The sequence below is a fragment of the Odocoileus virginianus genome, chromosome 7 (assembly GCF_023699985.2).
Source record: "Odocoileus virginianus isolate 20LAN1187 ecotype Illinois chromosome 7, Ovbor_1.2, whole genome shotgun sequence".
NCBI classification, from domain to species: Eukaryota; Metazoa; Chordata; class Mammalia; order Artiodactyla; family Cervidae; genus Odocoileus; species Odocoileus virginianus.
In genome coordinates, this window is record NC_069680.1 from 24,602,487 (window position 1) to 24,746,665 (window position 144,179).

General features: G+C 42.2%; 4 protein-coding genes across 8 annotated transcripts; 2 read left to right on the forward strand and 2 right to left on the reverse strand.

The window, feature by feature from the left end:
- Positions 1 to 10,880: 10,880 nt before the first annotated feature.
- On the reverse strand, positions 10,881 to 35,382 carry LOC110140531 (ATPase PAAT-like). The gene is made up of 6 exons (XM_020899014.2): positions 35,007 to 35,382; positions 32,715 to 32,918; positions 31,676 to 31,748; positions 29,579 to 29,785; positions 24,321 to 24,775; positions 10,881 to 18,354 (listed from the first exon to the last, which is right to left on the reverse strand). Exons 1-6 carry the CDS (start codon positions 35,168 to 35,170, stop codon positions 18,120 to 18,122), a joined length of 1,338 nt encoding a protein of 445 aa, XP_020754673.2. The 5' UTR covers positions 35,171 to 35,382; the 3' UTR covers positions 10,881 to 18,119.
- A 7,228-nt stretch (positions 35,383 to 42,610) lies between these two features.
- PSTK (phosphoseryl-tRNA kinase) lies at positions 42,611 to 55,830 on the forward strand. The gene is made up of 6 exons (XM_020899017.2): positions 42,611 to 43,163; positions 45,503 to 45,794; positions 46,246 to 46,444; positions 49,074 to 49,149; positions 51,656 to 51,749; positions 55,559 to 55,830. Exons 1-6 carry the CDS (start codon positions 42,957 to 42,959, stop codon positions 55,756 to 55,758), a joined length of 1,068 nt encoding a protein of 355 aa, XP_020754676.2. The 5' UTR covers positions 42,611 to 42,956; the 3' UTR covers positions 55,759 to 55,830.
- Positions 55,831 to 61,170: 5,340 nt separating this feature from the next.
- On the reverse strand, positions 61,171 to 77,480 carry IKZF5 (IKAROS family zinc finger 5). Of its 5 annotated transcripts, XM_070470372.1 has the most exons (5): positions 77,352 to 77,480; positions 75,715 to 75,837; positions 66,300 to 66,498; positions 64,164 to 64,346; positions 61,171 to 63,571 (listed from the first exon to the last, which is right to left on the reverse strand). In XM_070470372.1, exons 3-5 carry the CDS (start codon positions 66,430 to 66,432, stop codon positions 62,628 to 62,630), a joined length of 1,260 nt encoding a protein of 419 aa, XP_070326473.1. In that variant the 5' UTR covers positions 66,433 to 66,498; positions 75,715 to 75,837; positions 77,352 to 77,480; the 3' UTR covers positions 61,171 to 62,627. The 5 variants fall into 5 exon arrangements, with proteins under 5 accessions (XP_070326473.1, XP_020754680.1, XP_020754682.1 ...); XM_020899021.2 differs by lacking the exon at positions 75,715 to 75,837 and having other exon boundaries at positions 77,352 to 77,479; XM_020899023.2 differs by lacking the exons at positions 75,715 to 75,837; positions 77,352 to 77,480 and adding an exon at positions 76,758 to 76,991.
- Positions 77,481 to 77,591: 111 nt separating this feature from the next.
- ACADSB (acyl-CoA dehydrogenase short/branched chain) lies at positions 77,592 to 118,770 on the forward strand. The gene is made up of 11 exons (XM_020899018.2): positions 77,592 to 77,718; positions 98,061 to 98,220; positions 98,436 to 98,536; positions 102,269 to 102,475; positions 103,190 to 103,360; positions 104,569 to 104,694; positions 106,026 to 106,118; positions 110,053 to 110,142; positions 111,464 to 111,601; positions 113,969 to 114,068; positions 114,798 to 118,770. Exons 1-11 carry the CDS (start codon positions 77,677 to 77,679, stop codon positions 114,866 to 114,868), a joined length of 1,299 nt encoding a protein of 432 aa, XP_020754677.2. The 5' UTR covers positions 77,592 to 77,676; the 3' UTR covers positions 114,869 to 118,770.
- Positions 118,771 to 144,179: the final 25,409 nt, after the last annotated feature.

The window sequence follows — 144,179 nt, forward strand, 5'->3', positions numbered from 1 at the left end:
ATCAAATCCTGAAAATTACTGTAAGGGAAATAAGACCTGAAAAGGTAAAGACATAGAATTAAGTGATTCAAAATGATCTTTCTGTCTCATGGGAGCTAAAATATACCTACAGGTGGAACAGAATTCAGAACCCATGGAAGAGCTGGTGTCCAGAGGTGATGTCACACAGGCCGTGATCCAATGGGGTTCATAGCCCTGGAGCTGGAGAGAGACTGGGCTTCTAGAGTGAGCTCTTCAACCTTGTGTCTTAATTCCTCTCACAGGGATGATTCGATCCCTCTTTCTCAAATTATAGGTTTGATAAAATATCCTGTTCCCTGCAGGGTTTTTTTGTTGTTATTTAAAAAAAAATTTTTTTTCCAGTTGGCTTTCATCCAGATCTAGAGGATTTAACTGTAGTAAGTATGTTTAGCTGTTTATGCTTCTATCCTGACTCACTGTTCCCAAATTTCATTCTGTTAGATTAAGCAAATGTCTTATTCCAGGCAAACTGGATTTCCTGGGAGAATATAAGGGGGGAAAGGGCAGAAAGGTCCTGTAAAGACAGAATGAGGAAAAAAAGGCTCCGTGAATCTCCTAAAACCATGAGATGGCATGACAGCTGTCAGTGGGAGAATTGAAAACCTTTTCCTTAAGACATAATCACTTATAAAACGGGTTTGTGTGTTTTATTACACAGCATAATGTTTTGAAAAAAAGTCTTTCCCTGAGTCATTCCCATAAAATAGTATTGAAATTTGCTGGACAGCCAGGGTTTAATCCTGACTCTTATCAGTAAACGTTATTTCTTGAGACCCAGGTGTTTGGGAATAAAACCCTTTGCTCAAGTGCAGGCTTGTTTTTGACAGACAGCTGCATGTTACTGCCTGTGAAAGGGAAAAGATTCTTCTCAAGGTTTCTGTTGATTGCGTTCCCTCTGGACTTTCAGTCCTTTTTCATCCATGAATAAACCCTTTACCCAACCTGGATCACTTTGGAATGCTGGGCTTCTGGGAAGATTCATGCTTCCATGCATAAGGAAAGCTCTGTGGTTTGGGTTCCCTGTCCCCTCTCTGAAGGAAGCATACTGTGGTTGCTAAGTGACTGGGGGGTGGGGGAGGGGGCGGGAGTTCACACTCACACTCACGGCTTGCAATTCTCTGCCCAGGTGTTGTGAGAGATGTTTGACCTCGAGATCATGATCGCCATTGGGAGCGCCTTACTGATTACAGCTTTCGTGCTCATAGGTGTCGTCATCTGGCTTTACTACAAAGTAGCCAACACGTTAAAGTGAGTGATGTGGGTAAGAGGGGCTAACACCCCCTCGCATGGGATCCTGGGGCTCTGTGCTTGAGCGGGGTCATCCCCGGCCCTGTGGCCGCACCCTGGGTGAGGTCAGGAACAGCAGGAGGGTTTGAGAGGACCGAGGCAGGGAGGGTAGGATCTGGCTTTCTGCCCCTTCTGGTCTGGGGCTGTGAGCTCACAAGGAGAATGTTCTCAGCCGCTGGGTCTGCGCTGCTTTGCCGTCCCTTGGCCTCCCCGGGTTTACCCTTAGCAGGTTGATCCCACAGGACTGCAGACTGAAGATGGCATGACTGAGTCTGCCTGTGCTCACTCAGAGGATGGGCTGAGCTGATGTTCCCCCTGCCTGAGTTGGGGCGCGCTCAGCGGGTCCTTGGCTCCAGGCACAGTGGGATGGGCCTGTAGGACCCTGGGGAAGTTGAGTTGTGTGAAGATCCTGGGCTTTGCCTCACCAGGGACTATAAATCAGAAAAGGGAGTGTTAAATTTGGGGGAAAGGAGGCCTCAGATATAGGCGAGACTGGTTGTCAGAAGCAGTGGTGTTCCCATGCATTAACGTTCCAAGGAGACAGCATGTTTGTTGAACAGAGTCCTGCATCAAGCTTTGAATGACCTGGTTTTTATTTCCAGCTCCTCCTCTACTTGTGTGTGTTTGATCAAGGCAGTGTGCTTCTCCATGTCTCAGATTCTTTATGTGATAAGTGGGGAGAATACCAAAAAAAAAAAACCCCAAACCAGCAGCAGTCGTGTTCCCATTCTAGGGAAGTTCATTCTGTGAGCAGGAAGGTAACTCCGAGCACCCGAGGGTCCAGGGGCGGCTGACTCGGCACCCTCCCGGCTTGTGCTCTGCACTTGGCAGACTTGCAGTGATCACCTGGGTGACCCGCGCTTGCAACTCACTCTCCCTCATTTGCTGGCACCTGATCTTACATTTCTGGCACTCTTAGGAGAGGAAGGGATTGGACAGGAACTTGGGATGAGGGCAGAGTTGCTTTCATCTTGGGCTGGTGTCATGGGTTTGATTGGTTCCAGCCCCAAATTCTCCAGATCCCCATGACAATTGTAACTGGTGGACTAGAAGAAAAATTCTAATCCTATACTCTGTGTATGTCTTTTCTTAAGTGCTGCAAAGACACCCATTGCTACGGCCATTACCTGTAGTGATCAAGATAAGGTCACCGAAGCTGCAACTTCCACCCCCGAGTCTTACCCCAGCTTCCGGTGCTATGAAGAATGTAACTTGCCTGCCAACTTTGATCCCCTGACATCGTGCTTCTGTGACATAAACAAGGGACTCAATACAGAATGAGTAATAGAAGGTGGTTATAAACACCAACTGCCACCATCTGACTAGTTACAGAAACAAGGACTCTGTCGTGAATATTTCCTCCTTATTTGTTATGAATATGTTGTATTTACATACGTTAAGCAAATGTTTTCTTTCTTATTTCCATATCATGTAACATAAGATGTACTGACTTTATGTCAGTATTTAGTAGTTAATTTTACATCATAGTATTTATGTTATAGGCTTACCAGGTGGTCCAGTGGTAAAGAATCCATTTGCCTAGCAGGAGACTCAGGTTCGATTCCTGGGTTGGGAAGATCCTCCAGAGAAGGAGATGGCAACACACTCCAGTATTCTTGCCTGGGAAATCCCATGGACAAAAGAGCCTGGTGGGCTGCGGTCCATGGGGTTACAGAGTGGGACACAGCTTATCAACTAAACAACAACAAATATCCTATTCCGTTTCTCTGGAGAATCCTAATAGAGTTGGATAGGACATGAAAAGCACTTGCAAACTGAAGCATTTTTAGTAACATGAAAAGTGAACAAATAAATCCCCTTCCTTCATCTCAGGGCTTCCCTAGTGGGTCAGACAATAAAGAATCTGCCTGCAATTCAGGAGACCCAGGTTTGGTCCCTGCGTCAGGAAGATTCCCTGGAGAAGGGAGTGGTTACCCGCTCCAGTATTCTTGCCTGGAGAATCCCATGGACAGAGAAGCCCTGGGATCGCAAAGAGTCTGGCATGACAGAACGACTAACAGTTTCCTTCATCTGAGTGTGTATTTATTTTCTTGAGCACCCTCTGGATTTAAAATAGTGGATTAAGCAAGACAAAGTATAGATACAGAAGCTTTGGTTCCTGAATTCAAGTATCTGTTCAGGATGCAAAATCATGCACGGGAAACTGGAAGCCTGTAGGTCCAACAAGATTCAGAATCTGTTAGAGGCACACCAAAGGGCCTGGAGGCAGCAGAGGAATAATTAATAGGGGAAAGCGGGGAGGGCAGAGGAGTGAATCTGGCTGGCTGGAAGAGTGAGCTGGGCTGAGACAGAGATGGTGTCAGAGGCCATGCTAAGGGGGCGGGGGGGTGGCGTCATCCTACCTTGGGGCTCCCCCACTGAGCTGAGGGTGGATCTGTTAGGGGAACCACTGAGTTATCTTACAAACAGGAGACCCTGGTAAGGAACAGGGAAATAACAAGCTACCACCAACTGGAAGAATTCAGGAAAGGTCAAAAGGAGAGGGGTGGGACCTCCCTGGTGGTCCGGTGGTTAAGACTCTGAGCTCCTGATACAGGGGCTGAGTTCAATCCCTGGTCTGGGAAGTATATCCCACATGCAACTAAGACTGGGACAGGCAAATTTAATTAGATTCAGGAGTGTCTAAAGCTTAAGACATCTTCAAACCTTGTAAAAGCTCATTTTTTTCTTTTCCATGTTAAGCTGAGTAAATCACTTGACTTTTATCATTTAAGATTAGGCATGGCTATAACAAAATTTCAAATAACAGTGGCTTGAACAAGTAAGAATTTGATTTCTCTCCTCTTCAAAATGCCCAGCAGCAAGAGGTCAGGCCTGGCTGTCTTTGCCATGTCAGGGGCCACATTACTCTATGTGGGTTCTCTCCCCAAAGTCACAGCATGGGCCAAGGTGACTGCCAGTTCTCTAACCTTCATGTTTAAATTCTAGAGAAGAGGAAGGAGGTTGAGAAAAGCTGTGCATTCCATTTCTCTTTAAATCCCCTGTGATAGATAGAACTGAATGATATGGTCTCAACTAGCCACAAGGGAAGCTCAGAAATGTCGTTCTTATTCCAGTTGTGAATCGGCACTTGAATTTTGCTAAATCAGTAGATATCAAGTGTTCTCACCACACACACACAAATGGTAGCCGCATGAGTGGTAGGTATGTTAATCAGCTTGATTTTGGTAATCATTTCACGATGTACACATATACTAAAACATCATGTTGTATACCTTACATATATATAATTTTTGTCAATTCTGCCTCAATAAAGGATACTTACTGGGATTTCCTTGGTGGTCCACTGGTTGAGACCTTGCCTTCCAATGCACGGAGTGCAGGTTCAATCCTTGGTCAGGGAGCTAAGATTCCACATGCCTCATAACCAAGGAACCAAAGCATAGAAGGGAAGTAATATTGTAGCACATACAATAAAGACTTAAAAACGGGTCCACATCAAAACAAAAGAAAATAAAAAACTTTAAAAAGTGTTCAGTTCAGTCGCTCAGTTGTGTCCGAGTCTTTGCGACCCCATGGATAGCAGCACGCCAGGCCTCCCTGTCTATCACCAACTCCCGGAGTTTACCCAAACTCATGTCCATTGTGTCGGTGATGCCATCTAACCATCTCATCCTCTGTCATCCCCTTCTCCTCCTGCCTTCAGTCTTTCCCAACATCAGGGTCTTTTCAAATGAGTCAGCCCTTCACATCAGATGGCCAAAGTATTGGAGTTTCAGCTTCAACATCAGTCCTTCCGATGAATATTCAGGACTGATTTCCTTTAGAATGGACTGGCTGAATCTCCTTGCAGTCCAAGGGACTCTCAAGAGTCTTCTCCAACACCACAGTTCAAAAGCATCAATTCTTCTGTGCTCAACGTTCTTTATAGTCCAACTCTCACATCCGTACATGACTACTGGAAAACCATAGCCTTGACCAGACAGACCTTTGTTGGCAAAATAATGTCTCTGCTTTTTAATATGCTGTCTAGGTTGGTCATAACTTTCTTCCAAGGAGCAAGCGTTTTTTAATTTCATGGCTGCAATCACCATCTGCAGTGATTTTGAAGCCCCCAAAAATAAAGTCAGCCACTGTTTCCCCATCTATTTGCCATGAAGTAATGGGACTGGGTGCCATGGTCTTAGTTTTCTGAATGTTGAGCTTTATGCCAACTTTTTCCACTCTCCTCTTTCACTTTCATCAAGAGGCTCTTTTAGTTCTTCACTTTCTGCCATAAGGGTGGTGTCATCTGCATATCTGAGGTTACTGATATTTCTCCTGGCAATCTTGATTCCAGCTTGTGCTTCATCCAGCCAAGCGTTTCTCATGATGTACTCTGCATACAAGTTAAATAAGCAGGGTGACAATATACAGCCTTGATGTACTCCTTTTCCTATTTGGAACCAGTCTGTTGTTCCATGGCCAGTTCTAACTTGCTTCCTGATCTTCATACAAATTTCTCAAGAGGCAGGTAAAAAAGTGTTATTTTTACTAAATACTATTTTTATATCACCCATCAGCCAGAGAAAAGAAAGAAAAATAGAGACTTCTGTGGTATTCCAGCAGTTAAGGCTTCACCATGCAATGCAGGGGGTGTGGGTTCAATCACTGGTCGAGGAACTAAGATCCCACATACCTCTAAACCAAAAAACCAAAACATAAAAAACAGAAACAAAATTGTAACAAATTCAATAGACTTTAAAAGAAAGCAAGGTAAAAGTTAACCATTAGATTCCATGATGAAATATGTGTTCATTCACATTCAGTTAGTTTCTTTTTAGTTTTTACTTTTTTTTCCCCATTTATTTTTATTAGTTGGAAGCTAATTACTTTACAATATTGTAGTGGTTTTTGCCATACACTGACATGAATCAGCCATGGATTTACATGTGTTCCCCATCCCGATCCCCCCTCCCACCTCCCTCTCCACCAGATCCCTCTGGGTCTTCCCAGTGCACCAGCCCTAAGCACTTGTCTCATGCATCCAACCTGGGCTGGTGATCTGTTTCACCCTAGATAATATACATGTTTTGATGCTGTTCTCTCTAAACATCCCACCCTTGCCTTCTCCCACAGAGTCCAAAAAAAAAAGTCTGTTCTATACATCTGTGTCTCTTTTTCTGTTTTGCATATAGGGTTATCATTACCATCTTTTTAAATTCCATATATATGCGTTAGTATACTGTATTGGTCTTTATCTTTCTGGCTTACTTCACTCTGTATGATGGGCTCCAGTTTCATCCATCTCATTAGAAAATGAATTCTTTTTAATGGCTGAGTAATATTCCATGATGTATATGTACCACAGCTTCCTTATCCATTCATCTGCTGATGGACATCTAGGTTGCTTCCATGTCTTGGCTATTATAAACAGTGCTGCAATGAACATTGGGGTGCATGTGTCTCTTTCAGATCTGATTTCCTCAGTGTGTATGCCCAGAAGTGGGATTGCTGGGTCATATGGCAGTTCTATGTCCAGTTTTTTTAAGAAATCTCCACACTGTTCTCCATAGCAGCTGTACTAGTTTGCATTCCCACCAACAGTGTAAGAGGGTTCCCTTTTCTCCACACCCTCTCCAGCATTTATTGCTTGTAGACTTTTGGATAGCAACCATCCTGACTGGCATGTAATGGTACTTCATTGTGGTTTTGATTTGCATTTCTTTGATAATGAGTGATGTTGAGCATCTTTTCATGTGTTTGTTAGCCATCTGTATGCCTTCTTTGGAGAAATGTCTGTTTAGATCTTTGGCCCATTTTTTGATTGGGTCATTTATTTTTCTGGAATTGAGCTGGAGGAGTTGCTTGTATATTTTTGATATTAATCCTTTGTCTGTTGCTTCATTTGCTATTATTTTCTCCCATTCTGAGGGCTGTCTTGTCACCTTGCTTATAGTTTCCTTTGTTGTGCAAAAGCTTTTAAGTTTAATTAGGTTCCATTTGTTTATTTTTGCTTTTATTTCCAATATTCTGGGAGGTGGGTCATAGAGGGTCCTGCTGTGATTTATGTCAGAGAGTGTTTTGCCTATGTTCTCCTCTAGGAGTTTTATAGTTTCTGGTCTTACATTTAGATCTTTAATCCAATTTGAATTTATATTTGTGTATGCTGTTAGAAAGTGTTCTAGTTTCATTCTTTTACAAGTGGTTGACCAGTTTTCCCAGCACCACTTGTTAAAGAGGTTATCTTTTTTCCATTGTATATTCTTGCTTCCTTTGTCGAAGATAAGGTGTCCATAGGTTCGTGGATTTATCTCTGGGCTTTCTTCTGTTCCATTGATCTATATTTCTGTCTTTGTGCCAGTACCATACTGTCTTGATGACTGTGGCTTTGTAGTATAGTCTGAAGTCCAGCAGGTTGATTCCTCCAGTTCCATTCTTCTTTCTCAAGATTACTTTGGCTATTCGAGGTTTTTTGTATTTCCATACAAATTGTGAAATTATTTGTTCTAGTTCTGTGAAAAATACTGTTGGTAGCTTGATAGGGATTGCACTGAATCTATAGATTGCTTTGGGTAGTATAGTCATTTTGACAATATTGATTCTTCCAGTCCATGAGCATGGTATATTTCTCCATCTGTTTGTGTCCTCTTTGATTTCTTTCATCAGTGTTTTATAGTTTTCTATGTATAGGTCTTTTGTTTCTTTAGGTAGATATACTCCTAAGTATTTTATTCTTTTTGTTGCAATGGTGAATGGTATTGTTTCCTTAATTTCTCTTTCTGTTTTCTCATCATTAGTGTATAGGAATGCAAGGGATTTCTGTGTGTTAATTTTATATCCTGCAACTTTACTATATTCATTGATTAGCTCTAGTAATTTTCTGGTAGTCTTTAGGGTTTTCTATGTAGAGGATCATGTCATCTGCAAATAGAATTTCACTTCTTCTTTTCCTATCTGAATTCCTTTTACTTCTTTTTCTGCTCTGATTGCTGTGGCCAAAACTTCCAAAACTATGTTGAATAGTAGTGATGAGAGTGGGCACCCTTGTCTTGTTCCTGCTTTTAGGGGAATTGCTTTCAATTTTTCACCACTGAGGGTAATGCTTGCTGTGAGTTTGTCATATATAGCTTTTATTATGTTGAGGTATGTTCCTTCTATTCCTGCTTTCTGGAGAGTTTTAATCATAAATGGATGTTGAATTTTGTCAAAGGCTTTTTCTGCATCTATTGAGATAATCATATGGTTTTTATCTTTCAATTTGTTAATGTGGTGTATTACATTGATTGATTTGCAGATATTAAAGAATCCTTGCATTCCTGGGATAAAGCCCACTTGGTCATGATGTATGATTTTTTTAAGTATGTTGTTGGATTCTGTTTGCTAGAATTTTGTTAAGGATTTTTGCATCTATGTTTATCAGTGATATTGGCCTGTAGTTTTCTTTTTTTGTGGCATCTTTGGTTTTGGAATTAGGGTGATGGTGGCTTCATAGAATGAGTTTGGAAGTTTACCTTCTTCTGCAATTTTCTGGAAGAGTTTGAGTAAGATAGGTGTTAGCTCTTCTCTAAATTTTTGGTAGAATTCAGCTGTGAAGCCATCTGGTCCTGGGCTTTTGTTTGCTGGAAGATTTCTGATTATAGTTTCAATTTCCTTGCTTGTGATGGGTCTGTTAAGATCTTCTATTTCTGGTTCAGTTTTGGAAAGTTATACTTTTCTAGGAATTTGTCCATTTCTTCCAAATTGTCCATTTTATTGGCATAGAGCTGCTGGTAGTAGTCTCTTATGATCCTTTGTATTTCAGTGTTGTCTGTTGTGATCTCTCCATTTTCTTTTCTAATTTTGTTAATTTGGTTCTTCTCCCTTTGTTTCTTAATGAGTCTTGCTAATGGTTTGTCAATTTTGTTTATTTTTTCAAAAAACCAGCTTTTAGCTTTGTTGATTTTTGCTATGGTCTCTTTAGTTTCTTTTGCATTTATTTCTGCCCTGATTTTTAAGATTTCTTTCCTTCTACTAACCCTGGGGTTCTTCATTTCTTCCTTCTCTAGTTGCTTTAGGTGTAGAGTTAGGTTATTTATTTGACTTTTTTCTTGTTTCTTGAGGTAAGCCTGTAATGCTATGAACCTTCCCCATAGCACTGCTTTTATAGTGTCCCATAGGTTTTGGGTTGTTGTTGTTTTCATTTTCATTCATTTCTATGCATATTTTGATTTATTTTTTTATTTATTCTATGATTTGTTGGTTATTCAGAAGCGTGTTATTTAGCCTCCATATGTTTTAATTTTTAATAATTTTTCCCCTGTAACTGAGATCTAATCTTACTGCACTGTGGTCAGAAAAGATGACTGGAATGATTTCAATTTTTTTGAACTTCCCAAGGCTAGATTTATGGCCCAGGATGTGATCTATTCTGGAGAAGGTTCTGTGTGCGCTTGAGAAAAAGGTGAAATTGATTGTTTTGGGGTGAAATGTCCTATAGATATCAATTAGGTCTAGCTGGTCCATTGTGTCATTTAAAGTTTGTGTTTCCTTGTTAATTTTCTGTTTAGTTGATCTATCCATAGTTGTGAGTGGGGTATTAAAGTCTCCCACTATTATTGTGTTACTATTAATTTCCTCATTCATACTCATTAGCATTTGCCTTACATATTGCAGTGCTCCTATGTTGGATGCATATATATTTATAATTGTTATATCTTCTTCTTGGATTGATCCTTTGATCATTATGTAGTGTCCTTCTTTGTCTCTTTTCACAGCCTTTATTTTAAAGTCTATTTTATCTGATATGAATATTGCAACTCCTGCTTTCTTTTGGTCATTTGCATTAAATATTTTTTTTCCAGCCCTTCACTTTTAGTCTGTATGTGTCCCTTGTTTTGAGGTGGGTCTCTTGTAGACAGCATATATAGGGGTCTTGTTTTTGTATCCATTTAGCCAGTCTTTGTCTTTTGGTTGGGGCATTCAACCCATTTACATTTAAGGTAATTATTGATAGATATGGTCCTGTTGCCATTTACTTTGTTGTTTTGGGTTCACATTTATACAACCTTTCTGTGTTTCCTGTCTAGAGAAGATTCTTTAGCATTTGTTGAAGAGCTGGTTTGGTGGTGCTGAATTCTCTCAGCTTTTGCTGGTCTGTAAAGCTTTTGAATTCTCCTTCATATCTGAATGAGATCCTTGCTGGGTACAGTAATCTAGGTTGTAGGTTATTCTCTTTCATTACTTGAAGTATGTCCTGCCATTCCCTTCCGGCCTGAAGGGTTTCTATTGATAGATCAGCTGTTATCCTTATGGGAATCCCTTTGTGTGTTATTTGTTGCTTCTCCCTTGCTGCTTTTAATATTTGTTCTTTGTGTTTGATCTTTGTTAATTTGATTAATATGTGTCTTGGGGTGTTTTCGCCTTGGGTTTATCCTGTTTAGGACTCTCTGGGTTTCTTGGGCCTGTGTAACTATTTCCTTCCCCATTTTAGGGAAGTTTTCAGCTATTATCTCCTTGAGTATTTTCTCATGGCCTTTCTTTTTGTCTTCTTCTGGGACTACTATGATTCGAATGTTGGGGAGTTTCACGTTGTCCCAGATGTCCCTGAGGTTGTCCTCATTTCTTTTGATTCTTTTTTCTTTTTTCCTCTCTGCTTCATTTATTTCCACCATTTTATCTTCTACTGCACTTATCCTATCTTCTGTCTCTGTTATTCCACTGTTGGTTCCTTCCAGAGTGTTTTTGATCTCATTTATTGCATTATTCATTTTTAATTGACTCTTTTTTATTTCTTCTAGGTCCTTATTAAACATTTCTTGCATCTTCTCAATCTTTGTCTCCAGGCTATTTATCTGTAACTCCATTTTGTTTTCAAGATTTTGGAAAATTTTTTTTATCATTATTCTAAATTCTTTTTCAGGTAGATTCCCTATCTCCTCCTCTTTTGTTTGACTTGGTGGGCATTTTTCATGTTCCTTTACCTGTTGGGTATTTCTCTGCCTTTTCATCTTGTTTAGATTGCTGTGTCTGGAGTGGGCTTTTTGTATTCTGGTGGTCTGTGGTTCCTTTTTATTGTGGAGGTTTCACCCAGTGGGTGGGGTTGGACGATTGGCTTTTCAAGGTTTCCTGGTTAGGGAAGCTTGTGTTGGTGTTCTGGTGCGTGGAACTGGATTTCTTCTCTCTAGAGTGCAATGGAGTGTCCAGTAGTGAGTTTTGAGATGGGTTTATGTGTTAGGTGTGACTTTGGGCAGCCTGTATGTTGACGCTCAGGGCTATGTTCCTGCGTTGCTGGAGAATTTGCGTGGTATGTCTTGCTCTGGAACTTATTGGCTCTTGGGTGGTGGTTGGTTTTGGTGTAGGTATGGAGGCTTTTGGATGGTCTCTTATTACTTAATGTTCCCTGTAGTCAGGAGTTTTCTGGTGTTCTCAGGTTTTGGGCTTAAGTCTCCTGCCTCTGGATTTCAGTCTTATTCTTCCAGTAGTCTCAAGACTTCTCCAATTATCCAGCACTGATAATAAAACTTCTAGGTTAATGGTGAAAAGATTCACCACCTTGAGGGACACCCAGAGAGGTTCACCGAGTTACATGAAGAAGAGGAGAGGGAGGAGGGAGATAGAGATGAGCAGGAGGAGAAAAAGAGGGACTCAAGAGGAGAGAGACAGGTCTATGCAGTACTCTGTTCCCTAAGTGTTCTCCGTAGCCCAGACACCCACAGAGATTCACAGAATTGGATTGGGAAGAGAAGGGGGAGGGAGGAAATAGAGGTGTTCTGAGGGAGAAAACGGATAGTCAGAAGTGGGAGAGAGTAATCAACACACTCCTGAGTAAAAATGGGTACTGAATATTGGATTCTTAAATGTCCAAAATTGATGTCAAATACTGAAAAACAAAGATTAAAAATCTAGAGTAGAGGTTAGACTCTTAAAAATACAATATTAAAAACAAAAACAAAAAAATTTTTAGAAATATATATGAAGTTCGGTTTAAAAATAGGGCCTCTTCTCTTTTTTTGCAAGGTTATAGTGAAATGAAAATGAAAATTAAGGGGTAATAGAGGAGTAATAGAGGACTTTAAAAGAAAATAAAAGAAAAAACATAAAGAAAAATTTTTTTCTAATTAAAAAAAATAGTAAACATATGAAAATGAAAATGAAAGTTAGGGAGTAATGGAGGAGTAATAGGGAATTTTAAAAGAAAATAAAAGAGAAAAAAATTTAAAAAAGAAAAGAAAAAAATTTTTTTAATTAAAAAAAAAGTAAAAATATATCTAGGAATTTCTCTGGAGCTGTTGCGGTCAGTGTGGGTTTGGTTCAGTTTCAGATAGCTCCTCATTCCAGCTTACACTTCTCAATATCTATAGGCCCCTTCCAGTGTAGTCGGTGTTATCTACAGGGATTTTAATCTGTTGCACCGGTCACTTCTGAAGTGGTTCCCTTTGTTTATTTGGCTTCTGTTTGCCGGTCTCTTCAGAGTCTAATTTCCCCCCAGACCCAGGCGGGCGGAGGTGGTCTCTTGCTCAGGTTCGCTGGTTCAGTCGCGCTGTGGGGAGGGAGGGGCGCTGCAGACAGATATCGCTGTGTGTGGGGAGCACTCGCAGTGTTCCGGCCACACTGGGTTTGCCCCCGCTCACGGGTGTGTGTTCTCCCTGTCTTCGCTGCTCAGGCTCCCGGCTGCTCTATAGGGAGCGGGCCCTGCGTGGCGTGCGATTCCAGTTTTCGGGTATTCCACAAAAGCGCGGACTCGGTTGGGCCTGCGTTTTGTACCTTCCCCGGCCGGAGCAGCTCAGGCATCTAGGAACTTGACCAGAGCACTCTCCCCCGGGTGCGGTGCGCCTTCTCCCCTCCGCGGTCCCAGCCTCAGTTTCCGGTGCGCCTTGTGTCTGTTCTCAGGAGCTGGCTTCTAGCCACGACCCTCCCGGTGGATGTCAACCATCCAGAATCTCAGGAAGTCTTTGGTTAGAAACTGGAGGCCTGTTTGCCATTTGGTAGGGGGTGCCGTCTCTGGGGCCGAGTTTGCCCCTTTCCCCTCCCCCCTGCCTCCTGCCTCCGGTGGGGATGGGCCAGTCAGCCTTCCGCTAGCTCTTCTCTGGAATTGCTCAGTCCCTTTGTTCTGCAAATGGCCGGCAGTGTTCCGCTGGTTAATTTTCTCCTTTTCTCTCGGGCAGCTTGATCCCACAATTTAAGCTGCTATCTCACGTTAGCTCCCTCCAATTGCCCTCAGGGCATTCGGGCCGGTCCTTACCCTAAGCAATGCCGCCTGCTCCTCTCCGTTCCGCCTCACTTTCTGGTGGCGGATGCGGTGTCTGGGGTACTTTTCTGCTGGGAGTTGCTTTCAGGCATGTAATCTGTGGGTTTTATTTATTTTTCCTCCCAGTTAGGTTGCCCTCCGAGATTCAAAAACTTCCCCCAGACCCGCCAGTGTGAGGGTTTCCTGGTGTTTGGAAACTTCTATTACGACTCCCTTCCCAGGATGGGTCTCCGTCCCTAGCTCTTTTGTCTCTCTTTTTATCTTTTATATTTTGCCCTACCTCCTTTCGAAGATGATGGGCTGCTTTTCTGGGCGCCTGATGTCTTCTGCTAGCGGTCAGAAGTTGTTTTGTGAAGTTTGCTCAGCATTCAAATGTTCTTTCGATGAATTTGTAGGGGAGAAAGTGGTCCCCCTGTCCTATTCCTCCGCCATCTTAGCTCCTCCCCAGTTAGTTTCTTTTTAAAACTGTCCTCCTTCAGGCTCTAAGAAATTTTTCCTCTTTGTGAACCCTGTGTCGAGACGTCATACATGTGTTCTCCCCAGAGCTTCACACTGTGGACATAAAGTCCTGGCAGCTAAGCCTGTGCTGAGGGAACCATGGTTCACTTCCAGCAACGTGGCTGAGTGGGGATCTCCCAGTGGGGAGTGGACACCCACAAAGCCCTGATCCTGAAACTCAGCCCCAGTGAGGACGGCACCTGGACAATAAGCAGAAAATAACACATCAGAATCGTCTTTCCCCACTTTCAGCAAGTGGAGACTTTGATCTCTGAGCAAGAAACGCTGAAGTCTCTGCCCATACTGAAAAACCTGTTAGACAGTCAGCTGCTTATAGATGATGATGATGGGCATGGCTGATAAGTCATTGACTGATGATTGTGCCCCCAGCTCAAGCTCACAGAGAGGTTGAGAACTTGTCTCAGATCATACTGCTTATAAATGGGATGACCAGAGTTAGTAGCCAGCTAGTCTAGTTCCAGATTCTTGTCCCCAGGACACTGAACTTCTAGTTCCGGGCTTTTCTGTGCATTATAATCAGCAGAGGAGCTTCCCAAAACCCAGATCTATGGGCTGAACACCCTAGACTCAGATCACAATCTCCAGGCGTGGGACCCAAGAACAAATTGATTATTTTTAACCTTTTATTTTGAAATAAATACACACCCACGGGTGGTTTTGGTTTTTGTTTGTTTGTTTTTTTTTTTTTTTGTAAGTGCCCAGGTGATCTCAGGGTGAGGCCAAGCTGAGAACAGGGCACTAAACTACAAGACTGTCTCAAGGTTTCATGAGAACTGCCTCAGTTAATCTTCTCAACAGCCTTCTCATCTTCGCATCTACAGGGGTAGATGTGATCTAATTCCCAGTCAATGGTTAAGAAAGTCCAATGTGCTGTGCTCCATTGCTGAGCTGTGTCTGATCCTTTGCAACCCCATGGACTGTAATCCCCAGGCTCCTCTATCCATGGAATTCTCCAGGCTCCCATACTGGAGCGGGCTGCCATTTCCTACTCTAGGGGATCTTCTTGACCCAGGCATAGAACTCACATCTCCAGGACCTCCTGCATTGGCAGGCAGGTTCTTTACCAGCTGAGCCACTGGAGAAGCCCAAGAAAGTCCAGAGAAGTCACTTAATGTGACCAAAGGCACATACTAATGGAAGGCAGAGAGGAACTGAATCCAAGCAACCTGGCTCCAGAGCCCGTACTGTTCCTTACCCTATCCCAGTGGTTCTGAAACTGGACGGGGTATCAGAAGCACGTGCAGAGTTACTTAAAAGCATAACATAAAAGCTGGGCCCCACCACACCCCCAATTTGGACTCAAACAGGGTGGGTAGGGCCTGAGAATCTGCACAGGTAACAACTTCCCAGGTCAACCTGATGCTGCCACACATTGAGAATCACAGCCCTACACCACTGACATAGAACTGACTTCTCTATCCTTCAAAGAAATAAAAGAGAAGTGGGGCTTTCAAATTGCCTGGAATGCTGGGGTTATTAAGAATTGTACGACTCCCCTGGTGGTACAGTGGATAGGAAACCATGCACAGGGTACATGGGTTCAATCCCTGGTCTGGGGAGATTCCACTTGTGGAGCAGCCAAGCCCACACGCCACGACGACTGAGCCTGGGAGCCCCAGAGCCTGTGCTCTGCAACGAGAGAAACCACTGCAGTGAGAAGCCTGCACATCACAACTAGAGAACAGCCCACACACAGCAGGGAAGATTCAGCGTAGCCAAAAATAGGGAAGAGGGAGATTAACATTTATTGTTTCCTCCTGTGTGCCAGGCCTGTACTAGTTGCTTCATGTTCAGAGTATTATAAACTCACACAAGATGGAAGCTGTAATATTCCCATTTTACAGAAGGGAAAACTGAAGTTATTAAAAATATTGAATCCCTCATGCAAAGTTAGACAGCAGTTAAGTGACCAACTAGGAAGAGCTCAGATTTATCTATCCTTGTGTTTTTTCCTCTATATCATCATGGACATATGTTCTCCAAGAACACTTAGAGAAGAAATGTCAGAATGGTAGAAAACTGAAACCCTGGGCTGCCTTTAAGAAGGAGGAAGTAGTGATGTGAGGGCAGGAAGGGACAACGAGGAAGATGCTGTATTTGCTTTCCCTTGAGAGATAAGTCATTTCACCTTTCAATAGCCGTGGATTTCAAATGTCAAAGGAGATCAATTCAAAATAAGAAGGTTCTACACCAAAATCTACATGGGCACCAGGAAACAAGGAGAAGGAAAGGAGTCCTGTATTCCAGGCCCATCTTCCCCACATTTTTTTAAGAGAGAGATTTTGGTGTCTACAAGGTGGAAAATTCAGTTGAAGAATATTTGATATCAGCTCTTTTCAGTCTTGAACTTTTATATATCTTTTTATATATCTTTGATATGACCATATTTCTGTTTCAGATGTAATCAAGGTGAGACTTGTAATATGAGTCACATATCTGGAAAGAGGCCTTTTTAAAAATAATTTTAATTGTTTTTGGCTTTGCTGGGTCTTGGCTGCTGCACGGGCTTTTCTCTAGTTGCAGCGAGTGGGCTCCTCAATGTGGTGGCTTCTCTTATTGCGGAGCACAGGCTTAGGTCACGCAGGCTCCAGTAGCTGCGGCTCCCAGGCTCTAAAGCACAGGCTTAGATGCTCCGAGGCATGTGGGATCATCCCAGATCAGGGACCGAACCTGTGTCGCCTGCTTTGGCGGGCAGATTCTTTACCACTGAGCCACCAGGGAAGGTCTGGAAGGAAACATTTTGTAAATCAACAGACTACAACTACCAGAAGCTGTAAAACTGAACTAAAGGGTTCAGCTTGGAGGGAGAGGCATTTCTCCTGAACAACAATGGGAATACTATCTTACAGCTATGTATGTTGTCCCATCAATTAGAAAAGAATAGAAAAATATGCAAATTCTCAAGTGGCTGTAGTGAGAGTATGTCTCATATACTGTGCTACCTTTGTAGTGTGATACAAATGAACAAGAGTATGTAAATTGCCCTCATTTGAAAGAACTGACCACAATGTCAATTGCAAAACACCCCCTTTCATAAAGCATTTTAAGAAAAGATAGTTGAGGGAGGTCGGCTCAAGAGGAAGGGGATATATATACATTCACGGTGTTGTATGGCAGAAACCAACGCAACAACGTAAAAGCAGTTATCCTCCAATTAGAAAAGAGAGCTGAAAATAAATGTTTACTTAGACAAGTAGTTTCCAGAGTGGACACATTTAATTTTTAAATGTGAATCATCACCCTTCAACACACATATGATAGTTATAATTTCTAAAAATTAAGTCTGCCTGAGAGAACTGCAATCTCCTTGATTCATATGCCTCAACCCCTCAATGCAGATCCTCAGAATTTCATGCTTTAAATATACAGAAAAGGGTTCTGGAAAGAGGAACCTGTACCAGTCCAGAAAGGAAAACAGTTCCTTGCATCTTTTGGATTGATTGAGATAAAATAAAATGACTTCTCTCATTTTACATCAAACACTAGATCTAAAATAACATTCCTAACAAGGAATAGACTAGCTCTCATTGGTACTTCCCTCTCTGCTATGACACTGCACTGAAACCAATAATATTAACGTCAGTGTAAACTACTTTCACACATGCCAAACACTGCATTTTCCTCATTACCTGAGATAAACAATACAAAATGTCAACTCTTGATTTTAATGAAAGTTTCCAAGTCTTAAGGATCCAATTTTTCAAAAACAATTAGAAAAAGAAAAATTATCAAATACTCTAAGCATTATTTTCAGACTCCTAAGACTGTAAAAAGTCTTTGTATCAAAAAAAGGTACTTCAACAAAACACGTACACAATACAAACTAATGAACTGCTTTAGAAATCCTTAAAATCTTAAACATTTAATCCAGAAGTATACATAAATTTCAGTAAGAGTGAAAAATATTACACACAAAAACAACTGAAGATCCCACCATGTTAACTTAGTGTACAGTACTGGATTTACAACGTGTGCAGGAAAATGAACACTGAGGTCACTTCACCTAAGTGGTAATATTTCAAAGGACATTAAATACTTGCTTTTCATAAACCTTCTGGGGTAGGGTTTGGCTTTCTAATAAATGTGTAATAAATATCTGTAGTACTTTGTACACGTTGAGCATTTATCTTTCTCCATTTGAAAGTCCTTCTCCAGAGTCATAATGTCTCAGAGGCAACCCAGAGGGTGGGGAGTTGGGACGTTGCAGCAAGTCCATTAACAAAGCAAGCTTATTATCTATGTGCTCCTGGAGTTTATATATTCGCTGACCAATGTAGTCTGTAAGTTTCTTTTCCATCAGTTCCATATTTTTAGAAAGAATCTTTTCCAAATAGGAACAATCAGGTTGCTCTTCTACTCTAAAAATAAATTTAAAAAAATATTATGACAATTTTCCCTAGTATTATAACAACCAAAATACACTACAATAAAGTAGCCAATACACATTGCTGTAATTTATCTTCACAACTACATTCTGTCTCCTTCCAACATATTTCCAGGTTCTAGACACATACAATCTTGAATGCTCAGAGCATTATTATTGCTCCAGTTCTTTAAATATTTAAGCATAAATTGAAATAAGAATATAAAAATGAAGATGACAGAATTTCTACCCTCAAAAACAAGTCTTTAGATACAAAGGGTCTTTCTTTTCGGTTTTGAGCTCCAAATCAAAAGCAATCTTGCTTTTTCTTTAAGGTCTTTGTATGTCTTCCAAGTCCTTCCCCGAGCAACACTACCATTTTAACGGTTTTCTCAGTTTTCTCTTTTCTTCATCCAAACAACCTTCTAAAACATTGGAAGGACAAGGACAGTGAATTTCAGAGTGGTCCACAAAACTCTAGGATCTCCTCATATTTTTCTGGGTGTTCCATGAGGTCAAAAGTATTTTTTATAATAACACTAAGTTATCTGAACATGAATTGTACAATAAATGTACAATGAATTATCCAGAGGCCACACCGTGTAATGTCATTACTGTGATGACTAACAGCTATATGGTTGTATATTCTGTTTCCTAGAATTCTTTAAGGTAGTAGGTTTAGGGTACAGATAAATTTTTTTCTTAGAGGTAACTTGGTTTGTTCTCAGTATTTCTACTGTGGTCTTACTAGCTCTGCAAGGCAACATATATGAAACTACAACCCAAAGTCAATACAGTTTTACATATATTTGAAACAATACCATTCTCACTAAACTTTTTAGAAAGAAAACATGGTATTTTTTAAAAAAGATATTTATGTTACTATGTAATGGGTTTATTATTTCTAAACTAATAAATACTTTTATATAGCCTACATAAATAAAAGTTCTTTGGATGCTCAATTATTTTTAAGAGGGTAAAGACCAAAACCTTTGAGAACCGCTACTCTGGAATGTAGTGGTTTCTAGTACTCATACATGGATGAGAGAGTTGGACCATAAAGAAGGCTGAGCAGCAAAGAGTTGATGCTTTTGAACTGCAGGGCTGGAGAAGACTCTTGAGAGTCCTTTGGACAGCAAGGAGATCAAACCAGTCCATCCTAAAGGAAATCAACCCTGAATATTCGTTGGAAGGGCTGATGCTGAAGCTGAAGCTCCAATACTTTGGCCACCTGATGTGAAGGGCCGACTCACTGGAAAAGATTCTGATGCTGGGAAAGAATTAAGGCAGGAGAAGGGGACGACAGAGGATGAGATGGTTGGATGGCATCACCAACTCAATGGACATGAGTCTGAGCAAGCTCCGGGAGATGGTGAAGGACAGGGAAGACTGGCGTGCTGCAGTCCATGGGGTTGCAGAGAGTCAAACAACAATGACTGAACAGCAACACTCTAAAATATACAAGAAGCTTTTTATTGTTCTCTTTATTTTCAAATAACTATAGATTCATAGGAAGTTGGAAAGATACTATATTTGCCCGGTACCCTTCACCAAATGGTCCTGGTCTTTACTTCTTATGTAACTATGGTATAATATCAAGATCAGGAATTTGATGTCAGTACAGTGTGTGTATGCCATTTTATCATACGTACACACATTCATGTAAATATCACCACAATCAAGAGACAGAACTATCCCTTAACTACAATGATCTCCCTCCTGCTACCCTTTCATTGTCACATCCACTTCCCTAATCTCCTCCATCCTGAACACCTCGTAATCACTTGCAGTGTTCATCTGTATTATGATAATGTTACAGAAATGGAACCATGTAATGTGACCTCTTGAGATTCTCTTTTGTAGATCAGCATAATGCCTTTGCCAGACAACCAAACTGTTGCATGTGTCAATAGGTCATTCCTTTTTTTTTGGTCATTTCTTTTTACTGCTGATAGCATCCCATGATATGGATACACCAGGGTTAATTTAACCATTCATCAACTTTAAGACATATTGGTTGCTTATAGTTTTGGGCTTTTACAAATAAAGCTATGAACAATTGTGTATTGATTTTTATGTGGAAAAAAATTCTTTGGGGAGTTCCCTGGTGGTACAACAGATAGGAATCCACCTTCCAACTTAGGGGACACAGGTTCAAGCCCTAGTTGGGGAAGATTCCACATGCCACAGAGCAACGAATGAGAAGCCAGTGTGAAGGAACGAAGAGCAGCCCTTGCTCGCCACAGCTCAAGAAAGCCCATAAGCAGCAATGAAGTCCCAGCACAACCAAAACTAAATTAATTAATAAAAAAAGAAGTTTTCATTTCTCTGGGATAAATGCTCAGGAGTCTGATTTCTGAGTCACATGGTGACATGTTTAGCTATGAGAAACTGCCAAACCTTTTTGAAAGTGGCTGTACCACTTTAAATCCCCATGAGCAATGTATGAGAGATCCTATTTCTCATTGGTATCTGGTTTTGTCACCATTTTTAAACTTTTTATTTTAACCATTTGAATAATTGTATAGTGGTATCTTGTGTCCTGTGGTTTTAATGTGCCCTTCCTTAATAGCCATGAGGTCAAGAACAACTCATCTTTTCATGTGGTTATTTGCTTTGTACATCTTATCTGGTAAAAATGTCTCTCTAAGGTCTTTTGCCCATGTTCTAATTGGATTTTATTTTTTTTTAAATGTTGAGTTTTCAGCACTCTCTGTATTATATTTTTTTTGTTTTTTTTTCCATTTATTTTTATTAGTTGGAGGCTAATTACTTTACATCATTGCAGTAGTTTTCGTCATACATTGAAATGAATTAGCCATGGATTTACATGTATTCCCCATCCCGGTCCCCCCTCCCACTTCCCTCTCCACCCGATCCCTCTGGGTCTTCCCAGTGCACCAGCCCCGAGCACTTGTCTCATGCATCCAACCTGGGCTGGTGATCTGTTTCACCCTAGATAATATACATGTTTCGATGCTGTTCTCTTGAAACATCCCACCCTCGCCTTCTCCCAGAGTCCACGAGTCTGTTCTATACATCTGTGTCTCTTTTTCTGTTTTGCATATAGGGTTATCGTTACCATCTTTCTAAATTCCATATATATGTGTTAGTATACTGTAATGGTCTTTATCTTTCTGGCTTACTTCGCTCTGTATAATGGGCTCCAGTTTCATCCATCTCATTAGAACTGATTCAAATGAATTCTTTTTAATGGCTGAGTAATATTCCATGGTGTATATGTACCACAGCTTCCTCATCCATTCGTCTGCTGATGGGCATCTAGGTTGCTTCCATGTCCTGGCTATTATAAACAGTCAGCACTCTCTATATTTTAGATGTAAGTCATTTGTTGGATTTGTAATCCAAAAATATTTTTTTCCCACTTTGGAATTTGTATTTTATTCCTCCTAAAAGAGTCTTTCACAGAGCAAAAGTTCTAACATTTTCATGGAGGTCAAACATTTTTGGTGTCTTGTCTAGGTTCCCAAAGACAGTCTCCTATGGATTATTAGAAAACTTCCATGGCTTCATGTTTTAAACTTACATCCCTGATCCATTTTGAGTGAAGTTTTATACAAGGTACAAGACCTGGGTCACAGTTCACTTCTTGCTCTTTGGCCACCCATCTGCTCCAGCACCCTGAGTTAGAAAGACTCCTCTTCCTTTATTGCACTGCGGTTGCGCCTCTGTCAAAACTCAGGGGAGCACACCTGTGTGGGTCCATCTCTGAACCCTCTACTGGCCTCCCCTGAGCCCTGGGCTGCCCCTCCGCCCTCACTGCCCTGTCCTGATACTCTCGCTGCAGAAGGCTCGACACTGGAAGAGGGACTCCTCCCACCTCATTCTTCTTTCTCAAGGTTGTCTTAGCTATTCCGCCTCTTGCTTTTCATGTATTTTTAAAATAATCCTATGTCTACAAAATATTGTGGTGAAATTTTAGTATGTATTGCATTAAACCTTTATATCAACGGGGAGAACTGACAACTTTACTGTGTTAGAAATTCAATTTGTAATTAAAAAAAAAAAGAAAGAAATTCAATTTGTAATTTAACAGTTACTAGGAAAGAAATCATCCAGGCCCAACTGGTTTTCATTGGAGACTTCTATCAATACCAAACATCATACAAAAAAAAAAAAAAATCACATCAATTTTACACAATCTCTTCTAAAATATAGAACTCAAAAAAAAGTAGAACTCATTTTATGAGACCAGTATCACCCTCATAATATAAAACCAGACAAAGACAGTAAAAGATAAATACAGACTAGTATCGCCAATGAATTGTATGTAAGAATACTTGACAGAATATTAGCAAATCAGTTCCAGCATTGTATAAAAAAGAATTAGACCCCACAATCAAGTGGGATCTATTCTAGGTATGCTAGGCAGGTTCAGTTTTTGAAACTAACGTAATTCACCATATGAAGAGATTACTGAAGAAAATTCATGATCAAATAAATAGTCATAGGAAAAATACTTGACAAAAATCCTGTATCCCTCTATAATGAAAGAAACTCTGATAACCAGGAACTAAGAAACACTAAGCTTCAGCAGCCCTAAGCAATCTGACTTCTCTCCACCTTTTATAGTCTTTATGTGTTTGTTGTATTATATCCAGGGATTTTTATTGTTAACAGGGAGGATCTGAGAGTACTGGAGACATTCCAGCTCAGCTGGAATCAGAAAAGTGGAAGTGGAAGTTGCTCAGTCGTGTCTGACTCTTTGCAACCCTATGGACTATACAGTCCATGGAATTCTCCAGACCAGACCAGAATACTGGAATTCTCCAGACCAGAATACTGGAGTGAGAAGCCTGTCCCTTCTCCAGCGGATCTTCCCGACCCAGGAATTGAACCAGGGTCTCCTGCGTTGCAGGCAGATTCTTCACCAACTGAGCTGTCAGGGAAGCGCAGTTTTTAAGGTTTAGGTTTTGTTTTCTCTGCGTTTTAGTATTGGTTTGTTTTGCCATGTCACAGGTTAACACTGATGAAGACTGTCAACAACTAAAACACTGTCACCTTTCCTTGTTCTCCCCAAAGAAGGACCACCATTTGTTTCAATAACTTACTAAACTCCTCAAATTTCAATGCTATTAAATACATTAAGAAAATTTCAACCAATACAATGACCTCATTTGAGATGTAAAAAAAGTCTAACTCAAAAGACTGAAATAGTAAGGCAAAATAGTTAAGTCAGAACCATGGCTAAAGTCCTGAATTTCCATCTAGTTCAATATTTGGAAACATTCTGTCTATCTAAAGGACGGTGTGTGTGTGCTCAGTCGCGCCCAACTCTTTGCGGCCTCATGGACTATAGCCCACCAGGCTCCTCTGTCCATGGAATTCTCCAGGCAAGAATACTGGAGTGGGTTGCCATTTCCTAGTCCAGGGGATCTTCCCAACTCAGGGATCGAACCTGCGTCTCTTCTGTCTCCTGCACATACTAAATACTTAACTATCCCTCGATCAAAGCAGGAGTGGAAAACATTGGAATTATGAACTCAGAGGATAAGCGCCTGTATACTATAAATAATTACGAGCTGAAAACTGTCTGCATGACTCCAAAATCGGCCCGGCTCACACAGATCTACAGGGAAAACCCGCTGCAATGGCTCACTTCATACAGTCGGGCAAAGCGCACACATCACGGCCACTGCAGCTCGGCTCCTTTCACACAGGTAACTCCCCGCCCCGACCCTTGTCTGATGCTTGTGCTCCTGCCACCAAACGCCTGAGACGTGCTCGGCACCTCCAGTTTACACACTTCTCTCAGAGCAACGCGTTCTACTCCGGAGAATCTTTCTTTCCTCTACATGTGTCAGTGGTGAAATGTCAAAGCTCCTACGGTTCTCTCCGGAAACAATTTCAGGAAGAAGTTACTGAAACAAACCCCTTTCTTCCACCTGCCTCCTCACCCTCCCCCACACCCCACCCGACCACACGGGTCTAAACACTTACGTGACACCCCCAGTGCCTCCGCCGGGCTTCGGGATGCTGTCCTGCCACTTGATGCCGGGTCCCACCCGGAGATGGCTCACCTGACCACACAAATTCTGGAGAAAAGGCAGCAACTCCGAGTTAGGTATGTGTGAGCTGTCACTTGCTTTCTTTGATAAGAAAGAAGATACTGCATTCTTCAGGTCATTCTCAAGAAGAGAACAGCTTTGTGGCACAATTTTACACTCTTGGAGGCTGCTCAGACTTCCTCCACCAGCTGGCTGCAGACTTTTCTCAGTGTTAGCTTCTGAGTCTTCAGCCACGTTTCCAGATGTCAGCCCAGTTCTGAAAGGAAAAGGTGTGGAGGATGACTTGTCGAAGGCTCCCGGAGCAGACGAGGACTGCAGTCCCGGCGCGTGCCTGTGTCCCGCGTTTCCCAGGATCGACTGGAGCTGCTCTCCGAGGGCAACACAATTCTAAGGGAGGCAGGCAAGCAAACAGCAGGAACATTAATGACAATGACAGCTAACTCTGGAGGCAAGGTGCCTTCTTCCCTCCGAGCCTCGGAACATCCACATGGAGTAGACTACAGCCACGGCCCCAGTACTGAGTTGAGGAGAAAAGACTAAAGCTAACCCGGCCAAGGTAACACAGATGTCTGTGGCAGAACTAGGACTGGAGCCCCGGACACCCAACTCCAGTCAGGACTTCTAGTCATTCCAAATTCCAGTGTAGTTCTGCTAAGGAAAATCTGCAAATAAATACAAGCATACTTAGTAAAACTGCAGAGGCATATTTTAGTGTTTCCACTACAAAGGCCTCCTTAATTTATGGTATTTTCGAATGAGTCACAATAATTGATAATTTTCCTAGAATTAAAAATCATCTGCCCACTGTCACATATGTAGGCCACCCTAAGGATATGCAATTCATTTTCACTGGAAGATAGACTAGATAGTTACTTGCTTAAAGTTTGATGTTCTACTTGTATACTTAAAGTTTGAATACTTTTGTGACATTTTCAATGATTAAAATGAGCTACTTTGGGGCCATGTTTGCCGTAATAATTTATAGGGTAATGATTATGTTTTGTGGCCTCAACTCGACCAGCTAGGCTATGTTTCTTCCTGAAAAGACTGGCTCACATTTGTTAGGTTACAGTTTCCTCTAGAGAGGCATGCTCTTGCTATGGTACTCAATTTTTCCACAAGAGAAAAGCAAAACTACCTCCAGCCTAGCTAACTGTTACATTACATGGCTCTACCCTAAATTCTAAACCCAGAACTCTACTAGACATTCTTTTATATTAACTTATCTGTTTGTTTATTTATTTTGTTGCACTCTACCACATGAGGGATCTTAATTCCACAATCAGGGTTTGAACCCGGGCCCCCTGTAGGTGGAAGCTTGGAGTCTTAACCACTGGACCACCAGGGAAGTCCTAGAGATTCTTACCAAGGGATATCATCTCATAGTTAATGCTGTTCAACACCTTGTGAGAGAGACTAAGAAAAGCATTATTCAAGATCAGGTGAAGACACTTGATCCATATATTTTCTGGATATACTAAAAAATGATCCTTGGATAAAATTAGCCCAGAACTCATTCATTGAACAAATATTTACCAGAAATCTACTCTGAGTTAGGTACTGTTTCAGGCCCTGGAAATAAGACAGTGAAAAGCAAACACAAATTTGTATATATACTCCCAGAATTCTGAAAAATTAAATATTTATCTCTGAACCTCTTAAAGGATTTGCTTTAACCTTTTAATCACCTTGAAAAAACAACAACAAAGAGGATCTTTTTATTTTTTAAGATGAACAAAGTAAATAGTGAAAAATCTTGGAATAACTGAATATATTTTCTTTGAGAAAATGGCCCAGAGTTTCCACTCAGATAACTTTAAATAACAAACATATGCCAGACAACTATGAGACAGAATTCTTACTCAGTTATTTTAAACTGCTGAAGCAAAAACAAATCAAAGTCAGCATATGTGAACTCCAAATAGAAGGAAATAAGAAACCACTTGAACAAAGCTTTTCAGGCAACAAGGAACCATAGGTGCAGGTGAAGCAAGGGGAGGCCAGGAAGCTGCTCCTAGGTCCCTCCTTTCCCTCCGGACAGGCCCTGCCCCAGAGAACACGCGAAGGCCTCGACAGTGTGTGTAGTTACCCCCCCTTCCACAGAAGGAGGGGTCCTGATTGTGAAACACCCCTACTCTACACTCAACAGATACTTACAGAGCTTATGTGACACTTCTCAGAAAGACAGTCCATGGGTTATTTGTTTGCAAACAAAAGCCACCCCAGAGAACCAGGTATATCCCATGAGAATCATTCCATAAATATAGTCTTCCCATAGAAGTAGGATATTGATTAGCATGTTTAAAAGAAGAGTTCACAGGATCATCTCCTTTCTTCCCCAGGGTGTTTCCCAAATGCCCCCACAGGTAAGGATTTAGCACATGCATATGAGGGGAAACAGGTTACAATACATGTGCTGCTGGTTGGAGGACTTGCATTTCTGGCTGAGAGACAAAGCTACAAAGACACACAGCAAGGTTGAGAGTAACATAAGAGTTGGGCAAGGACTCAAGGTTTACCTAACGCACTTCTGAACTGACATAAATTCATGATGAAGAAAGCATATTGTTCTGGGAATTAAATAAAAAAGCAAAAAAAAACCCTTAAAGACATAGCCAAAAAAACACCTGAAACTTTGGCATCATTTCTTTTCCAAAGACAAGTTTTTAAAACATAAATATCAGTCATGAACTGATTTTTTAAAAATTCATTAACCCTCTTGAATGTTTCCAAAATCTTTCACACACACAAAGTTTCTTCTGTTTTTAAATTTTTAATCTCTATGTCTACTGGATCTTTCCCCTTAAACATTTGTTCTTAAAATACACTATGCATAGGGCTCATCTGGTGTTGCTGGTTAGAAATAGTTGAGTCCTGGATCATACCCTCAGGGTTTTAGGTCACAACTGAGGGCCAGTGTTCTGTCTTTATAAGCATTCCAAGGGATTCTGATACAGGCAGGTTCCTTATCTCTAGTGTTCTTGAAACAACCCACTTTAACCTGGCTACCTCCACATTCCAATTACTCATTTACTATCCAATCCTTCAGAATCTGGTTTTCATCTCCTCACTATTCAAGCAGACCCATTAAGGATCTGCAAAAGAAGCTTAGTTGATAATCAAGGAACATATACATTAGAGTCATAAATAAGACAGATCAGATTCCTGTTTGCACAAAGCTTATATTTTAATGAGATAAACAGAGCAATATATATACATGTATACATGTGTGTGTATATATAAAACAACAAAAATAATGAAGAAAGCCATGATGAAAATATGATACAGATTGTACAGGCAAGTCTAATCTAACAGCGTGGCTGGCAAAGGTCTCACTCAAGATGGAACATTAAAGATGAGGCTGAAAGAACAAGAAAAGAGCAGACTTGCTAAGATCAGGAAGAGGGGACTCTGGCTAAAGAGAACAGTTAAGAGTGCAGAGGTCCTGAGGTGGGAGCCCAGGTGGATATTTGGGGAACACACACCTCAGAATGTCTAGAGACGAGCATCTGAGCAGATGCGACAGGAGATGGTGTTGAGGTGGGAACGACGGCCCAGATCTGAGATGACAGGGTGAGGAATCTGGATTGACTCTGGTGTGAGGGGAAGCAGTTCGGGACATTACACGGGGGAGGTCGAGTCTGACGGACCCTCTGAGATCATTCTGGCTGCTCTGTGGAGAGGGAGCACTGGACCAGGAGCACCCGTTAGGAACCGCCTGAGCTATGCGGGCGAGATCACTGGACCAGAGTACGAAGAGGACGGACTCTTTGCTTTTGGAAGCTCTCCTTTCCGAGGTTTCCAAGATCATCACCAGCTCTCCTGTTCTCCTATGTCTGCCCGTCCCTCCAATGATACTCCTGCTAAATTAATGATGGCAAATCTCACAGAAGTTATATGACTTTTTAATTTGTATTATTTGATTTAAACTTTCACATTCATCCTATGATCTCAGCAGCATTGCTAGATTGTAAACAATTACCTTTTAGATTGTAAACATGAAGAAATGTATCCTTAAATAGAGGACGCAATGCTAAATAAAACAGAACTAACACTGTTGAATTCAGGTCTCCTAACATCACATCTCTGCTGCTCTAAACAGTGGCTCCTGTACTCTGGCTCCTCGCCCCTCTCCCTGTGCTCTGAGCAAATGCAGTTGCTTGCCCAGGGTCTTCCTTCCTGGCTCCGGTCTCTCCCTTCATCACCTTCCCTGTCATCTACTAGGGATGCTCCCACCCCTCTGTGTTTCCAAAGGCTTACAACGTCACCCCAGGGAATGTGGTATTCACATAGAAAACTCAATACTCCCAAATTAAACTACTTTCCCCCCCCCAAGTCACTCCCTCCCTTGTGTTCCTTGTGTATTATTGGCATCACCATCTTCAAAAGTTTGGTTTCACGTTTGATTCTATTTTTCTCCCCAAAACCCCATACTAAGTTATTGTCAAGTCCCAATGGTTCCACTGTTGTAGCATCTCACACCCAGCACTAGGTTCCTCCTTCAGGTTTAGACTCTCCTTAACCCCCATCTGAACGAGAAATAACACAGAGATCCTTTTCTTCCTGCAGTCTCACTTTCTAATGACTCCTCATCTTACATGTAACAGTGTATCACGGTAAAATATGCCCACAAGCTTCCTAAGAGCATTCAAAATCCTCTATGATCCAGCCCTAGTCTTCCTGAAGCTTCCCCTATCGCTTCTCCACTCCAGAGAAATGAACTTCTATCCATTTCCTAACTACACTATACTCCTTCCAGCACTGAAGATTTAATCCATACTGCTCTCTCTCTCTCAAGCTGCAGCCCTCCAAATTCACATGCCGAATCCCCCCTATGTAGTCCCCTAATAAGACCACAGAGACCCTTAGGGATAGGCCATAGACTAATTCACCCTGGAACCTTCTGTAGGAACTAGGACAGAGCATCATTCATGAAGAAGGGGCTAAGCAAACACATGCTGAATGAATAAATGAGTGAATTCATAGAAAATTATGAAGTCTGTAATAGAAATATTTTATTTGTCAGGGCATAAGGCTACAGAATGTTACTTTTAGAAAAGTTAGTAAAGATAACAGTCACATCAATAACAATAGTTAAATGGAAAAGATTTATGTCACCACATGTCCTAATAAAAAGCTATTATTTAAAGAATTGTAATGGTATCTGGAAAGAAATCCATTCCTACTCACCTGCTGCTGGAATCTCACCATATTCATCAACTGCTGAGCTCCAGGTGATAACTTTGACCCCATGGACTCCATGATGGTTTGGACCCTCTCCAGGTCTATCTTTGATCCTAGAGCAGGAGAGCCTGCTGAAGAATGTGCTGAGACTGGCCTCACGTGTACCACAACTTTACTGATGAACACACAGTTCTTTTCACCAAAGGAGAGCAGCTATTATAACACAGAAGACCAGGAAAATTAATAGTAATAAAAAAAACCCATTATTTAAGGTCATTTCTTATTACTACTGAAGTAAGAAAGAAGCATTCAAGAATCTAAAAATTAAATTCAAGTGTATCTTTAAGTTGTCTCTAGAACAGTCAAAGCCAAGAAAAGATTCAAAAGAACAAGGAAAATGTAAAAAGTCCTTTTTAAGTAAAAGATTACATACAAATGTTTTATTTAATAATGTTTTCTTGTTTAAGGAACTAAAGATAAACTGTATCAATCTGAGATCTTACCGTCCTGAAACATGCTATATCATTTAATACAAAAGAAGACTGTGTCCAGGCAAAATGTTTGTGAAGTGCTAAATACAACTCAGTATTTTAGAATTAAAACCACAAGGAATATTAAGACAAACTTAGAGATCTCAACAATTTACACATGAAAAACAAGTTCATGGTGATTTTTCTAATTTGTCAAGAGAGTAAATAAAGGTCAATCTTTGAGCCTAGCTCTTCTGGATTCTGTCTCAGGAGCTTTTCAGGGCTGTGTCCTGCCTCATCTTGTATATGCTTCTAAACCAAGATGTTTCCTGTGTGCTGTAGGACTGCAAAGTAGCAAAGTGGAAAGCAAACATGATTTAGAATCAGACAGACCTGAGTTCAGTGAGGGCTGTGCCTGGGTGACCCTTGGCAGATGCCAAGCTTGAGTTAGGGGTAAAATCAGTTCACATGGTTGTTATAAGGATTGTGCGTTAAAATGTCCAGTATATGTCACTGAGTGAGTGCTCAAAGATACACATCAGTAACTACCACTTAACTTTCATAAACTATTGAAGGTAGTATTGGCCCAGAGGAGGCCTTCATACAAACCCAAAGATGTTCCTAAATGAAACTCTCTGCACTCCCTGGTACTTCCACAGCACAATTACAAACCCCATTCATCTTCAAAGCAAACCCATACATCACACAAAGACACAGGTGAATAGAGGTCCATGATCTAAAAATTCAGTGTGGCACCAAAGATGTGACTGTCATCAGCAAGCACCTCGTGAAATGTATACATCCACACTCCAACATGCATATTATGCCTTTCAATCCCCAAGCCTTTCTCTCCAGTGAATGTTGTGCCTATTTTGCACACTTAATCTACCTGTCTTGCCACTATAATATGAGAAACATTCCAGTTTATTTTATAACTGCCATTTCCTAAATGCCTAGTACAGCAGCCGCTATCTATAAGCACTCTAATATGTGCTGGATGAATGCATCACTTTATTAAAATGACTTTAGAAGCCATTAGTGTATACAGCTAAACAACATCTTGAGATAGTTCTGTGCTCCTCTGTAAGTAATAATCAGCACAGAATTTTAGAGACAAAAATAATCCAAAAATTTTCTTTAGTTCTCTATTATTACCCACAAAGTAGGTCCCAAAAGATGAAGGAACTTGCCCAAGGTTACTTTTTAGTCAGCAGTGAGTACTGACCTCACTTAGTACTCAGGGCTTACGAATTCCAGCTCAGTACTCTTCCTCTAGATCTGATGACATCAGTAAAGTTTACCTTAATAAAATTTCTCATGCTGACAACACCAGTCTAAACTCCTTTAACTTTGGGATGCTGTTGTCTGAAACTTCTCTAATTGTGTCCAGCACTGTTCTACTAACAAAAGTACATTGGCATGACCATAGGAAATAAATGATCAAATTTTAAAAGAAGAATGTTGATAATTATTTTAGAAAAGAATTTCTTTTTACATTTTTCCTAAGTATTTTTGAAATAAAACCAGGGACCACGTTGGACTAACTGCATTACCAATTTATGGAAATAAATATATCTATATATTAGGAAAGCAACTGTAGTTTTAAATTAGTGAAAATTTAGGAATGACTTACCTTTATTTTACAAGCATGTGTGGAAGACTCCAATTTTAGATATTTTTTGTATAAAGTAATCTTTTCATGTTCACTAAAAATAGAAAAGAACTGATTTACTAAAAATTTCATACATTATCACTAAGAAGAGTTATATTTAAAGATAAAGGTTACCAGGACAATATTTTAGTCCTGAGATTCAGTTTTCCTGGTGAGGCATGAACAGTAGAGCCTTCCTACTGAATAGCACTAGATATGAAGACAATATCTGCCACTTACTAATTATAGGAGAAAATTAAATTATATATCCAAAGTATACTCTGTAGCACTGGCATATTTTAAAGCTCGACAACGTATCTGTCATGCACAACATACATAGTACATAAAGCAGCTCATACTTTGATTTATATTAAAGAATGATTAGAACAGAATCTTCATAAGAAATTGGGGGGAAAAAAATTAAAAAGTCTAATAATGGGTTAAGCTTGCCAGGATGGCACAGTCTTGAGCTCATGCTCTATTTGGTAACGGCATCCTACAAGAAAATGTTCAAAGTTCCAGGCTGATTGACAAAGTGATTTTTGGAAAACAGATTCCTTGTGAGTTAGAGAAAACAAATAAGAAACTTATCAGAACTTCATTTTCATCAAGCGTTTCCCCAAACTAGCTATGATCTTTTACCGACTTCTCTACCTTCCATTAGCTCTCCATTTCCACATTCATACTCCCAACTAGGCTGATCTACACTGTCCTTAAGAAAACAAATGTGAAACACTTAGCAGAGTTTCATGCTAATAAAACTCTTCCACTAACTAGCTATGATATTTTACCAACTTCTCTCTCTTCCATTTGCTCTCCATTTCCACATTTATAAAAACAATTAGGCTGCTCTAGATTGTCTTTAAGATCCCTAAAGGCCTAAACTTCTACCTCTGCTGGTATGTTTTTATCTTCTCTCTTCTAGTGTTTAGCACCAATGTCAGAGAATCAACAGATACTGCAAAAGCTCAAAAAACTAAAACACTTCAGAAGAACACTTGCACATGCAGAAGTCACACACCTGTTATCCAGACCATTACAAACATTCTTGCCCCTACTGGTTCCACAGTACTCCTCTCCTAAGTATACTTCCATATTTCTTGCTGAGCTTAAAATGCCAATAGAAACGACTTCTTCACCTCCATGAGGGTCACATCGCAGGTGAAGGAAGCAGGGGTTTTCATCTTGGCTGTTCAGGTTCCTTTGCAAAATCACCAGGTCCTGGCTGAAAAGAAAATGCATATTATGTAGTATTATAGTGCTTTCCTGGTGGCTCAGATGGTAAAAAAATCTGCCTGCAACACAGGCAACCTAGATTCGATCCTTGGGTTGAGAAGATCCCCTGGAGAAGGGAATGGCAACCCACTCCAGTATCTTTGCCTGGAAAATCCCATGGACAGGGGAGCCTGGTGGGCTACAGTCCATGGAGTGAAAAAGAGTCAGACACAATTGACTGACTAACACACACACACACACACACACCTCTGAATATTCATTGGAAGGACTGATGCTGAAGTTGAAGCTCCAATACTTTGGGCACCTCATGTGAAGAGCTGATTCATTAGAAAAGACCCTGATGATGGAAAGACTGAAGGCAGGAGAAGGGGATGACAAAAACTGAGATGGTTGGCTGGTATCACTGACTCAATGGACATGAGTTTGAGCAAGCTCCAGCAGATGGTGATGGACAGAGAAGCCTGCCCTGCTGCTGTCCATGGAGTTGCAAAGAGTCGGACACAACTGATCGACTGAACAACATGCAATATTAGTGTTCCCTGTCATTAACAGAACACTGTCATTAACCCCCTTAATGGGCCACAGGGGTTGACATGTTATCCAATTAATTGACATTTGCCTTTGGAGTCCAAGCACCCTGCAAAGCACTGATCAAATAAATGCTCAATACAGAAATCATGAGGAAATGATGCTTTAGACTCAGGGCTCTCCACTCTATTTTCCCCTGGACTTCTATCTACACTGTAGGTGACTTCCTGAAAACTGCCTGACCAGTTAAAGAAATGTATTTACTGGTCAGCTACTGCGAACTAAAAACCGTTCACAAGTGGGGGGTTGGGGGCAGATGCAGAATAAAGGGAAAAAGTGTGCCATTTTCAAAATTAAACTGATGAAGATTTTTCAACATTTGGATTTTTTTCAAAGGCTTATTTTAGTCCACGGGCTTCCCAGCTGGCTCAGCGATAAAGCATCCTTTGCAAATGTAGGAGACAACGGGAGACTCGGGTTCAATCCCTGGGTGGGGGAAGATCCCCTGAAGGAGGAGACGGCAACCCACTCCAGTATTCTAAACTGGGCAATCCCTCGGACAGGGGAGCCTGGTGGGCTACAGTCCATAGGGTCGCGGGTCGCCAAGAGTCAAGACACGACTGAAGAAGGAATTCCATCACCTCCACTAGCTTTGTTTCTAGTGATGCTTCCTGAAGCCCAACTGACTTCACTCCAGGATATCTGGCTCTAGGTGAATGATCACATCATCGTGGTTATCTGGGTCATGAAGATCTTTTTTGTATAGGTCTTCTGTGTATTCTTGCCACCTCTTCTTAATACCTTCTGCTTCTGTTAGGTCCATACTGTTCCTGTCCTTTATTGTGCCCATCTTTGTATGAACTGTTCCCTTGGTATATCTAATTTTGTTGAAGAGATCTCTAGTTTTCCCCATTCTATTGTTTTCTTCTATTTCTTTGTATTGATCACTTAGGAAGGCTTTCTTGTCTCTCCTTGCTATTCTTTGAAACTCTGCCTTCAGATGAATATATCTTTCCTTTTCTCCTTTGCCTTTAGCTTCTCTTCTCAGCTATTTGTAAGGCCTCCTCAGACAGCCAGTGACTTTGGCCTTAGAGAAATAGCAGGTAGTGGGGATGACAGTGCCTCTTTGAACCTGGTCCAAAGAGGAAAGTCCCTCGCAAGGTAAGTGTGGGGACGACCATGCATGCATTGGTCGACAGGTTTTTGTTTCAGGATAAGAGGCCGGTTCTGATCCCGACAAGGGGCCTCAAGAGCCGAGGAGATGGGACTCAAGGCGGGTGTGTGTAAAACGCTGTCTCCCGCTCACCTGCCCCCCGTTCCCAACATTCACACCCGAGTCCCCTCAGCTTTCCCGCGGACGACCCTCTGTCCTCCCGACACTCGGGCCCGGCCGTCTCGCCTTCGCCGCCCGCACAGCCCCGTCACCCGCTCGGCTCCTGCATTTCGGGCGCAGACCCTCTCCCCTCAGGGTCCCCGCCTCCCCTCGCGGCTCCCCCAGGAGCGCGGCTGTGTCCCCGAGCACAACCCAGTCCCCGCCGGCCCAGCGCACCCTGCGGCGGGCGACGCCAGCAGCTCCTCCCAGTCGGCATCCCGGGCGCCAAGACCATCCCGGGTGACATGGAGAGCCTGGGCCAAGGCTCCGCACGCGGCATCCCAGGAAGAGGCCAGGGTCGGGCAGCGGCTCAGCAGCCCGTGTACGGTCTCGGTCTCCATTCGGCCACCTAGGGACCAAGCCGGCTCCAGAACCTCCCTTTATAACTCTTTAATTAGACCGAGGGAAGGTGAAGCAACAGGGCAACTTCCGGCTCGGCCCGCCGCAAACCTGAGAGCGGCCGCTCGTCCCGGTTGTCTGGAGACCAGCTACCGCAGACACGCATGCGCGCGCCGGCCGGATTTGGCAGCGGGGTTCAATAGCTCTGGTCCGCGGTGGGGTGGCGCGCAGGGAAGCTCCAGGTTAGAGCATGCGCGCTGACAACACGTTGGCCACACTCTAGGCTAAGCGCAGGCGCAGTGCGGTGGTCACGCATCCCCACCCCGCCCCCCTGCGTTTACTTGACTTTAGGTTCGTTCGCTCAGTCGTGGTCCATTCTTTGCGACCCCAGGGACTTCAGCACGCCAAGCTTCCCTGTCCATCACCAACTCCCGGAGCTTGTTCAAACTCCGGTGTCCATCCAATCGTGATACCGTCCAACCATCTCATCCTCTGTCGTCCCCTTCTCCCTCTCTGCCTTAAGGCTTTCCCAGCATCAGGGTCTTTACCAATGAGTCAGTTCCTCACATCAGGTGACCAAAGTATTGGAACTTCAGCTTCAGTCCTTCCAATGAATATTCAGTACTGATTTCCTTTAGGATTGATTGGTTTGATCTCCTTGCAGTCCAAGGGACTCTCAAGAGTCTTCTCCAACACCACAGCTCAACAGCATCAATTCTTAAGTGCTCAGCTTTCTTTAGAGTCCACCTCTCACATCTGTACACTAGTACTGGAAAAACCATAGCTTTGACTAGACAAACATTTGTCAACAAAGTAATGTCTCTGTTTTTAATATGCTGTCTAGGTTGGTCATAGCTTTTCTTCCAAGGAGTAAGCATCTTTTAATTTCATGACTGCAGTCCCTGTCAGCAGTAATTTTGGAGCTCAAGAAATAGCCTGTCACTGTGTCCACTGTTTCCCCATCTATTTGCCATGAAGTGATTGGGATCATGTGCCATGATCTTAGTTTTTTGAATGTGGAGTTTTAAGCCAACTTTTTCACTCTCCTCTCACTTTCCTCAAGAGGCTTTTTAGTTCCTCTTTGCTTTCTGCCATAAGGGTGGTGCATATCTAGGTTACTGATATTTCTCCTGGCAATCTTGATTCCAGCTAGTGCTTCATCCAGTCTGGCATTTCGCATGATGTACTCTCCATTTAAATTAAATAAGCAGGGTGGCTATGTACAGCCCTGAGGTACTCCTTTCCCACTTTGGAACCAGTCCATTGTTCCATGTCCAGTTCTAACTCTTGCTTCTTGACCTGAATACAGATTTCTCAGGAGGCAGGTCAGGTGGTATGGTATTCCCATCTTTTAAGAATTTTCCACAGTTTTTTGTGATCCACACATTCAAAGGCTTTAGCATAGTCAGTGAAGCTGTAGTAGCTGTTTTTCTGGAATTCTCTTGCTTTTTCTATGATCCAACAGATGTTGGCAATTTGATTTCTGGTTCCTCTGACTTTTCCAAATCCATCTTGAACATCTGAAAGTTCACACCTGGCTTGGAGAACTTTGAGCATTACTTTGCTAGCTTGTGAGATGACGACAATTGTGCAGTAGTTTGAACATTCTTTGGTTTTGCCTTTCTTTGGGATTGGAATGAAAATTGACCTTTTCCAGTTCTGTAGCCACTGCTGAGTTTTCCAAATTTGCTGTCATATTGAGTGCAGCACATCCACAGCATTGTCTTTTAGGATTTGAAGTAGCTCACCTGGAACTCCATCACCTCCACTAGCTTTGTTTCTAGTGATGCTCTCTGAAGCCCAATTGACTTCACTCCAGGATATCTGGCTCTAAGTGAATGAGCACATCATCGTGGTTATCTGGGTCATGAAGATCTTTTTTGTATAGGTCTTCTGCGTATTCTTGCCACCTCTTCTTAATACCTTCTGCTTCTGTTAGGTCTATACTGTTCCTGTCCTTTATTGTGCCCATCTTTGTATGAACTGTTCCCTTGGTATATCTAATTTTGTTGAAGAGATCTCTAGTTTTCCCCATTCTTTTGTTTTCTTCTATTTCTTTGTATTGATCACTTAGGAAGGCTTTCTTGTCTCTCTTGCTATTCTTTGAAACTCTGCCTTCAGATGAATATATCTTTCCTTTTCTCCTTTGCCTTTAGCTTCTCTTCTCTTCTCAGCTATTTGTAAGGCCTCCTCAGACAGCCAGTGACTTTGGCCTTAGAGAAATAGCAGGTAGTGGGGATGACAGTGCCTCTTTGAACCTGGTCCAAAGAGGATAGTCCCTCGAAAGGTAAGTGTGGTGTCCTCTTTCTACAGACCCGAAGCACCTCTTCCCGACCCTCACTCTCTAGAACAGACCCTGAGCCTGAGGGTGGTGGTTGCGGGGGGATGGAGACGGGGAGGGGATGGGGACGGAGAGGGCATGGAGTCGGATTTTCTCTCCTCACTCCTTTTCCCACACGCACTCTTTCCTTCGAGGGTGTCAGGTGGATGCCGGCAGTTGGACTTTAGTTGCAGAGATTTGGATGGTGCTCATGGCAGCTGTGGGACCGGGGCAGGTGGTGTCTGAGGAAGGTTAGGGGCTTTGGGATGTGGGCCTCTTGTCCACGGGGCCACCAGGTCAGATGGAGGTGGAGAAACAGCAGGGCCCGAAGCGGTTGGCCGCCCCACCCCCACCCCCCCACCCCCCTTCTGCACTCGAGGCCCCTGGAAGAGCGATCAGGAAGCATTGAGTCTGTGGTGGAGTAAAATCTGAGCTGAACCTGATGGGCCTTTAAGCTTTGCCCAGAAAAGTGGGAGTGGAAGAAACTTTCTAGATACTCTCGGGGTAGGAAGGTATATGGTCCTTCCCCACGACCACCACCCATCCTCTTCATGAAGCCCATAGAGATGAGTTTTCCATGTTCTGAAAGGAAAAAGGGAATCAGAATAAAAAAGTGGAATGTCAGAGTTTGAAAGGTCTTGCTTCTTGTTCTAATACATTAACTTTCATTGACAGTAACATGTTTGAACAGTCCAAATAAACTCTTCTTCAGAAACATCAGTCTGCACTTGAAAGAGTGGAGTCAACACTATCACTGGACTTCAGAGTTCCTGAACAAGGCTGAATGACCAGGAGTCAGGAAACTAGACTTCTATGGTCTCTCCTTTCTCTTGCACAGTCAGTGAAGTCACCAGATCTGGGTTTTCTGAAAGAAAATCTATTATATCTTTCTTCATCTCTGCTTCTTTTTTGAAGCACTAACTTTCGTCTGAACAATTCCAGGAGCTTCTTTCCTGTCCTTAGCCTTCATTCCCAGTCACTTCCATTCCACCCTCTGCCCTGCCCTCTGCTGCTGCTTCTGGTGCTTGATGCTCTTGACTGAGTACAGCCTTTTGTACTCTGACTCCTGCCTGCCTCCCTGCCCTCCCTCCTACCTCAACCTTTGCAAAAGCGGTTCCCTCTTCCTGGAAAGCCTGTTATTTTGGAGCAGAGAAAATCCTGTTCATCCATCATTCAAAACCAAGCAGATCTCCACCCTATGACAGAATTAAACTCATTCCTCCATACGACTCTTATGCTTTTTAGGTATCCCAAAGAAAATCCAAAACTGGAGGTTATGTTTATTAAAAGTCCTCCCAGGGATATTTTGTTCCATTATGTTGCAGGTTCAGTTCAGTTCAGTTCAATTGCTCAGTCCTGTCTGACTCTTTGCAATCCCATGAATCGCAGCACGCCAGGCCTCCCTGTCCATCACCAACTCCTGGAGTTTACTCAAACTCATGTCCATTGAGTCAGTGATGCCACCCAACCATCTCATCCTCTGTTGTCCCCTCCTCCTGCCCCCAATCCCTCCTAGCACCAGGGTCTTTTCCAATGAGTCAACTCTTCACATGAGGTGGCCAAAGTATTGGAGTTTCAGCTTCAGCATCAGTACTTCCAAAGAACACCCAGGACTGATCTCCTTTAGGATGGACTGGTTGGATCTCCTTGTAGTCCAAGGGACTCTCAAGAGTCTTCTTCAACACCACAGTTCAAAATCATCAATTCTTCAGTGCTCAGCTTTCTTCACAGTCCAACTCTCACATCCATACATGACCACTGGAAAAACCATAGTCTTGACTAGATGGACCTTTGTTGGCAAAGTAATGTCTCTGCTTTTTAATATTCTATCTAGGTTGGTCATGACTTTCCTTCCAAGGAGTAAGTGTCTTTTAATTTCATGGCTGCAGTCACTATCTGCAGTGATTTTGGAATCCTCCAAAAAATAAAAGTCTGACACTGTTTCCACTGTTTCCCCATCTATTTGACATGAAGTGATGGGACCAGATGCCATGATCTTAGTTTTCTGAATGTTGAGCTTTAAGCCAACTTTATCACTCTCCTCTTTCACTTTCATCAAGAGGCTTTTTAGTTCCTCTTCACTTCTGCCATAAGGGTGGTGTCATCTGCATATCTGAGGTTATTGATATTTCTCCCGGGAATCTTGATTCCAGCTTATGCTTCTTCCAGCCCAGCATTTCTCATGATGTACTCTGCATATAAGTTAAATAAGCAGGGTGACAATATACAGCCTTGACGTACTCCTTTTCCTATTTGGAACCAGTCTGTTGTTCCATGTCCAGTTCTAACTGTTGCTTCCTGACCTGTATACAGGTTTCTCAAGAGGCAGGTCAGGTGGTCTGGTATTCCCATCTCTTTCAGAATTTTCCACAGTTTGTTGTGATCCACACAGTCAAAGGCTTTCACATATTCAATAAAGCAGAAATAGATATTTTTCTGGAACTCTCTTGCTTTTTCAATGATCCAGTGGATGTTGGCAATTTGATCTCTAGTTCCTCTGCCTTTTCTAAATCCAGCTTGAACATCTGGAAGTTCATGGTTCACATATTGCTGAAGCCTGGCCTGGAGAATTTTGAGCATTACTTTACTGGTGCATGAGATGACTGCAATTGTGCGGTAGTTTGAGCATTCTTTGGCACTGCCTTTCTTTGGGATTGGAATGTAAACTGTCCTTTTCCACTCCTGTGGCTACTGCTGAGTTTTCCAAATTTGCTGGCATATTGAGTGCAGCACTTTCACAGCATCAGTTTTCAGGATTTGAAGTAGCTCAGCTGGAATTCCATCACCTCCACTAGTTTTGTTCATAGTTATGCTTCCTAAGGTCCACTTGACTTCTCATTCCAGTATGTCTGGCTCTAGGTGAGTGATCACACCATCGTGATCATCTGGGTCATGAAGATCTTTTTTGTATAGTTCTTCTGTGTATTCCTGCCACCTCTTCTTAATATCTTCTGCTTCTGTTAGGTCCATATGGTTTTTGTCCTTTATTGTGCCCATCTTTGCATAAAATGTTCCCTTGGTATACTTAATTTTCTTAAAAAGATCTCCAGTCTTTCCCATTCTTTTTTTTTTTTTTAAATCTATTTCTTTGCATTTGTTACTAAAGAAGCCTTTCTTATTCTCCTTGCTATCTTTGGAACTCTGCATTCATATGGGTAGATCTTTCCTTTTCTCTTTTGCCTTTGGCTTCTCTTCTTTTCACAGCTATTTGTAAGGCCTCCTCAGACAACCATTTTGCCTTTTTGCCTTTGTTTGTCTTAGCGATGGTCTTGATCACTGCTTTCTGTACAATGTCATGAACCTCTGTCCAGAATTCTTCAGGTACTCCATCAGATCTAATCCCTTGAATCTAGTTGTCACTTCCACTGTATAATCATAAGGGATTTGATTTAGGTCATACCTGAATGGTCTTTTGGGTTCCCTTACTTTCTTCAATTTAAGTCTGAATTTGGCAATAAGGAGTTCATGAACTGAGCCACAGTCAGCTCTATAGAGTACAGAATAAACATCTTAGTTAATCTCAGCAACTACAGGTGAGATTTTGGAGAGGTTATGAACAATGCTGTGCTGTCCAGGTTGTGTTTGAGTTAAGGTAAAGTAGTTCAAAGTCTTTTTAAGTGAAAATCTGTTTGTGAATAGAAAGGGGTTCCAGAAGGCTTAGCTCTAGGAATTAGAAAGAAAGTAAAGAAAGAAGCCAAAGAGGCTAAAGTTTTTCCACAGACAAAAAGCTGGCTGAGCACATTGTGGCCAAAGACTGTGGGGTTCTGCTTCATTTCAGGGAGAGACAAATAGGTAGAGTACAGAGGATTTTTAGGGGAGTGAAACGATTCTGTTTAACACTATAATGGTAGGTACATATCATTATACATTTGCCAAAACTCATGGAATGTATAAGATCAAGACTAAACCGGTAAACTATGGGTGATAATGTGTGCTGTGCTGTGCTTAGTTGCTCAGTCATGTCCAACTCTTTGCAACTCCATGGACTGCAGCTGGTCCAGCTCCACTGTCCATGGCAATTCCCCAGGCAAGAATACTCCAGTGGGTTGCCATGCTGTCCTTCAGGGTATCTTCCCAACCCAGGGATCAAACTCAGGCCTCCTGCATTGCAGGCTGATTCTTTACCAGCTGAGCTACCAGGGAAGCCCAAGAATACTGGAGCGGGGAGCCTGTCCCTTCTTCCCGACCCAGGAATCCAACCAGAGTCTCCTGCATTGCAGGCTGATTCTTTACCAGCTGAGCTACCAGGGAAGCCTGATAATGATGTGTAGGTTCATCAATTCATAACAAATGTACCATCCAGGATGTTGATAGTCAAAGAGACTTGGGTCGGGGTGGGCAGAGGTGTATGTGCACTCTCCACTTTCTTTTCAATTTTGCTGTGAACCTAAAACTGCTTTTTAAAAAGTAAGCAAGCAAAACTAACCATGTTTAAACAAGAAAAAAAAAAAGGTTGCTTAGGAAAGGGAGAGGAAATGAGTGTGAGCGTGGATGAAGAATAAAAAAACAATAATAAAGGAGAGGGATCTTGCACTGGGCCTATGACAATGAACTGTCATGAAATCAATGTTTAACTCAGTGGTCACCCTAAACCCAAGAGAAAGAAAATGAGATTGATGTATGTGCACCTGCTCTGTAATCACAAATATATCAGATACAACACCGGGTTATTGATTATATTTTGTCCCTAATTCTCATTCACTTGTTCACCACATTTTGAACATACCTCCTTATGACCCACAAGTAACCTCATAAAATAAGCTAAAAGCTAGAATCTCAATGCAATTATACTACCTCACACTCCCCACAGAGGGAATCCATTTATATTTCCCCACATCTTAGCACTTCTTTTTTTAACATTAAAAGAAAAAAAAAAGTGTGCTCTGCATGAATGCACAGAACTTGGAAGTGTAAGGAGGAATGTGCCTTTCTTGCCTTCATTTCCGGACACTTGCTGCCGGCTGGTGGCGTTACCGCGCAATAACTAATATTTTTTGCCTTTCCACCTGTCACCTGGAAGGAACAGCGGAGCAGTTGTCAGACTCAGCTTCAGCTCGATGGTTCTTTTTTTTTTTTAACTCCCTAGTCCCGCGGCTTCAGGGATTTCAATAGTTCCCCGACCAGGGATTGAATCTTGCCCTCCGCGGTGACAGCGTTGAGTCCTAGCTGGACTGGATCCCAGGGAATTCCTACTTTTCTGACCTTTTAGGAAACGCATCCCCGTGAACTTGCCAGCCTAAGGGACTCGACTCACAGTCAGTTCAACACTAGCGCTTCAAGGGTCAAAGGGGACTATCTCGGAGACGACTGAGACCAGGCAAGCCTTTTTGATCCGAAGACTCGCTCAGTCCTCCCTTGCGCCCCCAGGAGGTGCAACACGGCGGTGGGAGGACTGCGCATGCGCGGTTTGACGGGCATTGCGCAGTCAACGCTTCCGGTGGCCTCGGGTCTCCCACTACAACGTGAAGATGGGGGAGGACGTCAGAGGAGCGCACAGCGAAGGGCCACAGAAGCTAGTCCTCTGCGTTCTCTGCGGCCTGCCCGCGGCAGGAAAGTCAACTTTCGCGCTCACCCTCAGACACCGGCTACAGCAGGAGCTGGGCTGGGCGGTGGGCGTCGTCGCCTATGATGACGTCATACCGGAAGCGGGCCTTGAGGCAAGCGCACGCCCACTGGTCAGTACGGAGGGGGCGGGGCCTAGGTCGGAGTTCAGTTCAGTTCAGTTCCGCTCAGTTGCTCGGTCTTGTCCGACTCTTTGTGACCCCTTGGGCTATATCCCGCCAGACCTCCATCCGGAGTTTACTCAGGCTCACGTCCATTAAGTCGGTGATGCCATCCACCATCTCATCCTCTGTCGTCCCCTTCTCCTCCCGCCTTCAATAGCCAAGGGAAATATATTATTGGAGGAGACCCTGATGCTGGGAAAGATTGGGGGCAGTAGAAGAAGGGGACGACAGAGGATGAGATGGTTGGATGGCACCATAGGTGTACTGGATAATGCATGGTGTGGGAGAAGGATCCCTGATGGAGGAGAGACGGGGGTTCGGGGAAAGTGAGCTGGTTTACACAGAATAAGTTGACTATGAATATGACAGGAACAAACAGCCACCAGTATAGGGTTAGATTCCGAAGTCAGCGTGCAAGGTGGAAATCTCCCATTGTCAGATACCCTCCTGAAAATCCTTTGGGAAGGTTGTTCTGAAAAGAGGGACAGACGCTCTCAAAATTTCCAACACAGCCAATTTAACAATCAGCCAGGAAAATCCAGGTTTTATGGGGCTTTAAGTTATGCAGTTTGAGGGAAACCCTTTTAAAGAGGAAGAATACAAAATTACAAGTAACAAGGTACTTTCTAGGGTGCCTCCTGTGAAAGTCCAGTCTGTGCAAATGAAGAATTCATCTTCTGAAGCTGGATCTTCATTTGTAATCAGAGTAAACCTGCCACTGCCAGAATAGGAAAAGATGTTGGTTTCTTAGTTGACCACAAAATGAAGTAATAGGCTTGTCTTTGGGTACCAAGTGCATACTCCGCTTTAAACCCTCAGATCACCCTCAGCGCGATGGGATGCATCCCTTTGAGAAGCATGTGAAAACAGAGACTTTTTGGGCAACAGTAGATTGATGGCACTCATCTCATGCTAACTCTAGAGAAAATACTCCATGACATATTCTGAAAATTTTAAGTAGTTTTGTTGTTGAGTGTTGAATGTAGATGAGTTTGCATAAATAAAATGCAAATGTGTGATTTCAGTCTGAGTATATTTGCAAAAATACAATGCATTTGGCGTGTGAAAAATTTTGGACTTCACCAGCAAAGTTATATATTTCCCCATTCTTGGCTAATTGTGAGGTAAATATGGTATCAGTCCTGTGGTAGCACTGGATTTACTTAGGTAATAGTATTTTCACCACTCTGGAGGAATCTGGAACTTGGCAATAGAGATTGTATTTTCTGTGGATTTCCCTCAGTTATCTTACTGTATTTTTTCCACTCTCCCCCTACAAAGGCCCAGGGGCTCATTTTGTTACCATAATTAGGATATCTCACATTTTAGGAAGTGATCTGTGTTGCTCTTTTCTTTTCAGTGGATTTCACTGATATATTGGGTTGGCCAAAAAATTCATTTGGGTTTTTCCATAAGATGGTACAGAAAAATCCGAGCCAACTTTTTGGGCAATCCAATATTTGTTTTGTGTGCTGTAATCTCAGTGATGTGATGAGGCGTGGACAGACAGGAGAGGGATCCTCATCTCCCATCCTTGTGTTTTCCCTCCAGCCTTGATCTCATAACTGAGTCAGTGTTCTCCAGAGCTCTTGAGCAGCAGCGAGGTTACTTGTGTTTCCACACTATTTATTCTCTTCCCCTCAATCTGCTTGCTCTATCTTTCACTATCCCATTCCATTCCTATTGTTAGCCTGATGTCCTTTCATCTGGACCCAGAGACTTTTCAGCTGATCCTCTTTCTGTCTGCAGATTTGCTTATTTCAAGGGCACGTGGGCATTGCTATATCTTAGCCAGACTGTTTTATTTTGGCAGGATATTTATTTTAGTTCCTTCTTTCTCCTGGTAACAGCTTTTCATTCTTTCATTTATTCACTTTTTCAGTCATCTCATATACATTTCTGGAGCATTTTTAGGTGTTAAACCCTCTGCTGAAGGCTGAGTATACAGCAGACTATTATTGATCTAGCAGAGACATGGAGTTGCTTAAACAGTGTAAACCCTCTTAGAGTGGAGACTCAATGTATACAGGTGTCATGGTAGGCGAGGGAGGGTCTGCATGCCTTCTGCATGGTTGAGTCTGAAAAGAGTTCACAGAGAGCTAATATCGCTGAGTAGTTTTTCAGCAGAGGGAATAGCATATATGAAGACATGAGTATGAGAAAGCCAGTTGTGTCTAGAAACCTCCAAATGGTTCAGAAATTATCATATGGAGCAGGGCGGGTGTTGAGGTATGACCACAATACTGGCCAAAGCCTAATATAATTTACAGTTCTCTGGTATTTTGCAGCCATCCCAGTGGAAATTGCTTCGCCAGGAACTGTTGAAGTACCTTGAACACTTCTTGCTGGCTGTCATTAACGGGTGTCAGATGTCTACCCCACCCAGCAGGACTGAAGTCATGTGGGAGGATTTTATAACCTGCTTGAAGGATCAAGATATGATATCTTCTGCAGCTGTCGAGGCCCAGTCTCTCTACCCCTTAACAAAGACTGCTGTGTCTAGACCTCTGCTTTTGATTTTAGATGACAACTTTTATTATCAAAGTATGAGATATGAAGTCTATCAGCTGGCTCGGAAATGTAATTAACACATTTTTTTCTCCTCTTACACACAAAGATATTTATTCACATATCAAATTTACTAGTGCTGGAACTTCCCTAGTGATCCAGTGATTAAGACTTCACATTCCAATGCAGAGGGTGAGGGTTTGATCCCTGGTCAGGGAGCTGATATCCTACATGCCTTGTGGCCAATAAACCAAAACATAAAACAGAAACAACAGTATCACAAACTCAGTAAAGACTTTAAAAATGGTCTGCATCAAAGAAAAACCAACATCACTGTTTTTAGTGGGAACTTAAGTGGATTAGGAGGTTTATATGGATTTACTTCATTTTCAAAGCTACACAATAGTTCAGTACTGCGAATGGTCTTTCCTTCTGCAGATGGGATAACTTATGTAAATGCATTTAGTTCCCATTTTGGAAGAGTACTGCCTGAGTAATTTTTTGGTTTTTGAATTGTTTTCAGATTCATTAGGCTTTTGCCAGCTCTTTTTAGACTGTGCTCTCGAGACCTGTCTACAGAGGAATGCCCAGAGACCACGACCACTGCCTGCCGAGACCATCCACCAGATGGGAAACAAGATAGAAAAGCCCAACCCTGAGAAAAATGCTTGGGAACACCGCAGCCTCGCAATTCAGAGTCCAGCATGTGCTTCGGAGGCCAGGTAGCCCACTCAAAGGTGCCTTTCCACCAGGCGCCTTGCTGGACCGAGCCCTGGGCCGCATGCTTCTCCTGTTATCCACGTGGTTGCTCCTCACACAAGCCTTGGAGAGAGATTATTTCTTCCCCTTTGTGTAGAAGAGAAAACCCAGTGAGGAAGTTTAGTTTGCCCAGAGTCACTGAGATTGTCAGTTACAGCTGAGAGGTGAATCCAGGTTTGTTTGCAAATATGTCCTCTTGTTAAAATTATATGGTTTCCCAGGGATCAGGGCAGGGAGTTCAGAGTAGGATACCTCTCTGATACTCTTGCTGAAGTAGTGTAGTCTAGATTGCCCAGCAGTTTTCTTTCCTTTGTCAGTTTTTTAAAAAAACTTTTTATTTATTTTTTTGGCTGCACCACGAGGCTTGTGTGATCTTAGTTCCATAAGCAGGGATCGAACCCATGTCCTCTTCATTGGGAGCACAAAGTCTTAACCACTGGACCACCAGGGAGGTCCCCTCAGTAGTTTCTTATACAGAGAAAAGTAATGGAACTGAATCCTGGCTATGCCTTAAATCTCACTCCATTACACTGCTTGTGTAGGTGTGAGGCTTGTGGCTATATTGTCTAATTCATTTGATTACTGAAATAGGTCTCTAGAGTTCTAGAGTTCTAGTTTACAACATTTCTGATAGAAATTTCACTGATGATGGAACTGTTCTGTATTTGTCCTGCCCAGTATGGTAGCTGCTAGCCATATGCAACTGGCCATCAAGCACTAGACATATAACCAGTGCAACTCACGACCTGAATTTTATTTATTATGTATTTATTTGACTGTTCTGGGTCATCTTTGCTGCATGTGGGCTCTCTCTAGTTGCAGAGAGCCAGGGATGCTCTAGTCACTGTGCATGGGATTCTCCTTTCGGTGGGTTCTCTTGTTGTGGACCACAGGCTCTAGAGCACAGCCTAAGTAGTTGTGGCCCATGGGCTTAGTTGTTCTGAGGCATGTGGGATCTTCCTAGACCAAGGATCCAACCCATATGCCCTGTTTTGGCAGGCAGATTCTTAAACACTGGACCACCAGGGAAATCCCATGACCTGAATTTTAAATGTTATTTTGATCACTTTAAACTTAACTGGTTGCATGTGGCCTGTGGGTGCTGCAGGAACAACACAATTCTAGAGGTATGTCCCGCATAGTTCCTTAGATCCTGCCTCACTGTTGTCCATATGAGATCAACAGTTTTTAAAAGGCTAATGTTTTAAACTCTGTACTCTGTATTCTCTTCCAATCATATAAATGTTTTTCTTAAACTCATTCTTCAAAATGTTTAGTTCCCAAGATAGTTTCCATGCATTTTGTAATACTCTAACATTCTAAAAACATTCAAAATTGGATTTAAGTAAGTACTGTTCATAGGGTTAATGAAATAAGCTATGGCTGAGATTTCTAATTTTAACTTTCCATAATATCTTGAAACTTTGAGCAGGTGAACACATAGCTGATTGATGGCTTGTGTTTCTGGAATACTGAAAATGTTTTCCTTTGGAAATGAATGGCTGGTTGAGATATTGAGATGTCCCATGAGAGCAGCCCAAGGTTACCATCACTGCTTTGGGGGCTAGTTCTTACTAGAGGTAGGAAGGAGTGTGAGCTTTGCCAGTGCCAGGGCTAACCCTGAGCAGAATATGCAGGTTTGTCTTGAGTCTTAAGAACTTGGTCCAGGGACTTCCCTGATGGTCCAGTGGCTAAGACTCTGTGCCGCCAAAGCAGGGGACGCAGGTTCAATTCCTGGTCAGGGAACTAGATCCCACATGCCACAGCTAAAAAGACTCCACATTCCACAGCTAAGACCCTGTGCAGTCAAATAAATAAATATATAATTTTAAAAAGACAAAACCTAAACCAGGGAGGAAAAAAAACCAACCCGTGGTCTAAAATAGTCCCAGCATAGCTGTGAAGGGGTTGTCTAAATTCTGGTGACCTCCTATTTAAAGTTGAAAGATTATATGACAAATATACCTTTCCCAGGCTTCTGTGAAATACTACAACTACTTAACTGGTGGTTCAGCAGTAAAGAATCCGCCTGCAATGCAGGAGCTGCAGGTTTGATTCCTGGGTCAGGAAGATCCCCTGGAGTAGGAATTGGCAACCGACTCCAGTATTCTTGCCTGGAGAATCCCATGGACAGAGGACCCTGGTGGATTAGAGTCCATAGTGTCACAAAGAGTTGGACATGACAACTGAGCTCACATACACAGACACACACACACACAAAAATGAGTAGAAGCCAGGAAATAAATACTAAGCATGCTTCTTTGGGGAATATAAAGTTGTAGGTGCCTAAAGTTCAGCACTTAATGAGAGAAAAGAGAGAATATCTTTTCAAAGCTTATTAATAGGGGTCTTGGGAAATTACTGATTTTTTACAAGAGGGATTTTGGGGGGCTTCTTTGTTTTGAAGTTCTACATTTGAATTTTGCAAGCAGAAGGGAGCTTCCAAATCACTTTGCTTTCCCCCTTCTGTTTAGGATTTTGGATATACCACTTTTATTCCTCTAGAATTCAGTTTAGTGCTCAAAAACACAAGTTCTTTTAAAAAACAGGTGTTTGATGTAAGAATTTATTTAATCCTACCTCCTCTTACAGGCTGAAGCTGACTGATTTATTGATTACTGCTTTGGAAAATCCAGTAAAATACATGGAGGAGAATTTGGAACAAAAAGTAAGTCTTTCAGTTGAGATTTAGCATAAATGAGAAGGAACTTTCGGAAGAAAGATCTTCTGTAGGAAGAGCATTTGGAGCTGAGTGTGAAGTATGAATAATGTGTGGAAGGTGATCTCTGTCCCTGCCCCAGCATCTCACCAGCATCCAGCCCCTGATACCTGGGTGCAGCGGTGCTCTGGAGGCAGCCTGCGCTGCTTGGTCAAAGGCAGCTGTTAAATTTTCAGAAACATTGGAGCCTGCTGATGTTAACATTGATAGCTTGAAGTGGGCATGGATGGGAATATTTACACCATTGTTGTTGTCGTTTAATCACTCAGTCGTGTCTGACTCTTTGTGACCCCAGGGACTGAAGCATGCCAGGCTTCCCTGTCCTTCACCATCTCCCAGAGCTTGCTCAAACTCATGTCCTTTGAGTCAGTGATGCCATCCAACCATCTCATCCTCTGTCGTCCCCTTCTCCTCCTGCCTTCAGTCTTTCCCAGCATCAGGGTTTTTTCCAATGAGTCAGCTCCTCACATCAGGTGACCAAAGTATTGGAGCTTCAGCTTCAGCATCAGTCCTTCCAATGAATATTCAGGACTGATTTCCTTTAGGATTGACTAGTTTGATCTCCTTGCAGTCCAAAGGACTCTCAAGAGTCTTCTCCAGCACCATAGTTCAAAACCATCAATTCTTCGGTGCTTAGCCTTCTTTATAGTCCAACTCTTATATCTGTACACAACTACTGGAAAAACCATAGCTTTGACTAGACGAACCTTTGTTGGAAAAGTAATGTCTATGCTTTTTAATATGCTATCTAGGTTTGTCATTGCTTTTCTTCCAAGGAGTAAGTGTCTTTTAATTTAATGGCTGCATTCACCATCTGCAGTCATTTTGGAGCCCAAGAAAATAAAGTCTGTCACTGTTTCCATTGTTTCCCCATCTATTTGCCATGAAGTGATTGGGACCAGATGGCATGATCTTAGTGTTTTGAATTGAGTTCTAAGCCAGCCTTTTCACTCTCCTCTCTCACTTTCATCAAGAGTCGCTTTAGTTCCTCTTCACTTTTTGCCATAAGGGTGGTGTCATCTGCATATCTTGAGGTTATTGATATTTCTCCCAGCAATCTTGATTCCAGCTAGTACTTCATCTAGCCCAGCATTTCACTTGATGTACTCTGCATATAAGTTAAATAAGCAGAGTGACAATATACAGCCTTGACGTACTCCTTTCCCAATTTGGAACCAGTCCGTTGTTCCATGTCCAGTTCTAATTGTTGCTTCTTGACCTGCATACAGGTTTCTCAGGAGGCAGGTCAGGTGGTCTGGTATTCCCACCTCTTGAAGGATTTTCCACAGTTTGTTGTGATCCACACAGTCAAAGGCTTTATCATAGTCAATAAAGCAGGAGTAGATGTTTTTCTGGAATTCTCTTGCTTTTTCTATGATCCAGTGGATGTTGGCAATTTGATTTCTGGTTCTTCTGCCTTTTCTAAATCCAGCTTGAACATCTGGGAGTTCTTAGTTTACATGCTGTTGAAGCCTAGCTTGGAGAATTTTTAGCTTTACTTGGCCACCATGTGAAATGAGTGCAATTGTGTGGTAGTTTGAACATTCTTTGGTACTCCCCTTTTTGGGGATTCGAATGAAAACTGACCTTTTCCGGTACTGTGACCATTGCTGAGTTTTCCCAATTTCCTGGCATACTGAGTGCAGCACTTCAACAGCATCATCTTTTAGGATTTGAAATAGCTTAGCTGGGATTCCATCACCTCCACTAGCTTTGCTTGTAGTGATGCTTCCTAGGGCCTACTTGACTCCTCACTCCAAGATGTCTGGCTTTAGGTGAGTGATCACACCATTGTGGTTATCTGGGTCATTAAGATCTTTTTTGTATAGTTCTTCTGTCTGTTCTTGCCACCTCTTCTTAATATCTTCTGCTTTTGTTAGGCCCATACCTTTCCTGTCCTTTATTGTGCCCATCTTTGCATGGTATGTCCCCTTGGTATCTCTAATTTTCTTGAATAGAGAATCTTTCCTATTCTAAATAGACAAACACTATAGATGGGTTTGTTTCTGTCTTTGAGAGCCCATTCTTAGACATTAACCAGCATACCTGTAGGCACATGTAACCCAGTTTACAACTTGATGTATTTCACTTAGACCCTCTCCTAGAGAAGAAGGGGGCTTCCCTGGTGGCTCAGATGGTAAAGAATCAGCCTGCTATGCAGGAGACCTGGATTCGATTCCTGGGTTGGAAGATCCCCTGGAGAAGGGAATGGCTACCCACTCCAGCATTCTTGGCTGGGAAATCCCATGGACAGAGGAGCCAGGTGGGCTACAGTCCATGGGGTCACAAAGAGTCAGACACGACTGAACGACTAACACTTTCACTAGAGAATACCTGGAACAGAAAAGCCCCTTTTACTTTTCTTTCCGTCTGTTCACCTATGTATCACCTACACTTTAGTCATTTCTTTTATACAACTAGGTAACTGACCCAATAACAATGTCTTATTACCTAGGAAGCAGACAGACTTATCTGTTCAACTAACATTCTTCATCAAGCTGATCAGACCCTCCGAAGAATTGTCTCTCAGACAATGAAGGAAGCCAAAGGTATGCTTAGTAGTTAAGATTCTGTTCAGTTGAGACTATTCTCTCCTGCTACTCTTGTTCCCTGGACACGAGTACTTTATGTACTTTTATTTGTGATGTTTACATCAAGTGTTCTGTTTAAATGTGCAACTCGGTTATGTTAAACTTCCACCCCTGGAATCGGGCTTTCATCCATCCAGTAGGTTTTTATTGAGTGGCTACTCTGTACTAGGCTTTATTCTAGATATTGGAACATTTGGAGGGAACAGAATGTCACAGTGAGGAGACACACACAAAAAATGAGTATATGAATATATGCCAGTGCTCTGAAGAAAAAGTAGGGTAAGGCAGCATAGGGGCTTCCCTGGGGGCGCAGAGGTTAAAGCATCTGCCTGCAGTGCAGGAGACCTGGGTTCGATCCCTGGGTCGGGAAGATCCCCTGGAGAAGGAAATGGCAACCCACTCCAGTATTCTTGCCTGGAGAATCCCATGGATGGAGGAGCCTGGTGGGCTACATTACATTAGTCCATGGGGTCTTAAAGAGTCGGACATGACTGAACAACTTCACTTTCACAAGACAGTGTAGTGATGGGAGGATTTATTTTTAAAAGAGCAACCATGAAGACTTCTCGGAGGAAGTGACATTTAAGCAAAGATGTGAATGAAGGGAAATAGCAAGCCATACTGATGCCTGGAGGATCATTCCAAGCAGTGCACAGGTAAAGCTGTTATGTTCTAGAACATAAAAGAAGCCATTGAGACCAGAGTGAAGCAAGGGATGGGGAGAGGTAGTCAGGGCCAGTTGGAAAATCAGCATGGCATCTGAACAAGCTCAGTGCACTGTCAGTCTGAGGTTAGATGAAATATGTGGTAATTACAGTTTTGGAAAATTATTCCTATAGGTTTTAAATATTGAACTCTTTACTATCATCCTTGATTTAAAAAATAACAGCAGCTTAACATTTCTTGAACTCCTTTTATATGCTAAGAGCCTTATATATTTTTTCTAGTCTTCAGAATCCTATCAGAGAAGTGTAGTTTTACAAATGGGGAAATGGAGGGTCTGAGAGGATAAGTATCCCTGCTCAAGGCTACACTGAACAGTGGCTATATATACTGGGCAACTTGGGGCTCAGAGTTAAGTCTGGTTCTAGTCAGTGCTTTCTGTTATGCTCCCGCACATCACCAACATTTATTATTAATGCCTTTAGAAAAACTTAGGACATTGGAAGAAGAAACAGTATACTAACCATATTATGTTTTTCAAACTTTTTTTTAAAACTGTGATCCATAAGTAGATTTTAATGACCTAGTGTGTGTAGCCCCTTACACAAACACACTCCTGCATAGAAACTGGTTTCACAAAACACTCCCATGTTTAATGAACTCTACTGTGGGACTATTTGATTGCATCTTAGAAAAACACTGATTGCAATGTGCAACCCAGGAATGGGTTATAATACAAAATTTGGAAAAGAGCTGGAACAAAAATAGTCTTACGTCAGAATGAAAACAAGAATAGTTGTAGAAGTTCTTTCAGCCATTTGCCTTTGTCTATAAAATGAATTATGACCATGACATCGGTCCCATCACTTCATGGCAAATAGAAGGGGAAAGAGTGGAAGCGGTGACAGATTTTATTTTCTTGGGCTCCAAAATCACTGCAGATGGTGACTGCAGCCATGAAATTAAAAGACGCTTGCTTCTTGGAAGGAAAGCTAGGATAAACCTAGACAGTGTATTAAAAAGCAGAGACATCACTTTGCCGACAAGGTCCATATAGTCAAAACTAAGGAAATGGCAACCCACTCCAGTATTCTTGCCTGGAAAATCCCATGAAAGGAGGAACCTAGTAGGCATGGGGTCATAGAGTCGGACATGACTGAGTGACTTCACTTTCACTTTCATGGTTTTTCCAGTAGTCATGTATGGTTGTGATAGTTGGACCATAACGAAGGCTGAGTGCCGAAGAGTTAATGCTTTTGAATTGTGGTGCTGGAGAAGACTCCTGAGAGTCCCTTGGACTGCAAGGAGATCAAACCAGTCAATACTAAAGGAAATCATTGGAAAGACGGATGCTGAAGCTGAAGCTCCAATACTTTGGCCACCTGATGCAAAAAGCCAGTTCATTGGAAAAGACCCTGATGCTGGGAAAGATGGAGGGCAGGAGGATAAGGGGGTGACAGAGGATGAGATGGTTGGATGGCATCCCTGACTCAATGGACATGAATCTGAGCAAACTCCGGGAGACAGTGGAGAACAAAGAAGCTTGGCATGCTACAATTCACGGGGTGGCAAAGAATCAGACATGACTTAGCGACTGAACAACATAAAATCAAGAGGGAATAGGGTTATACCCAAATTACTCTTGACTCTCTTCCTATCAATTAAAATTTTTTTTTTCCTTTTGGTGAAGGAGATGGCACTAGCTTCTAGAACTCTGCTTAAATAAAATTAGAAAATTTGGTTCTCTTTCCATTAAGAAGTAAAAGGACAATCCACAGAATGGGAGAAAATATTTGCAAATCACATCTCATAAGGGACTTATACCCAAAGTATATACAGGACTCTCACAACTCAATAATAAAGACAAATAACCCAATTTTTTAAACGGGCAAAGAATCTGAGTAGAAATTTCTTCAGGGAAGATAGACAAATGGCTAGTAAACACATGGAAACACACCTGGCATTATTAGTCATCAGGGAAATACAGATCAAAACCACAGTGAGATACCACTGCACACTCACTAGGACAGCTAGAATCTAAAAGTCCAAGTTTTAGTGAGGATGTAGAGAACTCAGAATCCATGGCCACCACTGCTGGGAATGTAAAATGGTGCAGCTGTTTTGGAAAACAGCCTAGCAGCTCCCAAAGAGTAAATGTAGTTACCATGGGACCTAGAAATGAAAACATATATTTATTCATATAAAAATTTGTACACAGGTGCTTATAGCATCATTATTACTAATAGCCAAAAGGTAGAAGTAACCCAAATGACCATCAGCTGACAAACATATGGATATGTCCATCTATCCAAAAAATGGATTATTCAACCATAAAAAGCAGGAAAATACTACAACATGGATGAACCTTGAAAACATTATGTAAAGTGTTAGAAGCCAGTCACAAAAGGTCACATGGTATGAGTCTAGTTATGTGAAATGTCCAGAATGGGGAAATCTGGAAACATGAGGTGGATTACTGGTTGCTTAGGGACTGAGGGCAGAGAGAGGGGGAATGGGGCAGGAGGGTGATATTAACTATCACAGATGATAAAAATGTTTTTCAAGATCGACTGTGATGATTGCTGCTTATATCTGTGAATATACTAAAACTACTGAATTGTAGTTTAAATGGTAAGCTGTAATGTTAATTTTACCTCCATAAAGCTGTTCAACAAAAAAATCAAGTTCTCAGTCACATCACCCACATGGCTAGTGGCTGCTGAACTGAATACAGCAGACATAGAACGCTTCCATCATTGTAGGAAATTATATTGGACAACTATTCTAGGTATATGAGCTTTAAACCCAACTGTCATTTTCTAGCTCTGCTCTTTTGCCTTACTATCTGTTAATTCAATAAGATTGTAAGCCAATTTATTTTGTCAACAAAAAGCCTCTTCTGCTCACATATTTCATAGCAGGTTATTTAAATGATTTGCTTGTATTGCATTGTGACCTTTGTCTACATGTATATTACACCAGCTCAATTATTATTTGTAGAAGAATCTGAATGAGTTTGTCTGAAGTAATCAAATTAATTTCCTAGTGTCATCAGTCCAGCTAAATTTAATCTACCCAAATAATTTTGAGTATCTTTATTTTAGATGAACAGATGTTTCCCTACAACTTGAAGCTTTTGGCAGAGGAACTTAACAAGCTCAAAGCAGAGTTTTTGGAAGACCTAAGACAAGGAAACAAAAGATACCTGTGCTTTCAACAAACCATTGACTTACCAGATGTTTTTTCTTTTTTCCATTATGAGAAAGATAACATTGTACAGAAGTATTTTTCAAAGCAGCATTAAAACTTCTGAACCTCCAATCAAATATCTAGTTTGGTTATGATTTTGCAAACTAATTAAAACAATTATGTATTACTGGATGTGTTCTAGTCTAATAATGTGAATTGCTAGAGACCAGTTTAAAAAAAAATCAGTCTATTCTTTGGACAAACTCTTAGAAAGATAAGAGTCTCCCTAGACTGAATCAGGAAGAAATAGAAAATATGAACAGACCAATCACAAGCACTGAAATTCAAACCATGATTAAAAACCTTCCAGCAGACAAAAGTCCAGGACCTGACTTTTTTTATGAAGAAAAGAGTTAACACCTATCCTTCTGAAACTTTTCCAAAAAGTCACAGAGGAAGGAAAACTTCTCAATCCATTTTATGAGGCCACCATCACCCTGATATCAAAACCAGACAAAGATATCACACAAAAAATAAAATTACAGGCCAGTATCACTGATGAACATAGATGCAGAAATCATCAACAAAATACTTGCAATCTGTATCAAACAATACATTAAAAAGATCATACACCATGATCAAGTGGTTCGTCCCAGGGATGCAAGGATTCTTCAGCATCTGCAAATCAATCACTGTCATACATCATACCAACAAATTGAAGAATAAAAATTGTATGATCATCTCGATAGATGCAGAAAAAGCTTTTGACAAAATTCAGCACCCATTTATGATAACAGCTCCCCAGAAAGTGGATATAGAGGGTACACTCCTCAACATGAGAAAGGCCATATAACAAACCTATAGCTAGCATCATACTCAGTGGCGAAAAGCATTCCCTCTAAGATCAGGAACAAGACAAGGATGTCCACTCTCACCAGTTTTATTCAACATAGTTTTGGAAGTCCTAGCTACAATAATCAGAGAAGAAAAAGAATGGGAATCCAAATTGGAAAGTGAGCTCAACTGTCACTGTTTACAGGTAGTGTGAGTCTGTACATAGAAGAGCCTAAAGATGCTACCAGAAAACTACTAGGACTCATCAGTGAATTTGGTAAAGTTGCAGGTTACAAAATTAACACACAGAAATCTGTTGCATTTCTACACACTAACAACAAAAGATCAGAAAGAGAAATTCAAGAAGCAATTCCATTTACCATTGCAACAAAAAGAATAACACACCTAGGAATAAACCTACCTAAGGAGACAAAAGACCTTTGGTCTGAAAACTATAAGATGCTGATGAAAGAAATCAAAGACATAAACAGATGGAAAGATATACCATGTTTGTGGATTAGAAGAACCAATACTGTCAAAATAATTATATTACTTAAGGCAATCTACAGATTCAATGCAATCCCTGTCAAATTACCAATGGCATTTTTCACAGAACTAGAACAGAAAATCTCAAAATTTGTATGGAGACACAAAAGATCCTGAATGGCCAAAGCAATCTTGGAGGGGGAGAAAAAGAAAACAGAGTTGGTGGAATCAGGCTCCCTGATGTCAGACTATACTACAAAGCTAGTCATCAAAACAGTATGGTACTGGCACAAAAATAGAAATATAGATCAATGGAACAGGATAGAAAACTCAGAAATAAGCCCAGCAACTTTAGTCAGTTAATCTATGACAAAGGAGGCAGGACTACACAGTGTTAGAAAAGACAGCCTCTTCAACAAATGGAGCTGGGAAAACTAGACAACCACATGTGAAAAAATGAAATTAGATCATTCCTTAACTCCACATACAAAAATAAGCTCAAAATGGATTAAAGACCCAAATGTGAGACTGGACACTGTAAGAGGAAAACATAGGCAGAACACTCTCTGACATAAATCACAGCAACATCGTTTTTGATCCATCTCCCAGAATAATGTAGGTAAAAGCAAAAATAAACAAATGAGAGCTACTTAAAACTCAAAAACTTTTGCAAAGGGAATAAAAGGAAGACAACCCACAGACTGGGAGAAAATACTTGCAAATCATGTAACTGATGTGGGGTTAAGTCTCCAAAACTTAGAGACAGCTTGACACTTAATAGCATTAAAACAAACAACCCACTCAAAAAATAGGCAGACGACCTGAACAGACATTTATCCAAAGAGGACAGATGTCCAATAGGCACATGAAAAGATGTTCAACATTGCTAGTTATTAGAGAAATGTAAACCAAAACTACAATGAGATACCACCTCACAGCAGCCAGAGTGGCTGTCATCAAAAACTCCATAAACAAGAAATGCTGGAGAGGGTGCGGAGAGAATTTAAATTGGTGAGAATGTAAATTCTCACTGTTGGTGACAATGTATATTATATTGGTACAGCCACTATGGAGAATACTATGGAGGTTCCTAACAAAACTAAAATAGAGCTACCATAGGACCCAGCAGTACCACTCCTGGGCATATATCCTGAGAGAAAAACATGGGCTTAAAAGATAAATGCACCCCAATGTTCACCGTGAGAGTTGGACTATAAAGAAAGCTGAGTGCCGAAGAATTGATGCTTTTGAATTGTGGTGCTGGAGAAGACTCTTGAGGGTCCCTTGGACAGCAAGGAGATCCAACCAGTCCATCCTAAAGGAAATCAGTCCTGAGTATTCATTGGAAGGACTGATGCTGAAGCTGAAACTCCAATACTTTGGCTACCTGATTCAAAGAACTGACTCATTTGGAAAGACCCTGATGCTGGGAAAGATTGAAGGTGGGAGAAGGGGATGACAGAGGATAAGATGGTTGGATGGCATCACTGACTCAATTGACATGAATTTGAGAAGGCTCCAGGAGTTGGTGATGGACAGGGAAGCCTGGCGTGCTGCAGTCCATGGGGTTGCAAAGAGTCAGACTCAACTGAAACTGAACTGAATTGAATGTTCACTGCAGCACTGTTTATAATAGCCAAGACAGGGAAGCAACCTAAATGTCCATCTACAGGGGAATGGGCAAAGATACGGTACATATATACAATGGAATGTTCAGTTCAGTTCAGTCACTCAGTCATGTCCGCCTCTGTGACCCCATGAAGTGCAGCACGCCAGGCCTCCCTGTCCATCACCAACTCCCAGAGTTTATCCAAACTCATATTCACTGAGTCAGTGATACCATCCAACCATCTCATCCTCTGTCATCACCCTCTCCTCCTGCCCTCAGTCTTTGCCAGCACCAGGGTCTTTTCAAATGAATCAGCTCTTTGCATCAGGTGGCCAAAGTATTGGAGTTTCAGCTTCAACATCAGTCCTTCCAATGAACACCCAGGACTGATCTCCTTTAGGATGGACTGGTTGGATCTTCTTGCAGTCCAAGGGGCTCTCAACCACAGTTCAAAAGCATCAATTCTTTGGCGCTCAGCTTTCTTTATAGTCCAACTCGAATGTTACTCAGCCATTAAGAATGAAATAAGGCCACTTGCAGCAACATCACCTAGAATGTCATATTGAGTACAGTAAGTCAGAGAAGGAAATAAAATCAGTTTATTTGTCATAACAGAAACTCCTTCAGTCAGTAGTCACTTGTCAGATGTGACAGGAATAACTAAGCAGCAGAGGAAGCCTTCCTTATTCCTGTGCCAGAACACTTTAAGGGGGTCACACCTTAAATAAACAGAAATTAGGAAGGAGACAAAATGCTAATTATGTTACCATTTTTGTTTTTGGTAACTCACATGACAGATCTTCTCATGGGTAAGGCATTCTACAAATCGAAACCAATGTAGCCATAAAACCTTTTCTTTAAAAAAAAAATTAACATTGACATACTGAAAAATTATTTAAAAAACTGGATCCTAGTTTTCAAAAAAGAAAAATTGAGATCCATTAGAAAGTGTGATTTTTTTATTCATACATTACAAAAGCAAAGCTTCATTCACAATATGAACTACATACTAGATAGTTATTTCAGCATTAAACTGCTCTCTGGAATCCCTAAACAATATAGTGTGTTCTGCAACCATACTCAAGTTTTATATTTTACATACAAAATACGTTCTTTACATCAAAGTACATATTAATGAAACCACGTTCTAGAAATCATATATCCTCTAAGACTACTTAATGAAAAGTCCTTAGCAGGGAATTTTTTTTAAAAATAATACATCCATTTGCTATTTTTGTAGAACTTAAATGAGGTTTTATCTCTGGACATTTTTTTAGGTAATATTCCCTTTGTCAAACAGTTCTGCAGATGAATGGCAAACACATTTATAAAATGAGATAGCACTGGAAAATATCCAATTAAATTTTTTCAAAGTAAAAGTCTAGCCTTTACTTGAGTTTCAAGAAGTTGTAGCTACATACTATATTAATAAAAATCTGAAATAAAATTATTCCCTGTTAATCTCATCACAGTTTCTTAAAAAAATATTAGTGGAGATAAATTATCTACCAACTTTAAAAATCTAAACTTATGTTCACTGAACAAAAATAAATTTAGTTTCAGAACATTGCCTGTTATCAGCAAAGTATTATAAATAGTGCATGTTAAACTTTTCTCAACTCATTTCTATAAAATATATGATTAAAAATAAAATGGGAGAAACATATTCAATACTTAATGGAAGATAATATCTTTCCAATACAGAATTTAATTCTCAAAAAATTTAAATAAAATCCTACATATTTTAAAAAATACAATACTAAAAAAGTTTCTAAGGTAGATTTGCTTCAAAAACATTAGTGCATTTAGAATTAACTGTAGCTTTCAAGCACTGATACCTTTGGAATACAACTATGCTCTTTAAGTCATAGGAATTTTAACATTATACATTCTAGTTTGTAATTATGAAAAAATTATCTGAACTAAAATGCTCTTTCAAAGCATCTTTAATTGTCAGAAAAAAAGAAACCACATTTGTCACTATTTGGCCCAGAATATACAGTTAATAAACTGGTTTTAACATTAGAGTTCTTCCTTTTTGTTTAATGAAAACTTCCATTTCCTATTTTGTGGTATTGCTTTTATATAAAAAATACAATAGAAGAAAAAAATAAATGCAAAAGCGTCCAAATGACAGCACCCTGTTTCTGACAGTATATACATACGAGGGTCAAGTTAGACATTTGGAAAAGGCTGCTCTAAAACTGATCCGAGGAGCAAGAGCTCCAAGAAACAGAGCAGAAGAGACTGCAGACTTGAGATTCACAGGCCTCAGGCTGACAGGAAGAGCTGTCTAGAGAAACTCCTCAGTGCTGCTCTTTCCACAGTGTAGTGGAGATTAGATTAAACCACAAGAACTCATTTTAATGGCTTTGTAGTATTTGGAAGAGAGGGCAAAAGATCCATTAACTTGGCACTTGGGGGTTTTTGTGGACAGATACCACCAATATTTCCCTTTCACTTACTTTAAGAGTAGAAGTCCTTTTTAGTTAATGCTTAATAATTAAAATGTTTGCTTTAAGAAGCCAATTAATAACACTTTCAAGATTTGAACCAAATTAAAAACAAAAATTTTGCAAAGTACACAGAAACCAACAGTTAGTAACAATATATTTTATTGTTTGACCAAGCTGTCCTCAGAGTAAGCTAGTTATTACACAATATAAAAACAACAGCCTCCTATTCAAAATTATTCTAGATTTATATAGCAAGTTTTATTTTTGTAAACAAATATGTTTAAATGCATTTTTATATCTATATCCTCTTCTACTAAGGCGATGATTCAGTTCACAGTTTTCATATAGTTTTCTTGCCATACATGAAAGACTGGTAAAACTGCAAATAAGTGTTATAACTTGAATTCACAGAAAATACCTTAAATGGCCATTTCTGAAGAGAACAGAATTTGTTGTGGACATATGTTCTCATTTTTGTAAATGTTACTTCACCATCACATTTTCCCAAGTGTTTCTATATCTACCTTTTCTTGAAAATTATGGGCAATAAATGGATAGCAGGCAGGAAAAGGAAACTTCAGATTTTTTTTTTTGGAAGGACCACATTTCCTAGGAATAAGATGGATGACTTCCACTGTACCTCTTTGGTCATCAAAGGAATGGAAGGAATAACATATTCTCAATTTGGCTGTAAAACTCATTTTGTAACATCAGAGTGAAGATTTAAATGAAAAATTCAAATTAAAAGAAAAAAAGGCATCTTCATAGATAACCCTCTGATATTTCTAGGGTTTCTCGAGTACTTACTGGTAGTTTTTTAAATAAATTACAATAAAAAGAATACAATGGAAAACTGCTATGTTTAAACTAGAAACTGAATAAACAGGTATTTTAAATATTAAACTCCATTTTCAATTTACAGTCAGTTTCATTTCTTTTCAGAACTTTTACCTCATGTTTTTATAACTTTAATTTTAAAGGAATTAAATGTTTTACATTTGCCCTTATGGAAAAAAGAAAGATTTACTACACTGATACTGCTTTACTATTACCAGTTAAAATTAAACTATTGATTCAACTAAGCTATATTAACTAATTTTTAATTAAGGGCAATTTCAAAGGCAACTCCTCTACAAAACATTGAAATAAGTTGGAATACATTTTGAAAGAGAAAGTAATTTATTCTACCATTTTGAAAGTATGGCAGAAATAACATCTAGCTGTAATTCAGATGTTGAAATACCAAGAGTATCCATCAGCCTTGACGTTTTTATGGACTGTAAATGTGAGAAATTTAAATAACCACTTGTAAGATTATGATTGCACTCAAATTCTCAAATGTCTAAATGAAAGGAAAAAAAATTAAAACACCAATGTGTCCAACTCTTCTAATACATAAATGACCCTGACGAGGCATCTATGAAAAAAAGAAAACAGACATTTTGTTTCCACTGTCAAACTTATACTCTATATGTATAGAACTTTAAATTAGCAGACACCTTATTAGGGATGACACGACCCCACCCCTCCCCCGCAAAAAACAACAGTAAACTATAAAACACAAGAAGGCGAAGCAACGAAAGCATAGCGTGATTGTTTTCAGTGTTGGTTATGCTGCCCTCTTGCAAAATGACAGGCAAAATCATACTTGTTTTTACATTTGCATCCACATATGTTACACTGAAAAGGATTTTCATACCCATGACATCCCATGTGAATAGTGTAAAGGATGTTGTCGGCAAAGTACATGTCACAGTGCTGGCAGTGGTGGAGAAGCTGCGGGTCCTGGACTGGCAGGGTGGGAGCTGGAGTGCTCGGCTGGCTGTTTCCCACGCTCGGGGTACTCGTGTGGGCACTTGGTTCACTGCTCGGCCCTGCCACCGGACTGTAGTTCCTTTGACCGTGGGACGGCCGAGGCTCGGGGCTGGTGGGAGAGGAGCTCTGAGGAAGACTTGCTGACACGGCAGAAACTACTGCCTGGGCAGAGGGCTGCTGCATCATGAACGGCTTCTCCTCGGCGCAGGGAACTACATCAGGGGATGCGGGGTTTTGGTTTTCAGGTGGCAAACTGGACAGCTGTCCGGCTAGAGTTGAGAGCTGGTTTAAAGGGTTGTCAACCATGAGTTCTTGGGGGTCTCTTGGCAGGCCTCCAGTTGGTGTGGTTTTCGCCATACTTTCATAGGAGTCAGTTTGGATATTTGGGATTTCATGGGTAAAATCATTAAGGTAGTCTGGCTTCTGAACCACCATGGAAGGTGGGCTTAAGTTGATGAGTGCTCTTCTGCTATAGTTCAGGTTGCTAGTTTTCTTCTGTAAAACCCCCCACATTTTCTTGCTGCTTAAGGAAGACCTAGTACCTTTAATTGGTACCATTTTATGCTTGCGCCTTCGATGATGGGACAGGTTGCTTCGGTCACTGCAGCGGAAGGAACACAATTCACATTTGTATGGTTTTTCTCCTGTATGGGAACGCATGTGGGCTTCCAGATGACGCTCATAGGCAGATGCAAATGGACACAAGTGACATCGATGAGGTTTCTCACCTGTTTAAAAAGAAAAATGGGAGAGAAACTGCAGAAGTAGCTCATTATGAAAAATTTCATATTTTGTCCATTCATTATTTAGAAACTGATCAAAAATAAAATGCTTTTCGGAAATACATACATGCACAAAATATTATTAAAATCTGTTAAGAAAGCTGCATACAATAATCTTCATACTATACTGACTAGTGGAATATATTCCTTTCACAGAAGGGATGGCTAAGGCGACATCTAAGGGTTAGCAGTGTCGCCTGCAATTGTACAGAAACCTCCTCCCTAGCCTGCAATGGCAATGGACTTACGACAGGATAAAGATAAAAACATTTATCACTTCATTCTGCCTTTAGCATTAAGCTGGCCAATGTGAAAAGCTGACAGATACTGAGTTTAGACCACGAAGGAAGATAGCTAAGGAAGGGGAAGCTTACAAGGGGTCTTCCTTGTATGCTGTCATGCTATTGCTTTGTAAAACTGGATTCACTTCTCCATTTACTCAAACCTTACATCAACCTTCATTTTCAAACAATCACAACTATTTATATGACAGATCAACCTGCCCTCCTCGGCCCCTCTCCAGCCCCTTCTCCGTTACCTGTGTGAATTCTAATGTGTTCAATGAGCCGGGCGGTGCCTTTGCTGGCATAGTTGCAGTACCGACACTTGAGCTTTCCATCAAAGGTCCTTTCAAACCCGTCTACTAACATTCCTGAGTTTTCATCCAGGGAAACTTCAACAGATGGGTGATCAAGTCCATTTTGATCACCATCTGTTCCAGCTACAAACAAAGTATAGCAAAAGAAATTATGCATCTCAGCATCAACTCAATTTAGCAATTTAGTATTGAGTGGTAGAAAATCTTTCATAAACTGACAGGTCGCTTAGCATAAAAGTTAAATTCACAAAAATCACAGTCTTTCTGAACTGACATTAATTCCATACAAAAGCAGCATTATATGAGGGGGATCTCAAATCATTAACACATATCAGTGTTCAACATGCTTTTGAGGAAGAGAACAGGGCATTACCTTTATCTGAACAGGTAAGGAGAAAGAGGGGAGTAAACAGTTTTGGCAATTACATGTTTAAGATTCTAGCCACTTCTACAAATACAATGGGCCATCATGATCATCTTCCCAAATCCTAGTCTATTTAATCTAGAGTAATTCATGTTGAGTTTTGTAGTTCCACTCAGCTGACATGTATGTTCTAGACCCTGAGTTGCATTTAGGACCTTAAAATTCTAGTTAAGCACATAAAGGGAAATATTGTATCTGATATCTCTGGATGTTATAACCTGTAAGAATTTCAGTTAAAGAGATGTTGGGCTGTTCAATTTTAATCAACTACTTTGTATAGGTAAACTGAAGGAGCAAGTGCTCAGGTCTGGAAAACCAGCAGATGGTGGGGACTACAACCCTGCTCTCTCGAATCCGAGTCCAGGAATTGTACACTAGAGCATTAAGACGGAGTGTCTGTTCCTCCAGTTTCATGGGAAAAGCACTTCTACACCATCTTCGGGAGGCAGCCATGATGGATGGGCAGCTTGAGCCCTCTGCTCTACGGTTTCCTCCATCCCTCACCAGGAGGAGAGAAGGGACTTTGCCGGTTGGTCCAAGTCCAAAATCCAATGGGTCCATTGTACTGGACGGACAACCAGGCTCAGTGTCCCCGTTTCTCCCATTGCTTTTCTAAAGCAGTGACTTCCAAAATTTTACATGCATATGGAATCACTTGGGGAGTTTATTAAAATATAGCTGCTGATTCAATAGATCTGGGGTGGGGCCTGACGGTTTGCACTTCTCACCAGTTCCCAGGTGATGCCTGTCTCTGCTGTTGCTGGTCCCTGAATTACAAAGCCCTAGGCCATCTAGGTCAAAGGTTAGCATAGTTTTCCCACAAGGGTCAGATAGCAAATATTTCAGGCTGTGGGCCACAAAGTCTCTCAGAGTTACTTGACTCTGCTGCTATAACTCAAAAACAGCTATAGAAAATAGGTCAGCAAGCATGGCTATGTTCCAGTAAAACTTTATGGATGCTGAAGTTTGAATTTCGTGTTAATTTTCATGTGTCATGACATTATTTTTCTTTTTCCTATCAACCATTTACAAATGTAGAAACCACTCTTAGCAACCACACCAGCAGTCCAGATGGGGCCCACAGGCTGCAGTTTGCTGCCTCCTGAGCGAGGGTTAGGAAGAGACCCCAGTCTTCATGTGGGAGCAAACCCACCGGTCTCTCTGTAGGGCAGGTAGGACAGGTTCCAGTACTCACTGCTTTCTCTCTTCTAGTTTCACCTCCTAGGTGAGCACACACGGTGGGCCCTCTCTTCATTTTAAGAGAAGAAACAGAAGCCTCTATTTTGTCTCAGGTCTAATACAAATTTCCTAATGGCCAAAGGCCTTGTGTAATGAAGATGGACCCCCTTTGGGCTCCTTGTGCCCACTGTTAGCTAATGGAACCTGAAGAATGGGAAGGAAATTTAGAATCCCCAACTTTTGCACAGGAGAGAACACATCTCTGAATCCCAGGGTAAGCTCTGGGGAGGGGGTTTCCTCTCCCTCAGCAAAACCTGACCAGTTTAAAGAAGGGGGGAGCGGGAAACTACCCATCTTTCTAGGAAAAACAGAATGATTCACATTAGCAAGCAATAGTGGCTTCATACTATAACAACACACAAACATCACATGTATAAAAAATGAATTATTTAATGGTATTAAGAGGAATCTACCTCCCTGAAGAGCCTCTGCTTCTTTGTCCCCACTAACTGATCCAGAAATCATGTTGACATGATGGGTCTGCTGAGTTAGGTATTCCTGGAAATCTTTCACAAAGTCCAAAGGCTCCGGTTTCTTCTCACCCATCTTTGTGTTTGATATATATATATATGTATATATATAAAAGTTTCTGGAGTTTACAGTTCGTTATACCTATGGGCGGAAAATAAAATAATTTTACACTATTTAGGGAGATGCAGTATGTATCAAAACAACAACACTGATGAAGATTATTATGGGCCAGGTACTACAAAGCAAGAGAACACAGTCCCTGCTTTTAAATATCTTATAATCTTCCTGGTGAACTAAAGAAGACATACAAAAAACAGTCAACAATTCATATATTTAATATTTAAATAAACTGGGATTCAAACTTAGTTTGAGTGGATGGAAAGAAATTACAAAAAGAAAAATCCAGATGAAAGAAATCGGCATATCAGCAGGGATTATCACTGAAGGAGACAGTAGAGAAACCAAGTGGCTCAAACGGGGCTGGTGGGGAGAATTCTGGATGATGTCCATGGTGCACGCCTGCACTGGCCAGTACAGGTGCTACCAGCCACATGCAGCTACTGAGTGCTCAAATGCGGCTAATACAAATGACCTGAGTTTTGTTTAATTTAAAAGTGAAATAGCTATATGTGGCTAGTGACTACCATATCAAACAGCAAAGGGTCTTAAAACAACATTCTCACATGAATGAGAACTCTAGAAGTAGGTGATCTAGAACAGTGGTGGCAAACTTCTGAAAAGGGCCAGATAGGAAATATTTTAGCCTGTGACTGTCACTATAGCTAAAAGCAGCCACAGACAATACGTAAAGGAATAAATGTGCTCATGTTCTAAGTTCAGTTCAGTCGTTCAGTCGTGTCCAACTCCTTGCGATCCCATGAACCACAGCACGTAAGGCCTCCCTGTTCATCACCAACTCCGGGAATCCACCGAAACCCATGTCCATCGAGTTGGTGATGGCATCCAACCATCTTATCCTGTCGTCCCCCTCTCCTCCTGCCCTCAGTCTTTCCCAGCATCAGGGTCCAAGTAGGCACGGAGCCAGGTTTGGCCTATGGGCTGAAATTTTGTGACCCCTGCCCTAGAAATCCAAATCGCCACCTCTACCACCACTCACCATTCCACTCATTCTGAGAATAAGAAAAAAATTTTTACAGAAAAGAAAAAAATACCTGATGCTAACAGAGAAACTCTCATGTCATATTTTGCAGTCATAAACTAAAAACTGGTCTTCACATAGGTGTATGGCCCAAATTCACAAATCAAATAACCAAAAAGTTTTCTAGTAAAAACAAGCTGAGGAAGTCTAGCACCTAGGAGACAACAAGTCTTTCCTTCTAATAAATAACATATTTATGCACATGTTCTTAAATATGCCTTAGGCTAAAAGTTTCTTTTCCTAAACCCCAACTACTTAATGAGTAATCTACTATCTAAGAAAGTTCTCTTTGACAGCCAGTAGTAGGCATCTAAAGCTAAAGATCAGTCTCGTCTCAGTATATATGCTTAACTTTTTCTCAAAGCATAGCACACACACAAAAGCGCAGCAATCCTAAGGATAGAGGCTTGGTGAATCGTCACAAAATGAACACAACCATGAAATCAACACTGATGTCAAGAAACGGAAGGCTACCAGCAGGCCAGGAGCCCCACCGTGTGCCCTTCCAACACGAGCGCCCCTGTGCACCACCGAGGGCCCCACACCCCCGACAGCTGAAACTGCTGGGCTGAAGGGTGTGCATATATTCAGCTTCAGATAATGCCAGATAGGTTTTCAAAGTGACTATACCCATCTGTACTCCCATCAGTGTGGAACAAGAGTTTGTTGCCACACACCCTCACCAACACTCAGGTACTTTTTGCCTTTTTCATTTTAGCCATCTTGATGCATGTATGGTGGTATTGCACTGGTTTTAATTTGTATGACTTGATAATTAAGCTGTGTACTTGTTATGTTAACTTCCCGCTTACATAACCTCTATTTCATACCCAATGAAGCATCTGTTCAAGTCTTGTTCATTTCTCTATTAGGTTGTCCATCTAATTAATATGTGAGAGTTCTTCACAATATTCTGGATGTGAGTTCTTTGTTGTGCTGTGCTTAGTCACTCAGATGTGTCCAACTCTTTGCGACCCCATGGACTGTAGCCCGCCAGGCTCCTTTGTCCATCGGGATTCTCCAGGCAAGAATACTGGAGCGGGTTGTCATGCCCTCCTCCAGGGGATCTTCCCAACTTAGGGATCAAACCCATGTCTCCCGCATTGCAGGTGGATTCTTTACCAACTGAGCCCCCAGGGAAGCCCTTTATTAGATACGTATATCTTGAGTACTTCTCACACTCTGGTGGTTCACCTTTCCACTTTCTTAATGCTAACTTTTGATGAACAGAAGTTCTTAATATAGTCCAATTTACCCATCCTCCCCCTACCTTTACATGTAGAGTTGCTGGTATCCTTGCCTATATTTTATATGAAGATGTTCTCCTGTATTTTCTTGTGAAATTTTTATTATGTTTTTACCTTTCATATCTATCTGGAATTGAGCTTATTGTTAAGTTATGAGTCAAAATACACTTTTTCTCCCCACGGAGATATCCAACTGTCCGAGCAACATGCATCTGATAGACCAGCCTTTCTCTGCCAGCCTCTTTTCTCACCTTTCTAAAACAGATGATACACGAGATGCTATTCCTGGATTCTTCATTCTGTTCCATTGGCCTATTTTGGTCTCTCCTCACACTACCACCACACAGTCTCAGTAATAAAAATCTTAATATCTCAGTAATTTAAGTCCACCAGTTGTTTTTCTTCTTGAAGAATATTTGGACCACTCTGGGTTCTTTTCTTTATGGTCTGAGTCAGCACCCTTTTCAACCTAAGTTTTTCCATGGAAGAATTGCAGCATTGAAGAAATGAGCTAAAAGCACATTTTCCAATGAACAAAAGTGTGATCAACTTTAAAAAATATATATTTATTTATTTGGCTACTTTGGGTCTTAGTTGCGGTGTACAGGGTCTTTAGTTGCGACATGGGGGATCTAGCTCCCTGCTGCGGCTGCTGCTGCTAAGTCGCTTCAGTCGTGGACCAGGGATCAGATCCTGGCCCCCTGCAGTGGCAGCATGGAGTCTTAGCCAATGGACCACCAGGGAGGTCCCAAAACACTTGACCAACGTTTTGAAAACAAAAAGTTCTATTTTAATTAACTTTAACTAGAAATCTACTAGAAACAGACTGCTTTGACTGTGTTGCTACTATAGATTGTGTTATACAACAATTAGTTTTCATTCCAATCCCAAAGAATGCTCACACTACTGCACAACTGCACTCATCTCACACACTAGTAAAGTAATGCTCAAAATTCTCCAGGCCAGGCTTCAGCAATATGTGAACCGTGAACTTCCAGATGTTCAAGCTGGTTTTAGAAAAGGCAGAGGAACCAGAGATCAAATTGCCAACATCTGCTGGATCATCGAAAAAGCAAGAGTTCCAGAAAAAAATCTATTTCTGCTTTATTGACTATGCAAAAGCCTTTGACTGTGTGGATCACAATAAACTGTGGAAAATTCTGAAAGAGATGGAATACCAGACCACCTGACCTGCCTCTTGAGAAACCTGTATGCAGGTCAGGAAGCAACAGTTAGAACTGGATATGGAACAACAGACTGGTTCCAAATAGGGAAAGGAGTACGTCAAGGCTGTATACTGTCACCCTGCTTATTTAACTTATATGCAGAATACATCATGAGAAACGCTGGGCTGGAGGAAGCACAAGCTGGAATCAAGATTGCTGGGAGAAATATCAATAACCTCAGATATGCAGATGACACCACCCTTATGGCTGAAAGTGAAGAAGAACTAAAGAGCCTCTTGATGAAAGTGAAAGAGTGAAAAAAGTTGGCTTAAAGCTCAGCATTCAGAAAACTAAGTTCATGGCATCGGTCCCATCACTTCATGGCAAATAGATGGGGAAACAGTGGAAACAGTGGCTGACTTTGTTTTTCTGGGCTCCAAAATCACTGCAGATGGTGACTGCAGCCATGAAATTAAAAGATGCTTACTCCTTGGAAGGAAAGTTATGACTAACCTAGACAGTATATTAAAAAGCAGAGACATTACTTTGCCAACAAAGGTCCGTCTGGTCAAGGCTATGGTTTTTACAGTGGTCATGTATGGATGTGAGAGTTGGACTCTAAGGAATTGATGCTTTTGAACTGTGGTGTGGGAGAAGACTCGAGAGCCCCTTGGACTCCAAGGAGATCCACCCAGTCCATCCTAAAGGAGATCAGTCCTGGGTGTTCATTGGAAGGACTGATGTTGAAGCTGAAACTCCAATACTTTGGCCACTTGATGTGAAGAGCTGACCCATCTGAAAAGACCCTGATGCTGGGAAAGATTGAGGGCAGGAGGAGAAGGGGACGACAGAGGATGAGATGGTTGGATGGCATCACCAACACAATGGACATGGGTTTGGGTGGACTCCAGGAGTTGGTGATGGATAGGGAGGCCTGGCCTGCTGTGGTTCATAGGGTGGCAAAGAGTCGGACACAACTGACCGACTGAACTGAACTGAGGAACCAATAAGAACACGGGGGCTCATCTGGTTTCCCTTGTTCACTGGCCCGAGACCGATACATTTTATTTTTATCTTTCTTGCCTTCCTCTCTCCTAACATTTAATTTGTTCTTTATTCCAGAAACATTCGGCCAAGTAAGAACGTACAGGTGACCAAATCCTCACTTTTCTTAAGGCAACATGTTTGAATAGTTTCTTTGCTCCTTTTTTAGAAGATGCCTAGGGGTCATTATTATTACTGTCTCTTTTCACCGTTTTCTACAAAGTTGAGGCTACTGAAAAGTCCGTCCTCTGGAAGAACAGAATTTTATTGTGCTATTAGGTTAAACCTACTACCTTTAAGACTCTGAACAGGGTCTTCTCTAGCCTTAGTTTCCTATTTTGTAAAATGAGATAACAGTACCAATTTGCAGTACTGTTTTAAGTTTTACATGTAAGTATAAGTATCTTGCAAGATGTGCAGTTTATGGTATGTTTTCAGACAACAGCAGCTATTTCTGCAGCCAAAAATGGTTATACCTTAGATTAAGAAATTCCCCATTGTCCAAAATTCCAAGTGTCTTATGTTACCATTTTATATATCTCGTCTGTGGTTACAATGAAACAAACATGGTCCACTTTTCTCCATTATTCATGTATTCCAATTTGCAATTTCCCAAATCAATTTACAATTTCCCAAACTCATCTCTTCTTATTTTCCTCTTTTAGGCCACCTCTTTAAGTCAGTTGCTTTAATCTGGCTCAGCTTTCTCAATCTTAAGGATTATTGCTGGCTTCTAAACAAGTTTGTTTCAGTTGTTTTCTCATCTATCTGTCAACCTGAACTGCTTCTCTATGTCTCCTAATCATTGTATTAGTATTTATGACCATACTTGATTCTGCTGATTATTTGTCCTTTAAAATCTGCCCTTTGCTTAGGAAAAAAAAAAGTTGGCCAATCAGCTACAGTGAAAATGATCATCAAGAATAAGATTTAAAATAATAATAATAACCTGTAATAGGGACTTCCCTGGCGGTCCAGTGGTTAAAACTCCACACTTCCACGGCAGGGGGCATGGGCTGGATCCCTGATTAGGCAACTAAGGTCCTTCAGGCTGCACAGTGCAGCCGAAAAAATAAAACTATAAGAAGATGGACAGGGAAGCCTGGTGTGCTGCAGTCCATGGGGTTGCAAAGAACTAACTATACATGACTGAGCGAATGAACTGATGATAAGATTGTATCTCAATAAACTTGAAAACCACACCTCAAAATATACAGGGATGGGGAGAAACATAAAAATATACATAAAAAGGTAAGAAATAATAGCAGATAAAGATGCAGAATGAATTCCAAAATGATAGAGAAAAATAAAGAGAAATGCTTTTTAAAGAAATGATCAAGAAATTTCCAGGATTAAAGATTTCTTTCATTTCAGTCTTAAAGGGAGCATAGAGTGCAAAATAGAACATGTAATAAAATAACACTTAGACATATCATTGTGAAATTTTAAAACCTCAAAGACAAAAGGAGTAATAGGAAATTTTCTAGTGAGAAAAGATGGCCAACCCACATAGAAAAACCAATAGAGTAGCAGCACTGGATACAAAGAAACAACAAACTTCCTCAAGCTGCTAAAGGCTCACTTCTGAAAATCTACATCACAATTAAGGGAGAAAATTTAGATGCATTCCCTCTAGAATTAAGAACGAAAGAATGCTTGCTATTACCACTGCCATTCAACACAGGTAAAAGCCCCTCACAATATAAAAACGAAAAAAGTACTAAAATGTATAAGGACTGGGAGATACCCCTCCCCCCGCCCCAAAAAAGAAAAGAATAAGATCTGGGAAATTGTTTTTTAAAATATAAAAGCTGTTAAGGCCCTACAGATTGTGTTCTAATTATAAAGGCTGTAGTTTAGAAAGAAATTCTGGTGTTTCATGTCAACTTAGCATCACTTCTTGCCGATCACTTCACATAAAAACCAATGTTTCCACTGCAAAGTATCTGAACATACTTCTTCAACAAGCAAGATAAATTACACCAAATCATGATTAGAAAGCATAACACTGCTAAGGTACACACCACAAGGCAGGAGGAAAAATGCAAGAGACTGCAGGGAAAAATGCAGGACATTTTAAGTATGCATCTCAAGTTTTAAGAACACAAATGAACCTAATCACAGAGGATGGCTGGCATATTCTGACAGTCCAGGCTATTATCACATTGTCACATTACAAATTTCACTGTGTTCCCCGCCATAAATTTGATTTTCAATCAAAACGCACGATGGACTTAAAAAAACAACCACAAAGGATGCCAGTGAAAAAAGGGAAGACAACATTGGTTAAGAAGCAACAGTAAGACCTGGACATGGAACAACAGACTGGTTCCAAATCAGGAAAGAAGTCAAGGCTGTATATTATCACCCTGCTTATTCAACTTATATGCAGAGTACATCACTAGAAATGCTGGACTGGAGGAAGCACAAGCTGGAATCAAGATTGCTGGGAGAAATATCAATAACTTCAGATATGCAGATGACAGCACCCTTATGGCAGAAAGCGAAGAACTAAAGAGCCTCTTGATGAAAGTGAAAGAGGAGAGTGAAAAAGCTGGCTTAAAATTCAACATTCAGAAAACTAAGATCATGGCATCTGGTCTCATCACTTCCTGGCCAATAGATGGGGAAACAATGGAAACAGTAAGAGACTTAATTTTGGGGGGCTCCAAAATCACTGCAGATGGTGACTGCAGCCATGAAATTAAAAGACACTTGCTCCGTGGAAGAAAAGTTATGACCAACCTAGACAGTATATTAAAAAGCAGAGATGTTACTTTACTAGCAAAGGTCTGTCTAGTCAAAGCTACGGTTTTTCCAGTAGTCATGTATGGATGTGAGAGTTGGACTACAAAGAAAGCTGAGCGTCTTAGAATTGATGCTTTTGAACTGCAGTGTTGGAGAAGACTCTTGAGAGTCCCTTGGACTGCAAGGAGATCCAACCAGTCCATCCTAAAGATCAGCCCTGGGTGTTCACTGGAAGGACTGATGCTGAAGCTGAAAAACTCCAATACTTTGGCTACCTGATGTGAGGAACTGACTCATTTGAAAAGACGCTGATGCTGGGAAAGATTAAAGGCAGGAGGAGAAGGGGATGACAGAGGATGAGATGGTTGGATGGCATCACTGACTCAATGGACATGAGTTTGAGTAAACTCCGGGAGTTGGTGATGGACAGGGAGGCCTGGCGTGCTGCGGTTCATGGGGTCGCAAAGAGTCAGACACGACTGAGTGACTGAACTGAACATTGGAAACTTGAGAGAAACTCTATACTTAAAAATTTTAAATATATCGATATGGTTTATAACCACAGACATCCCGCAATGATTTAAAAATTGTCATTCCATCCCTAAGCAATTTTGTGCCCACTTGACCTACATCACCTCCTCCCACACAGACCTGCAAGACTCCTCCCCCACTGCAGACTTGCAAGCCCTTGCAGGGGTCTAGTCTATAAAACAAGCAAGTATATATGAGAGATTCCTAAATCCGAATAGAGTCTACAGTTGAAAACCGAACTTTCTCCATCTCAAGTCAGTAGTTCTAATTGCAATAATTAGAAAAAGAACAATAATTCTGAAACTACAGAAGAGTTCCTGATATGGAGGGGAAAAAAAATTAAGGGTTTTTGTATCCAAACCATCTTCCTATCTTTAGATAGACTTTAGACAGACTTCCGTCTCAGGACGGAATGTTTAATCTAAGAACTCCATAAATTAACTAGTATCTAGAGATGCAGCTAAGACAGTGATAAATTTTAAAACTTTTGCAAATGTTAACATAAAAATCTACTTTCAGAATCAGCAAACTATAATGTCCTCATTATCATTGCCTATGATACAGCAAAATTCTGAGTCCTCCCTGTGATCCCTCTGATTAAAGTTAAGCTGGCATGGTATTCCACGGGTTCGAGATACATGTCTATACAGAAATTAGCTAGAATGCACCTAAATTATTTTTATGCCAACAGCCCTCCCCAACTATCCATTCAAAACTTACAAATAAGATTCTTACAAAACAACCAGAAATTACCCATGCTAGTGAAAGAAAGAAGCATCTGAGAAATAAGTTTTGATATCCCAAAAGAACACAAAAACCTGTTTAAGCAGGTAACTTACAACTTTTCTCTGACCTTCTCTGGGTCCTGATATTCAAGTCCTCTGATCTCCTTCAGTCTCACACTAAGAAAGGGAAGTTGCTCATCAATACACCCACAAACCCTCTTAACTAGGAGCTAACAATTTAAAACAGAGGCATCATGATGCAAATTAGAAGACAATCATAAGAAAGAGAGGTAATATGAGAACCAGAAGGAACTCTTTAACCTACCTTCCTCCCAAACTCTATTTTTTTAATAAGCTACAGGAGATTTTGAGAATATGATTAGGCAGCAGTAGGATCTATTTTATTTTATCTAAAGTAGTCGACTTAGCAACTAACTTCCTTGTACAATAATTTAATTTGGGGTTTAGACAGCCTATATACACACTGTGACTGCAGTTCAATGAATGTATATATATTTTTATACCTTAACAATTATGGTCCTGATTACTCTGCCATAGAATACATAACGCTTCCTTTGTACAGAGAACATGAAACTTCAGAAAGAATTACATAACTGTCAAAAAAGCAAATTCTTCAAAAGCAAAAGGCACATTATGAGGCTTTGAGAAATCATAAAACATAATATAAAACATAAACAAAAACACGTTGGAAGAAATAAAGATGTATGCAATCTAACCTTTTCACCCCAAATCAGTTCCTCCTTTTTCTTGCCACTCCAACATTGATGAAATGTAGAGTAATCGAAATTTACTCTGGAGACACACCAAGAGACTCCCAAAGGCCATGGAGGGAATTTCAACTAAAATTGAAAAGCCATACAGAGTTCCGCAAAGAAAAACAGACCACAGATAAAAAATTAACATCCACAGGTTTAATAAGCTAATAAAATAACGTGCCAGTTTTACTCGAACCAGAAAACTAAGCTGGAAGATAAAGACCAAAGCAGCAGCTTCATTTCAGCAAAATCTCCAACTAATCAACAAAGAGTAACATGCATCAGTGTGACTATCGTTTTTTTCCCCCGCTGGTCGATTTCTTAAGATTTCACATTTTGGGCAAAAATTTTGTCTTTCTAAATTAAATTATTTATTTAATTTTTCACAGTACACTTCAAAAAGGCTCAGGCTTGGTACTGCAGAACAGCTGTAACTGCATGAAAACGAGGTATTAGCGTAGCCCCACAGGGAAACATTTGCGGGAAAAGGTTTAAAAGAACAAACCCACCAGGCACGCCTAATAACGGCATATCTGATCCCCATCTTTACTGTCCTCTCTGTCGCAACTCAAAACACTTCGGGTTTCCTTGGGAAACTCTTGGGATCCCAGGAGGCAAAAAAACACCTCAATTCTCTGTAACGAACTCCCAAGATTATATTAACATACCGTCGTGTTAAATGCACAACATAAATCAAAACTAAAGGGAATTTGTAAAACTGTTAGCTCAGATGTTTAAACAGTCATTCTAAAGAAGTCGTGTGTATTCCAAACTTGAGTTCTTCAGAGCTCACAACTTAAAGGGCCTGTATTTCTTTTCCCCACTAGTCGATCCTCTTCGGACCTAAACAGCACACTAAAGGGCCACTAACTGGGCCGCTCGGTTAGGGGCAGCCGGAACCGGTTTAACTTCACTTTAGATTCAATTACCGAGCATTTAGGAGGTGTATGGCTTGGCTACTTACACTTCGGCCAGTTATGTTAAGATTTAAATCCTGCACGAACCTCAACAGTTCTTTGTTGCAAAATCCTCTCTACATCTCACATATCCCCCCAAGTAGAGGGAGTGCTCTCAAGCAGTAGAAAAGGATCAAGACCGGACTGTGATAAAAGACGGAAGGTTTTTAAAGTCCTCCCAACCGGCAGCCCGCAACTGGCGTCGGGGCGGCATCCTCACCAGGATTCGGAACGCCTAGGAGACCCGCGCCTCAGCGGAGACCCCGGGCCCAGGGACCTAGTGATGACGCGAACCTCGGGGCGCGCCCCCCCCCCGCCCTCGCGACCACCTGTCAGAGCGAGAGAGGCTACTCCCTACCCCGGAGCCTCCAAACCCCCAACTGACGGCGACCCCACCGCAGACACAGCTCCCTCGGAGCTCCGGAGGCCCAGACACCGCACCCTCCGCGCTCCTGTCAGGAAGGTCCCGGGCGCGACCCTAACGACCGACCGACCAACCACGCCCGCCCCTCCGCTGGGGCTGAGTCCCGGGCGGAGTCAGCCGGCCCGTCGCGAGCACCCGGCTCTCTCCCCACGCCGCTCCTCCTTAACCGCTTTGCTCAGCCCTGTCACCGCCGTCCGAGCCGACGACCAGCTACTTACCGCCTGACAGTCGCACCGAGGAACCCCCACCACCTTGTTCAACGCCCCTGCCGTCGCCGTCGCCCCCGCCGTCTTCGTCACCGCCGCCGCCATGTTTGTTGTGTCTCCGGTTCCCTTCCCGCCCCACTGCCGTGCCCAACTCTCGCGTGAGCAGAGCGAAAAGCGAAGGGAGGCTGTTGTCCCTCTCGGCGTACCGTCGGGACAGGGGGGCGGAACAAAGGGCAGGGTGAGTGGGCGGGGCTCTGTCTCTACCTGTCTTCAGGTGTTCGCGTGCGGCCCTAGGGCACGTTTGGGCCGGATCAGTAGCATCTGCTTTCTAGCACTGATGGAGCGAGCTACTGTTCGGCTGCTGAGCGGCGGCGCGCTGGTGAGTGCGCTCGAGGCCGGCGTCTCGGGGAGGTCCCGGATTACCTTGGCAGCGGCAGAGGAGTCTTTTCCTAACAGGACTGGGGTGGGAGGGTGGTGTGTGCCCGGTCCCTGTCCCGGACCCGCGCTTCCCTCCCTCCGCCAGGTCTGTCCCAAGACCTGTTACCGCGGGCACGCCACGACCCCGACCTCTTTCCAGGCCTCTGATCCAACCGGCCTCAGTTTCCGTAAGGAAGGCTGGGAGTAGCAGCTGGTGAGAAGTAGGCGAGGGACTGGTCTAAAAGCTTCTGTGGAGGAGCAGTGAACCTCGCGTGGGGTCGGAGAGACAACAGCTGCAAGGAAGCTTTTGCAGGCCATTGGATCCTGAGATTCTTTGGAGGCATTTTGCAGAGATGTCACTTATCTGATGCCGACTTTTCCCAATGCTCACATTTTCACCGCCTACCCTTCCCCACTAAAAAGATCGTTGAATTGTGAGCAGTCTCATTTTGCGCAGTTCACGCCTGTCCTCTTTAACGCGGCCCTGCTCCCGAGTTAGAAAGGGACCTCGGAGTTGGTGGGCCTTATCGGCCAAAAGGAGAATTTCCTCTGCCCTTTAACCCGGCTGGGACGCGAGCATCTTGCACGGGTGGGCTCATCGTGGCATCGTGGCACAGGGGAGCCCTTTCCTATCCCTCTTCCTAGAAAGGGAACTGAAACTGCCTCCCAGGTCCGCTTTCCAGACCTCCAAAAACTGTAGAGTCTTGCGTCGGGTTCTCATCACATTGAACCTTCAGCCCTTAAGACGCACTTTCCAGAACTATCCCGATACACTCCCGTTTGTTGGTGCACTTTATGGGAACTTTTCCACTGCTGGTTTTTTGCTTTTTATTGTTATTTGCATTTGTCTTTAGTGAGTTATAGGCCCTTTCCTGTTTCAGTCTGATACCCAGAGGAGAGGCTGTTTTTGTTTCATCAGAGATAATTAATGTTTGGCTCTTTTACAGGCTTGGGGTATTAAGGAAATTAGTAAAATCACATTAGTGTATTGTAAGGGATTAGGTTTTTATGGTTACTGCTTAATACCATTTTATAACCATTGTGTAATACTTTAGCGAAGACAGGGCACGCTCTTTCACAATTTGAGCCTCTTCTTATGTTCTAGAGCCAACATTTATTGATCACATACTAGGTGGCAGCCATGTGCTTGGTGCTTTACCTGTATCATCTCATTTAATTCTCACAACCATTCTAAAAAGTATTTTATAGACTTTCAGACGCAGAGGCTCATGCTAAAAAAGGTTAGGTGACTTGACTTGCTCGAAATTGATTAACTAGAAAATGATAGAGCTGGTATTCTAACTGGTCTGTGTCTTGCCGCTCACACTGTTCACTGAACCCAGGGTAGGGAAGGCACGACCAGGGAAGCTGAACGAAGACTGAGGAGCTGTAGGGACTGCAGACATGTTTAATCTCTGTTCAGCGGCAGCAGCAGCAAGGAGTCTTCAAAGACTGCTGATATACCAAGACAGACAAAGTGGCCCATGGCCAAGTGCGCGCACAGGCCCAGTGCTACCAAGGTCAGAATATCATTGTTTACAGAATATAAGGTACAAGACCGTGAGAGAGTGTGACAGGAGAGCCTGACTGACTCCTGTTGTCAGTTAATTTCTCCACAGTCTGTTTCTAAACTTAACCTTCCTGCACCAGTGCCTCCCCTTCCTCAGAGATATCAAAAGCCTATTTGGATTTGTTGGTTTTATTGTGGCCTTTGGAGCTCTTTGGGCTTCCCTTGTGCCTCAGCTGGTAAAAAAATCTGCCCGCAATGCAGGAGTCCTGGGTTCGATTCCTGGCTTGGGAAGATAACCTGGAGAAGAGATAGGCTACCCACTCCAGTACTCTGGCCTGGAGGATGCCATGGCCTGTCTAGTCCATGAAGTCGCAAAGAGTCATGACTGAGTGACTTTCACTTTCACTTGTAGCTCTTTTATTTAAGTTAGCAAAATCTGATGGACAGGATGTTGCCTGTAGCAGAGTGGGTTAGAATGTGGGTTCCGTAGACTGGTCGCTCAGGTCATGGGCAGCTTACTTAACCACTTTGGATCTCAGTTTCTTGACCTGTAAAATGGGGAGAATAACAGTACTTATACACTGGGAGCATTGTGAAGATTAAATTAATTCGTATGTAGGTGTGAGTGAAGCCCAGTATAGAGTCGGCTCTCTTTAAGTGTTAGCTTATTATTGCCTTGCATGAATTATTGCCAGTGCTAAATAAATAGTTCCGAGAGGTGTGCTTACAGAAGGTAGGGCTTGACGTGAGCACAAAAAAAAGGGATATCTTAGGTTTAGGTAAAGCTCAGAGGGTGAAAGTTCCAGACCAAGGAGATGTATTAACAAAGGTTGGAATGCGGACGAATTGTGCCAGGATAGCTTGCAGAGGGATGGAACGAGTTCAGCTGGCATGACTACCATGTTCAGAGGTTATGTCTGTCTGCACTTGTTCCTGTAACAATGAGTACAGCCCAAACAGCATTGCCCACAGTCAGACAACAGCTTTTTTTGTTTAATAAAACACAGCATTTATAATGCTATTACCCATTGGTACTGAAAGGACGGTATTTCTTTGCAGTTTGTTTTCCACCCTCCTCTCTCTGGTGCCTTGAAGGCTAACCATAAAGATCTTCTCTGGCAGCCATAAGATTCTTTCTCCTTTCTCTTACAATCCTTGAGTACTAACCCTATCTTAGACTCCCATTGAGATGGAGAAATTACACATTTTCTAAATGGAGTGGCTTAATGATGGGCAAAGATTGGGATGTTTAGAGGAAAGGTAATTTAGGGGGAACAGAGGGAAAATAATTCTCTGTTAGACTTTTAATTTTAAAAAATGTCAGTGAAACATATCTCTGGAGAGTTCGGAAAGCTGGACAGGATGAGGATCTGGAAATCAGAAAAATAAGAACGAAAGAAGTAGGTATTAGCTGAAGTCACAGGTGAGCCTGGGACATCTGAGGGACTGAAAGCTCCAGAGGGCCCAAGTCTATGCCTCTTGGGGTATATTACAGACCATGCTGGGTGAATGTTGCAGAAAGGCAAAGCAAAAGAAGAATAAATGTAGGATATCCGAGGAGGCTTTGTGGCAAACATGGTTTATTCAGAACTGGAGGAAAAGAAGGAGAGGGCTATTTCAGTCTTTTCATAAGAGCAGAAGTATGAGCAGAGATTGTGCCACATAAAGAAAACAACCTAAGGAAAGCAGAGGCAAATGTTTTTTGAGAAGTTCCAAGTGCAGCCCCCTAACCCAGGGCAAATTTATGGAAATGCTGGATTGAAAATTGTGGCAGGGTATGAACTTGGTTCGTTGAACCATGAAGAACTGCTTGAGGTGCTAGTGCTGTCATCATTGGGTTTGGCAACCATCTGGCCCCGCAGGTGTTGGACTATGCCATGTCTGTTCTGGAATTTAGGTGTGCTAACTTCGATCTTAACTGTTTCTTCTGCTACCAGCCTGGTTCGCCTGAAGAGGAGTAAGGGTCAAAGAAATTCCCAGCTCCCAGAAGGTATTGGACCCAAGTTAATTGCACAATTAAAAAACCAGATTAATTAATAATTCCTTCTTTTAAGATTCCTTTGGAAATAAAGGGAAGATAGTCTCTGCTTTCATTTTTATGCACTGGTGGTTTGGGAAGGAGAATGTGCTGACTTGCGAAGGTTATACAGAAGGCAAACAGGTCTCCTTTATGCTGGTTCCTGGCACTGTGCTCTGTGTTGGTTGATTTAGCCCACTCCTGAGGCAGTCCGCTGTTCTTCCAGAAGGTGGTGGCATTGTTAGGAACTACTAGTGACTGGAATGAAGAGCTATAGACTAATGGAAGGGAGAGATTACATGTTCAGTAGTTTTGGGGAATACCTTAGAAGAGAAGCTACTGTTTGGAGAGAAAACATGCAGGGATTCAAGAGATTCTGTTGCTAAAGTTTTGGCCCGAGCATATTAAAACAGAGAAAGGATCAACTTTAAAACCTACAGTGAGATATGCAGTACTTATGTCAGATCTTAAAGTGGATATCCTATGTTTAGTCAGAATTGAGTAGCTGTATTTAGTCAGAATTGAGCCTTATCTTTCAAATCTAAATTCTGTGTTAATTGACCTATCAACCTATAGAACTGTTTATATGCCATATTACGCCTTTATCCTCTCATGGATCATAAAAACATCAGAAAATCACAGTTCTCATCTTGATTAGGTTAATTAACCTAAAGCAATAACAAGCAATGAGCACAATTAAGGGCATGCATGCATGCTAAGTCATTTCTCTCATGTCTGACTGTGTGACCCCATGAACTATATAGTGCGCCAGGCTCCTCTGTCCATGGGGTTATCCAGGCAAGAATACTGGAGTGGATTACTATGCCCTCCTCCAGGGATCTTCCTGACCGAGGGATCGAACTTTTATCTCCTACATTGCAAGCAGATTCTAAGCCACCTGGGAAGCCCATAATTAAGCAAATTGACATTTGATCTTGTATGTATTATCTAAAAAAACTTAGTATGAAGGACCTTCCTCCTCTCTTCCTCTATTTCCTGTTTGGAGTAACTCATATATATTTTAAAGAAGGAAATGGCAGCCCACTCCACTATTCTTGCCTGGAAAATCCCATGCACAGAGAATCCTGGTGGACTACAGTCCATGGGGTTGCAAGAGTTGGTCAGGACTGAGCGACTAACACTTTCACTTTGCTTTCACTTTGAAATTGTTTTTCGCCTTAGCCCTGCCATTGTCCATTCCTCCTAGCAGGGTACGAGAGATCCTGTTTCTCCTCCTCCTTGCCAGCAGTTGGAGTTGTCAGTAAATTGTTTTAGTTTAGCCATTCTGATAGGTGTGTAATTATATCCCATTGTGTTAATTTACTTTTAAAGTAATTCTCACAGTTAGACGCAGTTCAGTTGCTCAGTTGAGTCCGACTCTTTGCAACCCCATGAACCGCAGCACACCAGGTTTCCCTGTCCTTCACCAACTCCCAGAGTTTACCCAAACTCATGTCCATTGAGTCGCTGATGCCATCTAACTATCTCATCCTCTGTCGTCCCCTTCTCCTCCTGCCTTCAATCTTTCCTAGCATCATGGTCTTTCCCAGTGAGTCAGTTCTTCACATCAGGTGGCCAAAGTATTGGAGTTTCAGCTTCAACATCAGTCCTTCCAGTGAACACCCAGGACTGATCTCCTTTAGGATGGACTGGTTGGATCTCCTTGCAGTCCAAGGGACTCTTGAGAGTCTTCTCCAGCACCACAGTTCAAAAGCATCAATTCTTCAGAGCTCAGCCTTCTTTATACTCCAACTCTCACATCCGTACTTGACCACTGAAAAAACCATAGCCTTGACTAGACGGGCCTTTGTTGACAAAGAAATGTCTCTGCTTTTTAATATGCTATCTAGGTTAGTCATAACTTTCCTTCCAAGGAGTAAGCATCTTTTAATTTCATGGCTGCAGTCACTATCTGCAGTGATTTTGGAGCTCAAAAAAATAAAGTCAGCCACTGTTTCCCCATCTATTTGCCATGAAATCATGGATGCCATGATTTTAGTTTTCTGAATGTTGTGCTTTAAGCCAACTTTTTCACTCTCCTCTTTCACTTTCGTCAAGAGACTCTTTTGTTCTTCTTCACTTTCTGCCATAAGGGTGGTGTCATCTGCATATCTGAGGTTATTGATACTTCTCCCGGCAATCTTGATTCCAGCTTGTGCTTTCTCCAGCCCAGTGTTTTTCATGATGTACTCTGCATATAAGTTAAATAAGCAGGGTGACAATATACAGTCTTGACGTACTCCTTTTCCTATTTGGAGCCAGTCTGTTGTACCATGTCCAGTTCTAACTGTTGCTTCCTGACCTGCATACAGGTTTTTCAAGAGGCAGGTCAGGTGGTCTGGTATTCCATCTCTTTCAGAATTTTCCACAATTTATTGTGATCCACACAGTCAAAGGCTCTGGCATAGTCAATAAAGCAGAAATAGACATTTTTCTGGAGCTCTCTTGCTTTTTCGATGATCCAGCGGATGTTGGCAATTTGATCTCTGGTTCCTCTGCCTTTTCTAAAACCAGCTTGAACATCTGGAAGTTCATGGTTCACGTATTGCTGAAGCCTGGCTTGGAGAATTTTGAGCATTACTTTACTAGCGTGTGAGATGAGTGCAGTTGTGAGGTAGTTTGAGCGTTCCTTGGCATTGCCTTTCTTTGGGATTGGAATGAAAATTGACATTTTCCAATCCGGTGGCCACTGCTGAGTTCTCCAAGTTTGCTGACATATTGAGTGCAGCACTTTCACAGCATCATCTTTGAGGTTTTGAAATAGCTCAACTGGAATTCCATCACCTCCACTAGCTCTGTTTGTAATGATGCTTCCTAAGGCCCACTTGACTTCACATTCCGGGATGTCTGGCTCTAGGTGAGTGATCACACCGTCGGGTGCAGACTTATAAATGAAGACAAGTATAAGAATACTGTGACACAATTTTTTTTTTTTAACCTATGGGAGGCATGCAGAGACCTAAACATTGGCCTACCAGATGTTTTGGCAAGATGCTAGGGACATAGGGCCCATGATATATTTGCTAATGGGAAAGAGAATGGTTTAACTGCTGGAAATCGCAGTTAGAGAAAATGTATCAGTATTTTGAGTTTATTTTGCCCTTTGCTGGAAAATTCCCTCTTCTAGCTTATGCTGCAGGTAGAAGTAAAATGCACAGACGTGAAATCATGTAGATCCAAATTTACTGTTTGCAGCATCTTTTAAAGTAACTTTACTTTGAAATATGTAATTAGATTCACAGAAAGTTACATAAACATAGTAGAGACAGAGATTCCCTTGTCCATCACTCTTTGATTCTCCCATAGTTACATCTCAGTCATACAGTTATTGAAACCAGAAAATTGATATTATTGTAATAACAAGGAAATAACAACCCACCAAAATGGTATGAAAATTATTCTAACCCTAAACCCTTTGACCATTCAGCAGCCTCAAGAAAGAAGCATTTTCTATATTCAGACAGAGCCTGCTGAAAGTACCTTTGCAGATATAAACAAACTTTCTTTTCTCTTGTAAATCTATTGTCAGTTATTTTCTAGCACCCCCACCACACCCCAACCCCTACCATTAGAAGCCAAAGGGGTAGAGAAGTTCTCTTCCAAAGAAATGTGTACATATATTTCTGTGGTATTTTATGTCCTGCAGATTTGTATAACCAGGTCCACAGTCCAGGTGCAGATGGACACATTCACAGCAAAGATCTTCCTTGTTGCAGCATCACTTATGAAAATAAAGGGAATTCTGTTACATGTTAGAAACCTCTCCAGAATATGTTGCTACCTGGGGTTGGGAGAAACCAGAATGTGGTACATAGTGTGCTCTCTTTTAGAAGGACCAGGAGGAAAATGAACAACTGTGTTTCTATTTGCTTTATGTTTGTTTGTGAAGAATACCAGCTGGGTGTGTAAGAGGCTCCCCGTGGGAGGCCGGATGGGGATCAGGCAGAAGCTTTTTGAACATCTGGTCTAACCGAAGAGTTTTAAGGAGGGCCACTGGGAGGGTGGTGTAGGGGGTGGTCAGGGAAGGCACATTTGTGGATCATTTATCTTGGACAAATGAATCATTTGGCTTTAGAAAGTTGTAAGAAGGGGTTGAGTTTTTACTCTCCAAAGTCAAGCATGAAAGCCACAAATTCTGGCTCATGCTATTATTCCATGTTAGAAAAACCTGTTGACCAAAAAAAAAAAAAAAAGCACAACGTAAAAGTTGAGAATTATGTTTTATCAGCAGATGGTGAACACTGAAGTCAGATTGATTATATCCTTTGCTGCCAAAGATGGAGAAGCTCTATACAGTCAGCAAAAACAAGACCGGGTGCAGACTGTGGCTCAGATCATAAACTCCTTATTGCCAAATTCAGACTTAAATTGAAGAAAGTGGGGAAAACCACTAGACCATTCAGGTATGACCTAAATCGAATCCCTTATGACTATATAGTGGAAGTGAGAATTAGATTTAAGGGACTAGCTCTGATAGACAGAGTGCCTGATGAACTATGGATGGAGCTTGGATGAACTATGGATGGATGAACTATGATGAACTATGGAGGTTCGTGATATTGTACTGGAAACAGGGAGCAAGACCATCCCTAAGAAAAAGAAATGCAAAAAAGCAAAATGGCTGTCTGAGGAGGCCTTACAAATAGCTGTGAAAAGAAGAGAAGCAAAAAGCAAAGGAGAAAAGGAAAGATATTCCCATCTAAATGCAGAGTTCCAAAGAATAGCAAGGAGAGATAAAGCCTTCCTCAGCGATCAATGCAAAGAAATAGAGGAAAACAATAGAATGGGAAAGACTAGAGATCTCTTCAAGAAAACTGGAGATACCAAGGGACCATTTCAGGCAAAGATGCGCTCATTAAAGGGCAGAAATGGTATGGACCTAACAGAAGCAGAAGATATTAAGAAGTGGCAAGAATACACAGAAGAACTGTACAAGAAAGATCTTCACGACCCAGATAATCATGAAGGTTGATCACTCACATTCACCTAGAGCTGGACATCCTGGAATGTGAAGGCAGGTGGGCCTTAGGAAGCATCACTACAAACAGAGCTAGTGGAGGTGATGGAATTCCAGTTGAGCTATTTCAGAACCTAAAAGATGATGCTGTGAGGTGCTGCACTCAATATGTCAGCAAATTTGGAGAACTCAGCAGTGGCCACAGGACTGGAAAAGGTCAATTTTCATTCCAATCCCAAAGAAAGGCAATGCCAAGGAACGCTCAAACTACCTCACAACTGCACTCATCTCACACGCTAGTAAAGTAATGCTCAAAATTCTCCAAGCCAGGCTTCAGCAATACGTGAACCATGAACTTCCAGATGTTCAAGCTGGTTTTAGAAAAGGCAGAGGAACCAGAGATCAAATTGCCAACATCCGCTGGATCATCGAAAAAGCAAGAGAGCTCCAGAAAAATGTCTATTTCTGCTTTATTGACTATGCCAGAGCCTTTGACTGTGTGGATCACAATAAATTGTGGAAAATTCTGAAAGAGATGGAATACCAGACCACCTGACCTGCCTCTTGAAAAACCTGTATGCAGGTCAGGAAGCAACAGTTAGAACTGGACATGGTACAACAGACTGGCTCCAAATAGGAAAAGGAGTACGTCAAGACTGTATATTGTCACCCTGCTTATTTAACTTATATGCAGAGTACATCATGAAAAACACTGGGCTGGAGAAAGCACAAGCTGGAATCAAGATTGCCGGGAGAAGTATCAATAACCTCAGATATGCAGATGACACCACCCTTATGGCAGAAAGTGAAGAAGAACAAAAGAGTCTCTTGACAAAAGTGAAAGAGGAGAGTGAAAAAGTTGGCTTAAAGCACAACATTCAGAAAACTAAAATCATGGCATCCATGATTTCATGGCAAATAGATGGGGAAACAGTGGCTGACTTTATTTTTTTGAGCTCCAAAATCACTGCAGATAGTGACTGCAGCCATGAAATTAAAAGATGCTTACTCCTTGGAAGGAAAGTTATAACCAACCTAGATAGCATATTAAAAAGAGACATTTCTTTGTCAACAAAGGCCCGTCTAGTCAAGGCTCTGGTTTTTCCAGTGGTCATGTATAGATGTGAGTTGGACTGTGAAGGAAACTGAGCTCTGAAAAATTGATGCTTTTGAACCATGGTGTTGGAGAAGACTCTTGAGAGTCCCTTGGACTGCAAGGAGATCCAACCAGTCTATCCTGAAGGAGATAAGTCCTGGGTATTCATTGGAAGGACTGATGTTGAAGCTCAAACTCCAATACTTAGGCCACCTCATGAGAAGAGTTGACTCATTGGGAAAGACCCTGATGCTGGGAGGGATTGGGGGCAGGAGGAGAAGGGGACGACAGAGGATGAGATGGCTGGATGGCATCACCGACTCGATGGGCATGAGTTTGAGTAAACTCTGGGAGTTTGTGATGGACAGGGAGGCCTAGTGTGCTGCGATTCATGGGGTTGCAAAGAGTCGGACACAACTAAGCGACTGAACTGAACTGAATTGAACGATAACCCTTTATGTGAGATAGCAAGAGAGATACAGATGTATTGAACAGTCGTTTGGACTCTATGGGAGAGGGCGACGGCGGTATGATATGGGAGAATGGCAGTGAAACATGTAAATTATCATATGTGAAGCGAATCACCAGTCTAGGTTCGATGCATGATACAGGGTGCTCTGGGCTGGTGCACTAGGATGACCCGGAGGGATGGGATGGGGAGGGAGGTGTGAGCGAGGTTCAGGATGGGGGACCCGTGGCGGATTCAAGTCAATGTATAGCAAAACCAATACAACATTGTAAAGCAAAATAAATAAATAAAATTTAAAAGTAAAATAAAATAAAAGACACTTGCTCCTTGGAAGAAAAGCTGTAATCAACCTAGACAGCATATTAAAAAGCAGAAACATTACTTTGCCAACAAAGGTCCATCTAGTCAAGGCTATGGTTTTTCCAGTAGTCATGTATGGATGTGAGAGTTGGACTATAAAGAAAGTTGAGCGCCGAAGAATTGATGTTTTTGAACTGTCGTGTTGGAGAAGACTCTTGAGAGTCTCTTGGACTGCAAGGAGATCAAGCCAGTCCATCCTAAACTAAATCAGTCCTGGGTGTTCATTGGAAGGACTTATGCTGAAGCTGAAATTCCAATACTTTGGCCACCTGATGTGAAGAACTGACTCACTGGAAAAGACCCTGATGCTGGAAAACATTGAAGGCAGGAGGAGAAGGGGACAACAGAGGATGAGATGGTTGGATGGCATCACCGACTCGATGGACATGAGTTTGAGCAAGCTCCAGCAGTTGTTGATGGACGTGTAAGCCTGGTGTGCTGCAGTCCATAGGGTCCCAAAGAGTCGGACATGACTGAGTAACTCAACAGAATCAGAATTTGATATCCATTGAAACATCTCTATCTAAAATTACCTTTGTTTTAATCAAATATAACCAAATTAAGGTTAAACTTGTTTGTAAAATGAATCTGATTAATTGATTATATTGGCTCCTTTAAATTGGCTGTGCCAAAAGTTTTCATAAGGAGTCTCAGGACCAGGAAAACCATACCAACGGCTTGTTGGTAGTTTTGCACTGTGGATTTAGGTGAATTCCTTGCTTTTTGAGATCCCCAAAATACTGTGAGATTTTTGAACCTGTTAAGATGTGGCCTTCCTAATTTCCTTGATAAACCTGTTGGGAACGTAAGCGTTTTCAGTCTCTGGAGGGATCAGGTAGAGAGGAAAAAATGTTTCAAGTCTGCTAACAAATGTATAATTTACCAAATTGCTGTCTGTCATAATTAGCTTAAGGGGAAAGGTTTTCCTCACATCTGGGAAAATAAGATTAAAAGCCAATAGTATTTTACAAAACAAAAAAATTATAACTGTATTCACCAGTGTATTCAAGTCAACTAATTTCTTTTTAACAGTTTTATGAAATCAGTTTCCATTAGACCTTTTGTATTTCTTACCCAGTTCAACAGTATGATTTAAAAGTTATTAAAAACCTGCAGTTGTCAAAAAATCCTTTTGTTTGAAACTTCTTGAAGATTAAGCAGTTTTATGCTGCACCATTTTAAGTGCAAGTCACTGCAGCTGGCAGCTCCAGCCCAGGGAGCCTGAAGCAACTAGACACCACCAGAGCCCAGTCCCACGTTGGGTGCCAAAATCTGCTACTGAATTCAGGTTCTGCTGCTTGGTTCTCAAAGGCAATAATCAAGAGGCAAGTGTCAGAAAAAAGAAAAGGTGCTTTAATCAGAAAAGCTGGAAATCTGGGGGCAAGGTGGGTTCGTGTCCTGAGACCACCTCCAAAGATTCTGCTCAGCCCTGACAGTTTCAGAGGGGAAAAAAAGGGCGGGGCGGGAGTGGGGTGGAGTGGGAGAGTATCAGTGAATCCCTGAGGCAGAAGGTTGGATTCTGCCTCCTTCTCCATTGTTTGCAGACTGGCTGATTCTCTTCAGATGTTATCTTGGGATTAAAGGGCTAGTCTTCACTTCTTGGAAGAGAATCAGCAGGGTAGGCAAGGCACAGTGTGCATTCAGGAGAGTGTAAGTCGGGAGTTAGGTTAAATTGCTCGGTGCTCTCATTTCTTAAATAGGTTCTTTGAAGGGAAGAGGAGGATGGAAATGGGGAAACGAGAGAGGGGCAGAAGAGCTGCTTTCACAGGTCTGTAATGTCAAAATCGAGTTGAATAGAAGGACCCTCAGTTGGCGCTGGAAAGTTGCTCGTTGGTGTGGGGACGTCCCTCAGATGTTGGAATTGGTCTCAGAATCATTACAAGTGAATCACACAACCACACTGAGATGGGGTGAAGAAAGAGCTTTCAGAAGCAGTCTTTTGACTGGGTACATGGGGCTAACGACAGAACTGGACCCAAGCACTCTGATTAATTTGATTCTCATGGTGTAGTATGTTCTGAAATGATTTCATATATGTGCTAGGTTTGAATAAGCAGATTCATCCTAGCCAATGAGAAGCCCATAGCCAGGTTTTTCATTGTCAGAAGTTAAAACAAGAAAAACTGGCTAGAATGAACTCTTGTGAAGTCTGGTGCTTAATGGAATTAAAAAAAAAAAAAAGATTTTTGCACATGTGCAGTAAGGAGAACCAGGAAGGCACAGGCGGTGGGAACCACTGTCTACTAGGGCGCAAGGTCTTGTTATATCCGATCGTGTCCTTGGAAAAGACCTCTCTCCTGTCTTCCTTTTTTACCTTTCAGACGTGTGAAAGCTTCTTGACTGAAACACTTGAAGGTTTCCAACAGCACTTTGTTAGCTAGAACGTAGCAGAGAAGGGCTGTGATTCACTCAATGAATTAAACAAGTTTTGCCAGAACACTCAGCAGTTGGGCGTTCGTAAGCTTCTTTGTGCTATTTGTGGAAGGTAGACAGCAATGAAGTGTTTATAGACCTTTTCTCAAAATGTTTTAAAATGCATAAAACATATAGGATCACAAAGGAAATTTGTTACCATAAAAGTGATACATATGCCTTACATTGCAATACAAGAATATGTGCTTCTTAAGTAAGACCTGACAGAAATTTGGATAACTACTATAATTTTGAAGTGGTGATGAGCCCCCAACAATATTTCAACTGATGTAAAGGTATCTGTGATTTATTTTGGTGACAATCACAGATAATAACTACTGTAACTTGTTGCCAACATTCAAAGAATACTGATTTCCTTGATTAGCATTACCTAATAATGTCAAGGCTATGGTTTTTCCAGTGGTCATGTATGGATGTGAGAGTTGGACTATAAAGAAAGCTGAATGCACTGAAGAATTGATGCTTTTGAACTATGGTGTTGGAGAAGACTCTTGAGAGTCTCTTGGACTGCAAGGAGACCCAACCAGTCCATCCTAAAGGAAATCAGTCCTGGGTGTTCATTGGAAGGGCTGATGTTGAAGCTGAAACTCCAATACTTTGACCACCTGATATGAAGAGCTGACTCATTGGAAAAGACCCTGATGCTGGGAAAGATTGAGGGCAGGAGGAGAAGGGGACGACAGAGGATGAGATGGTTGGATGGCATCAGCGACTCAATGGACATGGGTTTGGGTGGACTCTGGGAGTTGGTGATGGACTGGGAGGCCTGGCGTGCTACGGTTCATGGGGCCGCAGAGTCGGACACGACTAAGTGACTGAACTGAACTGAATCAAGTATTAGCATAATCTCTAATATTCCAGTTAGAGGTTAGTGAAATAAAATATAGTTTTTCCCCATCTATGTTCTTGGGCTTTGTTCTGCCTATAGGAGCCTGCAGACCCCAGATTTGATCATTAGTACTTCTGAGTGCAGCAGAACTCTGGGCAGTTGAGTAGGAAACAGATCAGACTCAAGCTTCGAAAAGTATTTGGCAAGGCATAAATAACCATTATTCCATTCAGCTAGCAATTGCTGCTCTATACAAAAAAATGTGATGATGTGGTGCAATGGGTTATAACCGTGGAAAATCATTTTGATGGAGTGGACACCAAATTGCAGAGGCTGAGGTCAACACTGAAGGGCAGGGGGCAGTTGAAAATCATCGCGGAAACCTTGGGCTGAGCTGTTAAAGGCAAGGCAAGGAGATATCTCCTTTATTAAGAACTGCCATATTAAAAGAAAATCTTTTTTTTTTTCCTGCCCAAAAGGAGAGGTGTTATCTTTCAATGCTTTGGTTTATAATGGATTCCATTCACTTAGCATACACAGCCACTATTTTATGATGAGTCTTCTATACTTGTACACCACTTTTTTAAAGTACGTTTGCCCCTGTTATCTTGTGTCTAAAGTAACTGCTGTGGGTCGGACAGTCATATACTTTGTCAGTAGCAGTATTGAAAGTAAGGGGGGCACAGTTGTGTCAGCACGGAAAACTGGGTACAGTAAGAGCCCCTGGCATCCTGAGTTTCTCAGTGCTGGGTTTTCTGCTGAAGATTAGCTTTGGTAGAAAGGTGATGTACAGCGAGTTCTGTAGTGGGTTTAGTGAAGCAAATCTCCCCTAGAAATAAGAAATGTGGGCAGTGTATTACAGCTTTTGACATGTAATAGGCAAGATTCCAGAGCATTTTGTGGAGAAAGTAGCTTGGCCCGTTCTTTCATTCATTCAAATATAGACTGAGGGCCCATCCAGCCACTGACCAGAAGGACACCCACACTGCACTCCAGCTCCCCTTCTCCCTCCCTTCCTCCCTCCTTGTGCCTGCTGCTGCTCACTCTGTCTCCTCCTGCTGCTTAGCAACGCTCCCCTGCCCCACCCACCGGAGGTCGGGTTGGGGGCCCCTCATACCTGCATCTCTGACTTCATTCCTTATCCTGTGTCTTCATTCTTGTCATCTGTTTCAACAGGAAGAAGGCGGTGTCTTCCCCCTTCCTTTTATCTAGTCCCAAGTTTTCACGTCTCAGCTCTGTCTTTTAATGAGAAAAGAAAAAGGTCCATGCAGCTTTGCCCTGAATTGTCTGTCTCCTAATTCTCAAAACAAAATCAGCTGGAAAAATTGAGATGGACACATTTTTTTTTCTTTTTTCCCTGACTGGCCAGTATTTCTTTTCCCCAGGAGAACCCAGAGCAGACTGCATGTACTTAGGCACAGAACTGCAGAGACTAACCCATATGTAGGCGAGATTAACAGTGATGTCAGACTCTTGTTTCTTTTTTCCTCTTTTTATCAATAAGCTTTTCAGTGAACACTCAAAGCTATTAAAAAAATACATTGCAATATATTACTACATATGCTTTTTTTTTTTTCCCCAGGTCAGGCTTTATTGGGACTCCTGCTGCAGGGTGGGGGTATATGAAAACAAGCCCTTGCTTGCTCTGCACCCCAAGGAAGGCTGAGCTTGTTCCTTATATGGGAGAGGGTAGGGATGTGTCCAGGGGTCAAGTGGGGGGGTGGCGGCTTACTTACGTGGTCTGCCCACCCCTTAGGTGGTGTTGGGTGCTGGGGCATGCTTTTGCTCTTCATGGCAATTGGGTTTTTTGGTCTCTTTGTATCCTTTGCCCAGAATCTGCCCTAACTGCTCATGCAGGCAGTTATTTTTCATCCCATATAGTTTCTTTGTGTTTTATTGCTGGAGGAGCGGTTGTTCAGGTGTAAACTTTGCAGCAATGCAGCAAAGGGTCCCAGACCCCAGACCTGTCTCATTCCCTGCTGAGAGACTGTACATTGTTGTTCTTAAGATGCTCAAGATTCTGAAACTTCTTCCTGCTGGACAGGGACCGCAGACCTTCGCCTACCCTAGAGGTGTAGACGTCCCTCGCTGACTGTTCCAAGCACCTGTAGGGACCTGGGCCACTCTCCACTGGAATGGGCTGAGTTCCTTGAGCCATCATGAGCCTTACATCAGGCTGTTGGAGCCAAAAGGACACAAACTTAACCAAAAGGTTAAACAAGCAAGGGATGTAAAGGAGAACAATAACCATTGAAGGACCTAGAGAAGGAACCTGGTTAACTTTGGTCTTCCTTAATGTTGATAAGGGAGGCAATATCACCTGGGCTTGTTCAGTTCAGTTCAGTTCAGTCGTTCAGTCATGTCTGACTCTTTGCGATCCCATGGACTGCCAGGCCTCCCTGGCCATCACCAACTCCCAGAGCTTCCTCAAACTCCTGTCCATTAAGTCGGTGATGCCATCCAAGCATCTCATCCTCTGTCGTCCGCTTCTCCTCCTGCCTTCAATCTTTCCCAGCATCAGGGTCTTTTCCAGTGACTCAGTTCTTCGCATCAGGTGGCCAAAGTGTTGAAGTTTCAGCTTCAGCATCAGTCCTTCCAATGAATATTCAGGACTAATTTCCTTTAGGAGGGACTGGGTGGATCTCCTTGCAATCCAAGGGACTCTCAAAAATCTCCAACACCACAGTTCAAAAGCATCAATTCTTCGGCATTTAGCTTTCTTTATAGTCCAACTCTCACATCCATACAGGACTACTGGAAAAACCATAGCTTTGACTAGACAGACCTTTGTTGGCAAAGTAATGCCTCTGCTTTTTAATATGTTGTCTAGGTTGGTCATAGCTTTTCTTCCAAGGAGCAAATGTCTTTTAATTTCATGGCTGAAGTCATCATCTGCAATGATTTTGGAGCCCAAAAAAGTAAAGTGTGTCACTGTTTCCACTGTTTCCCCTTATGTTTGCTGTGAAGTGATGGGACCAGATGCCATGATCTTAGTTTTCTGAATGTTGTGTTTTAAGCCAGCTTTTCACTCTCCTCTTTCACTTTCATCAAGAGGCTCTTTAGTCTGTCTTCGCTTTCTGCCATAAGGGTGGTGTCATCTGCATATCTTAGGTTATTGATATTTCTCCCAGCAATCTTGATTCCAGCATGTGCTTCATCCAGCCCGGCATTTCACATGTGTACTCTGCATATAAGTTAAATAAGCCGGGTGACAATATGTAGCCTAGGCTTGTATTTCCTTAATATTAAATTTTATCTGTTCTGGCACATTGATCCAAGTGCAGCAGGAAGCAGTTGTTCTGTCAGAAGATTATCAAGGGCCAGACAATTGTCAGGAACCATGTCAGCCAAGGGAACAAGAACATTTCCAAGTCCCTATAAGACTTCAAATAGGAGCCAACCCTCTACATCATTTTACTTAGCTGTCCGATGGTGCCTATCTTTTGAACAGGTATCTCAGAGCTTCTGGCTCACAGGTATACTATTTTCTGTTGTGACCTGCAGGGTTTCTGAGGGTAAAAGCTTTAGTCTGGACAAGTGTACCCAACTAGATATCCCCTGCAGTTTGACAGCAATCAGTTCAGTTCAGTTCAGTTGCTCAGTCATGTCCGACTCTTTGCGACCCCATGAATTGCAGCACACCAGGCCTCCCTGTCCATCGCCAACTCCCGGAGTTTACTCAAATTCATGTCCATCGAGTTGGTGATGCCCTCCAGCCATCTCATCCTCTGTCGTCCCCTTCTCCTCCTGCCCCCAATCCCTCCTAGCATCAGGGTCTTTTCCAGTGAGTCAATAGGTGGTCTTGGAGAGACCCCTCTCTCCAGGTTTTAAGAAGAATTTGGTCCCCCCGGGTTTTTGTGTGTGTGTGTGTGTGCGTGAAAGTACTATTCCTTCCTCTGTATTTTTAATGGGGGCTGGCTGTGCCTTGTGGGCATAGTCCCGGATTGCTTAATTTGCTTTTTTCCCCCTCAACTTTACATTTGCTTTTTAATTTTGCAAAGCTTGACTTTGTTTCTTGCCTGTTCCATGAACTCTGTCTTGTCCTGACAGTGCCCTCAGCTTCTCAGAAGCTGGTAAACTCTGTCCCTGTGTTCTCTCAGGCATTTGGCAGATCCTCAGTATATTCTGTTAATTTTTGTTGGCTGCAAGGAAAACACTAATTCTTTTAACAGCTTCACTGAGGTATAATTTACATAGCAATGTAATTCACGCTGTGTAATTATAGTGTGGTTGAATGGCATCACTGACTCAGTGATGATGAGTCTGAGCAAGCTCCGGGAGATGGTGAAGGACAGGGAAGCCTGGCGTGCTGCAGTCCGTGGGGTCGCAAAGAGTCGGACATGACAGAGTGACAGCAGCAACATCATTCATGCTCTTTAAGAGTATAATGCAGTAGTTTTCAGTAAATACACAGAGATGTGCAGCCAGCATCAGAGTCTGATTCTGGAACATTTCCATCACCCCAAAAAGATCGCCGTGCCCTTTGGCAGGCACCACTCATTCTCGCCCTGAACCACAAGCAACCACTGCCCCACTTTGTGTCTGCATGGATTTACCTGTTCTAGAAATTTCATATAAAGAGACTTACATAAATAAATGATCTTCTGAGCCGGCTTCTTTCACTTGGCGTGTTTTGTGTGTGTTCAGGAAAAAACTAATTCCTCATTTGTTTCCCCTGTACTAAAATTCTACAGAAAAAAAATTGGGAAGGCATAACAAGCATTTTTTTCCCCAAAATAATTCACCTTCATATAATTTCTTCATGTATGCAATTTACACTTATCCATTTATTTAACTTCCTATCTTTTAATACCCCTACACCTGATGTCCGAATCCCTGCATCCCAAGCCACAGTTATCTGTGCTCCTTCTCTTCCTTTTTAGCTCTAATGCCTAGCATTTTCTGGGTTCTTCCCAGGTAGAGGTGATACTAGATATTCCATGTACTCTTTTTTCTTTTACACTGTTTTTTTAATTGGAGGGTAATTACTTTATAATGTTTTGTTGGCCTCTGCCATCCATCAGCATGAATCAGCCACAGGTATGCATATGTCCCCTCCCTCCTGAACCCCTCTCCCACCTCCCTCCCCATCCCACCCCATCCCACCCCTCTAGGTTGTCACAGAGCCCTGGCCTGAGCTCCCTGTGTCACACGGCAAATTCCCACTTGCTTTTTCTTTTACTTACAGTAATGTATCTGTTTCCATGCTATTCTCTCAATTCATCCCACCCTGTAACACATGCATATGGAATCTTGAAAGATGGTACAGATGAACCTGCTTGCAGGACAGCAATGGAGGTGCAGACACAGAGAACAGACTTATAACAAGCATTTGAAATCAGATGATGTCTCTCTGTCTCTCTCTTCTTTTCATTGAAATCGGACGGTCTCTCTGGTCAACAAATCCATTGTTGACCAGAAGTAGAAGGATTTGGGACCCTGTGACAGGGGGCACACTAATGGCAGGAGGAGCTAGCCTTGCAGTTTCACGGAGTTCCAACCCTGCCTATGTCTCTTAGACCAGCACTGCTGTGTTCTTAGGGGTCAGAGGAGCGTTAGTCACTACTGTTGTTGAGCTCCTACTGTACAGTGGGTACCATGCTAAACCCTTGATGTAGACTGCTTCCACAAAATTATTGTCCTTATTTTCCAAAGGTTATTATCCTTATTTTTACAGGGAAGGAAATTAAGATGAGCAATTTTAACCGAGAGGTTAAAAACCACCTGCCCAAGATCACATAGCTCAGTTGGTAATGAATCTGCCTGCAATATAGGAGACCCCAGTTCAATTCCTGGGTCAGGAAGATCTGCAGGAGAAGGGATAGGCTGCCCACTCCAGTATCCTTGGGCTTCCCTTGTGGCTCAGCTGGTAAAGAATCTGCCTGCAATGCAGGAGACCTGGGTTTGATCCCTGGATTGGGAAGATCCCCTGGAGAAGGGAACCGCTACCCACTCCAGTATTCTGTCCTGAAGAATTCCATAGTCCATGGGGTCACAAAGAGTTGGACATGACTGAGTGACTTTCACTTTTCACTTCAAGATCACATAATAAGCAGCCAGACTGACACTAGTTCTTTCGGACTCCGGAGCCTGTTTTCTTAACCTGTATGTTCTGGTACTAATTAATGAGAAGCTGAAGAAAAAAACAAAACAAAACACTGGCCACAGAAACCCAAAAAGCGGAGCTCCATGCAGCCGGGCAGGGCAGCTGGGATGCTCGGCTCCCTCAGCTGTCCCTGGGCCTCACACAGCCCTGCCCCACGGGAGAATTCTCTTCACCGTAGTCAGTCAGTACTGTTAGAGTCTGATTTTCCTAGCCAAGAGGTTACAGAAATGTGTCATTTGAAGAATGAGTTCCACCTGGAACATTCTGTTTCCTCAAAGGTAAGAAGTAATTATGTGGGGAGGCGTATTCCTTTAGAACAGCTCCTCCCCGGATCACACAGCCTGTGGTTTTTGGTACAGGATGTGACCAGGCGCCAGGCCAATCTCCCTTATTTTTCTGAAAGACGTTATAAAGGGTGGGTTTGTAAAGTTGACTCCCAAAGCAACTGACATTCTCTCCTCTTGACATGCTCTTCTGCCCTGGCGCGTGTGCGCGTGTTCCCTACGAAATGGCGATGGTTCGCACAGCTACGAAGAAACTTCCCAAGCTGCCTGTCTTCCTGGAAAACTCCTCCTCATGCCCTAAGTTCTTCTCAGCCGGAAGCTCAGCTCAAAGCAGCAACCAATGGACTACCTCTTGCCCCTCTGCAAACATTTACCGATGAGGAGATGATGATAAAGAGCACAGGTGAGTGAACCCGGGTTTACCACATTTCCCCTCAGGTTACGGCGTGGCCTTTGCTATGAGATCACATGGCCTGTGACAGGACTGGGGGCGGTGTTCTCCTAAGTTTGTGAATGGAATTTTTGCCAATTTTAAGTCTTCCTCTTTTCCTTTTTTTTAAATTAATACATGCCAGATTTATAAAATAAAGACTTATTAGTATTTTTTTTCCCCTACAGTTAAAAGATTTGCCCAGGAACAAGTTGCTCCTTTTGTTTCAAAAATGGATGAAGATTCAAAAATGGAAAAATCCATAATACAAGGATTATTTCAACAAGGGGTATATAATTCATGATTATTCTAATTTCAAACTTTCAGAAATACCTTCCAGTGTTAAAATGCATGCATACCTTTAAATTTAGGAATGGTAATGATGGCATAATTTCCTAGTCAGAATTATGTGACTTCTCTTTCAGATTGAGAGCCTAGTTAAATTTTTTTTTTAATTGAATTAACTTTTAAAATTAGAAATACCGGTGCTTTTTAAGTAAAAGGTTAGAAGCAAGAGTGATTTCTTCAGACCAGTGGTATTAAACTGGGGTCTATTTTTGTTCCTCAGAGGATATCTGGCAACGTCTAAAGACATTGGTAGTCACAACTAGATGTGCCACTGACATCTAGTAGGATGCAGGCACAACATCGAAGAGTGCACAGGATGGCCTGCTGAGACACAAAATTATCCAGCTTAGTAACGCCAAGGATACGAAAACTTGCTTTAGTAAAACTTCACACCAGAGCATCTACCTGAATCTCTATGTATGTAGGAAACCTAAAAGCAAGAGGTTCATATCTGAAATCCATCAGATTTAACCCGGGCAACCAGTTTCCAACTTTTTAATTAGAAACTCATGGTGCTTTAATAGAAGCACAGTATATAAAATAGATAAAAATAGAAATGTCCTGACTGTGAGTATAGGGAGAGGTTATCAGCATGGGAGCCCCATGGAGAACATTTCAGAATCACCGGGCTCTTCATCTCTCCCTTCTGTATAGGTAAGAAGATTTTTCTTGATTTTTTTGGAATACCAAGGCTCTCCCTGGTAGCTCAGCTGGTAAAGAATCTGCCTACAGTGTGGGAGGCCTGGGTTCAATCCCTGGGTTGGGAAGATTCCCTGGAGGAAAGCATGGCAACCCACTCCAGTATTCTTGCCTGCTGAATCCCCATAGAGCCTGCTGGGCTACAGTTCATGGGGTCACCAAGAGTGGGGACATGACTGAGCGACTTAAGCACACACATGCAAGGCTACCCCAGGTGGCGCTAGTGGTAAAGAACCTGCCCGCCAATGCAGGAGATGTAAGAGACACAGGTTCTATCCCTGGGTTGGGAAGATCCCCTGCAGGATGGCATGGCAACCCTCTCCAGTACCCTTGCCTGGAGAATTCCATGGACAGAGGAGCCTGGTGGGCTATTATCCATGGGGTCGCACAGAGTCGGACACTTAGCAACTTAGCACACAAGGCTGTCCCAGAACTAATAGTCCCTATTAGTTCAGAGCCATTGGCTTAAATCTTGACCAGTTATCGTGTTTGAAAATTAGCCTTTTCCAGTAATTGTTTTATTTCTTTTTTTTTTTTCCTTTTTTTATTTTTATTAGTTGGAGGCTAATTACTTTACATCATTACAGTAGTTTTTGTTATACATTGAAATGAATTAGCCATGGATTTACATGTATTCCCCATCCCAGTTCCCCCTCCCACCTCCCTCTCCACCCGATCCCTCTGGGTCTTCCCAGTGCACCAGGCCCGAGCACTTGTCTCATGTACCCAACCTGAGCTGGTTATCTGTTTCACCCTAGATAATATACATGTTTCAATGCTGTTCTTTTGAAACATCCCACCCTTGCCTTCTCCCAGAGTCCACAAGTCTGTTCTATACATCTGAGTCTCTTTTTCTGTTTTGCATATAGGGTTATCGTTATCATCTTTCTAAAGTCCATATATATGTGTTAGTATACTGTAATGGTCTTTATCTTTCTGGCTTACTTCGCTCTGTATAATGGGCTCCAGTTTCATCCATCTCATTAGAACTGATTCAAATGAATTCTTTTTAATGGCTGAGTAATATTCCATGGTGTATATGTACCACAGCTTCCTCATCCATTCGTCTGCTGATGGGCATCTGGGTTGCTTCCATGTCCTGGCTATTATAAACAGTGCTGCGATGAACATTGGGGTGCACGTGTCTCTTTCAGATCTGGTTTCCTTGGTGTGTATGCCCAGAAGTGGGATTGCTGGGTCATATGGCAGTTCTATTTCCAGCTTTTTAAGAAATCTCCACACTGTTTTCCATAGTGGCTGTACTAATTTGCATTCCCACCAACAGTGTAAGAGGGTTCCCTTTTCTCCACACCCTCTCCAGCATTTATTGCTTGTAGACTTTTGGATAGCAGCCATCCTGACTGGCGTATAATGGTACCTCATTGTGGTTTTGATTTGCATTTCTCTGATAATGAGTGATGTTGAGCATCTTTTCATGTGTTTGTTAGCCATCTGTATGTCTTCCTTGGAGAAATGTCTGTTTTGTTTCTTACTGTTCAAATAATACTAGCTTTTTTAAAAAAAAAATACCATACAGTAGTAGTTTTTCAACTTTCTTTTAGCAGTGAAACTGTTGGGAAAATAGAATCTTATGTGAAGTCACAGTGGTTCAGAAAACACCCATTTCTCATCCAGGTCCATTTACAGAACCTCAATTCTCTGAGAGGTCTTGGGGTCCCACAGTTTGAGCTTCCGTCTCGCGAGGGGGTAGTTCTTGCAGGCAGGGTCCTTTGTAGCAACAGTTGCCTGCCACATCGCAGTCACTCCTGCCTGCTTGTCACACACCCCCTGGGGGTCTGCGTTCTTTCATATCTTGCATCAGCTGTTCTCGGCCTCACATGACTCCTAACTTCTGACCTCTACAGAGGTCACCTGCCAAGATAACTGACAAATATGTCCATCGGTGACCTTTTTAGAGAAGCAGTGTCTCTGACAGCTGTTGAAGATGCGATAGTCCAGTATTCTCACGCCTCTGTCAGCCTCCAGGCATTCCCAGTCCCGAATCCTTCCTCAGAGGACATCATTGCGGGTTTGCTCAGCCCCTGTATCCTCCCCCTTGCAGTTCTCACTTCCTGTCAGCTAAGTTTCCCATCAGCTAAAAACATAACACTGAACCCTGGCTGCAGCGCGTGTAGCTCCCTGCGACCTGGAGAGAACAGAGAGAAGCATTCCTCCTTGCCTGGTCACGGCTTTGTGTGTCCCCCCACCCACCTCAGTAAAAGGCCGAAGTTTTATTCTATGTGAAGAGAGGTCAGAGTATTCACAGTTTTGGGTCTTGAATTACATGTGCACACATTCTCTTTCTGAAACAAGGATACTTAAAAAACGGAATACTGTGGATGTTTCATGTTCCAGACGGAGGACTGGTTACTGAACAGTCAGGCAGTTAACTGAAAAGCCTTGACCAGTTTTGACCATGATTGTCAGGCAGCTGGGCCTTGTCTTGTGTGTGATTCTAGGAAACACTAGACCACATGTGGTCTGCTAACCATCTGGACTTGCTGAAATAGTGCCCAAAAGAATGGTCATTCAGTTATTCATTCAATTATTATCTCAGTTTAAAGGATCAAGGTGGAGGGGACTGACTCAAAGAGAGTCTGCTCAGTGAAACTGGAGATATTTTCTGCTTTCTCCAGTTTCCTTATTACATACTTTATTGCTATTCCATTTCAGTATCCTTCAAATTATTTTACCTCTCTTATTTCTGTTTTTTAGATACCAAAAGCAAATAATTGATAGTTCTAGCATGTCATTTTGTCTTTTGAAAACATATTTCTGTTATAGATTTTTCTGTTACAGATTTTTCTTGTTATTAGAGGGATAGAGCCATACCAAATAAAGATAAGATATACATACAGAATTTAAAAATTAAGAATGTATATAGTTACAAATTATTTTTGAACTCATTCTTGCAAGAAATTTTCCCATATAAAAAATAGCTTTCTTAGTGTGTGTTTCCTTCTTTTTCCTTTAGTTGATGGGTGTTGAAATTGACACAAAATATGGAGGAACGGGAGCTTCATTTTTTTCCTCTATCCTAGTGGTAGAGGAGTTAGCCAAAGTTGATGCATCTGTGGCTCTGGTATGTGACATTCAGAACACATTCATTAACAGGATGATTGGAAAATATGGAACAGAAGAACAGAAGGCTACCTATTTGCCCAAGCTAGCTACAGAAATGGTGAGTTGACATGAGTTGTTGACCTGGATCTGATCTTGTCTAAATGTAGGATGTTTTCAGGAGAAAAGTAGCTACAGTGTTGGCTTTTCTGTTTACGACCACAACACAGCACCACTAATTACTCAAGCAGTAATTACTCAAGCTCAATAAATTAATGCTACCCTGCTGGTTCAGATGGTAAAGAAAGTGCCTGCAACACAGAAGACCTGGGTTGGAAGGGCATGACACCCCACTCCAGGATTCTCGCCGGGAGAATTCCATGGAGAGAGGAGCCTGGTGGGCTACAGTCTATGGGACTGCAAAGAGTTGGACGTAACTGAGTGGCTAATGCACACTAGAAAAATACACTTGGAAATTTAGAGAATTACCACTGCACAATTAAATTACTTCTGTTTTGGGCCCAATTACATCTATTATTTTGATTGGTAGTTTCATTCACATTGCAATTATGAAAACCAGTTTAATGAAACGTAACTTTGAATATGTGTGCTTAGATCTTTAAGTCTGACCTAGACAAATAGTGGGATATATTTTGGGAAATAATGCTGTCAGAATGCCATTACTATTTTGATATGTACAGGCTTTTGGAAGTAGCTAAAAGTTTTTGATTTTCAAATGTTGATTTTGCTGTAAGTGGGTATTTGTTATCCAGAATATAAATATAATAAATATAAATATAGGTCTTAATTTGGAATTTTTTCCTTGCATATGTAGGCATCAAGTATCTGCATTTCAGAGGCTGGAGCAGGTAGCGATTCATTTGCTATGAAGACCAGAGCTGATAAAAAGGGAGATTATTACATCATCAACGGGTCAAAGATGTGGATTAGTTGCGCTGAGATTGCTGGACTGTTCGTGGTGTTGGCAAATGCAGACTTTTCTGCGGTAAGTTTGAAGACAAACATGCTCGCCATTGCCCCCCTCATCTTTTCTCTTTGTTTCTTTTCCTTACGTCCATTTTCTTCTTAGGACTTGGTCTTAAATTCTTCATTCTCCTCAGAATTGGAAAGGTTAGACAGCCAACATCTTTTCATCCGCTTAATTTACTAACCTCCTAAAACACATATTACAATTAACAATAAATTTTAGCTACATGGAGGACCATTTAATTAATCTCCTAATCTGTTAGACAGGAGGCTAGAATCTTGAATTTTATAGAATTTCAGATTTTCTGTTTAATAATGAAGAATTTAGATAGCTATTTGGTACATTTATTTATTAATTTTTGATGTGGCTCATTTTAAGTTTCATTGAATTTGTTACAGTATTGCTGCTGTTTTATTTTTTGGCCAGGAGGAATGTGGGATCTCAGCTCCCCAACCAGGGATTGAACCCATACCCCTTACATTGAAAGGTGAAGTCTTTCAATGGACTGGACAGCCAGGAAGTCCCCTAGCACATTTTTTAAAATTCTTTTTCTAGCACATTTATTATTAAGAATGTTTTATTACATTCTTAAAATAAGAAGAGCTTATTCTCATTTAGAAGAAAAAGGGCTTCCCAGATGACTCAGGGGTAAAGAATCCCCCTGCCAGTGCAGGAGTCACAGGAGACGCTGGTTCAGTCCCTGAGTCTGGACGATCCCCTGAAGGAGACAATGGCAACCCACTCCAGTTTTCTTGCCTAGAGTATCCGTCATGGACAGAGGAGCATGGTGGGCTCCAGTCCACGGGGTTGCAAAGAGTCGGACATGACAGCTTGCACATACACATTCAGTTGAAAAATAGACATATAGCAAAATGGTAAAGATTGCTTTTGTTTTTTCTCTAGGGTTACATTTAATTTAATTAAATTTTTAAATTTATAAAATGAAGTTAAATTTAAGTTGGGGAATTAATCATGTAATACTTTTGTGTTGCTTAATAATTTTAATAGCAACAGTGGTTTCTGAAAGTGTAAAATAAAGAGTGAAGTTCTTGATATTGAGTCTACTTTCACCACTCTGGTTTCATAACACACGTGGTGCAATTCTGAGTTCATTAGTAATTAGTGCTAAAGTCTGCTTTTAGTTTTCTGTTTACTTTGAGCCCTTTGGCAATAACAGATCTTCTCAGTCAAAGTGGTGATGATAGCATTTTAAATCTGCATTTCAGGGGTATAAAGGAATTACCTGCTTCTTGGTCGATGGTGGTTCCGAGGGCCTTCATATAGGGAAACCAGAGAACAAATTGGGAATCAGAGCATCTTCCACCTGCCCAATCACATTTGAAGATGTCAAGGTGGGTATCTTAGACAAGGAATAAGCTCTGCCTATATGTACAGATGCTAGTAAGGTATCAAAATTATTAGTCCTACACAGGAGAGTATTTTGCAAACCTCTTCAACAGTGATCTTAGTTGAGGTCATGACCTCAGCGTGCTTCTCACAAGCATTGACACCAAGGATGGAAACCGGTCTGCCCAGCCGCTGGTCTCCAGGGCCATCTCCTTCACCGTTTAGCAGCCTGGTACTTAAGGTGCGCCAGACGTGGCTTCAGAGGAGGCCACAAGGTGGGGCTGTTGCCCAGTAAGAATGGAAAACAGCCAGGCAGCCCCCCGCAGGTGAGAGTTGAGTCTTAAAAAAAAAAGGCGCGATGACTAGAATGGGGTGCTTTAGACTTGACTGAGTTAGGGCAGGGTGCAATCGGTCAGCTGCCACTGGTGAGCATGTCACCTTCCTGGCTCCCTGGTGACTGTCTGTGCTCCTGGGGTGTCCTGATGGTGTCGTGTGAGCTTCGCTGCTGCACCCCAGCTCTCTTTCGTCTCCTCATCTCTTTCTGCTTTCCCCACGCTGCCCGCTCTTGTCTCCTAACTGCTCATGTTAAGAAGCTAAGTGTATTTTTTTTTTATTTCTCTCCTGCTCTCTATAAAGCAGTTCTGTTTTTTTTTTTTTTTTTTTGTGGCCATGCCACACAGCTTGTGAGATCTTAGTTCCCCAACCAGGGTTCAAACCTGTGGCCCCAGCAGTGAAAATGCAGAGTCCTAACCACTGGACCGCCAGGGAATTCTGCTGTCTTTTTTTTTTTAATTGATCCTAGTCTAAATTTTTAAAATATGAGTAAACAGTTTAATTTATTTCTTCACTCCTTTATCTTGTGTGCACATGCATGTGTCCACATGGATGTGTACACACACATCACTCCATTGATTTTTGTCGCAAGAAGTCTCAACAGAAGAAAAACACTTAACTACCCTTACATGTTTTCTGTTATTCCTAATAGTTTATTCACATTGTAGCATACAAGTAAGAGTTTGGGGAGGGGGGGAATTGTTATTCATTTATGTTGTTAATTGTATGAGATTTCATTCTTCTAGATTCGACAGATGTCTGTGCTAGGCTCTGGAGGATGCAGTAGTGAACAGCATGGACTTGAGTTCTATCCCTCTGAGAGTGCATGGGAAGCAGTTTAGAAGGAGTTACAGAGACATACTGGACAATTTCCTTGGAGTTTAATGAATACTATGCTAGAGTGTTATCACGAAATTGAGGGTATATGTGCATTTAAAAATATATAATCAAAATGAATTATGGCAAATTAAAGTGAGAAATAACTGCACATTTTTCTTTTCAGGTTCCAAAAACAAATGTCCTGGGACAAGTTGGACATGGCTATAAGTACGCCATCGGGAGTCTTAATGAAAGCAGAATAGGAATCGCTGCACAGGTTAGTCAGACTTTAGCCCTTTAACTTGACTCTTCCACACACAGTCAATTAAAATGTGAAAAGGAAAAAAAAAATCAGTAAAACCAGTGAGTATTTGGAAGCTTGTCAACACAAGATGGCGTCCTTCCCTTCCATGAAATCAAAGAATAGCTTCTGGCTGCAATTTCTTTAAAATTCCACTTTCGTCAATTATGTAATGTCCTCAGACCCAAACAGTGGCTTAGAGCTAACAGTTTTTTTCTGCTTTGGGAGCATTAAAGTATTATGTAATACCTGGATTGATAACAAGTACATTGTAGATTAATGTGGTATTTTTTTGAAAATCAACTTTTCAAAGCATGCAATTCATTTTGCAATTTTTAATATTAAGAGTAAGTAACATTTAGGGGAAGACCCTAGGAGGGATTGGGGGCAGGAGGAGAAGGGGGCAACAGAGGATGAGATGGCTGGATGGGATCACCGACTTGATGGGCATGGGTTTGGGTAAACTCTGGGAGTTGGTGACGGACAGGGAGGCCTGGTGTGCTGCAGTTCATGGGGTCACAAAGAGTCGAACATGACTAAGCGACTGAACTGAACTGAACTGAACTGAACGTTTAGGGGACTTCCCCGGCAGTCCAATGGCTGACTCCATGTTCCCAGTGCAGGAGGCCCGGGTTTGATCCGTGGTCAGGGAGCCAGATCGAACGTGCCACAAGGGAGTCGAAGATCCCAGGTGCCACACTAAGACCCAGAACAACCAGATAAATAAATAAACATTTAAAATAAGTAAATAAATCTTTTTAAAAAAGGAAAAAGTTATAATCTATTGTGTAGTAGAGTCTCTGTAGATAATGAAAGATTTTTACTTAGTGATTTGCATGTGAAAATCAAACAACTTTTTGACCTGGCACTTAGAGATAAAATGACAACAATTAAACAGATATATACAATAAGAACTATTCAATTTTTTTTTTTTTACATCAAATTTGCCCTTTAAATAGCATATTAAATTTTTCTATTAGATGACACCAGTTGTTTTCTAGAATCACAAAATGAAATCTTTGCTTTTATGAATTCATTTTTGTAACATATTAACTTTTAATCAGTGAGTATTCAGAATTCAAAAACTTAACAGCTTTTAGATTTTGAAGATACTGCATATATTAACTATTTGGAATAATTAAATTATAATTTTACTCTAGATTTTTCTTCCGTGCTGTTAATCTGCTAATAAAATATTCTTAGCTCAAACTTAACCCATATTTCCCGCAAAGCATAGATAACATATCAGTAAAGAGAATTGGCTTATCTGTTCTTTTTAAAGTTTTTCTGTGATTCAGCTTCATCACATGTGGCATTAAAAACTATAGCACTGGGTTTTGTTCTTCCCAGACACATAAATAATATAGATGGCTGGCAGTAAATACACAGCCTGGGCTTTAGTCTAATTACTCCAAGTTATCCTAAAACCTAATTAAAAGTTAAGGTCAGAAAAAAGAGAAACAAAGAGTAAGGTCTGGTGGTTATTGTTTCTTGTTTAATACTGTGAATGCCTTTTAGAGAAGGAGATACCTGCAACAGTGGCGTCCATCATCAAAACTCTGTAGTTGAAAAGAATTTTAGCTTTTCACTATTTATAGTGAACACATTGTACTCTGTTTTGGAAAAGCCTGTGTTGACTGACAAGTGATCACTACAATTTGTGTCCATATACCAATTGTTGGCATCCTGTGAACTTTAGTTGTAAGGGTTTAACAACATCATCTTCTCTCACAGCCGAAAGTGCAGTGAGTTGCTGCCTCATTTTAATTTGCTTTTGGGGTTTTGACTTGGTTTGGGTTTTGTCCTTAATATAATGGAGCATAATAGTCCATCCTCCAGAAAGTCCAAAGTAAAAGGCTGAGGAAAAATTCCACTAATGGAATATTGCTAAGTTTGTGGGCATTTCCCCCAAAAGCTTTAACTATTGATTTTCTTTTTCCTTTTTCTAAAACTTACATGGTTTGATGTAATTAGATAGTGATTCAACAGCTACCTATGTTAAAATGTAGAAACAGTTTCTAAGCTCAAATACATTCAGTTCTTACGGAGATTGGGATGGCAATGAGACAGTCCAGTTATAACTGCCACCGTATCCTGATTTGTTCCTCAAATGTATACACAGATATTTTTGCTGGCACCTCTGTGTCAGTTGCCCCCAACTCTCGCTGTGCATTGAATCATTAAAGAGTTTTCAGAATGATGGTGCCCAGTCCCACTCTCCCCCACCCCGGTCCCGTGCCCAGGCTTTGGGTTTGGTTGCTAGGCCCTCACATTGTTTGTTTGTTTGTTTTTCCACCATTGAAAATAATTTATTGAGGTGAGGTTTGTATAACAAAATTAGTCCTTTTAAAGTGAATAATTCAGTAGCATGTGTTATTACATTCCCAATGTTACTAAGCGGTCACCACTCTTATCCTAGAACTTTTTCGTCGCCCCAGAAAGAAGTGCCTTTAAGGACCCATCCCCAGTGCCGGGTAGACTCTTAGCTTTATGGTCCCTCCCATCGGTTCAGTTCAGTCACTCAGTTGTATCCAACTCTGCAACCCCCATGAACTGCAGCAGGCCAGGCAGATGGAGGGTTCTGACAAAACATGGTCCCCTGGAGAAGGGAATGGCAAACCACTTCAGTATTCTTGCCTTGAGAACCCCATGAACAGTATGAAAAGGGTCCCTCTCATATTCTGCTCTAAGTCAAGCAGCAAGGGAAGGAGGGTGGCTGAGCATTTGGGGTCCTGGAGAGGTTACTGCTCAGGGCAACCCCACATTGGTATTTTTATTATTTGAATTCCCCTAGATGATTCTGACGTGCTGTCAGGGTTGAGAAACACTGCTCCTTTAGGTTCTGACACCCAACCCACCCAAGCTCTTGTCGTTCAATTGCTAAGTCCTCTCCAACTCTTTGCGACCCTATGGACTGCAGCATGCCAGCCTTCCCTGTCCTTCACCATCTCCTGGAGTTCTCTCAAACCCATGTCCATTGATTCAGTGATGCTGTCCAACCATCTCATCATCTGTCACCCTCTTCTCCTCCTGCCTTCAGTCTCTCCCAGCATCAGGGTCTTTTCCAATGAGTCAGCTCATCATAATCGGTGACCAAAGTATTGGAACTTCAGCTTCAGCATCAGTCCTGCCAATGAATGTTCAGGGTTGATTTTCTTTAGGATTGACTGGTTTGATCTCCTTGCTGTCCAAGGGGCTCTCAAGAGTCTTATCCAGCACCAAAGCTCTTATTAATCCTGATCATATACAAAATGGACCAGAAGATAGAAGGTTCAGAAGTGATAAAATTTCTGAGGCTTAGTTTGTGCCTAGAGACTCAAGCTTAAAGAAGAATTTGTAAAAGTGGGCATAACCACGCCAAAAAGTCTACCTCCATGCTGGAATCAAATGTACTCTTCATAGGAAATTACTCACATTTTCCCCCATTCATGACTTTATGACTTCCTAATCTAAGCTTAGCAACAGTGGCAATAGAACACAGAGAAAGATGGAAAACCCTGCCTTCCTGCCTGCTTAGTCACATCCGACTTTTTGCGACCCCATGGACTGTAGCCCACCAGGTTCCTCTGTCCATGGGATTTCCCAGGCAAGCATATGGAGAGGGTGCCATTTCCTTCTCTGGGAAATCTTCCCAACCCAGGGATCGAACCCGAGTCTCCTGTATTTCCTGCATTGGCAGGCAGGTTCTTTACCCACTGAGCCATCAGGGAAGTGTTCTCCCAATTACTAGACCTTAAGGTCTCTAAATGCAGTGGGTGAAGGTCATTAACATGCCTCACCATCTTGGTATGCCTAATTCTTTCTCTACCCCAACTTTTCAATTTGCCTGTAAAAAGAATTTGTAACCTGAATAATTAAGAACATATCCTATTAATAAAAAATAAGAAAGTCTGATTTTTTTTTTTAACAGATGCTGGGACTGGCTCAAGGCTGTTTTGACTACACTATTCCATATATTAAAGAAAGGAAACAATTTGGCAGAAGCGTATTTACTTTTCAGGTATGTAATTATGGACATCTTTCTACTGTTCCATACTCTCTTGTCTTCCTGTTAATGAAAAGCTTTGTTACAAAGCCGCAAGGGAATCCTCTCGGGGATTTTAATGGGAGAGGCACAGGGAAGAAGGAATAGGTGTCAGTGTGTATACTTGTGACTGCCTTGACCTTCTCCAAGGGCAGAACAGTAGTCCTTGAGGCCTGGTTATGGTATGATTCAGGATACACAGGTGAGCACTTGGGAGCTGCCTCCTCATGGATTCCAAGTTCCAGAGCCTGGGGTTTGTGGTCAGACATCCTGGGTTAGAGTCCCGGTTCTTTGTCTTGCTGGCTTAGTCCTTGAGCATGTTACATCACCCCTGCAAACCTCAGCTGCTTCATCTATAAAAATAACACTGCAGACTCTTTAGGATGATTTGTAATCAAATAGATGTTTTAAGGGGCTTCCCTGGTATCTCAGATGGTAAAGAATCTGCCTGCAATGCTGGAGACCTGGATTCAATCCCTGGGTTAGGAAGATCCCCTGGAGAAGGGAACAGCTACTCTCTCCAGTATTCTGGCCCACAGAGTTCCATGGACAGAGGAGCCTGGCAGGCTACAGTCTATGGGGTTGCAAAGAGCCAGACACGACTGAGCGACTTTCACTTTGTTTCAGATGTTTCAAGTGCTTGACTAAGTTGCATGCATGCTAAGTTGCTTCAGTTGTATCTGACTCTTCTCGACCCCATAGACTGTAGCCCGCCAGGCTTCTCTGTTCATGGGATTCTCCAGGCAAGAATACTGGAGTGGTTTGCCATGCCCTCCTCAAGGGGATCTTCCTGACCTAGGGATCAAACCTGCATCTCCTGCTACTCTTACATTGCAGGCGAATTCTTTACCACTGAGCCAGCAGGGAAGGCTTTAAATCTCAGCAGTTGTAAACAATTTACCTGAACTTTGAAAAATTTTTCAGAAGCAATATGTGGAGTGGTTTATTTTAGATTGCAGGTTTTAAGCTACCTTCTGGTAGCTCAGACAGTGAAGAATCTGCCTGCAATCAGGAGACTTGGGTTCAATCCCTAGGTTGGGAAGATCCCTTGGAGAAGGGAATGGCTACCCCCTCCAGTGTTGTTGCCTGAAGAATCCCATGGACTAGAGGAGCCTGGTAGGCTACAGTCCATGAGGTCAAAAAGAGTTGGGTATAACTAACACTTTTGAAAAAATGAATGTTTATTTTTGGGCAAGTATGTTTTGAGTCTGTCAGTGTTCCATACCCAGGCAGGATTTTGAGGATGAGCTGTGTTTGCAGAAATCGTGATTCTCTACACTGGGTCTGACTATTCCAGGGGCTCCAGCACCAAGTGGCTCACATGGCCACCCAGCTGGAAGCTGCACGCTTACTCACATACAATGCTGCGAGGCTCTTAGAAGCTGGAAGGCCAATCATCAAAGAAGCATCTATGGCCAAATACCATGCATCAGAGGTAAAGCGAACAAGAGTCATGCCCTCTTTACAAAAATTTTTTTTTAACTTTTTATTTTATATTGGAGTATAGCCGATTAACAATGCTGTGATAGTTTCAGGTTGCAGTCTTTTAATTTTTAAGATATTTATTTATTAACCTTGTCACTTAGCAACATTGCTTGAACATTTGTTTGTTTTTCAAGTAAAATAGCGTGGACCTTCTAGTTCCTACACAGGAAATGCAAGAAAGTAAAGCTGCCATAAGAGGGTGCTTTAACTCTGTAGGGTTTCCATGTTCTCATGGCTCTCAGGGGGAAACCAAGTCACCCAGTTCAGGTGGAAAACCCACTGTAAATCCCTAGGTGAGCCTCAGCTGAACACTGGCATCGTGGCTGTGGTTTCAAGTTGGGACGAAGCGAATGCCCTGGAGATAACGTGAAATGGAAAATAGCAGGAAAAGGCTGTCCATGTGTTGACTGTACTCTGCGTGTAACACATTGGACTTGGGCTGAAACTTGGTCCCATCACGGGGCTCAGCAGTGTGTGTCATTCCCTGACCTCGGATATTTCTTTGACCCCTTCAGCCCTCAGGTCTAATCTTGTGCCTCAGCCTCCCTTCTGAGCTCCAGACTAACAGATCCGCTTCTGCTTTACCCCCCGCCCCCCTCCCCGACCGCCACCGTCCCTTCCCACCCTGCACAGTCACAAACCCGAGTCCCCTCGACGGCCCTCCTGTGTTCCCGCTGCCTGTTGAATCCGTCATCCGTTATGAGAACTCCACCCCTCAGTTTGTCTTGAATTTGTTTCTCTCTCCCCTGGTGTTTATTACCAGTTGTCTAGTCCAAGCTGTACCACCTCTTTACCAAACCACCGGAGTCACCTTCTAACTTCTCCTTGGTCCCTGTGGCTTCCTCCAGTCCAGTGTCCCTTTCCAGGTGTCCATGAGGCCATGCCACGCTCCGGTTTTAAACCCTTCAGTGACTCGTCACAACAAATGGGACCTTTTTATTCACTTCCTGTTGTTGCTTTGAACAAACGACTGAGAATTTGGTGCCTGAGATAGTACAGTTTTATCGTCTCACAGTTCTGGGGTAAGACATCTGAAATGAGCCTCACAGGTGGTGCTGTGGTAAAGAATCCACCTGCAGTGAAGGAGACACATGGAGACTCGAGTTCGATCCCTGGGTCGGGAAGATCCCCTGGAGGAGGACGTGGCAACCCACTCCAGTATTCTTGCCTGGAGAATCCCGTGGACAGAGGAGCCTGGCGGGCCACAGCCCATGGGGTTGCAGAGAGTTGGACACACTGAGTGACTGAGCACACACACACACATGCACACACGTTCACACACGTGTGCATGCACACATACGCGAGGTGAAATTTGAGTGTCTGGAGCTGCCCTCCTGGGGCTCTGGGGGAAAGTCCATCTCCTCCTCTTTCCCCGCTTCTAGAACCCATTCGCTTTCTGAGACTCAGGGCCTCTTGCTCTGTCTTCAGAGCCAGCAGGGTCCTGTGTTTAGATCTTCCTGTGTCTGTGGTCACATCACCCTTCTCTGCTTCCCTCTTTCCATTATGAGAACCCTTGTGATGACACAGGACCTGACCTGATAACCTGGGATCATCCCTTAACTTAATCAACCTGCAAGTTCCTATGCCATGTGGGTGATGCACATTTATACTTTCTGGGGATCCTTCTCAGGACACCTTTTGGGGGCCAGCAGAATATTTAAACTGCTCACATCACATGAGGCCCATTGCTGCCCACACCCATTCCCTTTTCACAGCTCACCCCTACCCCAGCCCATTGGTCCTCAGGCCTTTGAGGTCGATGAACCCATTTCCCCCTTCGAGCCTTTCTACGTGTCATTCCTCAGTTTGAAATGTCCCTTGACTTGTCCTTTAGTTGTCAGCGAGGCTGTACCTTCCTCACCCATTGCCCCATCTAAACCATGGCAGTTTCTCCTGCAGGCTCTTCTCTGACCCCATACAGTTTTTCAGTTTTGGTGATCGTGGTTCAACATCCGTCTCTCTGAATGACCAGCAGGACCAAAAAGGCAGTGACTGGTCAGTGCCCAGACATTGTGGCTGGCAGAGTGGGTGATACAAAAAGGCCCTTGGTTAACATTTGCTGAGTAAATGACACTGTCGACAAGTGTATGAATTTAAAACAAAGACCCTGATTCTCTTAAAAAAAAGAATTTTATGAACTAATAGGAAATTTTCCATAAATGGTATAGAGACTGGGACAAAGAAATGTTAATTTACAAAATAACCTTGATCCTTCCAGTTGCCAATGGCAGTGAATCCGTGTTACTAAGAATATTCTAGAGTGTTGGTCATGTGTAAGTTATGTGGTTTCAGCATGATTTGTGCCTCTTTTTGGTAGCTTGCAGGCCTCATTACCAGCAAGTGTATCGAGTGGATGGGAGGAGTGGGCTACACCAAAAGTTACCCTGTGGAAAAATATTTCCGAGATGCGAAGATTGGTAAGTAGAATTTTTAACATTTATTTTGTTTTATTTGACTCTGTAGGTGTTTTAGGCTGTTGTATTGGTTTGATTTTTGTTGTTGTTAGTGGTACCTAGGAAGAGGCAGTTTTAATCTCTTCAGTTACTATATTTCTTGGCTCTCCTTTTTTTGTGGCTGGGTTTTTTCCCCCCTACTTCTCCCTTCAAAAAAGTAGATTTATTTTTTTTTTTTAAGCATCAAATTGTCTTTTTAAATGCCTCAAGGCCTCTGAAGGCCTTTCAATAAAGCCACAACAAATTCTGCTGTCTTAATTGTTCTTTTACTAAAAATGTTAATATTTTTGACTGGTTTAATGCTGTTCCTGGAAGCTCAGTTCTAATTTTAGACATTAAGTGGGTAACCAAGCCTGAGCATTCTGCTGCTGTACTGCCAGGTGGGAAGATAGAAACTCAGCAGTTATAAACACTGCCTGTTCCCAGGAAACCATCCAGGCTTGTGCCTCGATAGTTTAGGAACGGGAAACTTCACCTGTTCAATACTGACTCTGGAAATCTGTAAATCAAGTGGAATATTGTTATCTCCTAGGTAAAATTACCTTGTCAAATAATACCACATTTAGGGGACATTGGATAGTGTTCCTGGTAGTTTTATAGTAAATGCAGAGGTGGTGTTTGCAGACCTGATTCTTGGACAGACTCTTTCCGTGGCTCCACTCCTGTTTGTTTCTTTTCTCCCCTTTCTTTAAGGCACAATCTATGAAGGAACTTCAAATATCCAGCTGAACACCATCGCAAAGTGCATCGGTGCGGAGTACTGACAGGACAGCCACTGGTGTTAAATTTTAAACTCTGTGCCTTGTTGGGGGCTGTGGACCTCCATCTCACTGAATGATTTCATTTGGGCCCCTCATCTTGGATCTGAGACCCTTTCTGTCTTCTCTTTACAATCTGTTTAACTTAGGCACAGAAAATCATTTTTAAAATTTGGGAAGAAATGTGCCCATATTTTCTCCAAAACTATTTTTAAAGCTCTCTATGCATTATCATTCTAGCTTCAGTATACAGAAGTTTCACTTTATTAGAATTTGGAAAAATAAAGATAGTTTGAGTTTTTCTTGCAGATATGGCTATTTTATATTCCTATCATTATACATCATCAAAGAGACACTTGTGATCATTGGCAGTTCTGTAGAACAAACAGATTCAATTCTAAGTTGCTAAACTAGGTAGACACTGATAAAAATTTATTTAGAAAAATCTAAAAGTTTTTGGAAAAGCTCATTGGAAAAGACCCTGATGCTGGGAAAGATCGAAGACAGGAGAAGAAGGATATGGCAGAGGATGAAATGGTTGGATGGCATCACCAACTTGATGGACATGAGTTTGAGCAAGCTCTGAGAGTTGGTGATGGACAGAGAAGCCTGGTGTGCTGTAGTCCATGGGGTCGCAAAGAGTCAGACGCAACTGAACTGAAAAGTGTTCTGAATATAAGAAAATGAGTGGAAAATGAGAGTATAACTCTATAGTTTATATAATTGAAGAAAACATTTTAACAAAGGAAAGCGATATAATTTGTTCCTATAACTGACCAGTGTGAAAGGTGTATTTTATGATGATTGCAGTAAATCATTTTGAAAACAAGTCTTGAGGACTTCCCTGATGGTCCAGTGGTGAAGAATCTGCCTTGTAGTACAGGGGACATGGGTTTGAGCCCTGGGAGGTGAACTCAGATCCCATATGTCACGGAATAGCTGGGCCCACACTCGGCAAAGACTGAATTTGCGTGCTCCAGGGTCCGTGTGACCCAGCTAGAGAGCCCGTGTGCCTCTAGTGTGACAGAAGACCCGACACAGCCAAATAAATAAAAAAACATTTAAAATAAATAAAAGATAATCGGACTTAATAATAATAATAATAATAAACAGTCTCTACAGTAGTTTTCAATCATGAAGTTTAAATAATTTGGTTTAATAATCAGAATATACTCAACACTGTAATATTCATTTTACCAACGATGCTGTTTACTTCTCTTTATATTGAATACTTGGGCTTCAATTAAATTGAATACTGAGTAAAATTGTTTACTCAAGCTTAGTTGTTGAGCTTTATCATGATAGGTAATTCAGAAATTATACTTTAGTTCAGTGATTATCCAGAGGGGTTGTCCTGCCCTCTTAATGAAGTGTATTAAAATCCTGTAAGCTATCAAGGGTGAAACAGATCACCAGCCCAGGTTGGATGCATGAGACAAGTGCTCACGGCTGGTGCACTGGGAAGACCCAGAGGGATGGGATGGGGAGGGAGGCTGGAGGGGGGATCGGGATGGGGAACACATGTAAATCCATGGCTGATTCATGTCAATGTATGGCAAAAACCATTACAATATTGTAAAGTAATTAGCCTCCAACTAATAAAAATAAATGGAAAAAATAAGATATACATTTTGAATCTAATAAATAAATAAATAAATAAAATCCTGTAAGGAAGGAGGAGTACAAGAGAGCTGTAGGGTTTGAAAAGCATATTTAGATATTATAAAAAAGGACATATCTAGGAAGGCAAAAATCTGTTGTTTTACAGTCAAATTATAGAAAGGCAAAGCTCAACAAAATATCTAGCTGGCAATGCCAGTTCTTCAGTATCAGGAATTCTCAACCAGGAGAAGAGGATCTAAGTCCTCTGTCCCATAGGCGGGAGGTGTACAGTGAAGGGCTGAGTGTATTATATTTCCTGGGACAGGACATGGATTAGAGGTGTTGGAGAACGTTTCAACACATCCAGTTGTTTAAAGCAATCACTGCTGTCAAATGGGAAGCACTTTAGTACTTTAATGAAAGGTGATGTTTATTAAGAAAACTTGACATTTTCAAAGTAATTTTGCTTTACACATTCATGTTCTTCAAATCTGTATAATGCATATCTTGGTTAAGTATTCAGAATTGTGTAAGTATAGTGGAGATAGGAGTTACATTAGAATATTAGAAAGAAATATGGACAAATTTTGACCTCCGATCAGAAGAGATCAAGTCTACTTTCAGATAGGGAGCTGATGGGAACCAGTCATTCAGTCTTTCAGACCAAAAGGACAGTACTCTGATAAGGAAAGTATGGGATGGATGAACTGTCCTAAAGTGTGGCAGGGACAACTTTGATTTCTGTGATTATTTGAGTGAGGTGGGCTTTTCAGATGACAGAGTAGAAGCCAACATCAGTAATGCTAACTTCCTCCCCTAGAGTTATAAACATGTGAAGCTACAATAAACCTTGTTCAGATTAGCAGTATGACCAAGGCTTCTGTGTATATCTGAACCTTGAATTTATATTTCATATTGATACAGTTCTAATTGTGTGTATATTTTTGTGCATGTTTGAAAATAACAGTTGAAAATCATGTATTATAGTTAATATCTGTCCGTGCCTTCTTCCATTAGTGAATTTTGTTATTGTACCATTTACCAAAAAGGATATGGTGGGTTTTCCTCATAGTTCTTCCATTATAGCTTTTCTAAATAACCATGACTTTGGGGGTTTTGAGTTTGTGTCTAGTGAAAGGACAGGCTTGTTTACCTCCTGAAACCTATCATTACTGTTTGTTAATTTGAGGATAGGGCCATTACGGGGCCCAGAAGGAAGAGACTTGAACACAAGCACCAAGTCGTGTTTATGTGGGCAGAGCTGGACTCACCCCAACTGCCACGTTAGTATTGTCAGGAATTTCACTTTACAACCTAAGAATGAATCGGTGTCAAAGGTTTTAGAATTATGGAAAGCTCCCGATTCCTGGTGTCTGGGTAAAGAATCTGCCTGCAATACAGGAGATCCGAGTTCAGTCCCTGGGTGGGGAAGATCCCCTGTGGAAGGGAATGGCTACCCACACCAATACTGTTGCCTGGAGAGTTCCATGTACAGAAGCAGGCTACAGTTCATGGTGTCGCAAAAAGTCCGACACGACTGACTAACACTTTCACTTTCAAATCTTAGAAAGACTTTAGAGAACCATCCAGCCAACTCTCTTCATTTTAAAAGTGAAAGATTCATGTAGCCCAGAATACTTATCCAAGATCATCCATCCAGGGCCAAAGATAAGACAGAGATCCAAATGTACTGGCTCCCAATTCAGTGTTCTTCCTACTGTTTACCACTGTCTCTGTTCAACACATTCTGGATTACATCCTTGTTATGTTTCTGTCCTCTTATTGGTTTGTTTTAGGTTTAACTGATAAAGAAATAACATTTCAGAAGTGTTAAGACTGATGGATGTCATTACTTACATTTATAAATCATCTGCCAAATATACCAGCTCTCCTAGGATGTAGCTGGTACGTCAAATGTGAGGATGATTGTAATCACTTGGTTTTATGATTATGGTGTGTTTTAGTAAATGCATTAGTTATATCCTTGCTGATGTATTTTTGCTGATCTTTCAGAAAGTAAAACTTTGGTTGTAATGTTACACATCAGACTGTAATCATCTTACAAAATCAGTATTCTACGGAGAATGAAAAAATAAAGCACTACCTGAAGGCTTTTGCCACTTTAATAAAGCAAAATTGTTTGTTGTGCATACAGAAGTAAGAAAACAATGTAGTCTTCCTGCAAGACAGAGCACCTTTGTTTACCAAGCTGATATCTTGCCTGTCATGTAAGCCAATTTTGTTTGTTTTCAGGGAAGAGACCAATTTTAAATTCATGATGCTAAATAAAATTTTTACCAGATTGATCACCCCCTTCCCCTGCTTCTTTTTAAAGCAAAAAAAGCAGCTTTAAGTGGAGAGGTCACTTCTTTCGAGCACATCTTCACAGTATGTATGAGGTTTCCCTGGTAGCTCAGATGGTAAAACATCTGCCTGCAGTGCAGAGACCTGGGTTCAATCCCTAGGTCGGAAAGATCCCCTGGAGAAGGAATGACAACCCACTTCAGTACTCTTGCCTGGAAAATCCCATGGATGGAGGAGCCTGGTAGGCTACAGTCCATAGGGTTGCAGTGAGTCAGACATGACTGTGACTTCTCTTCACAGTATAGCTCTTATCTAGCTGATATTTATGCCTGTGTTTGTAGCATCACTTCTGGAAATCTTGTATTGTTGGACCTTTTTCTCAGTGATACACTGTTGTCTAAGCTCATAGGTTTCAGCCTATCTCTTCCCCATCGTTTCCTGCAGTGTTTTAGAAATCTAGATATCAGTCCACCTTTACATTTGTCGTTCAGTGATGTGTGCCAAGCAGTCACTGTGACCAAGGGCAGAGGTGCTGCGCCCTCCAGGCTGCCATGCGAAATCGAGGAAGACCATATTCTTATCAGAACGTTTACATCAGGTGTCTTTTTTTCCTGCTCTCCTTAGTGAATCCACACACACAGAAAACCACCAAGGCCAACCCTATGCAAAAGTATTGCTTTAGGGACTTTCCTGGTGGTCCCGTGGTTAAGACTCTATGCTCCCAATGCAGGAGGCCCAGGTTCCATCCCTGATCAAAGAACTAGATCCCACAGGCCACAGCTAAGAGTTTGCATGTGAACTTAAGACCTGTCACAGCCAAATTAATTAGTTTTAAAAACTCATCATTTAAATGGAGAAGGCAATGGCGACCCACTCCAGTGCTCTTGCCTGGAAAATCCCATAGACGGAGGAGCCTGGTGGGCTGCAGTCCATGGGGTCGCGACAAGTCGGACACGACTGAGCAACTTCACATTCACTTTCACTTTCATGCATTGGAGAAGGAAATGCCAACCCACTCCAGTGTTCTTGTCTGGAGAATCCCAGGGATAGCGGAGCCTGGTGAGCTGCGGTCTGTGGGGTCGCACAGAGTCAGACATGACTGAACACTTAGCAGCAGCAGCATTTAAAAAAGTATTTCTTTAGATCCATTAGAATGACAACAATAGCACTAAGATCTCTCACGCTGTTTATCATGTGCCAGTCATTATTCTATGCTCTTGACACACTTTAACTCAGTTCTATACAGTAGGTGCTCTTGTGAGTCCATTTAAAAGGCCAGGAGACTGAGGCACAGACAGGGAAATAAGTTGCTTATTGATACATGACAGAAATGATTCAAACTCAGTCTGGCTGGTGAAGGCCCCCTCAGATTCATTCCTTTGTGTCTTTAAGGTCTGTTCGTTTTTAGGAGTGTCCTATTAAAAGGTCGCTGCCACATAGCCCTTTACTAGCTAATAATTCTCCAGGGGTTGTTTCAGATCATTTCAAGCAGAGAAACTAGCTGAGAACATGGCCTGTAAGACAAACAGGTATGGTGGGAGCATATGGGTTTTTCGAGAAAGAATGGAGGGTGGGTGGACAGGGCAATAGGAAGATGCGGGAGAGGAGTGAGAAGGGTACTGAACGGGAACTAAGGAAATTCCAAAAAAAATTCATCTCATCATAGCCGGCAAAGAACTGCCCCGAGGCAGGAAGAAAGATGGAACAGGATACAGATCTGAGCCGGAGTGGCTGCAGGAGTTTCGATTTGCCATCACTTGTGTGGGTAACTCACAATATAAAGGGAAAAAAAGACACATAACTTTGAGGACTTCCCTGGTGGTCCATTGGTTAAGAATCTGCCTGCCAATGCAGGGGACATAAATTTGATCCCTGGTCCAAGGAAGATCCCACATGCCCGAACACTGCAACTACTCAGCCTATGAGCTGCAACTTCTGAAGCCCGTGAGCCTGGAGGCCATGTTCCACAATAAGAGAGGCCACCACAATGAGAAGCCTGTGCACCACCATGAGCTCACTGCAGCTAGAGAAAGTCCATGAACACCAAAGAAGACCTGGGGAAGCCAATACATAAAATATAAATTATTAAAATAACTTGTAAAAAACTTAACTTTACACAGCTTTTTTTTCCCCAAAGAAATTATGGTAAGTGGAGAACAAAGCAAGGTAGTCAAACATAGTAAAACTTATAAATGGGTTAAACTCACCCATTAAACTATGTTAAGATGGGACAAAAGGAAAATTTAAATCCCAGCTACATAATGTTAGAAACATCTTTAAAAAACAGCAGCACAGGAAAGTTGAAATGAAGAGAAGGAGAAAGCCCATACAAAATGCTACTAAGAGGGAAGCAAGAACAGCAAAATTAACATCAAAATGGAGTTAAAGGCTAAAATAATTTTTAAATGGCAGAAAAAGAGATGTCGTAATAAAACAGGAAGTCTTCACCAAGAAGGTCCAGTAGTCATGAAGTTTATGTCTCTTAGAGTGTGGCTGGGAACTGTAGACAACCAAACAAATAATAAAAATACAGTGAAAACATTGATAAAGTCATAATCACAGCCTCTGACTTAGAAATCAACAAGTCAAGTAGGAAATGTTAAGAGCAGAGAGGAACTGGGCAGCATAATCGACAAGTCTGACATATGTATTTATATACGGAGAGAAGCTTTTCTTCTCAAATGCAAGTGAATTATCTAATTTTGAATTTTTGCCATAAAGGAAGCTTTTATAAATGCCAAAAAGACAGACTTACAGGCAACATTTACTGTACACAATGAGAATAACCAAAAGGTAGGCTGCAAAAAACTGATCATAACTTCAAATAACCTTGGTTAATTGGAAAATAAACATATAAATTATATATTGTCAAAAGAAACCCAGCTGTAGTGGCCAGTGCCTCTGGGAGGATGGACAGAAAGTCATGTCAGGGACTTTGAGGGCAGCAGAGTTGGCAGTTGTGACAAATCAGAAATGGCTAGGTAGGAGAATAAATAAATCATGGACATACATACCATGTAATCCAGTGCAGCAGTTTAAAAGAGTAAGACCCATGTTCCGAGATTAAATCATCACCAAGTTCCATTGTTTAAGAAAATAACACATCACGTAAGATTTGTGCACAACAGTACAAATCTATATATTCTGTAAATCCAAGCATGTATATAAATTCTTGGAATAAACTCCGAAAAAACAGTCAACACGCTGGGGGCTGCCCTGGGACAGGGGGTCAAGAGGGCAGCCACAGGGATCACTGGTATCATCCTGACTATTTGAACTTCATAATTTTATTAGAGCATACAATTGTAATAAAGTAAATATAATCTTGTGTAATTTAAAATAAAATTAAAGCTACCTATAGGGTTACTGAAAGTTTTCCCTTTGTGCATTCATTTACCTTTAACTGATTGTTCTGCTTTTCTCAAATAGGCACAGCCATGCAGTCAGCTCCATTTGGCCACACGGGAGACTAGACTCTGAAACAGAGAGGACAGAAAAGGGGTCTGACACCTAATTCTTGAAGGTTTGACCTCTGTGGATAAATAGCACTGACCACTTTGAAAGACCCCCCCCCCCCCACCACCGACAAAGCAGTGTGTGTGTGCTGAGTGGGAAGACTTCCCTGGGGGCCCTCTCACATCAACTGGACCAGCCTCCCTGACCTTGGGATTACCAGCTTGCCTTTGGTTGTAATTTGATTATATGTGATTTGACTTGAGGTACTCAAACATAATATTTTCTTGGACCAGAAAAACAGCAACAACAACATTCAAAGCATCTCAAATCCAAGGACCCAGGTTTAAATTGGGTGGGCAGAACCAGGGCCTGGGGGTTAAATCTGACCCACTGCCTGGTTTTGTTATGACCTGCAAAGTAATTTCTTTTTTACATTTAAAATGCTATATAAACATGGACCTGATATCCCCAATTATGCCTCTTGCCCACGAAGCCTAAAGAAAAACTGGCCAACCCCTGATGAAAGTGTTGCCTCCTAAGTCAGATCCTACCGAAGCTGGTCAGTTCATCTGGGTGTCACATCATAAAAAGAGAGAGGGAAGACCTTTCCTAGGAACCTGGATCATTATTCTCTCGTAATTTCATTTGTAGCTTGTCTAGCCCAACTGAATGGAAATGAATTTGAACAAACTCCTGGAGATAGTGCAGGGGACAGGGGAAGCCTGGCGTGCTGCAACCCATGGGGTCGCAGAGAGCTGGCCATGAGTCAGCGATGGAAAACCAAAGCCCGATGGGCTCCCTCCTTCAGTCTACAGAGGCGCTCGGGCATCCGCTCATCCCCAGCGCCTGCTCCTTTAATCTCCTTTTGGTTGGTGTTTACTTTTGTCAGCGAATGTAAATGATTTTCTTAAAGTTATCCTTGGACCCATAATTGGTGACATTATAGCGTTGGATACCCCTCTTCTAAGACTCTGATTCCTTTGCTTTTTGACAAACATCTGCTTTTGACCAACTCTTTGTTTCGTTTCCCTTACGTGGACATTCTTCCATTTATCAAGATTCTAGCATGACTCATCTATCCTTTGTATCAACAACCTCACTGTACTTTAGAGTAACTTCTGGAGTCTTAAAGTGCAGACCATGGAATACTAGCCCCAGAATTCCCGAGTCGTTAGAGATGTTTATTTTCAGATCTGTCCCAGCAGGATGTCCAGAGTCTCTTGAAATTTTATATGTAAAATGCAGGAGGGGACTTTCCTGGTGATCGAGTGTTTAGGACTGAGCTTCCATTGGAAAGGGTGTGGATTCGATCCCTGTTCCAGGAACTAAGATCCCACAAATGATCCCGCACAGCTAAAAAAAAAGCAAAACAACCCAAACATAAAATAAGGTGGGAGGTTGAGGTCTGGGAGACAACGTAAACAGTTACTAGTGGTGCAAAGACAGGCTTCCCCTGGGCCTTCTGTCTTGTATCACCTGTGGTCATTGTGGAAAGACAGACTTCCTGCCAGTCAGGAAGATCACTTCCAGTTGGATCGCTGGACCTGGGGTCTGGAGTGTGCCTTTGTCACCACACCCCTGAGCATTTTCATCACACACTCAAACTTGAGTAATGTTCGAGTGATCCCAGCCCCAATGTCTGAGTTCCTTTTCAACTTGTGCAGCACCCCAATATAACAGGACTGACTAAGCAAACCCAGAAGTCCCCAAACACCCACCTGCTCAGAGGGAAGCAGAAGGAGCGAGAGGGGCACCTCCTCCTACCGAATCCAGAGGTGACTTGCTCATTGAGAGTGAGCAGTCACTCTCCCAGGGCTCCAACTGGAAGCTGTGCACTTAGTTCTGTGGAGCCAAGAGCAATCGTGGGCAGTGTACTCATTGCAATTCTCTCACCCCAAAATAGGAGGCTCAGTGAGGCTTGCTTTAATGAGAGTTTACCTTTGTTAGCAAGAGAGTTAATGATAAGATAAATCACCTTAGATTTGGTGTTTGCAGCCATGAAATTAAAAGATGCTTGCTCCTTGGAAGAAAAGTTATGACCAACCCAGACAGCATATTAAAAAGCAGAGACATTATTTTGCCAACAAATGTCTGTCTAGTCAAAGCTATGGTTTTTCCAGTAGTCATGTATGGATGTGAGAGTTGGACCATAAAGAAAGCTGAACACTGAAGAATTGATGCCTTTGAACTGTGGTGTTGGAGAAGACTCTTGAGAGTCCCTTGGACTGCAAGGAGATTCAACCAGTTCATCCTAAAGGAAATAAGTCCTGGGTGTTCACTGGAAAGACTGATGCTGAAACTGAAACTCCAATACTTTGGCCACCTGATATGAAGAGCTGACACATTTGAAAAGACCCTGATGCTGGGAAGGATTGAAGGCAGGAAGAGAAGGGGACGACAGAGGATGAGATAGTTGGATGGCATCACTGACTCAGTGGACATGAGTTTGAGTAAACTCCAGGGAGCTGGTGATGGACAGGGAGGCCTGGTATGCTGCAGTCCACGACTGAGCGACTGAACTGAACTGAACTTGGTGATTTAAAATCTAATCATTTCTCTTAGAGAGAAATTGTTCTTTATTTTCCTCTTGGAGATGTAAACACAATAAAATAATACCAGAGTTGTAAGGTTTTGCATCTTTGGACGGTTGGGGAGTCTGAGGGGAACACCTCTGATTGAGTAGACAGCTTCTGTGGGTCCTTTGAGTTATTTTGCACTCGGTCATATGACAGAAAACTATCACTGTATAATGCATGTACAGTTCCTTTGAGTATTAACGCTCCATCTTTTCAACCCAATTGATTTTTCCAAGTAGACAAAAGCTAAGGATATGCTGCTTATTGATTGCTGCTAAGCTCATTTTAAGTGTATTTCATAATAAAGAGCATCTTGAGGCTGAAACAACCCTGCCCTTGCACAGTGGGCAAGAATTCTTGGGAATTACTCAGGTTGAAATGTAGTAACACTGAAAACTGACTAGATACAGAAAGGCGTAGGTGTTGCTTTACTCAACATTAAAAACTCAGGCTCCATTCATGTACCGTCATGTTCTAACAGGTCATCATTTGGTGTGAACCTTCCTGCTGTCTTGGAATTAGCACACTTCTCACTTCAGTTGACCTTATAATATGTGGGTGTGGTGCTCAGTCATGTCTGGCTCTTTGTGACCCCATGGGCTGTAGCCCACCAGGCTCCTCTGTCCATGGAGTTTTCCAGGGAAGACTTCTGGAATGGGTTGCCATTTCCTACTCCAGGGGATCAACCCAACCCAGGGTTCGAACTCATCTCTTGCATCCCCTGTATTGGCAGGCAGATTCTTCAACACTGAGCCACCTGGGAAGGCCCCAGCTAACCCTAAATTCATACAAATGTTTGCAGCCTCCCAGCAGGTTTTTTGGTCTAAAATTTCTACTGGGCCTCAGCAATCCATGGCAAACCCCAGAAGAATAAAAATTTCAGGCGACTTACCTGGTTTTCCAGTGGTTAAAACTCCATACTTCCACTGCAAGGGTCGTGGGTTCGATCCCTGGTCAGGGAACTCAGATCCTGTACGGCTCAGGCAAAAAAAAGAAAAGGCAAAATTTCAAACAAGTTTATACAAGTTTCAAAACAAGCCTTCACTTCCAATGTTTTTTGACCCCTAGTCCCTCTACCATTTTTACTGCCCTACTTTCTGACTTTCCCACGATGATTTCAGCGTGCTTGAGACAGAACATGAGCCCATGCCATCATCTCTGCAACTGTTCTCTGAAGGCAAGGAGGCCAGGCCCTGATAGCCCTGCTCTTGGAGCTAGCCTACCAGCAGAGGCGCAGCTATGGTCTTATTGGGTTTCTTGAAATAATTAATTAAGTTTTTTGAGAAGGAAATGGCAACCCACTCCAGTGTTCTTGCCTGGAGAATCCCATGGACAGAGGAGCCTGGCGGGCTGCAGTCCATGGGGTCACAATGAGTTGGACACGGCTGAGCGACTCCACTTGATTGCACCTTACAGCTTGTAGGATCTCAGTTCCTTGACCAGGGATTGAACTTGGGACATGGCAGTGAACGCCTGGAATCTTAACCGCTATGCCACCAAAGAACTCTCCTGGTCTCATCGTTTTAATCAGTTATTACTTTATTTATTCAGGCTCTGCTGGGTCTTCCTTGCTGCGAAGCCTTTGCTCTGGTTTCGGGGAGCAGGGGCTACTCTCTAGTGGTGGAGCAGAGGCTTCTCATTGCAGTGGCTTCTCTTGCGGTGGAGCATGGGTTCTAGGGCTTGCGTGCTTCAGTAGTTGCGGCTCACAGGCTCAGTAGTTGTGGCACACAGGCTTAGTTTGCTCTGTGGCATGTGGGATCTTCCTGGACCAGGGATTGAACCCGTAGCTCCTGCACTGGCGGGCAGATTCCTTACCACTAAGCCATCAGGGAAGCCCCAGTAATTATTCTTTTCATTAATAAACAGGGTGAAATTGCAGAGATTTCAACCTTTCTCATGGTATGGATTTGATGAGAATGGTTTTCACATACTTTACATTGTTGTGATCAGTAATTAAATCTTCTTTAAATAAAAAATGTGTTTTATCTTGCTTGTGCCCACTTGATATTATGGAGTTTTAAAGTTTTAAGCTGACTATCACCACCTCACTGAAGATTTTCTATTTCTAGTTTATTTCCACTTTTGTTTTCTAACCTCTATTTTTGTACTTCCTATTTCTACTATGATCTTATGTGTAGTCAGGATCTAAAAAAAAATTTTTTTAACCTAAATAAATTTTTTTTCAAAGTGTACAAAAGTAGAATGTACCTTCATAAAAAATGTAAATTGAAGTTAATGCAGAATTTAAAATTAGAATTCTTTTTTCATCTGTTCCCAAAAGTTAGCTTTTAAAGTATTCAAAATAATTAATATTAAAAGGCCAAATAAAATTCCAACCTGTATAAAAGTTTTAATAATTTAAATGAAACTTACTTTTTAATTTTGATTTTTGATATTTCAATTTGTTATAAATGCTTTTTATAAACAAGAACATTCACAATTCTTATATTCATCAGCTAATGTAATGAATTGCTGTCACATATCATGCATGTTAGTTCCAGACCTTCATACATAAAATCAAAAGTCATGTGAATTATTACTACAAAGTGTTGCCCAGCACCATATAAAACTGTTGGAAAGCTATGCCAACTCATGAGAACTTCAGGAAGTCTCCACTGGAACAGAGGAACCAAAGAAGGGACGCTCCCTGCTTTAGGAAATGGTCACTGGTTACTCAAGAATCTCTTGCACTCTTGTTTTCTGAGAGGAAAGACTTGACAGGTTAGTAAATTTGTCTATTGCTTAGGCAAACCCTCCTCACCCCACCCCCACCCCCACATCGGTATCTCTCTCTGAGATGCTCATCAGGATTCCGGCTCCTTCTGTCTCAGGCACCTCAGGCAGAGGAGTTGAAAAGGACCCCATAGCTTGACAGGTGTTAGTCATGAGAGTGGATGCTTCCGGTTCAGGTCACGGGGGCCAGCATAGCACCAGATCCAGGGGAATACAGGCACTGTTGTGTGTTTATGAAACGCGAAAGCCCCAGGCAGCAGCTTGCCTCGCCCACGTCTAAGTAGGTACTAACTTTGAGAATATCTGTACAATACTTGCACAATGCTTTGTTCTGAAATACTCTGAGACAACTAGCCAAATTCTCAAAACTGTGACGAAATGTTACACTCTTATCTAGATGTAAAATTGCTTCTGTTGCCACATCTTCATGTAGGTTGTTAGTTTTGGTTTAAGATTTGGCTCCTGGCAAACAAGGAAAGTAGAGTTGGGTGCCACCGAGGCCATTCCCAGTATATAAAGTAGGCACCTCTTGTCTGCCACAGAGCTTCTGCTTCTCAACCCTGACTGGAAGATCAGAAGGCCAGAGAGAAGGTGCGGGCTCTGCCCGCTTTGCCCATCCAGCTTTATCCTAAAGGCAGCTGATATCCTTTATGTAGGGGTGAAGGTACAGTGGCATCCGGTCCCATCACTTCATGGAAGATAGATGGGGAAACAATGGAAACAGTGACAGACTTTATTTTCTTCGGCTCCAAAATCACTGCGGACAGTGACTGCAGCCATGAAATTAAAAGACACTTGCTCCTTGGAAGAAAAGTTCTGATAAACTTAGATAGCATGTTAAAAGGCAGAGACATTACTTACCAACAGAAGTCTGTCTAGTCAAAGCTATGGTTTTTCCAGTAGTCATGTATGGATGTGAGAGTTGGACCATAAAGAAAGCTGAGTGTCGAAGAATTGATGCTTTTGAACTGTGATGTTGGAGAAGACTCTTGAGAGTCCCTTGGACAGCAAGGAGATCCAACCAGTCCATCCTAAAGGAGACCAGTCCTGAATATTCATTGGAAGGACTGATGCTGAAGCTCCAATACTTTGGTCACCTGATGCAAAGAACTGACTCTTTAGAAAAGACCCTGATGCTGGGAAAGATTGAAGGCAGAAGGAGAAGGGGATGACAGAGGATGAGATGGTTGGATGGCATCACCAACTCAATGGACATGGGTTTGGGTGGACTCTGGGAGTTGGTGATGGACAGGGAGGCCTGGCGTGCTGCGGTTCATGGGGTCGCAAGGAGTCGGACACACCTGAGCGACTGAACTGAACTGAACTGTACTGATGCTGGGAAAGGTTGAAGGCAGGAGAAGGGGATGACAGAAGATGAGGTGGTTGGATGGCATCACCGACTCAATGAACATGAGTTTGAGCAAGCTTCGGAATCTGGTGATGGATAGGAAAGCATGGCGTGCTGCAGTACATGGGGTTGCAAAGAGTCTGAGCAACTGAACTGAACTGAACTGAAGCCACTTGAGGGAAGGATTTCAACCTTTCATTTTTTTTTCCCCAAGGTTTTTATTCTCACTGAAGGAAGGATGAGATGAGTCCTGGCGCCAAGGATTGTTAGGGACTGGCTTTCAGATGTGGAGCAACAGGGAACCAAAACCTTAAGAACAAGCAAGGAGGCAAGTTCAGGAAGTCAGAAAGAGTCCAAAAGTGCCCAGTGATGCTGACTGTGGGGCTGGGAGATCTCCAAAATAATTCTTAGTGTGTTTAGATCTTCTGGACTTCCCAGGTGGCACTAGTGGTAAAGAGTCCATCAGCCAATGCATTTTGTTCCCACCTTGACAACTTACTTAGCCAGGTGATTGTTAATTTTTCCCATAAAAGCAGGAGAAAAGAACCCAGGAAACCATATGGCATTATGGGGGAATGCCCAAGACGGGGTCAGGATCACCTCATCTTGAGTTCTTTGTTCCAAAAAGTTAAGACAGGTCCTTCTTGTGCTCACAGGCCTGAGAGTTGGCACAGGAGGTAGAATGGGATTGTAGATGATATGTTTTCTATAGGATCTTTTCCCTTGAGAACAAAGAAATAGGCATGGGGAAGGAATGCAAAGAGCCAGTGGTGAAATGTAGCCACTCTTGCCAGAGACCCCCAAGGCCCAAGGAAACAAATCCCCTTGACAGTCAATCCTCATTCATAACATGCACATGGAAAAGGAGCTAGAACATCAAAGTCAAGCGGAGTCACCTGCCCAGGTCTCCCCACCCCGCCCCATCCATTCTCAAGCCACAACCCCAACACCAGAGTGAAAAAGGAAAAAGTCAAGAAAGACCCTGAACTCTTCCCCATACCATGCGCGCACACGCACACACACACCCACACACATGCCACAAGCTGTTAGAGACAGAAGGCAGATGGGGCCACTGCTGGGATTCTGTTCATAGGAGCCTCAGAATGGATATGAGGGGGCTGCCCTGATGGTCAAGTGGTTAAGTGGTTAAGAATCCATCTTGCCATGCAAGGGACACCAGTTTGATCCCCGGTCCAGGAAGATCCCACATGCCTTGGGGCAACTAAACCTGAGCACCACAACTACTGAAGCCTGCATGCCTAGAGCCTGTGCTCAGCCACAAGAGAAGCTGCTACAACGAGAAGCCTGTGCACCACAGAGGAGAGTAGTCCCCCTCACTGCAACTAGAGAAAGCCTGCATGCAACAACCAAGATCCAGCACAGCCAAAAAGTGAACATAAATAAGTAAAATTTTTTTTAAATGGACAGGAGGCTGCGGTTTTTAAATGAACTGAGCTGTCTTTTGGGGAGTGGGCGCTGCATCGGATCTTAGCCGTGGCGCTTGGGATCTTTCATTGAGGCATACAGACTCTCTAGTTGCAGCACATGGATTTCTGTAGTTGCAGCGCTCAGGCTTAGCTGCTCCATGACATGTGGAATCTTAGTTCCCCGACTAGGGATCGAACCTACATCCCCTGCATTGTAAGGCAGGTTCTTAACCACTGGGCCACCAGGGAATTCCCAACACGGCTAAGTCTTAAGAATGAACCGAGGCTGCTCAATGAACCAAAAGTGACTCTGACTTTGTCACGTTGAACTGAGATCTACAGCTGTCAAGGGAGCTACCACCTAGCAGGAGAGAGGTATAGGGCAGAGGGTAATTTGAGATGGTTATTAGAAAACATTTCCACTGAGCTCCAATGTGCTGTTTCTTTCCTGCTCACCTGAGTCAGTGGACCAAGGTCCATACCCATCCCCTGTCTTTGGACCCTCTCCTAGGAGCTTCAGCTGCCCATGATCTTTGGGTACCCAGCTCTGTCCTCTCTCAACTCTGGGGGCTACCTATGGCTTTTCAAAAAAGCCCCAAAAGCAAAGTAGCTGCTTCGACAAGATAACTTGAAAGGTCTCCTGAAAAATCTTGTAAATGTCCAGCTGCTTGGGACCCTGGGGCTTTGTCAGCTGCCCCTTTATTGACATCCAGGGAACCTGAGTCTGAAAAGAGCAAAGCCCCTGCTCCCACGATAATGAAGTCAATGACCAAGAGGGTTGAGCTTTGAAATCAGACTGCAGTGTAGGGATGTCCGTTCCCCAATGTCTTAATTATGCAAACTGAGGTAGCTTACTTGACTTCTGCAAAGTTCTATTTTCTTGATTGGAAAATGAAAATGGTAATACCAATGCCCCCCTCGAAGACTTGCTGTGAGGAATGAGATATATGATGTGTGTGAACTGCACCGAAGTACCTGACAGATAGTAAACCATTCAACAAATCTTAGCTCTCATCACCAGCTGGGACCACATGCAGGTCTCCTGGCTCCTCATTCAATGCCCTTGTCAGATCAACTGCCAGAGAGTAGGGCAGAAAGTAAAGTTGAAAAACTTCCGAAGTCTCACTTTTTCTCAAATTATAGCAGCTCCCCTACCCTGACCCGCTTGGTTAGAGGTTGGCCATCAAGGCCACTGCCACATCTGGCTGTGCAGCCAGCAGAAAATGCACAGGCCATTCAAGCTCTCGGCTTCCCACTCCAAGATGGTCTGCATGACATTTGGGTCAATCAATTTACAGATAATGATTCTTGCCGCAGAGCGGTGCATGTCCAATCACAAGAAATAGGGGTCCCCAATTGATTTTTGTGGACTGGTTTCATTTTCTCAGAAAGCTTTTCAGGTCAAAACATTGGCCGGAGCTAGGGTGCTGATAGGAGGTGGCATATTTCCATCTGCTTTTGCCCAGAAATGTCTGGCTATCATTGTGCTCTGTTGAATAAAATTGAAATCATCAAGCCCTTTGAGGCATTGCAAGGACATTTTTCAAGCAGGACTTTTAAACCAGGGGGATGGGGTGGGGGAGGACCCAGAACATCTGCCTGGAGGAGATCACACACACACACACACACACACACACACACACATACACATACACACACACATGCATATACAAATACATGTGCGGGATTTTTTTTTTTCAGGATAAATTTCTTGCAGCAACATAGTGAGATTCAGGAACCTGAGTATGTGTGAAGAAGGGGCTCTTTTCCTGCACTGTGTTTTTCACCCTCCACATGTGGACTTCATTTCCAGCATCTTTAAAATGAAAGTATAAGGAAGCCTAAATAAATAGTTAAAGGAGTAATTAAAAACTGGCAAATGGCTCTATTTCTCTCCTAAACTGGTTGATTTATGCCTTGTTGTAGCTTTTTTTTCTTTTTCTTTGAGGACACAAAACTATTAATTTATGAGTGCGAAGAACAGTGAATTAATCCTAAAGAGCCCTGCAGCCTTTAAAGACCTGAATCATATGTTGAGCTCGTTTAAAACTTGCATAGGAAATTAAGGGAGAATAAAACCCTTTAATTTGAAAAGTGCATCTATAGTTGACGTCCCTAGGATATCTGCAGGGTCATTATTCAGAAAGGTTAAGGAGGACTTTATTTTTTTATATGCACTATGTATTTCCCAGTTCCAGCTCACCATGGTGCATTTCAACTTATAAAGAGTAGGAGATAACAGGGGGGGAGGGGAGCTTTTTATTCACTTGCCACTTAATTTCCTTGCCGCCACGCCAGTCCCAGCTTAATGAATGTAATTGCTACCTTTGATGAAAATACTATTATCAAGATCACACATTACATTGGAAAACAGTTTTTCTTTAAACACAGCTACTGCAGTCTCTAATTATGCATGTAACAAGTGTCTCCCGAACAAAAGAGCATGTTGTCTACAATTGCTAGGAATTGGAGCAAGGCAAATTCGAACAAAGAACAGATTAGATTTGCTCCCGCTCCACAAAGCCCATCCCTCTGATTAATTTCCTGCAAAAACTAAAACAATTCTCTTAAAAGGCGCTCACCCCCTTCTCCAGAATGATCCATATGCCATTTGGATCTTTCTATAGGGTGATAATGGCCCCTGATTTGAACTCGTGTTGGAAAATAAGAAAGAGCTTTTATGAACTTCCTTTTTCATATGCAAATGAGCGGCACAGGATCTTGAGGGATAATGAGTCCCCCCAAAAAGTGACTTTTCAGTGGCTATAAAAGAGCTCACTGGTAGGGGAAAGAGGGCCCTGAGCATTTGCAACCCAATTATTTTATTAGTTTCAAGAAATGAGGCATCTTTGGGAAAATGCTTTCTGTGCCTGAAACTGAGGGACACCAGGTTTTCTGGGGTTCATGGTCCTAAAAGACAGTTTCTTGACTTACGCACAGAATTTTCAAAATGGATCCATGATTAAACATAAAGTACACTTGTTAGTTTCAGTATGGCACTTTGCTGTTGATTTTGGAGGCTGCATTTGGCAAGTTTTCTTCCCTCAGATTATCCTATTGTTCTGTAACATATCAATTCTACATCCACCCCCCCAGCATCATTCAAACCCAGAAGAAAAAAGACATATTAGTTTCCAACACATTACTAGTTATGAATACGAGGTCTAGAGTCAGACTGCCTGGATTCAAATCCCAATTCATGATTTATCATTTTTATGACCTGGAAAAAAATAAGCTTTCTATGTCTTTATTCCCCAACTGTAAAATGGGGGTAATGCTAACCAAGGTTGTGAGGATTAAGTATGACAATATTTGTGAAATGTTTACATTGATACCTGGCATATAGTAAGTAATCAATACATTTTACTTATTACTATTATTATTTAAGACTTGGGAGACCATGATGATTTGTGTTTTTGTCATTTCATTTTCTTTATTTTACTATAGTTTTAAATTCACTTGATTTAAAAAAAAATAAATTCATTTGATTTTTAAAAATTATGAAAATATGATAACACATTTACAGGAGACTTGGAAAATACAGAACAAAGTTACATATAGTTCCACTATAAATTGCCATTATTTTTTAAAGTAGGTAAATTAAGATTTTTAGTTGGAGTTTCAATATCAAACTCAAAAATTAATAGAAATAATAATATAATAATGAAATATAATGGAATTAATAGAATGAAAAGTAGAAGGATATAATAGACCTGAAAAGCACTATAAAGTAATTCAACATAATTAAGATTTATGTAATTTCACACAAAAGCAGGATACAAATTCTGTTTAAGTTCCCATAGACTATAAACTGGTTTCCTTGGTGGTTCAGACCGTAAAGAATCCGCCTGCAATGCAGGATACCCGGGTTCGATCACTGGCGGGGGGAAGATCCCCGGGTGAAGGGAATGGCTACCCATTCCAGTATTCTTGCCTGGAGAATTCCATGGACAGAGGAGCCTGGTGAGCTACAGTCCATGGGGTTACCAAGCATCAGAGACACTGAGCAACTGACCACACAGACTATAAACCAGGAGACATTGGGATGTAACCAGAGACAAAAAACAAGGCGCAAACATTTCCTGGTCTAAAGGTACTAAAATCGTACGAAGTCTGTTATCACTGTGGAATTATGTTAGAAATCAATATCAAAAGATATTTGAAAATAACCCACATATTTTCAAGTGTAACGTGACATTTACACAGAGATCTTTGACTTAACCATTGAAAGTCTCAATAAAAAGACTGAAAAAAAAAAAACAGAATGATTGCAGAAAATAAAATATTTAAATGAGAAGTTAATATCAAAGATACTTTAGAAACCCCATGTATTTGGCAATTAAATATCCACTTTTAAATGATGTGTATATCTATGAATCTATACCAAGGAAAATTAGAAAATAGTTTTTAACATATTGTGGAAACGGGGAGACATCTTCTACTATTGTGATTATTTGAACTATTATTCATTTTAATACCATTGTATCATGATTGGTCAACAGAAAATAATAGAATTCTATACCACTAAAACTGTCATTTAATAGAAAAATCTGTAATCACTTTTTAAAATCTAGATACACATTAGAATTATCTTGGAACTTTTAAAAAATAGCACAAATGCCCAGGTATCATTTTTTTTTCTCCAAGGCTCCAGAGGTGATTCTAATGAAGAGCCATGTTTAAAAACAACTGGGCGATATGATGATCTTTTACTTTTATCTAGTTTGTTACACTTTTTCTATTTCCTATTCATTGCTCCCATTTTAGTTAATTAACCCTTTCCAATTTCTCTCTTTTTTGGTTGTTCTTTCTCAAGCCTTTATCTTTTATATACATATACATAGTATATATAACATATATGTTTTATAAAACATGAATTTTTGCTTAGCTAAAAAATTTATGACATTTTGGTTCCACTTGTTTGACTAAGTATGAAGAGAATGCTAGATTTCTAACTTACGTTCATTCAAAACTTTGATGCCATATATTCTGGCTTCTAGAATTACTGCTAAAAGTCTAGAAAGCTTATTATTTTAGTGATTTAAAAAAAAATTTGAATGAGGCTTGAAACTTCTAATCTGAACCTGAGAATATAAAGAAATATTATGTTGTAAAAAACAAAACAAACAAACAAGCAGGAAATTAACTTGTGATACAGTATTATTAACTAAAGTACAGATTTTGTTCAAATTTCACAAAATTTTATGTTAGTGTCCATTATTTATATTCAAACCTTATTTAAGATTCCACATTGTATTAACATTTAATGGTACTGAGCAGCTTCAGCTGCATGTAACAAATTCTGACAAATTCTCTTTTCATTTTTTTTTTAACCTGTTGATGATGTTTAATGAAATGGATGTCCCCAAGTACCGCATACCACTTCCTTGGATCCTGCAGCCTCTTGCCCCCAGGGAAAAGGGCAGGAAAATGCCATCTCAGATTGAATCCTACACCCTGTTCAGGGATGAGAAGGCTGCTGGGACCCAAATTAAGGTGGGTACTGTTAAATCGGGAGCTCTTTTTGATAGCGTTGGCTGGTCCTTTTCAGAGGCTCAAGTCCCCTATCAGGATGAGTCCCCGACGTGGCTCAGAAAGAGCCAGCATAGACCAGGAAGATGAAGCACGTTGCCTCCACTACTCCTGGCCAGGAGAAGGATCTGGGTACATAAAAGAAGGGGTACCACACGGGTCCTTGTTATTCTTGGACTCAGTACTTGGGTCCCCCAGTCACATCACTTCCTTAGGGCAATGAGAGTCACCATAACACTCTGTTTGCTAAGAAACAGACCATCTATAAATGTGGTGCCCAGCCAACACCCACTTCTGTTAAACTCTGGTGTCCATCTTTGCCCACTTATACAAAACTCAGATAAATTAATTGCAAAATCAAAATGCAAATTGTACTAAAGTTACAGGATTTCAGGAAGTGAAAATGATGCTGAAGAAGCATTCAAATTCTGTGCAAAGCCACTGACAAAGAAGGATCTGGCCATTTTTGATTTGAAGGAAAAAAAGGATGAAGGTGATAACACCGCAGACACTCAAAAGGGAATGGTTTGAGTGCCAAGGATTAACGAACACCTTTGTGAAAATGTATGAAGACTTCAGATCATTTTGCAAAAAATGACACCTGGGAAGATCATGCTGTGAAAATTAACCACAAAGAACGGCTACAGAGTGAGTCATGGCACAATTTTCTGCTGAAAAATTTATACCCCCAAATCAACATTTGATTCATTATTTGCTCAAAGATTACAGATGGTATTATAGTCATAGCTTAACACACAAGATAAATTAATTTTAATAAATTGGAATACCATTTACAAGTTTTAAGACAAATTTAAGCTTTAAGATGAATTCCACATCTTTTTAGTTTTTACCATTTACTAAGAAAGGAGATCCCTGCTTAACACAGGTCCATTTAAAATGGGCCTTTTCTAGCACTAATTTTCCTAGGATGAATGGACCTTGTATACCCCAGGTGAGGTCCCAGGATCCCCAGGACAAAAGGTGGACATTCTTTATGTTATGATTTAGAGCTGCTGAGATTCATCACTTACATGCACTTGCCCAGCATAAGTGAGCAGGGAAAACACACACACACACACACAAAGGAGAGAGAGAGGAATCAGGAATCAGTTGTCCTGAGCTCTCACCCTCAGGTTCTAGGTGGGACCAGCCTCTCCAGGTCTCTGTTACCTTGGTAGGGCGGGCTTTCCCAATATGAGTGGCTTCCCCATGGCAAAGGACCATTGGTGATTGGAGAGAAAGTGTCCCAGGAGGACTGGACTCAAGCTCAAAGTACCAGGGCTCCAGGACATGGACATAAGAGGGATTGAATGGGAGCCAAGGAGGCAGCCCTGGTTTGGCCTCAAACATGTCCCAGAATCTGAGAACAGAGCTCTGCATATACCAGGCAGTGTTCTGGTCCTACCCTCAATCCACCACCCCACGTGCAAGGAGAGCGGCCACCTGGGGCCTGAGAGCCAGCAGCAAGCCCAGAAACGCCCACTAGCAACAGGAACTCGAGGAGGTCCAACCAGTCCATCCCAAAGGAAATCACCCTGAATATTCACTGGAAGGACTGATGCTGAAGCTGAAACTCCAATACTTTGGCCACCTAATGCCAAGAACTGACTCATTGGAAAAGACCCTGATGCTGGGAAAGACGTAAGGCAAAAGGAGAAGGTGGGGGTCGGGGCGGGGGGGCAGGCAGAGGATTGGATGGTTGGATGGCATCATCAACTCAATGGGCATGAATCTGAGCAAACTCCAGGATATAGCAGAAGACAGAGGAGCCTGGCATGCTGCAGTCCATGGGGTTGCAAAGAGTCGGACACAACTTAGCAACTGAACGACAACAAACAGGAACTCTGTTCTTTTACAGGAGGCTGATGGAAGCAGGTTGCCTGCCTCTTGGTCCAGGCCCCAGCCCCGAGAGGGAGGCCCTGTGGTCAGGGAAGCAAAGGTGGAGATGCTGGCACTGCCCCAAGAGCACCCAGTGCCTGCTCGGACCCCGGGCAACCTGAGTGCTGGTGGAGGGCTCCTTGCAAGGCCCGCACATCCATCACTCCTCCTGTCCTCCGGCTGCCTGCCTCTCTGGAAATTGGCTGGAACGATCGCTCTGAGGATCCTCAACAGGGGGACAGCATCAAAGACAAGTGAGCTTTGAGGCAGCATCTCTGACTCTAGATGGCGGCGCAAATGACCGGCCATTTCCTGGTCCACTGGTTAGCGGAATTAGCATACTGTGCGTGGGGCAGCCTCCATCTGTCTCCTGCGCTCTTCATTACCAGCGGCAAGGTGGAATTGGCAGCTAACCTTTGAGTCCATGAAGGGTAATGTCCCCCGCTCCTGAGAGGACACTCTCACCTAGGACGGGCCCATCCCAAGACCCTGGAACATTCTCAGTAGGCCATCTGGGTGACTGCTCCGCCTGGAGGAGCTGGCGTTCGTGAAGATGAACACCAGGGGAGCTCTGGGTTTGGAGTCGGGAGGCCTGGCCTCTCTCTGGCCTCATCAGTAACTCAGGGGTTGTCCAGCAGGTCTTAGAAGTCCTCTAAGCTTCTGGGCTGTCCTCACTTTCCCCAAAGTCTGGGGAAACCAGCTACTCCACAATCCATGATGGCTCCCTCCAAAGGTAATCGGAGGCTCTAGCCCTGCCAGGCTGCAACCCCAAATCTGTTCAACAGGAGAGATTGCCCGTGGCTCCCTCCCTGTTTGCTTGTGGCCAACGCACTCCTGGCTGGTTAGGGGGCAGAGTCCCTACAGAAAGGAAAGAGAGACTAGCTTGGGAGAGGGATCCTTCCTGTGCCCCTGTAAAAGGAATCTCTAGGATGCTCCGGCCATCTGCCCAGAGGCACCTCCTAGGTCCTCTGGCTGCTGGAGCTGTGACCTGTACTCTCTAAGACGGCCGCCAAGCTGAGCTGCCTGGGGCTTAAGGCCTGGCAGGGCTGGGGTCTGTACACAGGGGATTAGATCACTGCTGGGGTGCCCCAAACAATAGGTTGCAGGGTGTTATTTATAGATTTTGCTAAGTATAGCTTCTGCTGTTGATCACACTGGAAGGCCAGGGAATTGGGGTCCAGCAGTGCTGGACAGGACCTGGCTGTGGGATGTGACCTTGGGTTTTTCCCCTCTCTGGGACTGTTTTTATTTATCAGTTAAATGGGAGGTTGGGCTTCCTTGGTAGCTGAACTGGTGAAGAATCCGCCTGCAATGCAGGAGACCCCAGTTTGATTCCTGGGTCGGGAAGTTCCCCTGGATAAGGGATAGGCTACCCACTCCAGTTTTCTTGGGTTTCCCTGGTGGCTAAGAAGGTAGAGAATCTGCCTGCAATTCAGGGGACCTGGGTTCGATCCTTGGGTTGGGAAGATCCCCCCAGGAGGGGGGCATGACAACCCACTCCAGTATTCTTGCCTGGAGAATCCCCATGGACAGAGGAGTCTGGCAGGCTACAGTCCATGGGGTCACAAAGAGTCAGACATGACTGAATGAATAAGCACAGTACAGCACAAGTGAGTGGTTGAAATAGACTGTAGCTAAGAAACCTTCCAGCCTTGGCCTGGAGGACTCCATAAATGTTCATGGGGCCTGGAGAATGTGCCCACTCGGGGGCCTTCCAGGATTGTTTTGTAGAGTGTTAAATTGGGGGTGGAGGAAGCTGGATGGTATGACCCAGATGCCCTGACTCAACCTTCTCCTTCTGAAATGGGCTCGGGGTGTGACTGCATGACCAGGGGCCATCTGGCTCCCAAGAAGCCCTCTGTCCACCCTGCGGGGACACCAAAACCTCCCTGGATCTGGCTTGCTCCCCACAAGAGGAGAGATGGGGCTGGGGCCAGTCGTGATGTGGGGTGGCCTCATTTTCGTGATCAACTTCACCCACCTGTCCATTGATTACGGCTGCACTCACACCTCACATGCGCATTGAGCTCCTATTTATCCCTCAAGACCCCACTCTATTGCTGGCCTGCCCTTCCACCTCCCTTTCTTTCCCTGTCCCTGCACCACCATCTTCACACAGTCCGACCTCTAGCTGGCACGGGGAGGACTCATCAGTGGGCAGTGAGTCCATAAGCCCCTGCAGGGTGGGCACTCTGTTCCCTAGTACATGGCACAGGAGGTTCTTAACCAGAGTTTGCTCAATGAATGAATGAGTGGAAGAAGTGAAATGAGCAGATGTGTTGATGAGGACATTCCAAGATGAAGGGTATTGTGGGCAAAGGTCAGGGGTGGGAACAGCCCAGTCTTCAAGGAATAACCAGTACGGACAACTGTGGGGAGGGGAAAACCTAGGTCCCCTTTTCATTACTCATTTCACTGGTACTTGGGTATTTGTCTTAATATTGGTATTATGCACTAGATTGTGAATCCCATGTGTCCATCTGACTGTTTTCACATGACTTTGCCCAAGACGGAGCACAGATTAGGTATTTACATAGGTGCTCACTAAACAAGTTAATTAGATAAAATGGGAGGTCTAAATGGACAGTCCAGCACTTGTATGGCAGGTCCACAAGCACCAGAGGCCCAGAGCCTTTACAGGATTGCCGTACAACATGCAGGACGCCCAGTTAATTTTGAATTTTAGATGAACAATAGAGAATTTTTAAATTATAAGTATGTCTCAAATTTTGCCTGAGACATACTAAACTAATCATTCATTTTTATCTGAAATTCAAATTAAACTGGTGTTCGGGGATTTTATTTTTTTCTTTCTGGGGGGTTTTGTTTTTTGGTATCTTATTTTGTTCGTTTTATTTGTTTGATTTTGCTAATCAAGCAAGCTATCCTTCCCTCTTTACATTTTGTCATACTTATCCTTGGCTTGTATCCTCATGATGGCTTCAGAATCACATGATGGCTGCTGGGGTTCCAGCCTTCTTGTTTGTGATTTAGGAAAGAAGAAGGATAAAGCAAGGATGGACAAGGGACACCTGTCTCCCATCTGAGTCAACTTTTTGAAACAGATTTCATAACTTGAATTATGGGTTGGTTAATATATGGGGTACAAAAGAAGCAAACGTGGCAAAATATTAACAAGTATTAAACCTGGGCTATGGGTGTATATGGGTGTCCATTACCCTTTTTTTCATGCTTGAAAATGTTCTTAATAAAAAGTTTGCTTCTTTTTAAAGATCTATTTCCCATAATCCTTGCCCAATAACTTTTACTTTCTTTTCATTGGCCAGCCCCATAGAAAGGGGGTCTGGGAAATGTAGTCTTTGAACTGGGTATACCGATGTCTGAATGTAATTGAGGTTATGTCAGTGAGGAAGAAGGGAGAACAGACATCAGGCAGGAACTCACAGCCTCTGTCCAGGGCACGACTCCTCAGCTTTCTCTGCACAGCACACGGAGTGTCTGGGGCTACGGTGCCCAAATCTCTGCTTTGGCTTCCTGTTGAATCCAGCTCCTCCTGGTCTCACCCAAATTTGTGATGGGCCTTCTACCTTGGAAAGATGACTAAGTCATAGTCAATCCCTCTCCCAAGGGAGGGTATGGAGAGGAGACCTGCTGAAGCCCCAAACTATGCATTCTGCAGCTTGTTCCCTGTGTGGTCTTTGCCAGGGTGCTGAACCATGGTGACCTGTGAGGTGGCCTCTAAAGAACATGAAGTCCAACTCCTTCCCTGCCTCAGTGGGAGGGGCTTACATTTCCCAGGGTAATGACCCCACAGGAAGAGTATCCATCCTGTGTGGGAGGAAGATCCTTGAGCAGAAAGCCACATTCTGAGCCGTTGTCCCAGGTAAGACGGTTGCGGAGTCCCCAGCTACCGAATAGCTGGGAACTAAGAGTGCCAAGGGTGATGCTCGGGGTATACCACAAGCCCTCAAAGCCGTGAAAAAACACATGCTGTACTGTCTTCTGCATGCTTAGAGCATAGCAGGCCTGCCATGAATATTTGGGGAAGGGGCGAGGGAGGCACTCTGATCCATCCATTAATGAGTGAACTGTGGTCTACTGGTGCAATGGAATATTATGCAGCCGTAAAAAGGAGTGACATACTGATCCATACTACCACGTAGGAGAACCCTGGAAACATTATGCTGAGTGAAAGAAGCCAGCCTCAAAGGATCATGTACTATTTGATTCTATTTATGTAAATACACAGAATGTATTTGCCCATTCTACAAATCTACAGGGCAAATCAACATTTAGTAGGTCTGTGGTTACTGAGGCCTGGAGGATTGAGGGAAAATAAGAAGTGACTGCTAATGAGTTTGAGGTTTCTTTGGGGATGATAAAAGTGTTCTAAAATTGTGGTGATGTCTGCACGTATCTGCAGATGTATTGTGCTGTGCTTAGTCACTCAGTCACTTTGTCCGACTCTTTGCAACCCCAAGCACTGCAGCCTGGCCAGGCTCCTCTGTCCATGGAGATTCTCCAGGCAAGAATACTGGAGTGGGTTGCCATGCCCTCTTCCAGGGGACCTTTCCAACCCAGGTCTCCTGCGCTGCAGGTGGATTCTTTATTATCTGAGCCACCAAATCATACACTTTTAGTGGGTGAATTGTGGGACTTGCCTGGTGGCCCAGTGATTAAGACTCTACGCCTCCAGTGCAGGGGGCTTGGGTTTGATACCTGATCAGGGGAATAAGATCCCACATGCCATGGGGAGTGGCCAAAAAGTAAGTAAGAAAATAAATAAATGGGTGACTTGTATTTATGAATAGTATCTCAATTAAGCTGTTATTAAAAAAAAAAACCTTCTGGAAACAGGAGATATTTTTATCAACAGCAACAATATCACAGTAAGTTGGTGCTGGCTAGGACTCAGCGTATGGTGGACGCCTAGGAAGCCAACCCGGAAGATCCCCAGCGTGGACTGGAATTCCAGAAGCCGTGTCCAGCTGGCACAGAGTGGGGAGGAGTCCTGCCTGATCCACCGAGCCGTGAACGGCTCGAGTGAACGCGCCTCCACTTACATATATCGATCGTTTACCTCCCCCTGTTCCCAGCGCTAGATCTATGAGCAAGAGGAAAGGAAAAAGGAGCAAGGGCTTAAACTCTTATCACTAAAGTGAGTCTCCCTCTACATTAAAAAACTATCCAGACCCTGTGGCAGGAATGGTTTCTGGTCTTGGGGCATAAATTTGTGTGTGTGGAAAAAAGACTTATTGGTGAATTTAGCAGTATTTTTCGTTGAACTGGCAGTTGCTAACCATTACACCAGTATTTATTTGATTCTTAAAGAGTACAAAGCCATGGACCACAAATAAAGAAGATGGAGTAATAGTTTGTGGCTGGGCCACTAGCTTTAAACTTGAAATGAAGTGTCCAGTTTTGAGTTACTGTGTCCAACCACCATTTGTACAGTTTGAAAAGTGGGAGCATTTTTCCAGGCTGTCAGTGAGACTGTAGTTCATTCCCATGACTGATATCGCTGAAGGAGCAGTTGTTCTGCTGTGAGCACTTCACTCATGACCAGAATATATTAAATGTATTAATCTGGGCCTCCCGGCGTAATTTAGGAAGGGCTTCTATTTGACACATCCCTGTACATCCTTGTTTTATTGCTTGCTCCCGCAGGTAACAATGTCTCAAAGGTCTCCTCCTGAATGAAGTTAAAATTGCATGTCACCCAATAGCATATGCAGTTTTGTAGCTTATTTTGCTGTCAAAATTACCACCCTGCAACAACATGAGACGTTAATGGGGACGCGGTGTGATTTACCTCGCCGGCTCTGGGCCCAGTGGCCGGAGAGGATGTCCCACGTCCAAGCGGCCACATGTTTGGGAAAGCTGTGACACCTCAGCCCTCCAGCTCTGCCTTTGGTACCCAAACCACGTCACCCCACGTGGCAGGGCTCTCCTGAGATGAACGTAAGTGGTGGGTGAGATTGCCAAATAATTGTTTGGCTGGTTTTAAGTCACTAGGGAAGAAAATGTCTATTTCAAGCAAGTTAGTCCTCCAAGGACAGAGAGGACTCGGCCAATTCCTTAATGAGGCCAGAGACTGTGGTCTGTTAAGAGCATGTCCAAGGCTTATGTAAAAATATCTAATTTTAAGGCTAATGGACGCCTCCTTGACTTACAGTTTTTTTTAATAATTAAAAGAAATGTTTTTAATTGGCGTATGATTGCTTTACAATGCTGTGTTCATCTCTACCGTGCAGCAACGTGAATCAGCTTTATATACACATATCCCCTCCTTCTTTGGACTTACAATTCGACCCAACATTTTCCTACCTTGTAAAAGCCAGTGTCTTTGGAAAGTTTGTTGTCTCGAGGAACAAGAGAAGCCCACAAAGCTGGGCCGTGCCTTTAATGAAATTATGGATTGCTCATATGGGAAGAATGTTGGAGGCAGCTTAAAACCACCTGGAAGCCTGAACCAGTGGCTGGGCTGCCTTTGAACTCTC

Bases quoted from the DNA above. Each gene is read 5' to 3' on its own strand.
- LOC110140531 (XM_020899014.2), bottom strand. From the start codon at position 35,170: ATGGAGACCGAGACCGTACACGGGCTGCTGAGCCGCTGCCCGACCCTG. The intron at 29,786-31,675 runs GTAAGTCATTCC...GTGTTATAATAG, and splicing joins CACATGCTTGTAAAATAAAG to CTGCTCTCCTTTGGTGAAAA. The intron at 18,355-24,320 runs GTAAGTGTTTAG...ATTTATTTTTAG, and splicing joins GGAGGCACTGGGGGTGTCAC to AGTAGAAGAGCAACCTGATT.
- ACADSB (XM_020899018.2), top strand. From the start codon at position 77,677: ATGGAGCGAGCTACTGTTCGGCTGCTGAGCGGCGGCGCGCTG. The intron at 98,221-98,435 runs GTGAGTGAACCC...TTTCCCCTACAG, and splicing joins GATGATGATAAAGAGCACAG to TTAAAAGATTTGCCCAGGAA. The intron at 103,361-104,568 runs GTAAGTTTGAAG...TCTGCATTTCAG, and splicing joins CAAATGCAGACTTTTCTGCG to GGGTATAAAGGAATTACCTG.
- PSTK (XM_020899017.2), top strand. From the start codon at position 42,957: ATGGGGGAGGACGTCAGAGGAGCGCACAGCGAAGGGCCACAGAAGCTA. The intron at 43,164-45,502 runs GTCAGTACGGAG...GGTATTTTGCAG, and splicing joins AGGCAAGCGCACGCCCACTG to CCATCCCAGTGGAAATTGCT. The intron at 46,445-49,073 runs GTAGCCCACTCA...CTCCTCTTACAG, and splicing joins GCATGTGCTTCGGAGGCCAG to GCTGAAGCTGACTGATTTAT.
- IKZF5 (XM_070470372.1), bottom strand. From the start codon at position 66,432: ATGGGTGAGAAGAAACCGGAGCCTTTGGACTTTGTGAAAGATTTCCAG. The intron at 64,347-66,299 runs GTAGATTCCTCT...CTTTGTTTGTAG, and splicing joins AGCAGAGGCTCTTCAGGGAG to CTGGAACAGATGGTGATCAA. The intron at 63,572-64,163 runs GTAACGGAGAAG...CTTTTTAAACAG, and splicing joins ACACATTAGAATTCACACAG to GTGAGAAACCTCATCGATGT.